Consider the following 144,179-nt stretch of genomic DNA (forward strand, 5'->3'; position numbering starts at 1 on the left):
ATTGAAATAGTCATCCTCATCGTTAGCTCGCATAGATGGATCTGGAGGAGCAGGCCGATAAACATCCTCAATAGGAACCTCTGACTGCTGGCCTCTTATCTGTCATACCTCAAGTTTGAGATCTCTAAGGTCAACCATCATCAACTCTTGGTTCCGAAGAATACTCTGCTGATTCTGAAGCAGAAGAGAATACAACAGGTTTGCATCTGCTTTAGAAAAATTTCCTTTGGGAGGAAATAATCGAGTAATGTCTAGAGTTTGAGAAGACCCTTCATTAGCAACTCTCTTAGCCTTTCTAGCATTTTCTCTGGCTGATTGTGACTTGTTCAGAGCACAAGCATCTAACTCAGTCATAATACGCTGATGATACGCTCTTGGAGGAATCACAATATTCTTCAATTTGTAAAACACCATAATAATCATAGGAAAAGGTGAAGAATTTCGGCGCGAGATTTTCTTAGAATGAGCCATCATTAATTGCACAATTGATGTCGTAAGAATAATAGTCTCATTTCTAGCTAGAAAATATATAACCTATGCTCTCTTAAGAGTGATCTTGTCCTTTTTTCCCAAAATAGCCAAGGTTAGCCATAGCGAACAAATTAAAGAATGCAGCCTCGTTGGTTTGAAATCGAGCTGGAATGTAATCATTATACATTTAAGAATTTGGAACACAAATCTTATTTGTAATCACTGATAATTCAGGACCTGTGACTTCTAACGGTAGAACTTGTCCAGTCAGCTGATTTGTATCAGGAAGGTCCAAGATAGATTGAATAGTTTCTTCATTAACCATATAATCAATCCCAAAAAGTGTAACGATGGAGTGCGTATCCTTACATTCACAAATATTAGCATAGAAATAGTGTACCATATCTGGAGAAAAGAAACTCCTGCCAAGCTTGGTAAAGAACAACCATTTGTTGGTTTCAATATATGTCATAAGCTGTTGTCCGGCAGTGTCATGAAGCTGGTCTAAATTGACATTCCTTTCAGTTTTAATTGGACCATCATTATAGCAGTCAATAGAGGCATTCCAAGCATGTTCATTAAAGAAGTGACTTTGTTCAAATTCAATCTTTCCTGTTGATGACACAAATGGATACCCAGATGGCATCTCTCGAGAAGACAAACTGTTTGATCTAGAAGTTGATGTCCTTCTTCTGGAAACAGTCGAACCTCTTTGGGATTTTTGAATGTCAATGCTTGTTCTGGACCTCTTGGGAGACTGTGGATGTGCAATCCCTTTACCTTTACCCTCTTTAGAAATTTTAGGAGCCATTTGATTCACACAACTTTTGGTTTTAAAGCTTACAAACTCTTTCAGGAATTTTCTCAAACACCTGGTGTGCAACCCTAAAGGTGTTTATAGAGAAAGCTTGATATGATCTCCAATTCTCCCAAAAACTTAACAACAATGTAAGACTATGATCCCAAGCACAATTCAAAGTTTCAACCACTCCAAGAATTAAAATAATTAACCAATCCTCTAAGTTGTTCAAACCCACACTCCAACTTCAACAAACCCATTTTTCAAATCAATTTTCACCATCAGGTTGTTGTTCTTCAATTTACAATGAATATGTATGCAAGATATGTTATGGAATGATGAACAAAATATATAGATGATGTATAGATATGCGGGTATATGAGAGTTGTGAAATGTGAGGAAGAAGAAAGCAAAAATCGCAACACAAGAGAAAGAGCCAAGTTCCCTTTAGCGTGCACATGCCAGGCCTTAAAAGCCTTTTGCCCGAAGCCTTGAACCTTTTCTCAAACATTGGAACAGGTCCCAAACTAACAGTCCACTTTGGCTTTGAGCGAGTGGATATCTTGGCCCGGAGTGTTGTTGTTTTTTTTCCCTTTTAAAACAAAATTTCATTTACCCAAAACTTGTTCTAACACATTGGTGATTAAAAAACAAATTCACAACAAAATCTTTTTCAATTTTTTAAACTTTCCTCTTTTTTTATTTATTTTTTTTAAAATCACCAATCATTAAAATCAACCGGTCAACACACGATTCAAAACCCTTTCAGAGAATTTAAAAAACAGTATCTCAGAGAACAAATATTTGACTCCACAAACTTTTCAAATAAATTCAAATCTCAGAAAGTAATCACAACATGAAATCAAACTTGCAAATTTTACTGAAAAATTTAGAAATTAATCTAGCAAGTTTATGTGTGTGTGTGAAATCCAATCTAATCCATCTTCAGTTGAATTTCAACAGATTATTATCTAAATCTTATTGATCGAAAAGCATCAAGATAAAATTGTTTTGAGCAATTTTTCTAAGTAAGGCGGCTTTCACTCTAAATAGTAGTCAGCAATTCCCCAACTCAACTTATCTCCACTTTTCGCTTCAATTCACAGTTTAATGGGAGCTTTCGATCAAATCTCAATAGGTAGCATTTTCCTTAGCAATTTATTCAGCATTTTTTTCTTTTTCTTTTCAAGCTGAATATGTTTTTTTTTTTCAATCTTTTTATTTTTAGCTCCTATTTTTTAAATAATAACCTTTATAGCTTTTGTGAACAATAAACCCTAGTCAATAGATTAGAAGATTTTCAACCAAATTTATCAAAGATGGACTAGTGCACAAAAGTCTATGAACTTAAGAGATTCAAATCTAAACATCCCTTAAACAATGTAAATCATCTTTCACTGTATAGATTACAAACCAAGAATCTATGTTTATTCAAATTATCATGTGTCTCAATTTGCGTCAAAGATAGATCATAAATTCTTCAAAAGAATTTTTACATGCATATCAAGAAGATCATGATTAGAAAATCAAACTCTAACCAAACCCTAACAAGTGATCCAATGGCAACAAAATTTTCTTTTAAACACAAGCCATGATTACTGAATTTTGTAGGACTCAGTTTAAAGGTGAAGTCCTCTTGGAAACTTGTTCCAAGGACTCAATAGGCACATAATTGATCAAATCAGACTTTTTGATCCACACTGTCTTTACTCTTACTTCCCGAAATTCTCTCTCATTCTTTACCTCTTTCTTAGGCAAATGTACAGCTTTAGAAAACTTAGGTGGCACAAAATTCTTTTTCTTTTTAGTAAACACCTTTTTCTTAGCTTGACTATTCTGAGAATGAATTTTCAAAGATTTTTCCTTTTTCCTTTGAAAATATTAGTGATACTTATGTCCATTCTTACCACAGAAAGTGCAATGCAACAGTTTAAGCATGTAAGACATATCAGAATGCAATGCATCAGACAAACAAGGTTTAGGCATATCAGCAGGTTTAACAAAAATTATTTTACCTTGACCACTAGAAGATCCTTTAACAAATCCTAACCCAGTCTTATCTTTTACATCCTTACCCATGTTGATTATCTTATTCAAACTGTTTTGACTCATATTGAATCCTTTCAGTTTATCTTTTTCAGTTTTTAATTCAATTTCAAGATAATCATTTTTCAAAGCAAGACATTCCTTCAATGAGTTAGCAACACTTACCTTATCCTCAAGAATAATAATCTACTTCTCAAGCTCAGTGATAACAGAATTGATTTCAAAAGCTTTCCTCTTGCTTTCATCAATCTGTTTCTTTAGATTTTCATTCTCTCATTTTGCTTGGATAAGCTCATTTGCTAGCTTATTAATTGCCTGTTTGGTCTCAATGGTTTCTCTAACCATCGTCTTCAGTTTTTCATCGTCCTTTTCAGCCTCTTCCACCTGTTCATCATAAACTTCATTGTCTTCGTTATCTAAACTGTCAGAGTCAAATAAATGAACAACATGAGGACCCCTATCAAGAAAAGCGACATAAGAAAAATCATTAGTATCATCTTGAGGAGAATCACTATCACTTAAAGTAGAATTTTCAACCATAGAAACTTTCATTGCTTTTCCTTTATTCCTATCATTTTTGTTCTTTCCTAGGACTCGGACAAACATTGGCTGTATAACCTTTGCCACCACAATTCCAGCAAGTAAATTCCGTTTCTTTTGATTCTTCTACTTTCTTATCATTAAACCTAAACTTTGACAGCTTGTCAAAATTTTGAGGATTAGCAATGTTGTTATTCCTTCTCCTCTGTTGTCTCTGCAAAATCTGACTAAATTGCCTTAACAAGAATGCAATGTCATCATCAGAGTCATCATTCACAGAATTCTCAACCTGTGTAGATTTTAAAGGAAGATTTTTCTCCTTCTGATTTAAATCAAAATTCTGCATCTCAAAAGTTTTTAGTGAATCTACCATCTCATCAACTCTACAAGTAGTCAAATCCCAATGTTCAGAGATGGTTTCAACCCTAATATGGAATCTTTTAGGTAAAGACCTTAAGATTTTCTCACAGATTTTTTTATCACTAACTTTTTTCCCTAAGTGACGCAGTTCAGAAATTATTTCAAGAAGACTAAAATAAAAGTCAGAAAAGGATTCATCTTCTTTCTTCACAATGTTGCCAAATTTATGAGAGAGCAATTGAATTTTGGATAACTTTATTTTTGAAGTTCCTTCATGAGTAACCTGTAAAATATCCCAAGCTTCTTTAGCAGTTTTACAATCAGAAATTCTAGCATATTCAGATAGAACAACAGAATTAATAATTGAATATCAAGCTTTGCCATTAGCATCATTACGCTCAGTTTCAATAGCAGTAAAAGCAAAAGTATCTTTTAAATCTTTGACTATTTTACCATCCACAGTTGTATCTACTGTAGGAGGTGTATAGCTAGATTTAACTATTGCCCAAGTTTTACCACCAGAATTTTGCAAATAGGCTCTCATCTTTGATTTCCAAAAATTGTAATTATCTCCTTCAAATAAGGGACCACGTTGATTAGAACTGCCTTTTTTTAACGCATAAGACATGATTAAAACAATTTTTGAACACAAAACAAAACTTTCCAATAAGGATCAACTCAATGTATAGAGGATGGCTCTGATACCAAATTGTGAGTCGTACACAGCGAAATGTATACAGGAAAGTTTTTATTTGTTTTATAAAACAGATCTATGTCATTACCAACTTTACTTATTTTAGCAATTTAAACAGTTAATCACATGCAGATAAAATAAAGCAAAGTATAAAGGTAGAGATGACACCGGGATTTTAGCGGGGAAACCCCAGTTAATAAAATACGTCAACTGTTATGGGAAAAATCTCGTGGACTTGTGTAGTCCAAAGTAAACCAATCCACTATACTTGAAACAAAGTATACCAAACTTTGACTCTGGCTTACACCCTATCGTTCTACACCACACCAACCGCTGATGATCCTCTGGCTTTGCGACTCCCCGTCCAACAGCAACTTGATCTTAGGCTTACACTTGATATTTGTAGAAGAGTAGCAGGTAGATCAGACAACACCCTACGAATACTCCAACCCTTTCAAAGTGTGACTGCATTTACTTCTGTTCTTCAATCGTCTGAATGATGTAGAAGAATATTTGCTTCGTCTGATCGATGTAAATACGATTGTATGATCAGGATTCGAACACTACAACTCTAAACTAAGTGTTTATGTGTATGTGCTCTAGAAAGATATCAGAAAAATCAACACTGATTTTTTGCAAAAATAATCTTCCTAAGGCTTTGAATAATATCTAAATAATAATGTAAAAGCCGTTCTTTCGACCAATGTATATAATATGGTTTATATAGAGTTTAGAATGACCTAATCCCTCTGAAAATAAGATAAAATTCGTGCATAGGATTTGGTACAATTCTAAACCAACTAGGAGATAAATCTGGAACAGGAAACTAAACTTTCCAAAGGCTATCAGGACTCTTGAACCTATTCAAAGAATTGGGAATCGGTTCGAAAATGGCAGAATGTATTTCGAGGCCAATGTTGAAAACTTGAACCTGTTCAAAGAATTGGGAACAGGTTCAAGAATGGCAGAATAATTTCTAGACAAAATTCTAATGGCTTGAACTTGCTCCAAGAATCATGAACAGGTTTAAATCTACCAGACTTGAAATTACCAAATATGGAATGTGTCCTAACCTTTTTAGATTTCTTCCTAACATAGTGTTCTTCTGACCAGAGGGGGGGGGGGGAGGAACCGTTCCTTACACGCCAAATTGATGTAGTGAATGTGCGGTTCAAGAAAAGCTTAAATTTATAAAAACTACTACCAACACTACTACTAACGTAGCAAGAGTGAGTAGGGATCGTCCCAAAGGATTGTAAGGATCGAGCAATGTCGTGAAATCACAATTAGGGCTAGTAAGTCGAGTGATCAAACAATTGGTTGGTTGGTTGATTAAAAAGCAACTAAATTAAACTAAGTGATAGCAAAAGAATACAATTAAGAATAAGCAAGAGAGAGAGATCTTGGGGTTTAGAGATCACCACCAAGCAATGCATTTTTATATCATTGACAAGTGATTAATGAGGGCAAATGGTGTGTTGTAATATTGGTGTATGAGTGTGTTTGGTTGATTCAACAAGTAAGGATGACTAGTTAAGCATGTTTTGTCTAAACATCATGTGAAAGACACAATATATCTAAGCAATGAAGGATATATTGTCTAAACAACATGTGAAAGGTACAATAAATCAAAACAAGTCATTAATCCTTTCATTAAGCTCACAATCCAAATACAACACAAGGTTAGAGACATATGCTAATTACATTCAAAAGCTTAGATCATCAAACAACAAGCATAGATTGTCTTCCCATTTAACACTACACTATAACTACATTACATCTACAATACTAGCATGAAAATAAACTAGGGGACAGGCACAATCCATCAAGAGATAAGCATGAACCATCAAGAGAATCACAAAAACATTCATTTAAGCACTATGTTTTGACAATCTCCAAATCTATAGCATCAATACACATAGACATGCATCAATAACACAAAATCTAGAGACAAGCACATGAACATCTATTCTAGCATACATAGACATATGGATAGAATGAAATGATCAATTGGAAGCATTAAACCACATAAATCATTGAATAAACAAGATCTATATATATCAAAGTATCAAAACATCAATTACAACACTAATCCCTCAATAATACACAAGATTAAGATATAGAAAGCATGCTTGGGGCTAACTCTAGCCCCAAGAGGATGTCTAGCCACTCACGGTGATGATGCTCCAACCCTCAAGGGCTAATTCCATGGTTGAAATCTGCTCCTTGTTGATGTAGAACTCCAATGGTGTCTCTAGCCTCCTCCTCCTCTAAACTTCCTCTCCAAGAGATGATATGAAAATATATGTTCTCCCCCTCATGTAAAAACAATCCTTATCCTTATATAGGTAGGTCAAAATGACACCCAAAATGAGCTGGGTCGTGCACATAATATTTCCTAATGATTGGATAAAGGATAACTTTCAATGAGATGGAATTTTAACTTTTTCACACTAGAGGAAGTTCGATCGATCGAACCTTGAACTTGGATCGATCGAAAGTAAGTAAGATCGATCGAACTTAGGCTGGATCGATCCAACTAGCTGAGCTTTTTTGGAAAAAGACAAATTCGAGATATTTATGGGAGATATTTATGGGAAAAGGACAAAAGTGGTTAGTAGGTGGTACAGTTGTGGATACGATCAATTATTTGAATAAGGACAAAAGTGTTCGATCGATCAAAGGATGATGTTGGATCTATCGAACTTTTGGAACTTTAAGCTTTTTGGTCAAGACTTGGATCTATCTTGAAGTGTTGAGATCGATCATTGTTCGATCAATCGAACCTTGAACTAGGATCGATCGAACTTTGCTACTCACCACCTTTGGCTTCATTTGCTTCCTTCTTTCTTCACTTTGCTCCTTTCTTTGTTTAATCCCAGAATTGCTTCAATTAAGCTCTTATTTGGCTAAGTTAGCTTATTTTCGGGATAAGTGCCTGAAAAAGGAAATAATACGAAATCAATCTAAAATGGTAAAGTAAGATAGATAAAGGTACTAGAATGCCTAAGCTTAAAGGGTTTAAATACGCACTTTTCAGTGCTCATCACACCCCCAAACTTAAATATTGCTAGTCCCTAGCAATGAACTAGAAAGTAAAGGAATGAAATAAACAACTATACAAATATGAATCTAGAAAATAATAAATGGATAACGCCACTTTCGTAGGGAACACGATTGCACTTAACATATGCAACAAGCCTTTTAAACCCCTCGGTTACACCTAGTGGTACCCTTGAAGTCTCGTGAGGGTTTCTAGAAATGGTACCCACAAACATTAAGCTCATTCTTTCAGAAGAGGCACCAATATTACAAACAAGTATTGGGAGAAAACTACCTCAAGTATGCAGTTTTTCAACCCTTTCTAAGCAATCTCCCAAAATTTCAACATCAAGCAACCAAGTATGGTCCTCCACACAACAAGAAAATGATCATGCAAATCAAAACAACTCTAGAATCCTTTTGAGTGAACCGGCATCAAATGTGTTGTTATCTAAGCCAACTAAAGAATTAATCACATCCTTACCCTCAAACTAGCACACAAATCTAGTACCGATCATCAAGACAAAAAGTGGACTCTTTATTAAAGCTTTATTATTCTAGGTGCGCTTATTCTTTTCACTTAATTTCTCTTTTCTTTTTTTTTTTTTTTTTTTTTTTTTTTTTTTTTTTGAGGATCAAAGATAGAAGTATAGTGCAATGTGTTGATCTATTAAGCTTTCTAGCGATTCATGAGGTCGAGCGTTAGGTCAATGACTCCCAAACCAGACGGCTTTAGGGCATTAGGCATTCAAATACCCCTACGGACTTACAAGCTCAAATCAACTAGGCTACGAATCAAGACAACAACCATCTAATCATTTCATACTTCTCACCTTTTTGGGAGAAGTCCTCACTTTTATTACTTTTGCTTCTTTTTTTTTTTCTTTTTTTTTAATAAACAATTATTAACCTAGAGTTTGGGCCCTCCACCTTTCGGCACGAGAAGTTCAGTGCTTGATGAGGCTAGAATCTCGGCTACTTAGTGAAAAGGGGTTGTTATCCACCTTTATCAAGAATAAAAGCTTTCAATGCACTACTAGCTCAATTGGGATATAACTAATTCAATAATTAACAAAGCATGTACCCCACAAATGAATGCTAGTGTGCGCCTGTGCTAGTGTAGAATACTAGAGTAAATCTCAAAATAATCACAAAATCAAGATGATGTGGACCACAAGTGCAACTATGATATCAATTTTTCAAAAAATTTACTCCTAAATGGCATTCATAAGGCATACAAGGAGTATTGGACTCTCAAGTCAAGCAATTTTTAAATTTTAAGCAATATAGTCCTCAAAAGATCAAAATCATTGCTAGATATGGACCAATCATAGAAATATCCCTCAAATACACAAGTCATGCTAAAAATTTGAATTTAAAACTAACACTGTAGAGCACCATTCCACCCAAATTTAAATTGCACAATGTCCTTAATGTGCAAAGAGAATAAAGAAAAGAGTATACCAGTGCAACTAAGTAAGAATGATCGGGACTGAAGTTTCCTAAGTGGGTGGCATTGCCCCCCCCAAACTTGGGATGAACTGTGGTCCTGAAAATTGGTACTTGGATAAACTTATCGGATAACAAAATGGGATAATCAGTGCACAGTGAACATGCAAGTGTAAATGGGATAAACAGATAATGAAATGAGAGAGGTATAAGGGTGGTCCTGGAAATTAGGTAGCACTCTCTCACTGAAGTCACTGTGATGCACCTGATATAGTCAAACATACAGATATGAGAATACAATCATATGACATCCATAGCAAAAATAGATATATAAAAAATGGATAAAGTGCATGTACAACAAAAATATCAAAGCCGATAGACCGGCTGTAAAAATAATACAGTGACAATAGTAAAGTATCAAAATGAGAGAGGGATCATAAGATAGAAAAGACTGGGAGCTCAGGAAGATGAGGTAGGACGTGCAGGTCTGGCTCCGCGGATGTCTCTGGATAAATCTCTGAACATGGGCGCGACATCTGTGCGGAAGGCAGCAAACTTAGCTTTGTAGGCTGTGAGGTCAGCTCAGATGGTAACAACAGGATCCTTGAGCGTCTGCAGATGTACTCCAAAGTCGGGGGTCATATCTGGAGTCTCAGGCATAGATGAATCAGAAGAAAACTCCTGAGTCTGCTCCTGCTCATGAATGGGCGACCTGGCTGCAGAATCCTGCTCTGCATCGTCTGCAGGGCGCTCTAAGTCTATGTCTAAGTACTCGGCAGCTGGATCGACTGGTGCGTCGTTCGTTACGGGATGTGCTGTTGCTGCCTCTATCAGTGCCTGGGCCTGGGCTTGTGCCTGTACCTGTGCCTCTTCCAGCTCCAACTCTACTTCAGCCAGTACCGCGTGGTCCTGTAACCTGGTAATAAGGGAGTAGTAGGTCTTGTTCCAGTCCTTCCTGAGGAAGTGACATGATCCTCTCTCTGGGTGCTCCTGAGGATTGATGGGATAGCGCTGGTTAATGAGAATCTAGGTGATGAGGTGGCTGAAAGGAAGAGACTTAGCCCGTCCAGGCGTCTCCTTGCTGATGTACTCGTCATACAGCTTCCTCATCACGCTCTAGATGAGCGCGAGAATGGACACCCAGTGCCCGGTGTAGAAAGAGTAAAGGGCTGTCAGATAATTGCCGCTCCTCTGAATCTTGTGCCCCGCCATGTAGATATTTCGGTAAAGGACGGAATCAATAAACCATAGGTCATCTGGAAGGTATGTCCGGGTGGCGAAAGTCGCGCCACTGGCATGGTGACCTGTAAGGGAAACTGCCATGCCGGCATATGAAGGCCTGAATAGCCTCGAATATGTGTCCTGAAGCTCTGGAGGACATCTGTGTGGACAGCGGCAAGAGCGGGCTAAAGTGTCCACTGTAATGGTGATCGGATGGCTATCAATAGAAGTGACCATCTCGGCTGTGGTACGCGGTGATGGTCGGAGGTTCTGGTAGAACAACCGACCCAGCCGTGGGTAGACCGGCTCTGTAATGGGGGCAAGAATAGCGGCTAGGCCCCTCTGAATAATATCCTGGTAGGTGGATCGGGTCAGCACCGATCGAGAGAAGAAGGCCGTGTCAAACTCTGACTCCTGGTCGAGTGTCATGTGTGCATATTGAGGCGTGGGCCTATCACGCCGCAGATGAGCTGGCTGAGGTGGTATATATGAATGCTCAGCTCCAGTCTGCAGTGGAGATGATGATAGAGTGAAAACAGGATGAGCCGTAGAAGTGGATGGTATGTGGTCATCCTCAGGCTCATGAGATGGTGACTGAGGCGGGGTAGCCTGTGCTGGCTCCCGTTGTGCATAAGAGGGCTCTGCGGGCTCTTCTATCCATGGCCTAGTATGGCGGGAGGGCCCATGTTGCCTGTTGGCAACGGTCTTCCTCTTTACCATGGCCTGCAAAAAAAAAAAAAAAAAAAAAACTTGCAATGGGAGTTAGTGCCAAAATAAGAAATTTAAAAGCACGAAATAGAATCATCTATGTCAGGTAAAATAGACAAAATAAATATGACATGAATCTATGCAAGTGGTAGAATATGAAACATGTTAAACAATGTAAGTATGAAATGCATCCAATATGGAATATCACAGGCATTGGGCATAGATATGATAGCATGAACATAAGATATGATGAATGAAGTATGTGTGTGAGATCTGTAAAGTTCGATCGATCATAAAAAGAAATGAGATCGATCACAAAAGTTGGATCGATCAAAGGTAAGTGAGATCGATCTCACTACTTTGATCGATCGAATACATGAGTTCGATCGATCTCTCAAGATCAATCGGAGATACTAGTTCGATCGATCGAACTGTGCGACGATGAAAACCCAAAGGTCACAGATCTGTGACCTTGGAAGCATGGGGCCCACACGAACGTGTTCGTGGGCCCATCAACACAACAAATCAACAAATCCCCATCACTGATCAAAGCCCAAACTCCCAAAATGAGATCAAAATCCAAAAATATGCAAAGTATATATACACGAAGCAACACATATATATATATGGAAATACAGTGCTTCGAAGCTTCAAATATGGTGGATTCGATCATCTAAGCATCCTAAATCAAATATATAGAACATGTATGCATCAAATCAAATCAAGCTCCAAAGTAGATCTCGGCTCTTACCTCAACCGAGGAGAAAATTGGAGATGAAGAAGGAGAGATGAAACTGAGATGAGAGAGAGTGATTCGGGAAGCTTAATGACACCGGAGGGCTTGCCGGAGAAGGGGAAGATGATGATGCACAGTGACGGGGACGAGAGGGTCTAGGGTTTGAGAGAGGGTGAGATCGATCTAAATGATCGATCTTGAGAACCCTCGATTCTATTTTTAAAAACATTCCTGACAGAGTTCGATCGATCGAACTCAACTGTAATCGATCGAACTTTGATGAACTCTCTTCAAAGTTTTTTTTTTTTAATTAAATTGAATAAACACTTAATAATTAAAAATTAATTAAGATATTTTTGGATTTTTGAAAATTTGAAAAGTCAAAATAAAGTTAAAATAATGAAATGAAGATTGAGATCGATCGAAACAAGAGTTCGATCGATCAGACAGAGAGCAAAAATATGCAGGTTTTTGGTTCAAAAATTTCTAAGTGTTGGAACATGAGATCGATCGAACTGGGATGTTGGATCGATCGAAGAACTTTTAGATCGATCTTAGAATGTTTCGAACGATCAGACAGAGAGCTGAAATATGCAGGTTGATGCAGGCTCAAAATTTTTCTAAGTGTTGAGTCATAAGATCGATCGAACTTGGAAGTTGGATCGATCGAAGGTCTCTTGATCGATCTTGGAGTTGGTTCAAACGATGGGACAGAAAGGTGATTTGGATGCAGGTTTCTGCCAGTCGAAAAATTTTCTAAGTGTTGGATGCAGCGAAGAGTTCGATCGATCGAACTCAAGTTTGAGATCGATCGAACTACGCAGAATGCTCAATAATGACATGAAAGCTTATGCAATCCTCACCAAAGTTCCTTGAAATGCATATGAACCAAAAACAAGTATCTAGACTTCGCAAGAAATGAATGAAAGATAAAAATGGGGGAGGAATAGGATTTTAACACCCTACGAATGCTTTTGCTAGTCGCAAGACATTGGGCTCTTTTAGCCCGGATCAAAGATCTTATAATGCATCCCCTCCTTGTTGGGGTGATAGATGCTTTGAACTCCACCCAACAAATGGTTCTTTGAAGAATTTGTTACATTAAGCTCAAAAGAAGTCTTTGGTCCCTTGTCTATGCAAAAGTGGTTAGTGGGTGGTACAGCTGTGGATAGGATCAATCATTTGAATAAGGACAAAAGTGTAAGATCGATCAAAGGATAGTGTTAGATTGATCGAACTTTTGGAACTTTATACTTTTGGGTCAAGACTTGGATCTATCTTGAAGTGCTAAGATCGATCATTGTTCGATCGATCAAACCTTGAACTTGGATCGATCGAACTTTGCTGCTTGCCACCTTTGGTTTCATTTGCTTCCTTCTTTCTCCACTTTGCTCCTTTCTTTGTTTAATCCCAGAATTACTTCAGTTAAGCTCTTATTTGGCTAAGTTAGCTTATTTTCAGGATAAGTGCCTGAAAAAGGAAATAATACGAAATCAATCTAAAATAGTAAAGTAAGATGCCTAAGCTTAAGAGGTTTAAATACGCACTTTTCAGTGCTCATCATCTTCCTTTTCTGTGATGATCACAATTATAGCATCTTTGAAAAACCTTCCAAATCCATAGTCTCCGTCGATCTTGATAACTTGCATTACAAATAACTTAAATTACAACTCGACATGGACTTGTTATGTCTATGACAATTGCCAAAAATAATTAATATCTCACAGGTTTTACTAGTACGTGAAGTTTTGTGGGAAAGGATTGGGGATTGGTGTGCAATTGGTCAAGTGGTTTCTCTTCTTTCTTGTGACCTTTTGCCATTCATTAGGTTGTAATCCCCCATTACCAGTCAAAGGGATCTGCTCAACCTCATGATTAGCTTCAAAGCAGTTGGTTAATGTCCTACACTTGTCAGTGAAGTGGCCAAAAGCAACATAGTTGGTGCAACTGGAAGGCATCCAGGGATACTAAACTTTAATTGTTTCCATTATACCCTTGTTTCTAACTTGGAATGATTTGGGGAGATGAGACATAGGACTAACTTCTACACACACCCTTGCATAGTCAATCCTATTTCTAATTTGAGTGTTAGCATCAGCAAATAAGGATTTACCAATTGCACTTGCTATATAGCTGAGACCTTTGGATGACCACAGATTAAAGGGTACATTAAAAAGATTGATCCAGATATTGAGTGTATTTGAAATGATATAACTTGAACTTGAAGATTGCTCATCATCTTGCCAAAGTTTTAAAGTGATTGGCATACCTGTAATGATCCATTGTTTGCCAGCTAAAATTGATTTGCATTCCCTCAGGGACTGGAACTTGAAAAAGAAAAGACCAGCTTTGTTGACAACAACCTTGAGATGCCCTCTGTTCTTTCAAAGTTTAAATGCAATTTTGGAGACAATTTTGAATGGCATGGTTCTTCTGAAAGAGCTAACCAGGCAACTACTCCAATAATTATTGCCTTCCTCACTCAAAATCCCAGTGATCCAAAGGGGACTGTGCCACCAATGCCCAACTGTGACCCTTATCTTCTTCCTCCATAGTGTCTTTGTTGTGTTCATCCACGTTAGTTATGTGATTGTTTGTGATATGGTGTGGTGATGGCGGGGCTGGTAAATATAGTAACAAGGGATGGGTTGATATTTGGTTTGGGTGGATGGTTTGGTTAGTTTGGTTAGGAATGAATAAGAATGAGTCATAGCTAACCGAATAGTATAGGGTGGGGCCCGTCATGTAAGGTGGTACTGTAGAGCTAACAGGGGGAAAATAGGAGTTTGAATCTTTGTTTAAATTTGAATTTGAAACCTGTAGATCCAGAAATTCAACTGATACAGAGGCTTCAACCACCAATTACGTTGTTGCTTGTTTCGCCGGCGCGTGCGCCACATCTTTGCCCAGTGACAGCTTTGTACATGTAGGCCGGAGCCCATCCACAATCAACTTCAACTCCCGCAGTATCTCAAAAACAGAATCATTTGTAGCCTCATTGATCCTACTCCATGCCTTTTCAAGCTCTAAATCTTTCTCATGCAGCAGTGCCTTGAGTCTTGCAACCTATTCCAAAAGTTCGAATTTATATGCATTCATGATGGCTGCGTCAATGCCATCTGGCAATAGGACCACATCACTGACTTCAAAACCTTTGGGATTAAGAATTCTATCATTTTGAAGTGTGAGCCTTACTCTTTCTTTTGTTGCACTAGTGACTGAAGGAGGACGTGGCAGGTGATTTTTTGAGTCTTTTGCACCTGAGGATTCAGGTGGTGGTGAGGGCTTGCAAGGAATGTGATGTGTGTAAGTTAGTGAGGGTTTATAGGGAGTAGGGACTTTGGGTGGCAAGGGAGGTTTTCTTTTGGTGGGATGTGATGTTAACACTTTCAGTGTTGAACTTGAAGTGCTAGGAATTATGCTGAGTTGAGGTGGTGAGGAAGGGTGAAGTTTTTTGGTGTGGAGAGGTGGATGGAATGGTGGTTTCAGGTGATTAGGTGGCCGGCGAGGGGGAGTTGTGGTTGAAGGTTTCATTTTTTTTCCTAGTTTTATGTTGCTAAGCTTGCCTATAATATACAAACCAATTTTTTTATTATTTGATAAAGTAATCATTTTGTGCCAAAACAAAATTTTCAAGTAGTTGGCATGGTGATGTTATTTTCTTTGTTTCTTTGCATTTGACTCCCACTATATTTTTAATACAACATTATTGTTATGGTGCTTGCAAAATTGTAATATCCTGAAAGTTCTACTAATATAGGATACACACATTATGATTGCGGCAAAGATGCTAGTGATCATAATATATATATATATTTTTCACAGTGTAAGGTGATCCATGGTTGGTGGACAATCTAAAATCTTTCATTAGGGACCTTGTTTTTGGATTACAATTTAGTTAATGTCTTTCCTACCCAAATACACGTTTGTGTAGATCTATAATATACAACAAGATTAAGTAATTATTCGCAACTAAAGGAATGCATTGTAAACTATAATAATTCGTCTTAAGCCATTAATCACAAATTTACATGAATCCCATATATTAGAACTTTATGATTTTCACATATCTATAATGCATAAATAAATGGTTAGATATAAATACCTCGATTCATGATATCAAATCTTGTTGAGATTAAATCTAACGTCTAGATCCTTTAACCACGAACTAATCTGCAACTCTGATCAACAAGCAAAGGTGGAAACTGGTTTCTCTTTCTTAGCCTTTTACACGCATAAAACTTTTACGTGTTGTATCATTATCGTACATAATTGATGGAGTATATGCACTCTTATAAAGACAGAGAAAGGACCAGTTTTCCTTTTAGTAACATAATTTTACTTTCCATCAAAATAAGGAATAAGAAAGGAAAACACTTCTCCAATAAGTAATTACCAAAAAGGTAATTATAGTTGACCAAAAATAAATAATATTAATTGATATCTATTTACTTAGCTATCAAGTAATATGTCACATGTCCAAATAATGTGGGCCACAATTAAATAAATAATCTTACATTTTCCCACTTGGCACATATGATAATTTCTGTAGTGGTTTAATAAAATAAGTGTGCACTATAAATTAAATTAAGGTATTAAGTTGGTCATCATAAATACCATAGTAAACAAACTACCAATGTGAGTCATGGCGGTTGTATGTCCCTAAATGACACAGTCCCTTCCATGTACCACAACATTAGTAACCTATTCAACATAGTCTATAAATGAGAAGTATTAATAATGATCTAACAATAATGTATTTTCCAAGATTATTCCTATTACCACTTATTAAAGCAATACGTACATGTACATTAATTAATAGGAAATATCATAAACACATTTAACAAGCGTAAAATGTCAAATATATATAAGCACTGTTAAGCAATCCACAATTAAAAAATAATCATCATTGACTACATTCAAGACCCATTCTTTTAACATGTTCCATAAATATCTTGGGTGGTAGTCCATTCGTTAATGGATTGCAATCATAAGTTGTGTGCTTATATATTCAATAGACATTCGTTGTTTCTAAATATCTTCTTTAATGATAAAGTATTTCAACTTTAGAATACCTATCATTTTTCATACAAGAAGATCAACAATTACAGCATAAATTTTCAGCAATCTGAAAAAATGGTACCCATAACTCCAAATTCTGAAATAAATTCAGCAATAATAAATTGTAGCCTCAAAGCATGCTACAAATTAAAAATTCATAATAGACAAAATAATAAAAAATTACTTTATACTTTTTCATAATATTATTCTTCCAATCAAAAGAAACAAATAACCATTTAAAAAATGTCTTTCTAAGTGTGATGCTATAATCTTTAATCCCATACCAACTTGTATATTCATCAAACTCCATAATATATGCATAAGGAATATTTTTCATTTCTTTACTTTCTAGCTAACTCATTCTTTGGGATTGCATTAGGCTGAATTTATTCCCTTTTATGTATGAAACAATACTAGTTGAATAATGTTCCATATCAAATCTTTCTATAACTCTTTCAATATATGATTTCTGAGACAATCCTAAAAATCCATGTGATCTATCATGAGATATTTCTGTTCCTATCACGTAGGATGTCTCATCTATATCTTTTATTTCAAAGTTCTTAGAGATAACTTTTAGTTTCATATAATAAACTAAGATCACTACTAGCAAATAAAATATCATCAATATATAGAATCAGAAATATTAAATTACTCCCACTAACCTTCTAGTATATATACTGATCAACAGTGTTTTCCTTAAAACCAAAAGAAATAATGGTATCATTAAACTTAATATACCATTGTTAGGAAGCTTGTTTAAATCTATATATTGACATCTTAAGTCTACAGACCATGAATTATTTACCCTTTAATGTGAAGCCTTCAAGTTGTTCCATATGAACTTCCTCTTATAAACTCCTATTCATAAAAGTTGTATTCACATCCATTTAATGTAACTCTAAATCATAATAAGTTACTAATGCAATGATATTTTAAAAGATTCATTCTTAGATACTAGAGAGAATGTTTCTTTATAATCTATTCATTCATGGCACTAATCTATTTAGTAAAATCATTACTGTTAATGGTTTGTGAATATGTAACCGAATCTGTATATATCTCACTATATATCAAAATCAGATTCTTGCAGATATATCACAAAACCATCTGTAATAATAGATCTCTTTTCTTTTTGAGATCGTCTTAATGTTATTCCTTATGTTCATCTACAATCTATTCATTGGTAACAATCTCATTATGGAGTTATTGATCATTCAATTATTTTTTGTTGTTTTACGGTTCAACAACTGAAGGAACAATTATTTCCTTAGAAGTTATGGATAAATAAATTTATACAATAATTTCTTGAATGATCACATTCTTATTTTTATCACTCCCACTGACTTTACCATTCTCAATGAATCTGACATTACCAATTTCAATAATTATCGTACTATGTTTAGGATAGTAAAACTTGTACCCTTTAGATTACTTACTATCCATAACATTATGGGTAATGAGGAATTACTTAACATACTCCTATCCAATTCCATAAGAGTACGATTATGTGTTACAGTTACACGCTTCTGTTGTAGCATATATAGCAAAGTGTATTGAGAATAAATGGTATATATTTTAAGGAATTTAGCAAACTGTTAGAGTATTAACCCGTTCCCGTTTCATCACACTTTCCATAATATTCACCACTTCTATATGACCTTATAATTTCCACTTTTCTATCTAGTTGTATTTCAACCTCATTTATGTATACTTCAAGAATACCCACTGCTTGAGATTTTTCATACAACAAATAGATATATACATTACATGAAAAATCAACTATAAAAGTGATAAAATACTTTTCTCCTCCAAAAAATGGAACATCAGAAGGTCTACAAATATCTGTATGAATAATTTCAAGAAGTTATGTACTTATTGTGGCTCATTTATTTGTGTGGTTAGTATATTTACCCTTAATACAATCCACACACACACCAAAATCATTAAAGTTTAGATTCAGAAGAATCACATTCTTTACTAATTTTCCTAGCATTTCACTAGAAATTGACCTAGTCTTTTATGCCACAAGAAAGATAAATTTTCTATTAATTGAGCTATACTTCATTCTAACATTACTATTAATTGAGCTATACTTCATTCTAACATTATGATGTAAGATCAAAAGGTTTTTAATAAATAAACTATCAAGTTTAAATTTAAAATTATCATAAATAAGAAATTCTTATTTTAATTTGTGGTTTAGGTTATAAAAAATTCTTGCATCTATTAGAAACATAAACATTAGTACTTAAGTCAACATATCATGTATTAGAAAGAATTTTAATAAGTAATTCAAAATATACAAAATCTAAAAGCTTACCATTATTTTTCGAATCATTCTTTATATTCAATATAATCTTTTTAAAAGTGTTCAATACATTAATGACACTTTTACGTTATTACATTCATTTCTTTTAGTAAATTGACCTAAATCTTTTAATTTTGGGGTTGCTCACTTAATATCTTTTCAGGCTTATTCCCAAATTTCTTTCTAGCTTCTTGGGTCATGAGATGAATATAATGATTAGCTTACTACTTAAGCCTTGTCTCTTCTTAAATTAACATAATGGTCAATTAAATCACTTTCCACTTGTCCTAATAGTGTTAATTCGAAATGACCCATACTGAATAGACAAAAAATTGAAAATAAAATGAATAAGAAAATTCTCATTCACAATCATCAATAAGGTTCTCAATTTTTTAGTAACATTAGTCATCTAAAAATACGTTCATACATGGTACGAGTACCAACACAAATGCATAGTAGTGATATCAATTAATAATTTTTGTTTTAGATATTTATCTGCAATACGAAAACATTCTTATAGTCAAATATTCTTGAGCCCTATCACTATGGGGAACAATAATTCGCATAACCATAATACTTAACTTACTCATTCCATTATGAGAAGTTAGTCTTATTGAGAATCAAAACAGATGTAGAATGCGAATTAAAGGAAGTAACAAAGAAACATAATAAGATAAAATGTTTATAACAATAATGCTTGGAGTTAACAACACGTATGTATAAATAACTTAAAATATAAATACAATGTATAAATATAGTACCCCTTTGGGTGGCAACTATAAAATACTAATAATGATGCTTACATGTATTTATATATATACCTTCATTAGTGATGCATTGTTTAATTAAACAGATAAGTTACCTTTAGATATCTTATATCTACCCAATTAAAAAATACATACAATCCCTTAATGTTCATTTAATCACTTGAAAATCAATTCCCTTTGAGGAATTATTTCTCATAATTAAATAAACTCAATATTCATGAATATCACAAGAAATCATAAGCATCATAATTCATAAAATATTGCAATTATGTCTACTACTAAAATTAATATCCATCAACCATTATGGTTAGGCCACTTTGATAGCTTCCAATCTTCACATAATATGAATATTAAAATTAGCTAGTAACTAATTTATGATTAATTATGTCTACTACAAAAATTAATATTCATCAATCATTATGATTTGGCCACTTTGGTAGCTACCAATCTTCACATAATATGAATATTAAATTAGGTAGAGATTAATTTATCATTAAGTTATATTTACTACTAAAATTAATATTCATCGACCATTATGGTTAGGCCATTTTGGTAGCTACTAACCCTCACATAATATGAATATTAAATTAGCCTGTAACTAATTAATCATTAATTTACCCATTTAATATTATACACACATACTCATACTGATCGATCCAAATTTAGATAGGCTCGATCCCAAAAATTTAATAGCCTAAAAATTTAATAAAAAATATCCTTTTACTTTATATACTTAATAAAATATGTTATTTTTATTTTCGGACTTGAAGATTATAATTGAATTCATTTAAAATTGATTCCCCAATATGTATATATGTTTGGATACAAAATAATAATTTATTTATATATCTAACAAAATTAAATTAAATTTCTAAACTCACACATTATTCCAGAAATTTAATTTTTACAATAAAATAAATCATTCTCCATTAATTTATCATATATGTAATTAATGATATATGATAACAAGTATATATATAAGTTTGTATAAAAACCAGTAGTTAGCATTAAAATTCATCACCTCGATTTACGCAAAAAGCAAAATCAACTATTTCAATTCCAATTTCTATTCTAGTCATGCACAGAATAAAACAAAACAAAATAAAATAAAATAAAAATAAAAATAAAAATAAAAACTCATACATATACTTCAACTATCAAACAATTCAATAAGGATAAGAAATCAATTTATGGAAATCAATTTACAAGCTCAAAAATTGATCATGCAAACCAAAATAAATTGATCAATTGATCTATCATACTAATCAATTATGCACCCATGATTCCAAATCAAATTTAATTATTTAATTTTAATTTTAATTTATATATATTATTTATGCAAACTTTAGTAGAAAATAAAAAGTTCCTAAATCATAAACTCTGATACCACATGTAAACTATAATAATTCGTGTTAAGCCATTAATCACAAATTTACATGAATCCCATATCTTAGAACTTTTTGATTTTCACATATCTATAATGCATAAATAAATAGTTAGATATAAATACCTCGATTCATGATATCAAACCTTGTTGAGATTAAATCCAACGTCTAGATCCTGTAACCACGAACTAATCTGCAACTCTGATCAACAGGCAAAGGTAAAAACTGGTTTCTCTCTTTTAGTCTTTTGCACCTATAAAACTTTTACGTATTGTATCATTAATCGTACATAATTAATGGAGTATATGCACTCTTATAAAGGCAGAGAGAGAACCAGTTTTCCTTTTAGTAACATAATTCTACTTTCCATCAAAGTAAGAAATAAGAAAACAAAACACTTCTCCAATAAGTAATTATAAAAAAGGTAATTATAAATTGACCAAAAATAAATAATATTAATTGATATCTATTTACTTAGCCACCATATAATATGTCATATGTCCAAATCATGTAAGCCACAATTAAATAAATAATCTTACATGCATATCTGGTTAATATTCTGGTGAAAATATGTAATTGATTGTATTGTTCCATTTTCTATTTCACTTTATTGTACTTGGGCATAATTTGAACTTCTATTTATGTGTGTGTGTGTGTGTGTGTATTTTGTGCAGGGACTTTGGGAAACAAGTGTATTTGGGTGTGGATATGATTATATGATTCATCTGTTGTGTTGATTATCATTACCTAGGTATTATTTAGGTTTGAATTCTGTTCTATTTTTATTTTTGGTAATTATTGATGTCGAGTTGTTAAGTGGATTTGACACTGCTCATGATGCTACAGCTAGGTAGTAATTAATTTAGATATGGAGAACTCTTGTTACTTTAGCTTAATTTATAAGTTGTTTTAGTTAATACTTGTTAATTATTTCCCGGAATCAAAGCTCATGCATCAATTTTAATCTCAGTGATTATCTTAAGGATGTAGAACACGTTTGATACTTCACAATTTTTTATCAGACATATAATTATGCTAGATCACCACCAATCTTCCTTCATTTGCTAGTATTCTAATTGAATCATCTACTTTCAATTTTCATTAAGCATCTATTCTTCAAGTAGATTTATTTATTTCTCTATTAGTAAAATGACATTTTTTTTTTTTTATTTTTTTTTTATTGCAGGTTGTTAGTGGCATTGATGCAGATACCATGCTCCTAGATTTTCATTTTATTAATATTGAACATGAAGCACATTGGTGCAAACCATTGCATACATTGATAGAGAGTTGATAGATTTTTCTGAAATTTCTTTTATATAACTTGAATTATTGTTTTTATTATAACCATTGTATTAGATTGATAGAATTGATGAAGTTTGATTCTTTTTATTTAAATTACTCCAAGTGTCAATGAAGGCATCATGGATATATTGTAATTAATTGTTTATCAATTTGTTAAATGCCTTTGAAGAAATATTTGAACTGTGTTTCTTATCTCATTACAACTAATATTGACACTACAATAAATCTAATTTAGTAATTAAATTCTCTCTCTTAACAACTTTATATTCACCATAGTTTTTTTAGTAACTTCAGAATCCGTTATAGAAAATTGTCGTCTTTCTTAGTTATCTCATATCAACAAAGTTTGTTAGTAACATTAAGAGTTTTCAAAGTAACTTACTCCTTTATCACCACATTCGCCTTCAGAATAAGATATTCACATAGTGTCAAATGAGTAATGTTACGCATAAATATAATTTAATTCAACATATTATTTGAATTTAAATTTTACCACAAAAGTAAGAGCATAAAAAAATTGTCACATCCCAAGTTAAAAGTCACCTCTCTTTTTTCCCAAGTATCAAAAAAAACATATTGTTACCCAATAATTGACTATAGAATGAGGGGGTTTTTGAATGGTGTCAATGACCAATTTTTGTAATTAATGGAAAAAAAAAATTCAAGTAAACTTCTAAACAAAATAATGCAATATAATCAAATTCAACAAGTAATCAATTTCTAATATAATGTAAAACAAATAAGAGAAGAGAAATTGTAAACTATAACACGATGATTTTTGCGAGGTTTGAAAACTCTTACTCCTTAGTTCAAGATCCCTCTTGAGACTTTCCCAAATCCACTATGACTTCTCCTTACGAGTCAGGAGCAAACCTTAACAAGAAGCATGACCTTGCTTCTCCTTTACTTGCTAAGAGAACAACCTTTTCCTAGCCTTACAATGTTTTCAAGTAACAAAGTGTTAGTACAAGAGTATCTCTTTAAAGATTGATGTACAAAAGTAAACTCACAAGACTAGAGTAATAAATGAAAAAAAACCCTGGCAAAAGATTGGTATTAATAGCCATTTGCTCACTCACTACCTTCATTCTCGAAAGAAGGTATTCACATAGTGCCCATAACTAATGTCACATACCAATATAACTCAATTCAACACATTATTTATGTTGTTGTCTGAAGTTAAATTTTACCACAAAAAACAGAGCATTCTAAAAAACACTTTCACATGTTAATTTAAAGAGTTTCATCCCAAGGTTAAAGTCAGTTGGGGTACCTTTAGACAACAAATAAAATATTCGAGGTTTCAAAAGAGAGCCAGGCCCTATCAACCCTCATTGATTGTTTCCCAAAATAATAATGAGAGCCAAGCCCTTGTTTGAACATCAACCCTCATTGGTTGTTTCCCAAAATAATAAAAATAGCCATGACCTTTTTGTCTTCTTCCAAGTATTAAAAAACTCATACATTACCAATAGGTGAGTGGCCTAGTATTACCAGACCCCTACTTTCCATAAGAAGGTCAGGGGTTCGAGCCTCAGTGGAGGCATGTGTATGTGAGCACCAACTAAGAAGAAGAAAAAAAAAAAAAATCATACATTTAGTTAATCTTTACAAGTGACCAATGGAGTTCTTTGACAGAGTTCCTATTACTTTTGTACCATTGTGGTATCGAAAAAAACACGGCAAAGTTAGATATTATTTGCCATTTGCTCACTTACCACCTTCACCATCAAAAGAAGGTATTCACATAGTGCCGAATAACTAATGTCATACATAAATGTAACTTAATTCAACATATTATTTATGTTGTTATTTGAAGTTAAATTTTACCATAAAAAATACAACGTCCTAAAAATCTTAACCTTCTCCTGTTTGAAAATGTACTTTATGTCTATGTGCTTATTACGTTTTGTCACCATTTAATCTTTCATAAACATAAGTAATATAAGCATTTAGAGAAAGTCCAAATATGCCAGTAGCACGATCTCTATGGATCCTAATGCCAAGGACATACTCTGTATACCCATGTCTTTTATGTCAAAAACTTTACATAAAATTCTTAATACCATGTATCACGTGAATATCATTGCAACCCACCAAATTGGAAAGTACAACCAATCCATCAAGGATCAATAACTATATTGTAATCCTATTTTAGAAAACGTAATACAGGACCATAAAATAATTTTTATTATTTATATATAAAAATTTCCAACAATAACAACAAAAATAATATGTTGAATTGAGTTGCATTGACTCATGACATTAGTTATATGATATTGTGTAAGTACCTTCTTTTAGGGGTGAAGGTATTGAGTGAGCAAATAGCAATTAATACCAATCTTTGCAGGGTTTTTTTTTATAACACATTGGTACTCAAGTAACATGAACTCTGTCAAAGATCTCCATAGCTCACTTTAAAGAATAACTAAATGTATAATTTTTTAACACTTGAAAAAAATGGCCATTGCTCTTTCGATTATTTTGCTAAACATCGAGTATTTTGTGTATTGTTTAAAGTTAGCCAAACAACTAACCTTGGGATGGAACTCTTTAAAGTAACATGTGACAGTGATTTTTAGGATGCTCTATTTTTTTTTATTGTGGAATTTAACTTCAAACAACAACATAAATAATATGTTGAGTTGAGTTACATTTATATGTGACATTAGTTAGCCAGCACTATGTGAATACCATGATATGAGGGTGAAGGTGATGAGTGAGAAAATGGCAACTAATATCAAATTTTGCCTAGTTTTTTTTCGATAAAATAACGGTACGAAAGTAACAAGAACTTTGTCAAAGAACTCCATGGTTCGCTTTTAGGGAATCACTAAATGTATAATTTTTTTAATAGTTGGAATAAAAAAAAATGGTTGTGGCTCTTTTCATTATTTTGGGAAACATCAAGTATTGTAATTGGCTAATTTCATTGTCAAAACAAGTCTGATCGAGTTATATTTGTAGGTTTAAACTTCAAGTTCGAGATCGGTTGTGAAATTGAAGAGTTGTTCGGGTTCAATAGCTTGAAGTCTATGAAAAAGTAAGAACAAGACTTTAGGAAGATGAGTTAGAAGGTTAGGACACTTGCATACATCGTATGTTTTTCAAAATTACATATTGCCGAAATTTTTCTAAGTGTCTAACCCTTCTATTCAAGTCTGGCCAACTTGAACCTGTTCCAGGAAACTGAACCGGTTCAAGATTCAATACTTCGATTTTCTTAAAACCTAATAAACAATGGCCAACTTGAATCGGTTCAATCACTTGGAACCGGTTCAAGGACTTCAGACAGTTTTGGTAACTTAGTTTTTAGATTTGTTTTAATTTCCTATTTGGTATAGACTTCTTTCTAAAAACCGACTGTGTACGAATTTAACTTATTTTTCAAGTATATCTTTGTATTGATCCAAACCCGAGGGTCCGAATCGCTAACCATCCTATTCATTCTGTAACATTCTAAGAGGTTCTATGGGCATTAGTTATGGTTTGTCCAAAAGTGCCCTTGCTCGATTCAAGAAAAATCCTGACACTGCCCCACTAAAACATACATATCTCTCAATATGATTATAATGTGAGTATTAGGTTGGTATCATTGGAAATCTATCTTAAAAACCGTGAAATTGAACTCAAGAATAACCCTATTAGGATTTTAAATGAAGATGTTATAACTACTCGAAGTTAGGGGTCCAAAGCTGAAACTTGCCAAGAAAAAATGGTTCTTGGGAACTTGATGAAGAAGTTACATACCAAAATTGTTTATGTGAGTTATAAATTTGGTTGAAAAATCAGAGATGCGGCATGCACGTACAACCTCATCAAGTTGCAACAACATTTTAGCAATAATCATTTTATTAACGAATGTCAAACCAACGAAATTGTAAGTAACATTATTTGTGCATACAAATTGTAAATGATTTTTAAGATGCTCCATTTTGTTGTGTTAAAATTTAACTTTAAATAACAACATAAATAATATATTGAATTGAGTTACATTTATATGTGACATTCGTTACATGATACCATGTGAATACGTATATTCTTTGAGGGTGAAGGTGGCCCCATTTGACATAATTGGGGTAAAATGATAACGTTGTAATATTGTTGGGGTTTTTTTTAAAACTGGTGGGGGTTTAATGATCATTTTTTGAAAGTAGTGGGGGGTTTTTAGATTTAAACCCTCTATATATATATATATATATATCTAAAGTTAGTTTCAAGATGTCATTTACATTTTACAATTAGAGACTATTTGTGCATTTGTAATTCTATCACATCCGTGATCATGATCACTTATCCACCTTGAGTGATTATGTATTGTCCTATATTAAATACTAAATGACATCACTCAAAAATTATAGACAATATTTGTTTAGTCACTGATAACTGATGTGGTCCATTCACAAATGTACGTACACATAGTATCTCATTACAAAATTTTTTTTAAAAAAGTGATAAATAAATAAATTAAAGAGAATGACTGAATTTATATATATATATATATATATATATATATATATATATATTATCTTTATTTGACTTTGTAATCACACGTGTGCATTTGTGACATCAAGGATATGTAAGAATGACTTACTCACAGTCGTGTCAACCATTGTACGGAGTATATTCAACCAATCACAAACTACCAAATCAATACACTAAAATACATGTTGTGTTTCGCATTCAATTACCTGTCTTTCGCATTTCGGCGTTCCACATACTAGTATGGCTTTCATACAGCATTAAATAAGTGGACCGCAATTATACATAAAAAATATATATATAATACACCGTTCGACAACAACAACAGTTCTTCTAACTATTTGTACAAAAACCTCCTTTTCGAGGCGAAATCCATTAACACCGACTAGTGACGTCAGCAACCAATTCCAATTTCCCACATGTCGCTGGCCATCTCAATCACCTCAAAGTCACTTTCAAGCTTCTTCCCTAGTCTCTATATCCCACATTTCAAACCCAAAAAAAAAAAAAAATTTACTACCTCTGTCTTATATTAATAGTCCACTGTCTTATTTTTAGATATTCTAAATTAGTTGTTCACTTTGAAAAGTCAAAACAAATAAGTTTTATCTTTTCATCATTGTCTTTTATATTTTCAAAAATTTCAAACTTGGTAATTATATATATCTAAATTAAAAAGGACAAATTAATAGTATTAAAAGGGAAAAATGCATTAATTTCATGTCCCTTAAAAACTCCAATTTTTAAACATAGACATCTAATATAGGACGGTTGGAGTATTTATTTGTCAGCCACAACTGGGTACAGCTGGATGCCACATGGACTCCCACAACGTCTATAAAAGTTTAAACTCCTCGGTGCAAAATCACCTCCAGTCTCATAGTAACAATTTATCTCCTTTTTGGAATAAGTGGCTGTCAAAGTGCCACATCAATTAAAAATATTGAGTAACTAATTTTTCACCACCCCTCTTTAAGTTGTATTCCATATATGTATAAAAACTTTAAACATTATTTTCTAAATACAGTATAAGATATTTTAATAGAGAAGGTGGGTGGGTCCGGTTATTATCTAACTTTCAATTTTAAGTCGTCTTCCTTTCTCTCTCTGAAAGTTTCATTAGCTTCCATTAATGGACTCTCCAAGGACTCACAACAACTTCTAAACTTCAAATCTTCACTTCCAAACCCAAACACACTCCAAAACTAGCTTCCCAAAAACAACCCATGTAATTTCACTAGAGTACTATGCAGAAACTCCAGAGTATCATCCATAGATCTAAGCTTTTGTTCATTTAAATCTCAATTTTGGGACTGTTTCTTCTTATCTGATTACTCTTCCCAATTTGGAGACCGTTTCGTTGAAGAGCACAAACCTCACTGGTTCACTCATATGGGTTGCTAAATCTCGATGCAATGAGTCTCACCAAAAATGGTTATATTGTTTACATGGTTTAACTTAAATTCTTATGATAACAGTCAATTCTCTTCACTTTGTTTAAAAATTGTTGGATTATTGATTTATAATTTATTACTCTAGAATTGAAGATAAAGCTCGTAAAGAACTTTTGAATACAAGTATTTTTGGTAGGAAACTCTTTGCTCTTTACATACCGTAGCAGAAGAGAATTTATATACATTTATTATTATTACAAATTATTTTGAATAATATTGTATAACAGATCAAGATAAAATAAAATACAAAATCCTCTGAAATCAAGGTGGATAACTCAGTTCAAAAGACTTTGAACTTTCTCTAATCTTTTTTGTAGGTATCCATTTATCCAAGGAGTCTTGTGCAATAGTTTTTGAATTTAAGCTTCCATTCAATTTTTTCCAGGAAGCTTATCCAATGCAATATTTGGACAATTACTGCTTTCTATACTCCCCCTCAAACTCGGCTGGGGATGTGGCCAAAGACCAAGTTTGCCACAAAGAATGGTAAAAACAGCATTGGGTAATGGTTTGGTGAAAATGTCAACAAGTTGTTGCTTGGATGAGACATATCTGGTGACAAGAGTTCCATGAGCCACCTTTTCTTGAACAAAATGGTAGTCTATTTCTATGTGTTTTGTACGAGCATGAAAGACGGGATTGACTGACATGTGTAAAGCTAATAAGTTATCACAAAATAAAGATTCGGGCTTAGGTTGAACAACACTGATGTCCCAAAGAATGAAGGAGAGCCAAGTGAGCTCTACAGTAGTTAACTCCATAGCACGATACTCAGCTTTAGCTGTCGATCTTGCAATTGTTGGTTGTTTCTCAGCACTCTAAGAGATGTAATTGGAACCCAAAAAAGTACAATAGCCAGTGGTGGATCTCCGAGTGGAGACACAACCGGCTCAATCAGCATCTGAAAATGCAAAAAAGTCTAAAGTGCTATGTTTTAATATACGCAATCCATGATTGATAGTGCCATGAATATACCGAAGAATTCGTTTCACCATCTTAAAGTGGCCAACTGTGGGAGAGAGTGCATGAATTGACAAACAATATTAACGGTCTAAGAAATATCTGGCCGTGTCATAGTCATATATTGCAACATACCAACTATCCGTCAATACTCCGTCACATCATAATATGGGGCTTCACCCCATGCAACATTAGTTGACTTAGTTGCCATTAGTGTGGAAATGGGATTGCATCCTTCCATATTTGCACTATGCAAAAGCTCCAATGCATATTTGGACTAAGAAAAAAAAAAGGCCATAATCCAATTTATGAACCTCTATACCCAGGAAATAATGCAATTGTCCAAAATCCTTAATTGAGAAAGTACGGCCAAAAGCAAAAATCAAGTCCTCTATGAGAGAAATAGAGTCACCTGTAAGGATGATGTCATCTACATACAGAAGGAGAATAATAATATGATTTTTATCTTTATAAATAAATAGCGATGAATTAGCAACGCTACAAATGAACCCATACTCAATAAGAAAGGAACTAAAGCGATCAAACCATACACGAGGGGCCTGTTTAACACCGTATAATGCTCTCTTGAGTTGACAAACATGGTATGGTGCATTAGGATCAGTAAATCCTAGAGGTTGCTCCATATATACTAGATTTTCAAGATACCTATGTAAAAAGGCGTTCTTCACATCCAGCTATCTAATGCTCCAACCTTTAACTGTGATAACAGTGATTGCTCAGGTTGATATCATGGATGGTATCCATCAATCTGGTTTCTTGGTGTTGGGGGTGGGTTGGGTTTTTGTTTTCTTTTTACCTCTTTGTTTATGTGTTGTTGTTGTTTTGCAAAAAAAATAAATAAATAAATAAATAAATAAAATAAATAAAAATAAAAATCTCGTTTATAACTTTTTTTTCTCGCTTCTCTCTCTTTGCAGAAGATGTTCATAGAAAATGGCTTTATCTATCTCCGATGAAGAATACACATCTTTACGGATTTCAAGGTAAAGCATCGATTACTCTCTTACTCTCAGATTGATAGATATTTCATGAATTTTTGGGAGTTGGGTCGATCATCTTTCTCTATTTGGTTGATCTTCATGGCTGGGTCCTTCTTTTGATTTATTTGTCTGATTTTTTTAGTCACCGATCTTTCACATGTCAAAGATATTCACGATTATTGAAAAGATAATATCATTATTTCTTCACCACTGATCAAGAAGCTCTTGGGTAATGGATCCTTCATCTCTTAAAGAATTTTGGGGATTTTTTGGAAATACACAAGAAACCTCTCAAGATTCACTCATCTTACTATTGATCTGGTAAAAATAGCTTCAATTTACTTTATTCTCTGGTTTTATTTTCGATTTTGTTAGTGGGTTTGCTTTGATTGTGGCAAAATTTGTATTTTCTTTTCATTTCTTTATAAACCTGGGTTTATCTTTGTATTTGTATTCATGTAATGTATCTCTCTTTAGTTGAAGAACCCTCATTCAATGGATTTGGAGGCATCTCTGACTCTTATAAATGCAAATAGGATGGTGCTTCTTTAATCAGATACCACTCACCAAGGGTAAAATAATTATAATTATATTTTTGTATATGCACACAAGTTTTTTCCATCAATTGCTCTTACATTTGCACTTTAACTTTTTTTTTTCATTTTATAATTGGTCTTTTGATTAGTTTTACTTACGCCATTAAGTTTTGGAATTTGTAGGATATCAAGGGGAAGTTAACTTGGGTGCAACTCAAAAAATTTATGGATCCAAGCAATTTTGCAGTCAAAATCTAGTGAAGGACAATGTCTTGATGTGAAACTTAACATCCAAGGAGTTCCGGTAACAACAAATTTCTACCTACTCTCTATTGGTGGTTATGATGCCGTATTGGGTGCACAATGGCTCCAATCATTGGAGCCCATAATATGGGACTTCTCCAAAATGTTGATGCACTTTTCTTATAAAGGAGATACATTCAAGCTTGTTGGTGTCGCTACTAAAGAACTCGTTGTTCTTTCTTGTTGTCAAATAGAACATTTTTTTAAACGTCCCTCTCTGGGTCTATTGTTATAAGTCTAAGAAGTTTGTGCTGTTACAAAAGTACCTAGCCTTCCGCTAAGCATTCAAGCCATTCTCATTGAGTTCTCTGATGTGTTCTCTCCACCATTTGGTCTGCCTCCACTTCAGTCCCATGATCATCACATCACGCTTCTTCCAGGATCGTCACCAACTAATGTCCAACCCTACAGATATCCATTGATGCAAAAGGCAGAAATTGAATGCATTATTAGAGAAATGCTCCAAGAATGAATAATTAGACCAAGCCATAGTCCATTTTTATCCCCTGTTCGGTTAGCTCGCAAGCATAATGGTAATTGGCGGCTATGTATTGATTATCGGGCTTTAAATAGTGCAACAGTCAATGATTGGTATCCAATTCAAGTGGTAGATGAACTCCTTGATGAGCTTTATGGTGCAATTATCTTCTCCAAACTTGACTTATGGTCTGGATTTCATCAAATTCGAGTAGTGGAGGACGACATTCCTAAAACTGTTTTTCGGATACATGACAGCCATTATGAATTTCTTGTGATGCCTTTTGGCCTCACAAATGCCTTATCAATATTTCAGAGCCTTATGAACGAGGTATTAGGTTTGTTCCTAAGGAAATTTATTTTGGTACTTTTTGACGATATATTAGTTTACTGCTCTTCCAAAGCAGACCATGTCACTCATCTAAAACAAATCTTGGAGCTCCTTTATCAACACAAATTGCATGCAAAATTTTCGAAATGGTGTTTTGGATGCTCAGAGGTTAATTTTCGGGGCATGTGATCTCTTTTACTGGTGTTACCGTAGACCAAAAAAAGGTGGACACAATTCTACAATGGCCTCTACTATCAACATTGAAATCACTTTGTGGATCTCTGAGCCTAATAGGATATTACAAAAAGTTTGTTCAAAGGTATAGAAAGATTACAGTTCCCCTTACAAATATGTTGAAGAAAAGAGCTTTCCATGGACAGATAATTCTAAGGCAGCATTTGAGTTGCTTAAGCAAGCATTAACTCGTCCCTATATTCTTGCACTTCCAGATTTCACCAAAAAAATTGTGATCGAGTATGATGCTTCTAGAGTTGGAATCAGTGTCGTGTTAATGCAATCAGGCCGTCCAATAGCTTATTTTAGCCAAGCCTTTCATGGTAAGCATTTTCACCTCTCTATTTATGAAAAACAACTACTTTCACTCATCTAAAACAAATCTTAGAGCTCTTTTATCAACTTAAATTGTATGCAAAATTGTCGAAATGTCATTTGGGATGCTCAGAGGTTAATTTTTTGGGGCATGTGATCTCTTTTACTGGTGTTACCGTAGACCAAAAGAAGGTGGACACAATTCTACAATGGCCTCTACTATCAACATTGAAATCACTCTGTGGATTTCTTGTCCTAATAGGATATTACAAAAAGTTTGTTCAAAGGTATAGAAAGATTGCAATGCTCCTTACAAATATGTTAAGGAAAAGAGCTTTCCAAGGACAAATAATTCCAAGGCAGCATTTGAGTTGCTTAAGCAAGCATTAACTCGTCCCCATATTCTTGCACTTCCAGATTTCACCAAAAAAATTGTGATCGAGTATGATGCTTCTGGAGTTGGAATCAGTGTCGTGTTAATGCAATTAGGCCGTCCAATAGCTTATTTTAGCCAAGCCCTTCATGGTAAGCATTTTCACCTCTCTACTTGTGAAAAACAACTACTTGCACTAATCCTATCTGTTCAGAGATGGCATCCATATTTGCTGGGAGGTTGTTTTATAATTCGAATTGATCATCATAGTTTAAAATATTTATTAGAGCAACGAGTGGGGACACCTTCTCAACAATATTGGTTATTGAAACTTTTGGGTTATCATTATATAGTTGAGTATAGGCGGGGATCCTTGAACTCAGCAGCTAATGCATTATCCATGCGTGATCAGGATGTTACCTTACATTCTGTTTCTCGAATTATACCAGTATGGATGAAAGAATTGGACAACCTTTCTCTCGCAGATCAGAACGTTGTTGCCAAGTTATAATCTTATTAGGATGGGAAACTAGGCATATCTGTGATACCCCTCGATTCTAGAGCCACGGGTGATTAAGTCCGAGCACAGATCCGAGGGACATCAAACAATTAATATATAATTAAGCACAGAATATAAATCGAATTAATAAGAAATAAATAATAAAGCAGAAAAGAATTCAAAAAAAATCCTCAAAATAATAATGTTAAAATCCATTAATCCAAAATCTCCAAAGTAACTCCATTAATTTAACAACTCGGGAATCCCTCAAGTGGACCCCTAATAAAATCCCGATCTAGAAAGGAAATAACTGTAATCAAAATCCAAAGCTAAATAAAGACGTAGTCATACGTAGTCGGAGGAATGAATGTCTGTATCTACTCTGCACGACCAAGCTCTAACCTTGAAACTGACGAGCACCTGAAAAATAAGAGAGTGGGTCAGGACCACATGCAAGTCCTATTCTACTACGATCCATATAGAAACCCGATACGCAAATACATCCTAGATAGCTCAACAATATCTAGAGTAGTCCATATATGTATAAGTACACACTACAGGACGCTCGCCAGTCCAATAGGTCTATCTTAGCAGCACATAATGTGGTCATATATACCTAGACCTACCAGGGAACAACACCTATGTCCAGTTATCCATCCTAAGCGATATACGCACCCTAACCATGGTTCTGAGACTCAAGCTCATACCTTGGCACCATAGCATAAATATATAAAGTCCATATACTCCTAATACAAAATATCATCCATCTGGTATATTAGCTTGATATACGTATAACCATTCATCCAGTAGGTCATGCAATTATTTTATTGACATCACTCTAATAGGAGTAGGACTTAACCTTTATGGTTAATCCATACTTCCATCCAGAATAGATAGGACTTAGTGTTTGAACTAATCCATCCCTAGTATGCCACCGTCCCATACCGGTGCATACAATTCTCCAAATAACATAGTTAATAAAACAACGTTATATATTCATTAATGGAGCCGGCTCCAAGGGATATAGAGCCAGCTCCATGCTGCATAGAGCAGGCTCCCTAAGTTAGGGAGCCGGCTCTCATTGATGAGGGAGTTGGCTCCCTCCTTTTGGGAGCCCTCTCTGTCTCTCTCTAAAGCCCGTCTGTGTTTTTCTGTTGTCTTCCTCACCTCCGGCAATACTGGGAGTCTCTGTACTAATTTTATTACGTGTTCTAGGGTTCCATCTTAGTCCCAGATTAATCATAAAGCATTGTTATACAATCATGACATGAATTGAATATAAGATTCTAAAACAACGGCAGCAGGATTTCAATTCAAAACTTTAAGCAAACTCAAACCAGATTAATTCAATGAACTTACATACTGTTAAACATGCATAAAAGATGTGTTTTAGCATTAGTTTAATCCTTGGAGTCTACCTAGGCATGCACAGAACACAGGTTTAAGGGAAAGAGATGGAATAGAGACTTGCCTTTAGGTTTCCGTTCAAAACCTTAAACCTCCGTCTCTGATTTTTTCGGCCACCTTTTAGACTGTCATTCCACTACTCTGTTGCTTTTGGTTCAACCCAAAAGCACTCAGTCCCGTCCTCCTTGAATCCCTCTGTTTATCTCTCACGTTGTACTCTCTGTTTCTCTCTGCCTTTCACAACTCTCTGTTCGTGAAACTAAGTTGAAAGCTTAAACCCTAGATAGACCTAATATAAGAATATATATAGGCGTCTCTAAAAACCCTAGTCCACTTAGAATTAGAGATTTAAAACCCTAATTAAACTCTCGTCGGCCATAACATGAAACATAAAACAAAACCTTAAATTACAATTAACGTATTTACCTTATTCAAACAATTACGACAATGAAAGAAAATACTAATAATACAATTAATGTAATTATAGAAAAATAAAAATACAACTAAACAATTAATTACATCACATAAACACCATTAAATAAAATAATTCATTAAAATCACATAATTCACAATTAATTCAAATATTAAGCAAATAAACAATTAAATTATTAAAAATGCAATTAAATAATTAATTAAAATACCAGGACTATCCTTTTAAAATTAGGGGTATTACATTCTCTCCCCCTAACAAAAGGAATTCCGTCCTCGAAATTCACTCTTACCTTCTTCTAATATTTCAGGAAAATGCGAGCGAATAACATCCTCCTGTTCCCAAGTAGACTCAGCCTCATTATGATGACTCCACTGAACACGCACCAAAGGGATAACCTTATTACGAAGGATTTGATCCCGACGATCGACAATACGACACGGTGGCTCCAAATAAGTTGCATCCGGCTGCAACTCAATCTCCCCAACATCAATATGCTGATACCGATCCTCATCTCGCAGAAATTTCTGCAACATCGAAACATGAAACATGTTGTGTACACGATCCAAATTATCTGGAAGTGCCAACCGATAAGCGACAACTCCAACTCGAGCCGTAATCATGAATGGACGGATAAATCACGAAGACAACTTCCCTTTCTTCCCAAAGCGCATTACACCGTTCATAAGAGACACTTTGAGTAGAACCTAATCCCCAACCTAAAACTCCAAAGCATGTGTGCAACGATCCGCATAACTCTTTTGCCTACTCTGGGCAGTGCGCATGCAATCCCTAATAAGAGCAATCTTCTCAGAAGTATCCTTGATGAATTCAGGACCCAAGAATCTGCTCTCGCCAACATCCATCCAACAAACAGGTGATCAACACGGTCGGACGTACAATGCCTCAAATGGTGCCATACCAATAGTCTTCTAAAAACTATTATTATAGGCAAACTCCACAAGTGGCAAATAATCCTCCCAGTGGCGCTTGAAATCAATAACACACGACCAAAACATATCCTCCATGATTTGATTCACCCTCTCAGTCTGTCCATCAGTCTGAGGATGATAAGCAATGCTAAGATGTAACTCTATACCCAAAGCATGCTGAAAACTCTTCCAGAATCCTAACATAAAGCTCGAATCCCTATCCGATATAATAGACAATGGAATTCCATACAGCTTCAATGTAAAGTCTCGCTAACTACTCCGAAGTGAAGTCAGTGCGAATAGGCAAGAAATGAGCTGACTTAGTCAATCTGTCCACGAAGATCCAAATGGAATTGTGATCTTTGAAGGAATTAGGCAATCCCTCCATAAAATCAATAGAAATGCTCTCCCATTTCCACTCCGGTATCGGTAGTGGCTGTAGAACTCCTAGCGGCCGCTGATGATCAATCTTAACCATCTGACAGGTACTACATCGAAAGACAAAAATAGCAATGTCCTTTTTCATACTTGCCCACCAAAACTGCCGTTTCATATCCTGATACATCGTGTTCCCTCCTGGATGAATAGAAAACTCAGAATAATGAGTCTCTATCATCACGTCCTTCCTCAAATAATCTGCAGAAGGGACCACTAACCATCCCTTGTACCTCAAACCTCTATCAGCCCCAACATAGTAAAATGGGACCTCTCCGAAAGCTATCTCTGTAACTTTGTCAATGTACTGCTGATCCGTGAGTTGTGCCTTCAAAACCTTGTGAATGATAGAAGGTGTAACTACCATGAAAGCATCTGACAACTCATCCACCATCCTCAAAACATTCCACTCAGTATTGAATAGAGCAAAAAGACTAGCAATGGGTCGGCGACTGAGTGCATCCGCCACCACATTCTCTTTCCCTGGATGGTACTGTATAGAGAAGTGATAGTCTTTCACAAACTCTAACCATCAATGTTGTCTCATATTCAGTTCACGGTGAGTGAACAAATACTGCAGACTCTTGTGATCGCTAAATAATCTGAAGGATTCGCCCAACAGATAATGCCTCCAAATACGTAAGGCAAAGACCCAGTTACTAACTCCAAATCATGTGTTGGATAATTAAGCTCGTGAGACTTAAGCTTACGAGATCCATACGAAATTGGTCGCTCTTCCTGCATCAAAACACATTCAAGACCCTGCAAAGAAGCATCTGTGTAGACAAGATACTCTATCCCGCTTTGTGGGGTAGACAAAACCGGTGCAGAAGTCAACTTAGTCTTCAGCTTATCAAAAGCTTTCTGACAATGTTCATCCCACATGAACCGTACGCTCTTTTTAGTCAAATGAGTGAGTGGTCCGGCTATCTTGGAGAACCCATTGATGAAACGCCAATAATATCTTGCCAATCTGAGGAAACTCCAAATCTTGGTAGGTAAAGTAGGTTGTCTCCACTCAACCACTGTTGAAACTTTGGCTGGATCTACCGTTATTCCCCTTTCTGACACCACATAACCCGGAAACTTCACTTCCCGCTGCCAAAATTCACATTTCTCAAATTTGGTATATAACTAGTGTTCACGAAGTGTCTGTAACACAATCCGAAGATGTCTAGCATGATCGTCTTCTGACCTCGAATAAATCAAAATGTCATCTATGAAGACAATGACAAACTGATCTAAATAAGCCCTGAAGACTCTATTCATTAAGTCCATGAAAACCATAGGTGCGTTAGTCAGTCCGAAAAGCATGACTCTAAACTCATAAGATCCATATCTAGTGAGAAACGCTGTCCTTGGAACATCCTGCTCCCTAACCTGAAGTTGATGATATCCAGACCGCAGATCAATCTTAGAGAAGTACGTAGCTTCCTTCAACACATCAAAAAGATCATCAATTCTAGGTAACGGATACTTGTTCTGAATAGTAACCTTGTTCAACTCCCTGTAATCTATACACAACTGAAGTGATCCGTCCTTCTTCTTACAAACAAAACTGGTGCTCCCGAGGGTGAAGTACTCCCGCGAATAAAACCATAGCTGAGTAATTGCTAAATCTAATCCCTCAGCTCTCGCATTTCCACTGGTGCCATCCTATACGGTGCCCTAGCAATAGGCGTAGTGCCCGGAGCTAAGTTAATCACAAAATCTATCTCGCGACTAGGTGGCAACCCTAGAATTTCCTAAAATTCATCCGAAAATTCCTATACAATGGGTATGCTATCCAATGATACAGTAATCCCCTCCTCCGTTTCCTCCTCCATATGGAACAAATAAGTGCTAGTGTCCCCATTAGGACGTGGCATAGCGACGACATACATATCCTGACCAGGTATGGTAAAAATAACAGACCTATCATAAGAATCAACTTGGGCATGGTAATGCGATAACCAATCCATCCCAAGTATCACATCATAAGTGTGCATGTCCAAGACCAAACGATTAGCTAGAAATCTAAGTCTACCAATATCTAGTGTCACAAGCCCATCACTCTCATGTAGAATAGCTGTATTGCCTAACGGTGTAGAAATACCCTGAGGTCTACTACATATTTGTGTCGTCATCCCAGATAAAGCAACAAAAGATCTAGCTACAAATGAGTGTGTAGCACCCGTATCAAATAAAATATGACCTTTTGAACCATGGATAAGAAACATATCCTCAACAGCCTGAGGTGCCTGAATATCCTGTGGGGTTTAAAACCCTACCGCAATGCAACTGCTGTGGTGCCTGTCCCTAAGGCTGTGGCTGTGCTGGTAATGCCAGAAATGTCTGTCCCTGCATCCGTGGAACCTGTGGAGTTGGTAAAGGTATCGGTGCCCTCTGTCCTTGCTGCACATGCTGTCCCCATCCCTGTCCTGCTTTAGGACACTGCCTGAAAGTGTGACCATACTCTCCACAAGTGTAGCAACTACCCTAAAAATTACCAAATGGCCTCCTCTGTCGGTTAGCCAAAGGCTGACCCTGTCCTGCCTGTGCTCTCCTATTCTGCTGTCGCTGAATAGGTGCCCCATCCCTGTGATCATCTGAACCACCCTTATGCTTCTTCCAAGACTACTGTCCTTAGAATTTGCCTTTGTCATTCTATTGGTGTCCATTGCCATTCCCTTTTTTAGCTGACTGATTAGCGTAGTCTCTGTCACCCCGCTTCTCACCCTTGGCCTGTCTAAAGTCCACGGTCAATTGATACTACAGTAGAGCGGCGTCTACCACCTGAGCGTAAGTAGTATAGGCTGGACTACCTGTAATAGCTCTCATGATAGACCACATCAGTCCCTTAACGAAACTATTGTGCTTCTTCTCCTTTGTATCCATCTCCTCCGGTGCAAAAAGAGAGAAGCGCGTGAACTGCTGCTCATACTCTGCCACTGTCATGTTCCCCTGCTACAGATTAAGAAACTCAATCTTTATAGCTGCCCTGACTGCATAAGGGAAGTACTTCTCATCAAAGCGTGCACTAAACTGATCATAAGTCAATGCCATCCTCTCCTCTGCGGTGGTAACTAACTCCCACCAATGTAGTGCATCTCCAACTAGCTTGAAAGTAACAAGCATCTGCTTCTGAACCTCCGTGCACTGAACCAGACAAAGATGTCGCTCGATATCCTTCTTCCACTGATGAGCTGCTTTTACATCGATAGAGCCTGTGAACTCAGGTGGGCTCCCCTTTGTGAAAGAACTCCTAACCTTCTCCTAAGTATCAGTCTGAACAACCAATACTAATATCAGTGCCGGCTGTACCTGAGGCTGATTCCGAAGTGCAGCTGTTATCCTTACTTCTATAGCCCGAGCAATGAGGTCTTTGATATGCGGAGGATACTCTGGATCTCCTCCTTGATCCTGAGTCTGCTAGACATCCTCCTGCTCCCCCATAGAACTGACCATCATCATCCTGAAGCTGCCTACGGGCTGCTTCCCTTCATCGTTGATTGTTTTGTCTGGTTCTTGCATTAACCATTCTGTCAACATAGAAAGACAGACATCAGTACGATTAAACCGAACCGTAAAGGAATACAACGAATCCTAAACATAAGCTCTAAACAATAGAGTACGCTATGCGGAAGTCTTATACGATAGAATCTTAGAGACACTTGAACCTGGAGTGCTCTGATACCAACTGTGATACCCTCGATTCTAGAGCCACAGGTGATCAAGTTCGAGCACAAATCCGAGGGAAATCAAGCAATTAATTTATAATTAAGCACAGAATACAAATCGAATTAATAAGAAATAAATAATAAAGAAAAAAAGAATTCTAAAAAAATCCTCAAAATAATAATGTTAAAATCCATTAATCCAAAACCACCAAAGTAACTCCATTAATTTAACAACTCGGGAATCCCTCAAGTGGACCACTATAAAATCCCAAACCGGAAAGGAAATAACTGTAATCAAAATCCAAAGCTAAATAAAGAAGTAATCCTATGTAATCGGAGGAATGAATGTCTATATCTACTCTGCATGACCAAGCTCTAATCCTAGAACTGACGAGCACCTGAAAAATAAAAGAGTGGGTCAAGACCACATGCAAGTCCTATTCTATTACGATCTATACAGAAACCCGATACGCAGATACATCCTAGATAGCTCAATAATATCTAGAGTAGTCCATATATGTATAAGTACACACTATAGGACGCTCGTTAGTCCAATAAGTCTGTTTCAGCCTGAGTAGAGATACCATGCAAATTGTACATAATGTGGTCATGTGTACCTAGACCAACTAGGGAACAACACCTATGTCCAGCTATCCATCCTAGGCGATATACGCACCCTAACCATGGTCCTGAGACTCAAGCTCATACCATGGCACCATAGCATAAATATATAAAGTCCATATACTCCTAATACAAAATATCATCCATCTGGTATATTGGCTTGATATACGTCTAACCATCTATCCAGTAGGTCATGCAATTATTTTATTGACATGACTCTAACAGGAGTAGGACTTAACCTTTATAGTTAATCCATACTTCCGTCCAGAATAGGTAGGACTTAGTGTTTGAACTAATCCATCCCTAATATGCCACCGTCCCATACGGGTGCATACAATCCTCCAAATAGTATAGTTAATAAAAACAACACTATATATTCATCAACTATTCTCCAAAATATGCATTAATATAAGTTAATACATATATAAAGATCTTAGGCATTCCTTACAGTACCTAAAAATCATGTTCCAACTATTTAAATGGCTAAAGTAAATTTAGGCATCTAAATTCTCCAAACAGTTCATTACTTAATGCGGTTAATAACAAATTAAACCCCAATTTAATCCAACCCAAGCACAGTAAATTTCAATTAGCTCAGTGTAATTATAACTCTGTTTTAATATGGTTAAATAGTATAAAATCATATATATAAGAATCTCCAAGTTCCAGTATGTAAGTTGCTTAACAACCAAAATGCGACATGTAGGACTTTTCCCTAATTTCACACTGTCTGTTCCCTAATCCATTTATGAATTATTATTTCCCTATATGTTTACAGGTTTATAACAATCACAAACAACATTCCAAACAGTTTAAACGAATTAGAATTACCCTGCACAGTCCAAACAACACCCTAAAACCATTTGTACGCAAAACTAGACGAGAGCAGGCTCTCACAAATTGAGAGCCTGCTCCTTTATCATGAGAGCTGGCTCCCTAACTTAGGGAGCCTGCTCTATACAGCATGGAGCCGGCTCCATGTCCCTTGGAGCCGGCTCCATTGATGAGGGAGCTTGCTCCCTCCTTTTGGGAGCCCTCTTTCTCTCTTTCTAAAGCCCGTCTGTGTTTTTCTATTTTTTTCCTCGCCTCCGACAATACTAGGAGTCTCTGTACTAATTTTATTACGTGTTCTAGGGTTCCATCCTAGTCCCAGATTAATCATAAAGCATTGTTATACAATCATGACATGAATTGAACACAAGATTCTAAAACAACAGCAGTAGGATTTCAGTTCAAAACTTTAAGCAAACTCAAACCAGATTAATTTAATGAAATTGCATACTGTTAAACATGCATAAAGATGTGTTTTAGCATTAGTTTAATCCCGGGAGTCTACCTAGGTATGCACAGAACACAGGTTTAAGGGAAAGAGATGGAATAGAGACTTGCCTTTAGGATTCCGTTCAAAATCTTAAACCTCCGTCTCTGAGTTTTCCGGCCACCTTTCAGACTGCCGTTCCACACCTCCGTTGCTCTTGGTTTAACCCAAAAGCACTCAGTCCCGTCCTCCTTGAATCCCTCTGTTTCTCTCCGCCTTTCACAACTCTCTGTTCGTGAAACTAAGTTGAAAGCTTAAACCCTAGACCGACCTAATATAAGAATATATATAGGCGTCTCTGAAAACCCTAGTCCACTTAGAATTAGAGACTTAAAACCCTAATTAAACTCTCGTTGGCCATAACGTGAAACATAAAACAAAACCCTAAATTACAATTAACGCATTTACCTTATTCAAACAATTACGACAATGAAAGAAAATACTAATAATACAATTAATGTAATTACAGAAAAATAAAAATAAAATTAAACAATTAATTAAATCACATAAACACTATTAAATAAACAATTCATTAAAATCACATAATTCACAATTAATTCAAATATTAAGCAAATAAACAATTAAATTATTAAAAATGTAATTAAATAATTAATTAAAATACCAGGATTATCATTTTAAAATTAGTGGTATTACAATATCCAAATATTCTGTTTGGAATGGGCGACTCTTATACAAGAGAAGATTTTATGTTGGTGCTAATTCTACTTTTTGAAAAACTGTTCTACAGTAGTTTTATTCCAACCCTGTTGTGGACATTCTGGCTTCCATCAGACCTTGCATCGTGTTAAACAAGATTTTTATTGGCCAAATATGTGCTCCTTTATCAAGAAATTTATACAAGAGTGTGAAGTTTGTCAAAGAAACAAGACTACAAATACTTTGTCTGCTGGTCTTCTACAACCTCTGCCCATTCCGAATCAAATTTGGGTCGATATCTTAATTGATTTTATTGATGGCTTACCTAAATCAGGCGGCAAGGAAGTTATTTTTGTAGTAGCTGACAGGTTGTCGAAATATACACACTTCATAGCTCTATCCCATCCTTATACAACTTCTTCTGTTGCGCATGCCATTTTTGATAACGTCTCTAAATTTCATGGAATGCCCAAGACTATCGTAAGTGATCGAGATAGAGTTTTTCTTAGTGATTTTTGGCGGTAATTATTCAAGCTACAAGGAACTGGTCTCCAATTCAGTTCGGCCTATCATCCTCAAACTGACGGCCAAACTGAGGTGGTGAATAGGTGCCTAGAGACTTATCTTCGATGTTTTGTAAGCCTTAGCCCTAGAGATTGGTTGAAATATCTCACCTTGGCTGAGTACTGGAATAACACAAATTTTCACTCTTCTACCGGTATCTCTCCCTTTAAAGCTATTTATGGTTGCAAACCTACGAAGTTTGTTCCTTATATTGATGGGTCAAGCACATTGCCACAACTTGACGAACAATTAAGGGACCATGATTCAATTTTAAAGTTGTTGTGTTAGAATTTACATGAAGCCCAAAACCGCATGAAGATTTTTGCAGATAGGAGGTGTACTGAATGAACTTTTGAGATAGGTGATTATGTTTATTTACGCCTTCAGCCTTATCGCCAATGTTCGGTAGTAATCCTAAAATCTCGTAAACTTTCACCTCGTTATTATGGACCTTTTCAGATTTTATAAAGGGTTGGAGCAGTGGCTTACAAATTAAATTTGTCTCCTTCAGCAAAAATACATAATGTATATCACGTCTCTCAATTGAAGAAAAAATTGGGCGATAAAGAAGTACCACAAATTTCACTTCCTGAAATTTCTAACAAAGGAATATTGGAGCTGAAGCCTACTCAAATTTTGGAACGTCATATTGTTCGCAGAGGTTAAAGAAATATCACAGAAATTTTAGTTCAGTGAGTGGGTACTTCTAGAGACAGTGCAACAAGGGAACGACTCTTAGATATGAAGAGGCGTTTTCCAGAACTTAACCTTAGGGACAAGGTTAATTTTGAGGGTGAGGCACTGTTACATGCATAATGGATAGCTGAAGTAGACTATGCTTTGTTAGTTAGTCTTTGTTTTTTTTTTTTTTTTTTTTTTTTCTCCTTAGATTTAGTCACTCTGTTTCCTCTCTTTTTATCTCCTTTAGAATTGGTCTTTTGTTAAAGTTATGTTTCCTAGAAAATAGGAGTTTGTTTTGCAACAAACTCTATCCTTTTTGTATTTAAAAGTTTGACATGAATAAAGAAAGTAGGAATTTAATTAGACTTAAAGTCTTGTGGAGGTTGCTACCCTCGAAGTAGTTTGGAAATTATTTATTTTTCCATCTCACTCTCTTTTGTTTTCAACATAAACTATTGTTCAGTCCTAAGGAATGTATCAAATTATCACACTGAGAAATTCTTACAAAATAGATTTGGGTGATCTGCATTGCATTAGACCCCATTTTTAGATTTAGGGCAAAATTGCACATACACCACCACTCAGGTTTGGGTTAAAGACAATCATTTACAACTTAAATACTTTTTGGATAATGACACTCCAACCATGATAAAAATACGTACTTACCCTTTAATTTGTGGGTTGACCCATGTGAATTATTAAATTACATTTATAACCTCCTATTAATTGACCAAAATGGCCCTCACGAATGAGAAAACAAATATGATTTTTATTGTGACATGTTTTCTTTTTCTTTTTTTCTTTATATTTGTGGAAGAAAAATATGACATGTTGTGTAAGTAATGTTTCAATAAATATTAAGCAATAAAAAGATTAGATTGTATGTGATTACTTGAAGGTGATATTTAATATTTGAATATTAAATATGGTCTTTTAATAGTTAATATATTACTACGGAATAATAAATATATATATATATTTAAAAATCATAATTCTAATTTTTGAGATGAAAAGTGAGAGTTTTGTATTAGAAATTTGTTTAAGCATTAGATAATATAACTAATCCGTCTATTTCAGCGAGGGCATTAAACATGCACAAAAAACTTCTTGACCCTTTGTTACTCAATTTACAAAGCCTGATTTACAACGCTTAATTAACCCATGTAAATCATTAAATTACATTTATAATCTCCTATTAATCGACCAAAATGTCCCTCAAGAATGAGAAAACAAATATGATTTTTATTGTGACATGTTTTCTTTTCTTTTTTTCTTTTATATTTATGGAAGAAAAATTGACATGCTGTGTAAGTAATGTTTCAGTAAATATTAAGCAATAAAAATATTAGCCTGTATGTGATTACTTGAAGATGATATTTAATATTTGTATATTAAATATAGTCTTTTAATAGTTAATATATCACTAAGGAATAATATATATATATATATATATATATATATATATATATATATATATAATTTATTTTTTGAGATGAAAAGTCAGAGTTTTGTATTAGAAATTTGTTTAAGCATTAAATAATATAACTAATCCATCTATTTCAGCAAGGCATTAAACATGCAAAAAAAAAAAAAAAATTTATTGACCCTTTGTTACTCAACAATGCTTAATTGACCCATGTGAATCATTAAATTAAATTTATAACCTCCTATTAATCAACCAAAATGGTCCTCAAGAATGAAAAACAAATATGATTTTTATTGTGACATGTTTTCTTTTTCTTTTTTTCTTTGTATTTGTGGAAGAAAATTGTGACATGTTGTGTAAATAATGTTTCAGTAAATACTAAGAAATAAAAAGATTAGCTTGTGTGTGATTACTTGAAGGTGATATTTAATATTTGAATATTAAAAATGATCTTTTAATATTTAATATATTACTACGGAATAGCAGAAAATATATATTTAAAAATCATATTTCTTACTTTTTAAGATGAAAAGTCAGAGTTTTATATTAGAAATTTGTTTAACCATTAAATAATATAATTAATCCATCTATTTCAGTGCCGGTATTAAACATGCATGGGCAGGTTCCAAACCGGTCCAACACAAAAATTTACAACCTCACTATTACAAGCCCAATCTTCTGCTGGGCAAATAACACTGTGAATGGGAAGGTTCAATTTTTTGGCCCAGAACCAGCCCAACAATTTATTGGCCCTTTGTTACTCAATTTATAGAACCTGATTTTTTTTTTTTTTTTTGGGTTACTCCTCTCTGACCAATGTGAGACAAATTTTGCATTCATATTTCTTCCTTTTAACACTATGACAAGCGAACTGCCCCTTACTAAAGGGCCTTCGGCTCAATGGTATAATCACCCCGTCTTTGAAGAAAAGAAGAGGGATTCGAGCCCCGACGTGGGCAAAAAAGTGTACACGCGCTTGCTTTACCATCCAAAAAAAAAAAAAAAAGCCAACTGCACCTTCTCTTTTAAACCCTCTCTTGCATGGCTAATAGGCAATGTAATTCGTAACTCTTTTTTAAGATTTCAATAACCGTTACATACCTCCATGAATCGAGTATCGTTCTCCTTTTGACACTATGTTCAAAATATAAAAAATTCACTACTGTAAAAACTAACCATTAAACGCTAACATTCTTGCTCTAAATAATAATAATAATAATATGTTACAATATTTATATATTAGTGCTTGATCTTAATTATATATCTATATATAGTGGAGGAAGGTCTTCCCAAAACTCTTCACTCTCTAGTCTCTTCCATACTTGTCTCTCTCTCGCTACTCTTCATCTCCAATGAGTTGGGCTTGAGCTTTTCCTTGTTGCCGTACTATGAGCTATGTGCGTAGTCAATTGCATTGGGATTAAACTCTTGATTTTCTCGGTTTTGTTTCGAGTGTGATCCTTCTGTCTTATAATCTAACAATGGGAAGTTGAGCTTGGCTTTGGCTCCGAAGCCCACTTCTCCCATGGCCTCTGCTGGACTCCCCTGTACTTCTTCTTACTCTTTTCCTTCTCTTCTTCATTATTTGGCGGGAAAATATTGGTCCCACTTGTGGAACTCTAGAGGGCTTGTAGTAGAGCGACGGTGGTGGGATCATCACTATCATAGCCATTGATAACGTGCGCGAGAGCGGAGACGATGATCGAGTGTTCTAGGTCTTCGGTCAAATTTTTTCTGGTTTGGGGTTCATTTTCAAAAAGATGGAAGAAATTTTGCCATCAAACTAGCCCGAGACCGAGAATGGGAGTGTGGAGGATTTCAAACTTAATTATGTATATATAGACGTAGTCGTGCTTGAAAGTAGCTGATCGAGTGTCACATGGTCAGAGTTAAACACTGTCAGTGTGAAACTCGATCAGTTGGTTGCAGAGTCACCGCCTTTTTTTTTTTTTGACAGTTGCGGCTTGTAAGACTTGGAGTTGATAGGTGTGTCGAAAAACGCGTAGAAGAGTCAATTCTTGGACTATTGGTATAGGGCAGTGATAGGGGAACCGAAAGGTATCCCCCGAAAAAACGACCGAATCTTTTGTGGCAAAGCCACGTCAAATTCTCACTCCTCTTACATGATGGAGTAAAAGAGTCCATCACGTGCAGATAAAAGAAATAAAAAATAAAAAAAGAAGAAGGGAAGGAAGGTGATTGTATATCGCGGGAAACTCAAGAGTCCCCAAAATTATAGAGAGCTCATGTTGAGAGAAAAACCCTACAAATCTTACATGTAATTCATACCCTAAACAAGATTGAAGGTATGATTTACAATTTTTTCCAATCTATTTTCTGTATTTTGATTTAGTCTTATTATTCGTATTATTTTAATATGTCAATGAAAAAACAAAAGAAGAGTTGGGAAGATATTTTCTTTGATTTAGTATTATTATTCGTATTCTTTTAATATGTTGATGAGAAAACAAAAGAAGAGTTGGGAAGAACATGGATTGTTCCACTTATATTTATCCTTTATCGACTTATCTTTATCTTGTTATATATGTAGTATAGTTTAAATTTTACACTGATACATCAAATTAAATCACTATTATACCTTACACTTTGCTGGAAGAATTCTTGCAAGAGTAACAATCTCCTACGCTTAAATTTTATGAACGAAACAGGCAAAAGAAACCGTCCAAATGAACTAAAACTATGTACCATAGACACTTTGTCAAACAAAAGTAATTATTTTGAATGTAATTTATTGGCTTACAAAGATGATTGTATATCCAATCTACAACAATTGCTAGCAAAACTCTGACCCTAAAGAATTATCTTATTTCTCCTAAATTATTTAGGGATTGTTTGGTTGTTTATGATTATTGCATTGTTATATTTTGTTAAAATAGCATTTGAAAGTACAACTTGTAGTGTGATATGTATAGATTCATTAAATTTGTTTAATGAGATCAGGTTATGAAGGATAAGTTTTAATTAAACAAATGTTGAAAAAAATAAAAAACACAATAAGACTTAATAGATTCTCTGATTAAAAAAAGAATAAAAGAGGAAACATTACTATTTTTTTAATCTTGACTTAGAACAACGGGCGATATGAATCTAACACAACCAATGGATGTTTGTCCTTTTCTTGTCCCTTTTTATTTTTGTTTTTTGTCAATATTGTGATTATATGTATGTATGGTTTGGGAAATATTCATCGCCAAACTAAAAATATGTCCCTAAGTTAGAGGAAATGGAAACCAAAACTTGCATATAAAATGACTTGAATGTTGCTAGTTCAATTCAGATTATTAAGTGTTTGGCATAAGCCTAATTTTTGTGATTTATTTTTGTTGGTACACATGTTAATATTGATCCTCTTTTTGAACAATATAATGATACTATTATAGTCAATTTCTCAAAAACTGTGTTACATTTATGTGAAACATTGTTAATACTTCAAAACCATGTTAATGAATTATATTATTGCTGGCTAGTGTAGGGCATTGCTCTTTTGCACTGTATGCAGTTATTTAGGTGATCAATTATTTATTTGATTTTCATAAGAAATGGAGAACAATTCTCATGTGGAAATGCCATATGAAAAAGATGCATATATGCCTTGCAATTCGGAGAGTCCTAATAATGATAAAGTGAATGATCAAGAGTTGGAAAAGCAAATAGTTGATGATGAAGTGGAAATTCCCAAGATAGGGATGATTTTTGAGTATAAGGAATAGGTTCGTAATTATTTTAAGAAGTATGCAAAGCATCGGGGTTTTGGTGTAACAAAGAAAAGTGCAAAAAATAGAAGTGATGGAAAGTCAAGTTACTTTTCACTTGTTTGTTCTCGGAATGGTAACACAATATCAAAGGTAAAGGACCCTTTTCATCCAAGGCCTTCAATTAAGACAAACTGTAAGGCCAAAATCAATGTTATAGTTAAAGATCATGGAAGGTTCATCATTAGTGGTGTCTATCTGGATCATAATCATGCATTAAGTCCAGGAAAGGCTCGACATTATAGATGTAACAAAGTATTAGATTCTCATGTAAGGAAAAAAAAAAAATTGGAGTTGAATGATTTAGCAGGCATAACTCTAACTAAAAATTACCATTCACTTGTTGTCGAAGGTGGTGGGTATGAGAACTTACCATTTGGTGAGAGGGAGTGTAGGAACTACATTGCAAAAGCAAGACAGTCGAGACTTGGCATTGGAGATGCGGGAGCCCTTCTTAACTATTTTCGTCACATGCAAAATAGGAATCCAAACTTCTTTTACATGATTGATACGGATGAGGAAAGGCGCTTAAGGAATGTTTTTTGGGCTAATGGTAGATGTCGAGCCACATATGAATCTTTTGGAGATATTATTAGTTTTGATACAAATTACTTGACAAATAAATATGACATGCCTTTTGCTCCGTTTGTTGGGGTGAATCATCATGGGCAATCTATTTTATTTGGTTGTGGCTTGCTATCTAATGAGGATATTGATACTTATATTTGGTTGTTTGAGTCTTGGTTGACATGTATGTCAAGTCATGCTCCAAAAGCTATTATCACAGATCAGTACAAAGCTATTCAAGCAACTGTTGCAAAGGTGTTTCCAAAATCTTCTCATCGATTGTGCCTTTGGCATATAATGCAAAAGATTCCAATAAAGTTGGGTGGACTTGCCCAATATAAAAAAATAAAGAGCATCTTAAAAAGTATTGTGTATGAATCGATGAATTGTGATGAGTTTGAAAGGAGTTGGATGAAATTGATTGAAGAATACAAGCTTCAGAATAATGAATGGTTGAAATCATTATATAAAGATCGTCATCGTTGGGTTCCAGTATATGTGAGATGCACCTTTTGGGCTGGAATGTCAACTACCCAATGAAGTGAAAGCATTAATGCTTTCTTTGATAGGTATGTTCACTCAAAGACATCCTTGAAGCAATTTGTTGAACAATATGATAATGCCTTAAAGAGCAAGGTTGAAAAAGAAAATAAAGCAGATTTTGCTTCTTTCAGTTCTGCCATTCCAATGATAACTGAGTTCTACATTGAGAAACAATTCCAAGATGTTTACACCCATGCTATTTTCAAACTTGTTTAGGATGAATTGAAGGGATTGATTTATTGCAATACATCTCTTATTAAGAGAGAAGAGTATACTTCTACATTTGAAGTCAGAGAACAAAAATTTGGAACAGTTGGTGTTTTTTGGAAAGAGGTAACTTATGAGGTTTTCTACAATGCAATTGAATGTGAAGTACGATGCTTATGCCATTTGTTTGAGTTTCGAGGGATTCTATGTAGGCATGCGATATCTGTGATGATGCAAGAAAAGGTATACGAGGTTCCATCTCATTATATACTAGACCGTTGGCGAAAGGACATCAAGCGTGGATATACTTTTGTCAAAAATATTTTTAATGATTTCAGTAATAGTGAACAAAGGCAACGAAATAATATTTTAAAGCCACTGTTATATGAATTGCAAGAGCTTGGAGTAGATTCAGACGAGAAATGTGAGTTTTTATTGAAACAATTAAAGGAGACAAAGAAAAAGCTCCTTAGCTTTTACTCAGGTTGCTTCAATAGTCAAGAAAGTGTTATATATCAACCTGCAAATGAGTGTAGTAGTATGATTCATGAACTATCAGCTTCTCAAAAGAAAGTACTTACTCCTAGAAAAGCAAAAACTAAAGGTCGTCCTCCTTCAAAGAGGATACAATCTGTCATTGAAAAAACGGTTAAAAAGGGAAAGATGGTATGTACTTATTATTTTTTTGTAATATACCACCTTCATTAATTTTGTTGTTTTTTCATTAATCAATATTTAGTTTCTATTTGTATAATATGTTTACAGGCCCTTAAAGGAAAACAAAAAGGGCAACTTAATCAAAATGATTTGCAAGTGCAAAAAAGGAGAAAGGTAGTATACGATTATTAAAAAGTTATTGTCACGTAAATTTATATGTATTTTCATATATATATATATATATATATATATATTAATGTGCAATCCACAAATATTTCACTTGCAGGTTCTCTAAAGCATTCCAAGTGTTGTAAATGATGTTGTTTCACCAACCATAAGTCCTACTACTTCAAAATTTCTTGATAAGATGGCAACCCAAGAAATTCATGCTGTAATTGAATTGCTCATATCCTAATAATTTTAGATTTTATACATGTATACATCTAAATCGAGGAAATGAAAGTTTGTATTTTATTTATTAAGATTTACCTTTTTGTGATTAAATAGATTAATCTATCTCATCATTGGAATGAAATGCACGCTCAGGAGGTTAATGATTTATCCAACCTTTCAGAGAAGTTATTTGAGGTAATTGAACTTTTATCAACCTTTAATGACCTTTCAACATTGTACATTTTAGTGTGGATGATTTTTATTTTTTATTTTTCAATATACTAGATACATCCAGCCCATTACATGCATATGAGCATTCAACCTTTGCAGAATCTTAGCTTTGGGCAACTTCTATAGGTTTTTTTAATGTACCTGTTAATTACATGTATGCTTATTCATGCATTTTTTTTTTTTTTTTTAAAAAAGAAAAGAAAAAATTATACACCATCCATTGTGCTTTACAGAATGCAGAAAGATTTGGGTTCAATAGCTCAACTTATGGTTGCTCTTTTACTGGAGAAGATAATATGGACCCAATGGTTTAGTTTTAAAGGTATAATTTTATGAAAAACTTTAGTTATGAATAAAAAATAGGTACTTATCAAATGCATTTTAACTTATTAAAACTACTTTGTTGCCAATGTTTTTGCAGGTTCTCATACCTTCACAATTTCATGCTTTTGGATATATTTTTTGAAGTGCTTCCAAGAACATCCATTTTGATACAAAAATTTGGAGAAATTGATACCCCACAAGTTGTTTTTCCTCTCCTTTTTATCCCCTTTGTTTTCTTCTGTACTACATTGTGGTGGCAGATGTATTTTTTTTTAAGTTACTTTTTTAAATCTTTTGAGTCGCTTTTAATATAATTGAGATTTTGTAATGCAAGAGTTGGTGATTAAATATTTGAGCCATTTGGAAATTCTGTTCTCCAAAAGAGTCTTTGTTATATTATTTATTTGGTGAAGCTTTGATTTCCAAATTGACACTAAAATAGGAGGTCAGAATCTATCCTGATAATTGGCTTTTAGTTCAGCAATTTGTAATGTAAGGGCTGGAGGTTAAATATTTGAGCCATTTGGAAATTTTGTTCTCTAAAAGAGTCTTTGTTATGTTATTTGGTGAAGCTTTGATTTCTAAATTGATGCCATAATAGGAGGTCAGAATCTATCCTGACAATTGGCTTTTAGTTCAGCAAGCTCAAACCAATCTGTTTGGTTGTTTTTATCATAGGAAGCAGAAAGATGGAAACTTAGTAAACAATTGATGATTCATACTGGTTGTCTACAACATTTTATGCACAACTTAATTTGAACCATTGAAGCCTTCTATACATAAGTGATGGTATTTTGAATATATTACACTTTGGTTAGCAGCTCCTCCCTGTAAAGGAGAAAATTCCATTATAATATAGAAATTTCAGTGAAAATTTTTGCCGGATCAGAAAATATAGGTTTAAGCATAGTTTTTAATAAAGTGACATTGTTCAAATTTCAATATAATGAACTTGAAAGCGAAGATTAGGCCATGAGCTTATCAGGTTCGGGACTCGGATATATTCCGAACCAATGTATGATTCAACTAGAGCAAATTTATCCCCAAACTTCTAATATACCAAAACAAAAAAATAAAAAATAAAAAAAAAAAAAAAAAAAAAAAAAAAGATCTTGATATTGTAGTAGATCTCTGAAAAGAAGAAAGAAAAAAAAAAAAAAAAAAAATCTTGTAGCAGATGGTGGAGGAAGCTCTATCTCAAGAGTCTAAATCAGTCTCTCTCCGAAACGATTGTTTTTTATGACGCACCGAACTATCACCCTAACATAGGCGATCAAATCCATTGCCATGAACTCTCAACCCTATAAGCTTTAGAGGATGAATTACCCAACGATTTATTGTCTATGCTGGAATGGATGCAATTACCCAACGATTTTGCTGGCCAAAGACACCGCAATCAGGATTCAAAAGAAATTTGATTAAGGGCCTCTCTTCAATTAATCGCGGAACATCTTCTCTTAGAAAACCCAGTGAACATTAAATACAAAAAGAGTTCCGGCAGGCACGGGAGGATCAGAGAAGGGCTGCCATCCAGCTGTCATCACTACTAAACCGCCTTCATCGTATTCTTCTCAAACAATTTTTCTTTTTTAATTTTTTTTTTGGGGTGAGGTAAGCAGGTGGTTGTTTTACTCACGTGCAAAATCAACATAGCCAATGAGGTTATGTGGATTGGTTCAGGAGCTACACTAGGTGAACTTTTCTATAGAATTGCTGAAAAGAGCTGAGTCCATGGCTTCCCAGCTGGTGTTTGTCCCACAGTGGGTGTTGGGTATGGGAATCTGATAAGAAAGTATGGACTCTCGATTGATAATGTCATCGACGCAATTGTTGTTGTCGTGAATGGCAGAGTTTTGAACAGAGAATCAATGGGTGAAGATCTGCTTTGGGCTATTAGAGGTGGAGGCGGTACTTTTGAAGGCAGAGCCAACCTTTTCAAAGCTTGGAATAGCGAATTTTTAAATAAAGAAAATCTTGAAAAGAGCAACAGATTTTATAAAATCTGACATGGATTTGCCATAAAAGATTCGGTCGATTTTTCGAAGGTTATACTTCAGCCCCATTATCATTTTCCATTGGTATATACTACTACTATTTTGTTGGATACTAGTGGGGTCCACTTATTTAACGCTAAAATGTGAAAAAATGGTAATTAATTTGTAATTTTGTGATTGTTTGTTTTATTAGGACTATTATTTTTATATTTATAGTTTGTAAGAAAACAACAATTATTTTGCTGCCTCTACAGTGGTAAATATTAACTTTTCTGCCCTTACTAGTCTTGAACTTTGCCATTTCACTTTCAAAGGTAAGAAAACACTAGTGTAATTTGCACTCACATTCCCTCATGTTTATAATAAAGGCAGATAAATACAACTTAAGGAGATTGTGATCCAATTATCTCTCAAGTTTACAAACTTGAATAACAATACTCTTTAATAAAAGTACGTAATTACCCTTTGACTTATGAATTTGCCAATTTAAATCATTAAAATACAATATTAACATTTATAAGTCCATTTATTTGATCAAAATGACCTTTAAAAAAAAAAAAAAAAAAAAAAAACTCCACCTATGTGGCTACCAACGCTATATGCATACAGACAAGAGTGGAGTCAAGAATTTTTAATTGAGGGGAGGGGGGGTGGGGGGACTAGTTATGTAAATTTAAAATATTAAAATAATATAAAATCAATGTAAGACACAAGCTAATCTTTTTATTTCTTAGTATTACTCAAACATTGCTTACACATACAATGATGAGCACTGAAAAGTGCGTATTTAAACTCCTTAAGCTTAGGCATTCTAGTACCCTTATTTATCTTACTTTACCGTTTTAGATTGATTTCGTATTATTTCCATTTTCATACACTTATCCCGAAAATAAGCTAACTCAACCAAATAAGAGCAGAAATGAAGCAATTCTGGGATGAATCAAAGAAATGAGCCAAGTGGAAGCACAAGGAAGAAAAAGGTGGAAATCAACATCTTCGATCAATCTCAGATCAAATTTCGATCGATCCAACATGATCGATCTCAGCACTTCAAGATGGATCAGAGCCATGATAACATTTTCAGAGATCTCAAAAGTTCAATCGATCCAACATCATTTTTCGATCTATCGAACTACCTTGTCCTTATTCAAATGATTGATCTTATCTAGTTGTACCACCCTACCAACCACTTTTATCCTTTTCCCAAAAATATCTTCGAAATATCTCAAATTTGTTTTTGTCCAAAAAGCGCCGCCATCGAGGATCGATCCAACTTCAGTTCGATAGATCTTAGCCATGTTCGATCGATCCAAATCCAAGGTTCGATAGATCGAACTTCCTCTAGTGCGAAAAAGTTAAATTTCCATCTCACAAAAAGTTGTCCTTTATCCAATCATTGGGGAATATTTGCTGTACGACCCCAGCTTATTTTGGGTGTCATTTGACCTACCTATATAAGGATAAGGATTACTTTTTACATCATATCATATCATACCTTGTAGAACTCTTAGAGAGGAAGCTTAGAGGAGGAGGAGGCTAGAGACACCATTGGAGACTCTTCATCAACCAAGGAGTAAAACTCTACCATGGAGTTAACCCTTGAGGGTTGGAGAAGCACTACCATGAGTGGTTAGACATCCTCTTGGGGCTAGAATTAGCCCAAGCATGCTTTCTACATCTTGATTTTATGTATTATTGAGGGATTAGTGTTGTAATATATGTTTTGGCACTTCTATATATATAGATCTTGTTTATTCAATGATTTATGTGGTTTAATGCTTCCAATTGATCATTTCATTCTATCCATATGTCTATGTATACTAGAATAGATGTTCATGTGTTTGTTTCTATTTCTTGTGTTATTGATGCATGTCTATGTTATTAATGCCATAGATCTAGAGATTGTCAAAACATTGTACTTAATGGAATGCTCTTGTAATTTTCTTGATGGTTCATGCTCATTTCTTGATGGATTGTGCCTCTCCCTTAGCTTAATTAGTTCAATTTCATGTCATTAGCTTAATTGTAATGTAGTGGTAGCATAGTTGTTAGATGGGAGGACAATCTATGCTTGTTGTTTGATGTTCCATACTTTTGAATGCAAGTAGCATATGTCTCTAACCTTGTGGTGTATTTGGCTTGTGAGATTAATGAAAGGATTAATGACTTGCTAGATATATTGTGTTTTTCACATGCTATTTTGACAATATATACTTAATTGCTAGATATATTGTGTTTTTCACATGTTGTTTAGACAATATATACTTAATTGGTCACCCTTGATAATTGAATCAACCAAACACACACACACATCAATATTGCAACACACATTTCCCTTATTAATCACTTGTTAAGGGTGTAGAAGAGTATTATTTGGTGGTGACCTCTAAACCCCAAGATCTCTCTCTTACTTACTCTTTATTGCATTCAATTATTTAGTTTAATTTGCTCTCTAGTTAATCAACCAACCAACTATTTGTTTGATCACTCGACCTACTAACCCTAATAGTGATTCCACAACCAAATCCGACTCCAATCCCTTGGGACGATCCCTACTCACCCTAACTATATTTTTAGTGAAAGTAGTAGTGGCTTTTATAAATGTAAAACTTGGCCCTCGCCTTAATGCACACTCTTAAGCTTGTGGTGAGGCGACACACTATCAGTTTTTGGTGTCGTTGCCGGGGAATAGGCAACGTCGTATTTGTGGAATTCATTAGGAATTAGTACTTTTTTTATCGTGTCTTTACTTTATTTTTTTTTTCTTTTGATTACTTATTGTGTTTGTTCATCTTTGACAAGGAGCATTGAGCTAGGAAGTAAGCAAAGGAGCTAAGCAAGCAAGGAAAAGTGCTAAAATTTTAAAAAAAAATTTGCTAAGTTAAGCTATAAATTTGGAGTTGAAGTGCTAAAGGACCTTTGTGAGACTTTCTTTACTCAATCTCTTAGTCAAATCGTCGGCCCGCGTGGAGGCTTGTTTTTAATTTCTTAGATAAATCGTGAGCCCGCGTGGAAGCATTTTAATTATTCTTTGCATTGTTATTAAAGCATGGGAGTATGGGATCATTGTATATGGAGGAAGTTTGTTAATTGTTGATTTGTTACGAATGAGGAGTGCTTGCTTGTTTTGTTGTGATTTGTGTGTTACTTGTAGTCTTGTATAGACATTGTCATATCACCCGTCCTAGGCATTCACATGGAAAATCTAAAGGGTAATCTTGGCTACTTAGACCCACGTTTCATGCAAAACCCACCTCTTAATCAACATGGCCTCGGAGTTTAAGCTCCAATTCCTCCAACGGTCCTTCGTGATCATTATAATCTTCATGCATACCATGCACCTACTTGCATTGTGTTGCCTAATTTTGAGGCTAATCAATATGAAATCAAGCCCGAGACCATTCAAATGTGTCCACTCTTTTATGGCTTAGATGAAGAGGAACCATATAGGCATCTTAATGAATTTCTTGAACTATGTTCCACCGTGAGATACATGGATGTCCCGAAGGAAATTCTTAAATTACTTTTCTTCCCTTTCACGCTTAAAAATAAAGCAAAGCATTGGTTCAATACTTTAGGGGTAAATTCAATAACATCTTGGGCACAAATGCAAAATGAGTTTTTTTTTAAAAAAAATTACCCTGTAAGTTTGACCAATGTAATGTGTGCTTCAATTAGAGAATTTTCTCAAAGGGAAGGAGAGTTGTTGCATGAGGCTTGGGAAAGATTGAATGACTTGCTAAGAAACTGTCCACATCATGGTATTCCAAAATGGCAAGTTGTCCAATACTTCTATGAAAGCCTATCCGACATGCAAAATAACATAGTTGATACCTCATGTGGAGGTTCGTATTTTGGAAAGCATGAAGATGACATTTGGCACCTTTTTGAAAAAATGAGTGAAAACTCTTTGCACAAATATTACACTTCTCGGCTTGATCATGGTTTTAATAAAAAGGAAAAAAGTGTAACAGTGTGTCAAATTGAAAGTTCAAGGGAAATTGTAGCCGAGGTTAAAACTCTTTCTCAAAAACTTGATCAATCCTTGTTGAATCAAAAACCGGCTATCAATTCATCTCCTTTTCATCATACAACTCATCTTTGTGAGCCTTGCATGACATGTTCAAGTGTTTTGCACACTACTTTCAATTGTCCCCATGGACATGTTGTCAATGAACACTTTGAACAAGTTAATGTTACATTTCCTCACCCTAATTCAAATGCATATGTTCTATTGTGGAATGAAAGCTCAAGCCCTTATTAAGCTAAAGATTTTCAAAGAAAATACATTCCACCTTATAAAAGAAATGGAGGTTTTCAAGGGTTTGTTTCTTCTTCTTTCCATCATCAAAGAATGAATGACCTCTCACATCCTCAAATGTATGATTCCCAAGTTGTCTTTCATTATCCTCAAGCACTTTTTAGTAATTCTACATTTGAATATAAGGTTTTGATGGCCTTGGGTAGCTTAGAGAAGAATACTAACTTGTTGCATTCCCACTCTCAATCCATATCAAAACTTGAATCCCAAATTGGGACCATAGCTAATGCATTGAATGCAAGAGAAATTGGGAAATTGCCTAGTTAACCCGAGAGGAATCCAAAAGCCTAATTTTGTGTGGAAGCAAACCCTACATCAGGGTGTTCTTCCCAAGCTCAAGCGCAAGCCATCACCACCTTGAGAAGCGGTAAGCAAGTAGACAATAGGGTTAAACTACCAAAGGAAGATAGTGAATCGGTGCAACCTAAAGTTGTCACCCATCCAATTCCCTATTCCACTCCTACTTCCTTGAATGAAAATGTTCCTAATCGGAATTCTCAATCTTCTCCATCATCCTCTCAAATTACAAAGTCTTGTGAGCCAAAAGTTCTATTCCCTTATGCTTTAAAAGAAACTTCGTCTTATGGTAGGCAAGAAGGGAAAATACATAACATGATGGAAGTTTTTATTAAGCAAGTCAACATAAATCTTCCTCTTTTTGATGCCATTAAGCAAATTCCACCTTATGCAAAATTCTTGAAAGATCTTTGCACACAAAAGAGGAAGAGTAAGGGACCAAGCCCCAAAAAAGTGTTCCTCACGGAGCAAGTGAGCTCTATTCTTCAACAACACACTCCACTTAAGTTCAAAGATCCCGGTGCTCTAACTATTTCTTGTGTAATTGGAACCCATGAAATTCGTAGGGCTCTTCTTGACTTAGGTGCAAGTGTTAATTTGATTCCTTACTCCGTATATGTCCAATTAGGATTAAATGAGTTGAAGCCAACCTCGATGGTGCTTCATATGGCCGATAGATCTGTCAAAACACATAGGGGCATGGTTGAGGACATCCTCGTTAAAGTGGATAAAGTCTACTTTTCAGTTGATTTTGTAGGTCTTGATACCGAATCGGTTGCTAATCCCACCAACCACATCCCAATCATCTTGGGAAGACCATTCCTTGCCACCGTAAATGCAACAATTAATTGTAGATCCGGGATTATGCCCCTTTCTTTTGGCAATATGATGGTCAAACTTAATGTTTTCCATGCAAGTCGACATCCCATAGATGAAAATAAGTGTTACCTTGTTGATGTGTTAGATGAGGTTGTTGAGGAATCAATTCCAACGATGGTAATGAAACAACCAATTGAGGATAGTCTTTTATCTCTTTTATCCGATAATCCTCTTACTTCTTGTCTTTTTGAAATGTATGGAAATTATGGGTTTGATGATGAAAGATCAATGAATGAAGTAAGCAATCTCATGGAATTTGTTGCAAGCTTAGATTTTCCATCTTGGAAAACTCCAATAGAACCTCTTCCTCCACTCTTTAGCACTCCACCGGTTTCATCTTTAGTTTCTCCACCAACTTTTGAGCTTAAAACTCTACCTTCCAATCTCAAGTATGCATTCTTAGGACCAAAAGAAACTATTCCAGTTATCATTTCTCCAAGTCTTGAAAAAGACCAAGAAAATGCTCTCTTAAGTGTGCTTAAAGAAAATAAGGAAGCCATAGAATGGAGTGTGGCGGATCTTAAGGGAATTGACCCTTCTATTTGTATGCATCGCATACTTATGGAAGATGATACAAAACCCTTTAGGGATGCCCAAAGGAGACTTAATCTAAACATGAAGGAGGTAGTTAAGAAGGAAGTTATCAAACTCTTAGATGCCGGAATCATTTATCCAATCTCCGATAGCAAATGAGTGAGTCCAACTCAAGTAGTTCCCAAAAAATCAGGGATTACGGTGGTTAAAAATGCAAAGGGTGTGGAAATCTCTAAGTGTACCGCCAATTCATGGCGTGAATGCATTGATTACCGTAAGTTGAATGCCGCCACTAGAAAGGATCACTTCCCCTTGCCATTTATTGATCAAATTCTAGAGAGATTGGCCGGGCAACAATATTATTGCTTCCTTGATGGCTATTCGGGGTACAATCAAGTAGCCCTCGACCCATTAGACCAAGAGAAAACCACTTTTACATATCCATTCAGCACATTTGCTTATAGATGGATGCCTTTTGGTTTGTGCAATGCACCCGCCACATTCCAAAGGTGTATGATGACAATTTTCTCAGATATGGTGGAAGAGTATCTAGAGGTCTTCATGGATAATTTTTCTATTTTTGGGTCTTCATTTAATGCATGACTCAAAAATTTAGATCTAGTGCTTAAGAGATGTCGTGAAACCAATCTTGTACTTAGCTGGGAAAAGAGTCATTTCATGGTTTAAGAGGGTATTGTTTTGGGTCACGTTATCTCAAAAAGAGGAATAAAGGTAGATAAAGTGAAGGTCGAGCTTATTTCTGAATTGCCTCCACTTTCAACGGTGAGAGAGGTTCGCTCCTTTCTAGGTCATGCTCTCTTTTACCGCCGTTTTATCAAAGGTTTTAGCAAAATTGCTTGACCCTAGTGCAATCTTCTTGCCAAGGAAACTCCTTTTGTCTTTGACCAAGCATGCTTAGACGCTTTTCATAAATTGCGTGAATTATTATCATTCGCTCCTATCATGCAACCTCTTAATTGGTCATTGCCAGTTGAAATCATGTGTGATGCTTCTGATTATGCCATGGGAGCAGTTTTGGGACAAAGAGTGGGTAAACTTCCTTGTGCCATCTACTATGCAAGCAAAACTTTCTCGGGAGCTCAATTAAATTACTCCACTACCGAGAAAGAATTACTTGCCGTAGTGTATGCTCTTGATAAATTTTGTTCCTATCTCTTAGGGTCCAAGGTTATTGTTTATTCTGATCATGCCGCCTTGAAACATCTATTGACAAAAAGGGAAACAAAACCTAGGTTAATTAGATGGATTTTGCTTCTTCAGGAATTTGATTTTGAAATCAAGGACAAGAAAGGCACTGAAAATGTGGTTGCCGATCATCTTTCTAGGTTATCGATAGAGCCTACCCCTAATCTACCAATTTGTGACTCTTTTCCGGATGAACAACTCTTTCAAATTTCCAATGGAAAAATGCCTTGGTTTGCCGACATTGTGAATTATTTAACAGTAGGCAAGCTACCAACTTCTTGGTCGAAGAACGAAAAGAATCGTTTCTTTACCAACATCCGGAATTACTATTGGGAAGACCCTGTCTTGTATCGATATTGTCTGGATCAAATTATGGGAGATGCATTCCGGAGAGTGAAATTCCAAGTGTCCTAGTGTTTTGTCACACTCTTGCATGTGGTGGGCATTTTAGTGCCAAGAAGACCGCCTTGAAGGTTCTTCAAAGTGGGCTCTTTTGGCCCACTATTCATAGAGATGCCTAAAATTTTTGCAAATCATGTGAGAAATGTCAAAAGATGGGGACAATGTCTAGAAGAAATATGATGCCCTTAACCAATATACTTGTTGTTAAGATATTTGATATATAGGGCATTGATTTTATAGGTCCATTTCCTGTGTCCTATGGTTTTCAATACATTCTTCTTGTCGTCGATTATGTTTTCAAGTGGGTGGAAGCATGTGTTACCAAAACAAATGACCATTCCGTGGTCATTCAATTCATTAAATCCAATATCTTTGCTCGTTTTGGTATGCCAAGGGCTATAATAAGTGATGGAGGAAAATATTTTTGCAATCAATTCTTGAAGCACTTATTTCTTAAGTACTCCGTCACTCATAAAGTAGTCACTCCCTACCATCCTCAAACAAGTGGGCAAGTTGAAGTGTATAACTGGGAAATTAAGCATATTCTTGAGAAAACGATTAACACCACCCAGAAAGATTGGTCAAGGAAGATAAATGATGCTTTGTGGGCTTATCGGACGGCATATAAGACCCCCATTGGCATGTCTCCTTATAGGCTTGTATATGGAAAGCCTTGCCATCTTCCGGTTGAGTTAGAACATAAAACCTTGTGGGCAGTCAAAAAGCTCAATCTTGACCTTGATAAAGCCGGAAAGAATAGACTACTTCAATTGAGTGAATTAGAAGAATTGAGACACAATGTTTATGATAATGCCAAACTCTACAAAGAAAGAACCAAAACCTTTCATGATAAGCATATTGTGAAAAAGTCTTTGGAACCTGGTCAAAAAGCATGGCTTTTCAACTCTAGACTGAAACTCTTTCCTGGGAAATTGAGAACCAAATGGGAGGGTCCTTATGAAATCATCTCTGTTGCACCTCATGGGGCGGTTGAAATCAAAAATTTGAAGAAAAGAAACATTTTTAAGGTTAATGGACAGAGGTTGAAACCTTACATAGAGGGTCAAGTCTTTCAAAGACATTTGGAAGCTGTACATCTAGTTGACCCGGTGTATGAAAACATAGAAAATTGCATTAACAAGGGACCAAAAGCTTCTTTTGAACTTGATCCAATAAGTTCTTCAAAGAACCATTTGTTGGGTGGAGTTCAAAGCATCTATCACCCTAACAAGGAGGGGATGCATTACAAGATCTTTGATCCGAGCTAAAAAAGCCCAATGTCTTGCTAGAGACGTTAAAGACTAGCAAAACATTTCGTAGGGTGTCAAAACCCTATTCCTCCTTCATTTCTATCTTAAATTTCATTTCTTGCGAAGTCTAGATACTTATTTTTGGTTCATATACATGGCTAGGGACTGTGATTAGGATCACATGAACTTTTATGTTGTGATTGAGCATTCTGCATAAGTTCGATCGATCTCAAATGAGAGTTCGATCGATCGAACTTCCATCTGCATCCAACACTTAGAAAAAAATTCGACCTGCATCCAAATCACCTATTTGTCCTATCATTTGAACTTATTCTCAGATTCAAAGTTCGATCGATCTCGTGCTCCAACACTTAGAAAAATTTTAAGCCTGCATCAACCTACATATTCCAGCTCTCTGTCTCATTGATTGAAATCATTTCAAGATCGATCTGAAGTTCTTCGATCGATCCAACTTCAAAGTTTGATCGATTTTGAGTTCCAACACTTAACCAAATTTTTGAACCAAAAACCTGTATATTTTTGCTCTCTGTCTGATCGATTGAACATTTTGTTCAGATCGATCTCAGTTCTTCAATTCTCTATTTTGACTTTTATTTGACTTCATTTGACTTTTTAATTTTTTTATAAAAAAATCCAAAAATATTTTCCATTTTTTAATTTTAGTTTTTAATTTTTCAAAAATTTAAAAATTCCAAAAATACTTTGAAGAGAGATCATCACAGTTCAATCGATCTGAAATCTCAGTTCAATCGATCGAATTGATCGGGAAAAGTTTTTAAAAATAGACCTTGAGGATCTCAAGATCGATTCATTAAATCGATTTAACCCTCCAAAACCCTGTCCCTCATTCCCGTCACCACTGTGCACCCATCTTCATCATCTTCTCCGACAAATCTCCGGCGAGATCCAAACGTTGATTCTCTCTCTTTCCTCTCGAATTTTCATCTCCATCTTCCTATCATCTTTTCTCGCGACTTGAGGACATGACTAAACAAAAGTATGTTCGGACACATGAGCCTGCAGAGTCCTCCCAAACTCAGATTGCCCATTCTTCTGCTCCACCTGCACCTGAAGCTCTTGATCAAATAGCTAGCCTTGAAACACAAATGCAGGTTTTGGAGGATACCCTGCTTGCCATTAGAGCTGACATTGCTTCCTTCCGTGCAGAGATCATGGCTGCACTTGCTGACTTATCTAGGAAAATCCGCGGAGATCGCCCTGCTAGTCCTGCATCCTCTGCCTGAGACTCCCTGACTCTCTATCTTTTTATGCTCTATATCTATGTTGCTAGTCTACTACATTATTATATTTGCAGCCAGTCTGTCGGCTTTGATCTTTTGATGTATCCAGTACTCTATTTTCTTTATATATGCTTTTGTTAAGGATGTCATGTGTTATATTCTTATATCTGTATGTTTAACTCCATCAAGTACATCACAGTGACTTCAGTGAGAGAGTGCTACCTGATTTTCAGGACCACCCTTATACCTCTCTCATTGCTTTATTCCATTATCTTATTTACACTTGCATGTCCACTGTGCACTGTTTATCCCTTTTTGTTATCTGATGAATTTATCCGAGTATCAAATTTCAGGACCACAGTTAATCCCAAGTTTGAGAGGGCCATGCCACCCACTTTAGATACTTCAGTCCTAGCCATTCTTTGCCTTAATTACACCGGTATACTCTTTCCTTTTATTCTCTTTGCACATTGAGGACATTGTGCCGTTTAAGTTTAGGGGTAATGGTGTACTGTACAGTGTTAACTTTAAACTTCAAAATTTTGAGCATGACTTGTGTATTTGAGAGATTTTCCATGATTGGTCCATATTAGCAATGATTTTGATCTTTTGAGAACTATATTGCTTAAAATTTAAAATTACTTGACTTGAGAGTCCAATACTCCTTGTATGCCTTATGGATGCCATTTAGGAGTAAATTTTTTGAAAGATTGATATCTTGCTTGCATTTGTGGTCCACATCATCTTGATTTTATGATTGTTTTGGGATTCACTTTAGGATTGTACACTAGCACAGGCGCATACTAGCATTCATTTATGGGGTACATGCTTTGTTGATTATTGAATTGGTTATATTCCAATTGGGCTAGTAGTGCATTGAAAACTTTCATTCTTGACAAAGGTGGATAACAACCCCTTTTCACTAAGTAGCCGAGATTCTAGCCTCATCAAGCACTGAATTTCTCGTGCCGAAAGGTGGAGGGCCCAAACTCTAGGTTAATAATTGAAAAAAAAAAAAAAAAATGAGTGAAAAGAATAAGCGCACCTAGAACAATAAAGCTTTAATAAAAAGGTCCACTTTTTGTCTTGATGATCGGTACTAGATTTATGTGCTAGTTTGAGGGTAAGGATGTGATTAATTCTTTAGTTGGCTTAGATAGCAACATATTTGATGTCGGTCCACTCAAAAAGGATTTTTAGAGTTGTTTTGATTTGCATGATCATTTTCTTGATGTGTGGAGGACCATACTTGTTTGTTTGATGTTGAGATTTTAGGAGATTGCTTAGAAATGTTTGAAACATTGCATACTTGAGGTAGTTTTGTTCCAATACTTGTCTGCAATATTAGTGCCTCTTTTGAAAGAATGAGCTTAATGTTTGTGGGTATCATTTCTGAAAACCCTCACGAGACTTAACTCGTCCACTAGGGGTAACCTAGGTATTTAAAAGGCTTGTTGCATACGCTAAGTGCAATCATGTTCCCTACGAAAGTGGCATTATCCATTTATTATTTTCTAGTTTATAGTTGTTTAGTTATTCATTTCATTCTTTTACTTTTTAGTTCATTGCTAGGGACTAGCAATATTTAAGCTTGGGGGTGTGATGAGCGTTGAAAAGTGCGTATTTAAACCTCTTAAGCTTAGGCATTCTAGTACCCTTATCTATCTTACTTTACCGTTTTAGATTGATTTCGTATTATTTCCATTTTCATGCACTTATCCCGAAAATAAGCTAACTCTGCCAAATAAGAGTAAAAATGAAGCAATTCTGGGATGAATCAAAGAAATGAGCCAAGTGGAAGGAAAAGGAAGAAAAATGTGGAAATTAACATCTTTGATCGATCTCAGATCAAAGTTCGATCGATGCAACATGATCGAGCTCAGCACTTTAAGATGGATCAGAGTCATGATGACATTTTCAGATATCTCAAAAGTTCGATCGATCCAACATCATTCTTCGATAGATCAAACTACCTTATCCTTATTCAAATGATTGATCTTATTTAGTTGTACCACCCTACAAACCACTTTTGTCCTTTTTCCCAAAAATATCTTCGAAATATCTCAGATTTTTTTTTATCCAAAAAGCACCGCTATTGAGGATCGATCCAACTTCAGTTCGATAGATCTCAGCCATGTTCGATCGATCCAAGTCCAAGGTTCGATCGATCAAACTTCCTCTAGTGCGAAAAAGTTAAATTTCCAGCTTACAAAAAGTTATCCTTTATCCAATCATTAGGGAATATTTGTTGTACGACCCCAGCTTATTTTGGGTGTCATTTGACCTACCTATATAAGGATAAGGATTACTTTTTACATTATATCATATCATACCTTGTAGAACTCTTAGAGAGGAAGCCTAGAGGAGGAGGAGGCTAGAGACACCATTGGAGACTCTTAATCAACCAAGGAGCAAATCTCTACCATGGAGTTAGCCCTTGAAGGTTGAAAAAGCACTATTATGAGTGGCTAAACATCCTCTTGGGGCTAGAGTTAGCCCCAAGCATACTTTCTACATCTTGATTTTGTGTATTATTGAGGGATTAGTGTTGTAATATATGTTTTGGCACTTTTATATATATAGATCTTGTTTATTCAATGATTTATGTGATTTAATGTTTCCAATTGATCATTTCATTTTATCCATATGTCTATGTATGCTAGAATAGATGTTCATGTGTTTGTCTCTATTTCTTATGTTATTGATGCATGTCTATGTGTATTAATGCCATAAATCTAGAGATTGTCAAAACATTGTGCTTAATGGAATGCTCTTGTAATTTTTTTGATGGTTCATGCTCATTTCTTGATGGATTGTGCCTCTCCCTTAGCTTAATTAGTTTAATTTCATGTCATTAGCTTAATTATATTATAGTGGTAGCATAGTTGTTAGATGGGAGGACAATCCATACTTGTTGTTTGATGTTCCATACTTTTGAATGCAAGTAGCATATGTCTCTAACCTTGTGGTGTATTTGGCTTGTGAGCTTAATCAAAGGATTAATGACTTGCTAGATATATTATGCTTTTCACATGCTATTTAGACAATATATACTTAATTGTTAGATATATTGTGTTTTTCACATGTTGTTTAGACAATACATACTTAATTGGTCACCCTTGATAATTGAATCAACCAAACATACACACACATCAATATTGCAACACACATTTCCCTCGTTAGTCACTTGTTAAGGGTGTAGAAGAGTATGGTTTGGTGGTGACCTCTAAACCCCAAGATCTCTCTCTTACTTACTCTTTATTGCATTCAATTATTTAGTTTAATTTGTTCTCTAGTTTAATCAACCAACCAACCAACTATTTGTTTGATCACTCGACCTACTAACCCTAATAGTGATTCCACAACCAAATCCGACTCCAATCCCTTGGGACGATCCCTACTCACCCTAACTATATTTTTAGTGAAGGTAGTAGTGACTTTTATAAATGTAAAACTTGGCCCTCGCCTTAATGCACACTCTTAAGCTTGTGGTGAGGCGACACACCATCATACAACTTGTCAAATTTTTTCTTCCAAAAAAAATAAAGAAAAAGAAAACATGTCACAATAAAATCATATTTCTTTTTTCATTTTTGAGGGAAATCAACCTTACATGTGAAAGTGAAAAGGCAAGAGTTCTTGATATTTTTCTCACAACTCAATCAGCTAGCGGTGGAAATAGGATCGAAAAGAATAAATAGATGATATTTTGCTAGAAAACAAAAGTTGCAGCGAAGAAAATAAGAAGAAATAAAATAGATAACGGCTAAGTATGTGACTAAGGCCATTTGAGCAAATGGATAGTTTTTAAATTTTATAAAAAAAATATTCTTTAAGTTGTTTATTGTACAGTGAACGCTTTGTTAAAAAGACCTATTTTTAAGGTGTGACAATTAGTGTTCGTGTGTCATAATCGTGTCATGTCGATATAAGGAAATTATACTAAATAAGTAAATCCAAACATGACCTGTTTAATACTCGTGTCAGGAACCATCAATAATAACCCGACCTATTTATTAAAAGGGGATGATCTGTTTATCAAAATGAGAAATTTAATATTCAATCAAATAATAAATACTAGAAATTTTTTTATCACAATTAACTTAAATATTCAAAATAAGAAGAAAAATCATAAGGCGTTGTCAAAGTTTATGTTAAAACGACTTAACTATGCATAATAATTGAGTTTAAACAAGTAACATATTACATATGACATATTCATAATTATAACATATTGAGTTAAACTGGTTACATGTGTTCACCCCCCTCAATCCTAACCCGACATGATTAAGTAAATGGGTTAATCATGTCAATCCGTTTGAAACCTGAACCTATTTAAGGATAACTCAAACTCATTTATCTTGTGTCGTATTCAAAGTCGTGTTGGTGAGTCATATCGTGATTTGCCACCCCTGCTTATTTTGGATTCATCTCCACTATTTTTTAAAAAGGAATCAATGTCGAATCCTATACAGAATTATGAGTCTTGAAGTAAAAAAAAAAAAAAGCCCATTATTATAATATTATTTGTGCCAAATGGACTTAAAAAATATAGGACAAATAAATTCACAAAAAAATTATATTTATCAGATTAAGTTGTAAAACTGAGGTCAATAAAAACTCGATTCCATTAAATATGATGGACACCGCAACTGTAAATATATATACGAAATAGGCCCACGCAATTTAACACATATCTGTACGTAGGAGAATAGTCTGATTCATAAATGTGGACTCGGCACTGTCTGATTCATAAAAGTCTGGACTCGGCATAGTCTGATTCATAAAACATTTCTCTAAATCACTATTTCAATAAATAGTGATATTCTATCCCATTAAAGCAGCTAGCTTATATTTGACTCTGGTGCCGAGTGCGCCAAAAATCTAAATCATGCATGTAGGTTGTGATTATTTATATTAGTATTAGCTCTTGATCCTCCCAACTATATATATCTATAGTTGACGAAGCTCTTTCCAAAACTCTTCACTCTCTTCCACATTTGTCTCTGTCTCACTACTCTTCATGGATCTCCAACGAGTTGGGTCTGAGCACTTCATTGTTGCCGGACTGTGAGCTTTGTGGCGTATCCCTGTCATTTGCATTCGGATTAAGCTCTTCATTTTCTTGGTTCGTTTCGGAGTTTGAGTTTGATCCGTCTGTATAATCGATCTGACAATGGGAAGTTAAGCTTGGCTCTGCTGGCTCCGCGGAACTCAATGGTGGCCTCGTCGTAAGCCCTCGCCGCTTCCTCCCCTGTATCGAACGCGCCAAGCCACACCCGGGCTGCTCGCTTAGGGTCTCGGATCTCCGAAGCCCGCTTCCCCCACGGCCTCTGCCGGACTCCCCTGTACTTCTTGCTCTCACTTATCTGTTTTTTTTCCTCTTCATTATTTGGCGGGAAGAACTTGGTGCCGCCACTTTTGGAAGGCTGGTGGAGGGGTTGTAGTAGATCAGTGGTGGGATGATCACCATCGCAGCCGCTGATCACGTGTGTGAGAGCCGAGACGATGATGGAGTGTTCTTGTTCTCGGGTCAAATGAGAAGAAGAAGAGGACTTTTCCGTTGAGGATTTCTGAACTTCCCTGGGGTTCAATTTGAAGAAGATGAAGAAATTTTGCCGTGAAAAGTTGGCAAGGCCGGGGATGGAGGATTTCATACTTTTATAGACGTTGAGGGAGTCCACGGGGCATCAGCTTGACCGCCGTTATGTGTGGCTGACAAATAAATAGTTGGAAGTTTATTTAATATCTTTTATAATAGTATTATATTGAGAAGATATTCAAGGTAAAAATATAGTATATATAATATTTAAATTTTAGCTTTTGCGTTTAATAAACAGTTTTAATAAATTTAGTGTTTAAAATTAATACAATATCAAACAAGTTTACAGATTAATATATTCGTCACTTAAAATTTCAACGCTTAAAATTTAATAGTAAATTTATAAACTAAGATAATATCATTTTTTTTATATAATAAATTTAGTCATGCTCTTTAATTTCTTTATTTATCACTTTTTTAAATTTTGCAATCAGATACTATGCTTATGTGCATTTGTGATTCATCAGTTATGGTAATTAGACAAATATTGTATATAACTTTTTAAGTGATTGTATTTAATATTTAATATAGGACAATATTTACCCACTCAAGATGGATAAGTGATCATAATCACTAAGGTAATAAAATTACAAATGTAGAAATAATTTTTAATTGTAAAATATAAATTACATCTTGAAACTAATTTTTTTTAATATATATAAATGATAAATCACATTTTGATTAAAAATAAAATTTACATTTATGATTTAATCAGAAGAATGTATTTAGTGTGTCTGGTAACCGTATGTGTCTGCATGGATGCGTGCAATTTATGCACAAGTATGGACGATTCTAAATTCTAATAATTCGATGCACGTGGGAGCACGTACTCCTGTTGAGTATGTAAGAATTGTGGTGCGTTATTCTCGTACGTACCTACACTTGTCTTTGTTATATTGGGTCGCCATGCATGTGGGAAGGACAAGTAGGACCCGCACACAATCATAAAACGGACAAAATTCCGTTACATTTGGTCGTTGGATTGTTTGGTTGTCTCAAAGCAATGTCATATTCTATTGAAAAATACTTTTGAAGTCATTCGCCCTTAAATAGCAAAATCCCTTTTGGTATTTTTTCAGGTTTTTATAATCTATTGGATCTGAAATTTATTGACGAGACTTTGGATATTATACTTTTTTTAATAATTTATACTAATTTTTCAGGTTTTTATAATCTTCTTATCTGAGCTAGTGTAACATCTTAGATATTCACATTAAGATTATGCGTGTGAATTACAAAAAAATGTGTTGTAATTAAAAATTAAAATAAAATAACCTGATTTATATAATATTTTAAAATTAAGAATAAGATGGATAGCAAGTGTTATGTTATCTGAATAGTTAAATTATTTTATGTGTTCGAATCTTATACCCTCTACATTCTCTCTAACTATTTCTTTTCTTTTCTTTTTTTCTTTTTTTTCTTTTTTTTTTATATCACTTGAAAGGCACAAAGGCTAAGCCAAGAGGCAATACAAAGACATAAGCCAAGCCAGATAAAGATATACAAATCATGAAATAATACGATAAAATGAAGAATAGGCTCCAGATTTATTGAGAAAGAGTCACCGCTGTAGAACGAAAATCACTTAGGGAGAAGAGCAGCAAACTGGAATGACTAAAGGTTAGACCATCATCAAGGCAACAGTTCCAAAACTGCATCCATAAGGCGCCTCCACACACCCAACCCCGCACAAGATCAAATCAAGCCAGAGAAAAACAAAAATCGATCTAGATCAGAAATCTAGCAGAAAGGAAAATAACAAATCCACCATGTCGAGTCTGAAACAAACCAAACAAAACAGATCTAATCATACAAAACAAAAAAAAGGCGTGAAAAACCACCCACATACAAACTTATTGTGACACGCCGATATTATTAACATGTGGGAGGCAAGTAAAGTAACTTCTCCACTTCTATGGAAGGGAGCTGGGAGCAAAGTAGAAGGGGTCGAGCACCTGCGAGAGAGAGATGAGGAAGAGAGAAAACTGAGGAAAAGTTGAGGCAGCTATCTCTCTGACTATTAACCCTTAACAATTTTGCCATGAATATATATATATATATATATATATATATATATATATATATATATTAAGATGGATGAAATTAGTATGAAAAGTTAGGAGCTTACTCATAGGATTTCTCCATATCTTCTTTCTTAATCTATGACTTCTTGTTGCTGACCTTCTGACTTTGTCTTACACTGTAATTTCACATCTTGATGATTTTTTAAATATTCTACAATTTACATAGCATGGCTCATTAATTTGACACGTACGTCAATGATTTGTACAACTTTGACTTTCTATTTTATTCTGAAATTAAGATATGATATTAAAATAATTATAATTATTCGTTAAACATTTGTCTGAATTACTACTAGATATTATCTTATTGAATGATTCAAGACAGACCAACATCACAAAAAAGTTGGATTTATATATAGGCTTATGATCGTTTGGGAAAGAGATATCTCTCCCATATTTTGGATGGTTACATCCCAACAAATTCAACAATGACCAATGGACTGTTACCGACCTTATCTTTGGCAGGAAATGGGAGGGCATATAGTCCAACCTTTGCAATTTGCATCAACCCCATGGCTTTGCTAGATTCAAACCGGAATCAGAGGGAAGGTCGAATGGGACGTTGGTATTTGATCAATTGCATGTGACTGGGAATGTGCTCGGGGAGAAAACAAAGTCATTATTCAAACAGAATACTATTGGAAAAGTAAACACCCCAATCAAAAGAAAGGAAGGTAGAGTTGATATTTCACAAGTTGCAAAAATCTCATATCAGTGTCGGACACGTATTCTAGTACCGATATTTTTGTGAAATGTCCAAAAATTATTTTTTATTAGACACGAATAGAATACGCAGGGAACACGTATTGGACTTGACAATTTTATTGGAATTTTACTTTTCGATCTATTTGATTATATGGTCTGCATATAAAATCATACCTGTATGTGTTTGACTGTAATACTTGATTCTTCTGATTTTCGCTAAAATTATATAAATTTTTAATTTTTTATATCATTTTGATTCTTCTAATTTGCGCTAGCTATAGTTTGATGCTTCTGATTTGGATCTGTTGCTTGACATTACTAATACCTCTATTTGGTTGTTGAGTGTACTCTGAAGATAAGGAAATTGAAAGCCCTCTTCTGATTTGCTAATCATAGTTTGATGCTTCTGATTTGAATATGTTGCTTGACCTTACTTATACCTCTATTTGGTTGCTGAGAGTACTATGAAGAGAAGGAAATTGAATGATTGATAAAAAGCTGCTGCTTCGCCGTACTAGCTAGATATTGGGCGGTGAGAGAATCTGACCTTCTAAAATATTAGTCATGATTGGAGGAAATGGCATGCAACACCCATCAATATACAGCCTATACATATTATAATATATACCAACATACAGTTTCTGTGTTTGAGTAAGGGTGTGCACAAGTCTCAGTTGCCATATCCAAGCTAGAGCAAGGAAGTTCTTCTCTCTCACGAGAGTTCTCAGTTCTTTTGAGTTTCTTTGTCTGAGAAGAGTTTTGAGTTTCTTTCCTGGTGCTGTGTGATTTTGCTGTGGGTTGCACGTGATGCTTGTTCCCAGCTATTCGCGTTTCCGGTTTCGCTTTACTCGTGAGGTTTTCTTCTTGTGGGCTTGGTGGCTTCTTCTAGTGTTGTTGTGGTCTCTAATTTCTGTCTTTGTTTGGGTGGGTTCTTGGCGGTGTAGTCTGGTGTGTGTTTTTTCTTCTCTTTTGTGTGGGTTGTTGGTCGGCGTTTGTCGTGGCTCCGCTTGTGGGAGTGCTCCCGGATGGGGTGGATAGGGTTCTGGTATTGCATGGGACGGTTTCATGTCTCCAATCTGACTTTCCTTTCGTTTCTTCTAGCTATCGTGTTCTATAGTCTGTGGGGGAGTGGTACCGGAATCTGTTATATGCCTGGAGTGTTTCTGGGGAGCGGTTGTTTCGCTTCTCATCATGCTTGGAGGTGCTTCTCTCTTGTTGCTGGATTCTCCGATGATGGGGTTTTGCCGCTCCATCCATTCTGGCATGTTTTCCTTCGCCTGCACGCTGTCCTCGGTTTGCATGGTGTCTGGTGACGTGTCCTCTTTTCCCTCACACGTCTTAGTTCGTCTTGAATACTTTTGTGGCTTGTAGAGTGGCCGTTTGGCAGGAATGTGCTGTGTTGTTCCACCCACGTTTACACTCACTGTTCCTCTTGACTATACTTGTGGTGGCTAAATCCACTACTTGTTCCTTTTTTGGAGTTGGGCTGGTCCAATTACAAGCCCAATTGCTGTTGGATCGAACTCTTCTTGCTAATTGTCTATCTGACCTGGCCCATGTGGCTACTCTTATGATAAATCCTTCTCGAGCCATCCCTTGGCCGTTGTTTGGGTGTCGTGCTCCGCTCTTCCCCTTTGACCCAAGTCATATGTTTGTCGTCTCTTTTTTAGTTATAATTTTCTCTGTGTGTTGTATTGATGTCTGTCTTGCCTCGACGTTGGTTTGGGCTTGGACGCCACCCTGTCTCCACCACACTGGCATCGACATTTTCAGTCTGGATGAGGCCAAAGTCCTTCAGCTTTGGTGTATACCGCTCTGGTTGTTCGTTGTTCATGGCCTTGCGGCTATCACTATTGGGAGCCCTTTGAATAAGTCCTTCAAGGGACCACATGCTCCTCCCTGGATTTCTATTGGTCATGACATTACTTATCAAATTCCTTTGTGGGATATTTCTCACTTGTTGCAGTCTTGGGTGTTGGGGCTGCTTTATATCTCTCCCGGTGTTTTGCGATTTGGGTGTTCTCCGCTTCAGGTGTTCTTACGGTGTTGGTTGGTGCTGGTGCGTGGGAAGGGTGCTTATCCAGTCTGTTCTTGTGCGTTCGGCTTCTTCTTTTTAGCATCAATTGTTGCTGTCCACTCCATGGATGGGCTCAATCCAAGATTGTTCTCTGCTCCTCATTCTCCATGTATTGCACTGTGTCTGTTATATCAGTTAGACTTTGTTTCTACTTGTGGGTTCTGTGGTCCTGTCTTGTTAGGTCTTTTGGTCATGTCTGTTATATACGTTACGTTTTGTTTCGTTTGTTTGTTTTGGATGTGGTTTGTGTATGGTTTGCTATGTCTCTTGTAGATGCCGTAGGGCGTTGCTTTTGCCAAAAAAAAAAAAAAAAAAAAATTTGAATGATTGATATATATATTTATTATATTCTTTTGATTCCAAAATATGGTTAGCTTTGATCAGCCAAGCTGAAAGCCAGTTTGTTTTGTGTGGCTGATTTTTTTTCTTTTAAATTTCTTCGCACTTACGAAAGATCAATGGTTAGAAGACTAGTTTGTATATTTTTACTGCAATAAAAGGGAATAATAAATTTTTTTGTTTTCTAATGGTCTTACTGAAAATGCATATTGTGCATCATATGATTGATGGTTGTTTGTAGGGGTGGTAATTCGTATTCGTGAGTCGTATTCGTGTCGTGTCGATATAAAGGTATTATACTAAATAGGTAAACTCAAACTCAATCCATTTAATAATTGTATCAAGAATTCTCAACACTAATCTAACCCGTTTAGTAAACAAGTAAACGTGTCAACCCGTTTAATGACCTGTTTATCAAAAATAGAAAAAATTTGTCATAATTAACTCAAATATTCAAAATAAAAAGAAAAATCATAAGGCATAGACAAAGTTTATGTTGAAAATATTTAACCATCCATAGTAATTAAGTTAAAACATGTAACATATTATATAAGTCAAATTCACGATTATAACATGTTGAGTTAAATGGGTCATAAACAGGTTACACGGGTTGAACCCCTCAACCCTAACCCGACACAATTAAGTAAATTAGTTAATCGTATCGATCATTTTATTACCCAAACTTGTTTATGCCAAACCTAAACCCTTTTAACTTGTGTTGTGTTCGTATCATGTTGTCATGTTATGTCGTAATTTGTCACTCCTAATTATTTGTTTAGTAGCATAGAAAAGAAAATTAAGGGCATGAGACTTGTCTACCATGGGATGATGGGATAGGAATGGTAGCATGGGGTTATTTGGGGAGTGAAAAGTAGAGTTGATGTGTGTTAAACGTTGACAATTTCTTCACCAAATATTAGTCCACCAATGAGTCCAAATCAGCTAAATTTATGTTTAATATTTGTCCATCTCATTGACAATTTCTAAATCCTCCTTTTCTAATTGGACCCAATTCTCTATTCTACTCTTGCCGCCTGTATATGAGGACACATTTCTTGCTGTTGTTGGGTCTCCTTGCTCAAGGCTGAAATGTCAATAAGGGAGAGAGAGAATATATATTAAAAAAAATTTTATCCAAATTCTTTACACTGTTATCATAATCAATACCGTAACCGTGACTAGTACAATAAATCATAGAGAGATTGCACTTTTAGCTTACATCACAGGAAGCTTCAGTTTGAACCTATAAAATACCCATGTGTCTTTTGCTCTGGGATATAAAAGTGCTTTCGCTTTCTTTAATAAATCATAATCATCATAAATACTTATATCACAAATGAAAACTACCATGCTAAAGACTTGATTTTAGACATTTCGTCATCCATGACGATGGTCCCTTGGCATAGAGAGAGATTGCACTTTTAGCTTACATCACAGGAAGCTTCGGTTTGAACCTATAAAATACCCATGTGTCTTTTGCTCTGGGATATAAAAGTGCTTTCGCTTTCTTTAATAAATCCTAATCATCATAAATACTTATATCACAAATGAAATCTACCATGCTAAAGACTAGATTTTAGACATTTCGTCATCCATGACGATGGTCCCTTGGCATAGAGAGAGATTGCACTTTTAGCTTACATCACAGGAAGCTTCAGTTTGAACCTATAAAATACCCATGTGTCTTTTGCTCTGGGATATAAAAGTGCTTTCGCTTTCTTTTCTTTTCTTTTGCTATGCACATATATAATTATAACAATTTGTATATATATTTTTTATTTTATTTTTACTTTGACAATAAATTCACATTTAGAATAAATAATTACTTTTGGTGCCTCTACGGTGTCAGTTTTGTGCCATCTTTAATTTGCTTTTCCATTGTATATTAGTTAGTAATTGGTTGATATTAATGATTTTTGAACTATGCAATAATTTTTTTTCTTTTTAATGTATTATATATATAGTGGTTGATAAAGAAAATATTACTATTGAATTTAGTTGGGAATTAGTAATTGGCTCTGGTTTTTGATTTGTTTATCCTCGCCCCCCCATATTTAAAAAACTATATTTTTATATGCATAATTTTTTAAGTTTTAAAAATTGCCACCCTCAACTTAAATTTTTTTCATTTCTGCATTTATATTTCTTTAAAGTATTAATTTATGTCTCCCTCAACTTTACAAAATTTATTTTTGCGTGTATATTTTAAGAATAGCAATTCATGTTCATGGGTCATAATCATATCGTGTTGATGTAAGGGTATTATATTAAATAGATAAATTCAAACCCGACCCATTTAATAATCGTGTCAATAACCCTCAATACTAACCCAACCTATTTATTAAACTGGTAAACTTGTTAACCCATTTAAGGACCTATTTATTAAAACGAGAGTAGATAAGGTTTATATTAAATGACTTAAGTATCCATAGTAATTGAGTTTAAACAGATAACATATTACATAGGTCATATCCACGATTATAACATATTGAATTATACAGATCATAAACGAATTATATGAGTTGAACCACTCAACCAAAATCCGACATGGTTAAATAAATGGATTAATCGTGTTAATAATCCGAACCCGTTTAAAGTCAACCCAAATCCGCTTATCTCGTGTCGTGTTGGTGGGTCGTGTTGTAATTTGCCACCTCTAGTATATTTCTTTAAAATTTTAATTTTTGGCCCCCTCAACTTTATAAAATTTTATTTTTGAATGTAAATTTTTATAAAATTTTAAAATTGCCGTATCTTACAAAAATTTATTCCGTTATGCTCTGAACATAATTTTTGGCACCATCTCTGTGTAGTTTGATGATAATAGATATATTGTATTTTTTCTCTCTCCGAACCGCCCAAACTTATACATTAATGAATGAATTTTGGATGAGTGACTTAAGTGAATGAATCATAAACGAGTTAGTTGGCAAAAAAGATATAATTAGCGGGTCATTAATGGTCGGCCATTCACAACTCACATAAACATAAATTAAATCACCCAAACATAAATTTGTAATTTTCTCTCTCTAAAAATTTGCTCTCTTTCCATCTAATTTTCAAGTTTATTTCCACACTATCCTTGTCCTTTGTCTATACATGATAATTCTCTCTGTAAGGAGACAAGGTAAATTATAGAGTGAGAAAGTGATCGAGGAGAGAGAAAAACTTTATCTTTATTATAATTAATTATGGAGTATATTCTTTTGGCATTTGGTTCAGTAGCGCACTGGTTTAATGATAAGTAAGTAGTTCCCAATTGCTTATCATTTTTTGTTAATTGTTACATATCATTTATGAGTTATTAGTTGAACTAATTATCACACTGAGAGATTCTTAATAAATAGATTTGGGTGATCTGCATTGCTTTAGACCCTATTTTTAGATTTAAGGTAAATTGCATCGACAATCCCCTCAGGTTTCCTGCCCAATCCAGCCCATTAAATTCAAATCAGTACATTTGAACTTAAGAGCTCAAATTTACAAAAAATAATAATAAATAAATAAATGGGTAAGATACTTCAAAGCTTGCCACCCATGCATGGTAAGCATACATGACGCCAAGCCATGAAGTGAGGGCAATTTGTAGATGCCTAAAATTTGTGATGGTCTAATCACCGTCGGATTGGTCAAGAAGTCAAATACTTTTTAATTAATTAAATTCCACAAATTCGGGTTCCATCAATGGACACGTGTCAAAATCCTAAAGGTCCAGGCCTTTAAAGAAAACGGCGGTTTAATTTAAATTGATTTTCAAATAAAAGAAAACAAATACCTTATTTATGGAAAATTTGCACAATCATTAGGGAGTTTCCAAATCAAACGCCCCATTTTTGGCCTATAAATACAAGGCCACCCTACACATTTCGGGAACACACAGGCAGACACATACACAGAGAAAGAAACGAACAGAACATCGAAGCTCTGCCGAAGCTTTGACTCAACAAAAACTCTGAAGTTTCTAAAGAAGAACAACAACAAACGTACCACACCTACGTCATTCTTCATTTAAGGTCTTCACTCACCATTCGAGATAAAGCCTCGTCGACCCTCGTTTGAAAATTCATTTGAGTATTTTTTAACTTTGAAGAACTCAAACAAAGTTCAACCACCGGTTCATGATCACGCTCCCGAGGCCCTTGTACTGATTTCTGAAAGAGATTTAATAAGAGGGAGATTCTGATTGTAATAGAATTACCAACAGAGAACTATACACATTTTCCTTGATATTTAATAAAATTGATTGTTTGTTGCATTTATTTTCATTCCTGGATTTCCAGATACAAATATTAGTGTGAACAAATTTCTAACACGCCCAGTGGAATCTTTCTGCCTCTAATCTCTCTCTCTCTCTCTTTAATCACTGAATCAACACATTCTCTTACTCGCATCAATGGCTTCTAAGAAGATTCAAATTGCTCATGGCTTGAAAAATACTAGCAAGAATGTCGTGGTTGCAACGACGAACAAGGCTCTCACCTTGAAGGCCGCCAAAAACACTGCCACTCTATCAAGTGATAACAACACCTCCACGGGACCAACAACCCGCAACAAAGCGATGGCAGCCACTTCTCTAGCACAAAAGCAAAGCACAGTGCGTGTCAACCCCCATTAAGCCTACAAATGCAAAGGCTCAACCGTTCATCACCCTTGAATCGTTGAGAGCCATGGAAATCAACACCACAAGCAACCGTGCTGGTATGGAAGGCTTCTCTCCGAAAAGTACGTCGCTGCTTCTATCTCGATCCATTCCGGATTCCAACTCAAGCACGAGCTCACACTCATCCTCATCACCTGTATCTCCAGGAGGTTAGGCTTCACCGAGGTATGCTGATTCTCAAACTCCTTCACGGTCAACCCACATGCAAGTCATGATATCTGACACAACGTAGGTAAAGGAATAACTAGCGACTATGGTGGTCTGCCACGCTTCAGACGTGTTTTAGATGTATTTGTTGCACTACTAACAAAAAGGTTAATTCATGCTGACAACGTGTTATAAATATAATGACCAAAGTATAGAGAAAGAAAACTGCAAAACATAGAGAGAGAAAGGAAATTAATTTCATTCACTTCTATTCTTTTTCTTACTTTTTACATATACACAAATAATGTAATACCCTGATATTTTAAAGGATTTATTAATTGAAATTAATTACTTTTATTTTATTTTAAATGATTTAATTTGAATTAATTGCGTTTATTTTAATTTTTAATTTTAATTAATTTATTTTATTGAGTGCTTAGATTAATTATTTTATTTTATTTTATTTATTTTTTGTGAATTATTAATATGATGATTGTTGTGTGTGTACTTAACTATATTGATTGAATTGTTAGCGTGTTAATTTTATTGGTATGGTGTGACTTGGTTGTAGTTTTGTTTATGTGCTTAGTGTAATTATTTTTTTTTTTTTATTTAATTTAAGTATTTATTTTATTATTTGATTTATTTAAATTAATTGGATTCGGGCTTAAGGGAAGTTGGACCAAAAGATGTGGTCTTGGGCTTGTATGAAACCTAATTGGGTTAATTAATAAATGTCCATGGTTATTTAATAATTTAAATGATCATTTTTGTATTAATTATAAATATATAAAATTATATGTAAATATAATTAATTAATAATTGTTATGGAAAGATATATATAGAGATATATATTTATGGATATATATAGGTCTATATGATTTAATTAACCAATAGGTTAATTATGGAAGGTATATATATATATATATATATATATATATATATATATATATATATAATATAATATAATATAATATAATATATGTTTATAGATATATATTATTTAAGGATTATTATTTTATTTGAAAGTCCTAGTAGGAGTAGGATATGGATTCTAATGTGTATAAATATACACATAAGACTTTAGGGTTAAAAGTTTACACGTTAGAAAAATAAGAGAGAGAAAAAAAAAAAGAGGAGAAGGCCGACAAAGAGGAGGCCGGATTAGAGAAAGAGGGCGTCGGATTTGAAGGAGGCAATCAAGGTTTGAAGTTTCAGTTTCATTTTGAAACCTTCAGGCGAGTTCTTTTCTAACTTTCCTCTTAGAATCTATAAATATTTCACCTTGAGTATCAAGGCTTTAAATTAAATTTATTAATTTAGATCATGATTAGAACGGATTAAAAAAAATATATTAAGTTAACTTTATTTGATTAGAACAGGATTAAATTGAAATATTAAAAACATAATTTATTATTATTTTTTTATTTTTTAGAATTGTTGAATTTTAATATATATATATATATATATATATATATATATATATATATTTAAAATCAATTGTTATACTTGATCTATGACCCCAAGAGGGTTATTTAGGGTTTATAGAATTTTTATGAATTTTCTGTAATTTTCTTCAAATTTCTGGTATTTTTTTTTTATATTTTTAGGAATTTATTTCATTATATTTTTCCTATATTTGTTGGATAATATATACAGTTTATATTCGTATATATTTATGCACGTCTGTGAACCGCATCAAGGGGGCGAGTAATCCGGTGTGGGGAGGTCTATGGAGCATTAATGTACACGCTGATCTGGGCCCTTGGTTTAATTTAGTATAGGGAGTTAATCCGGTGTGATGGAGTTCCATAGAAGTTTGGTACGCATGTGCATCTGGGCTTTGGTGTGGTTTGATCAACAGAGAAGAGATCCGGTACATCGCGGCACATGGAGTTCTGTGCGTGTGCACATCGGGACCGTTGACTTGGTATAGTCAACAGAATTATTATTCGGTGTGGTCGCGCTCATAGTAGCGAATGAGCTCAACCTATTATTTTTAACTGTTTTGTTACTCAAAATTTAAACGGTCATAACTCAGTCATTTTAAATCGAAATTAGGCCATTCTTGAGCTCAAATTTAAGAATTTTTCGTCCTCTTTCCAATGGTACCAATTTCATTATCAGATTCCTATCATACTAGGAGGTATTTACGTTTTAGTGAGATAGTATCGGAAAATTATTTACCGAAATGGAGTATTTATGGGAAACTATTTATGACGATATTTAGTATTATTTAAATTACGTAAATATAATTAAAAAATATATTTTTATGGAAGGAAGTGTGTGTGTGTGTGTGTGTGTGTGTGTATATAATTATTTATATATGTGTATATATGGTTTAATTGTTTAGGATAAGTATGGAGGGATGTGTGTATATATATATATATATATATTGATATATATGTATATATATGATTTAAATAATTAAAGATTATTATGGATGATATTATACATATTTATATATTATATAATATATGTGTAGTGTATGTTTGTATACATATATATATCAATTAAGATGATTATTATTATTATTCTTATTTGATATATTTGGAGAGGCTGGTTAGCAAATTTGTGATATGCTTATAACCTACAGGAGATGTTTACATATGAATTAGCTTACTATTAAGTTTAAAGTTGATACATAGTTAAGTTGTAGGCATGGATGAGTTGTCATAGGCGTAAATATAGTGCCTAAATATTTGTATGCATAAAATACATACATAGGAAGCATGAATGAGTTGCTAGTTTAAAAGTATAAAATATATACTTGTGGAGGCATGGTTGAATTGCCAATGTATAAATAAATATACTTATGGATGTATGGTTGAATTGCCAAAGTATAAATATATATACTTAAGGAGGCATGGTTGAGTTGCCAATATATAAATAAATATATTCATAATGGCATGATTGAATTGCTAAAGTATAATTAAATTTCTATGTGTATTAGATTATTAAATTTTATCAATGGATGTTGTATGTATAAGTTGGATTAAGATTAGATATTCTTAAATTAGAATAATCTAGTATTGACATGTTAGTCTATTGTTTAATATATATTAATAAAATAATATTGGTAGAGACATGGATGATTTGTCAAAGCCTAGGTATTGATTATATGGTTTAAATAATTAAATTCATTATTGGCTTTTGGATTAAATATAATTTTTCTTAAATTATATTTTATTATTTATATGATTAAATAATTATTTAAAATTGAGTTAAGATTGAAGGGGTTTCTCTTTAAAAGAGAAGGAGTTTTGAATTGGTTTAGGTACGATTATATTTTAATCATGGTTTAATGGTTTTGAAAATTAATGAAACTATTAAGGGATGTGAAGGTTATACTATATATAACTATTTATATATATGTGTATCATTGTTTATTAAACTTAAAACTTTATTAGGTTTGGTTTTGATCAGAGATTATCTACTTATTGATTTTCAGAGGTCTGGTAGAGAGAACTTGCTTGTAGAATTTAACCCACGATTTATTTTTTCAGGTTATTAAAGGTTCCAGTCTCGAGGTTGAAGATCCGCAGCTGGGAGAGTGTTATTCATCTATTCATCTTGTGTATTTTTAAGTAGTATTAGATTATTTGATAATATTTTAAGGAGTCCTTTGAGTCATGGGATTCCCGAGTTGTAATTGTTGGAGAATCATTAATTAATTTTTATTTATTATTTTTTATTCAGCGTATTATTTATTCTTTTATTTCATTTTGTACTCTGTGCTTGTTTAAAATACTTTATTGTTTTGATACTTCCCTGATTTTGTGCACAGATTTGATCAACTCGTGTTCTGAAATTAAGGAGTATTACAAATAACATATATATATATATATATAGCCAAGCCACATCGTGCCCATCAAGCTTATCAAGCAACTTGTGTATCAAGATGCAAGTTACTTGTAAGGCCACTAGTATGGCCACCATTGTGCACCCATATATATATATATATATATATATATATATATATATATATATATATAACATGTACTTGTTTTAATGTGTGATGAAGAAGGATGGGAAGAGAAAAAATAGATAACCAAAGGAAGTTTTATTTTGTATTTTTTATTTCTTTTAAGTTTTTAGTAGAAGGCGATAGTGAGTAAAATTTTCATCAACATTGCAATAGGTGTAATATATGGTGAATGGCAACTATTGATCACCATCTGTCATAAGAAAGTCTACAATACGCTCAGAAATTTTAACTATATATATAATTTCCCATCAACGGTCAATCATTTTTTTTACCGAACACTGAATGGACACAGCCTGAACACCGATCGAACACGCATGAACTCTTCTTCTGCAGACTCTCGGTTGCTTCGACTGAGCTATTGCACATGATTTCTTTTGTGTGAAGTAGTGAATAATGAAGAGAGCCAGAGAGGAAGAAGTTGAGAAGGGAGTCAAACCTGTGCGACGTGAGAATACACATACACACATATATATATATATTGGGGAATGAGAGACAATGGCCTGTAGAATTGTCTTATTCAAAAAAGGGATGGGAGAAAAAGAAGGGTAGCTAGGTGTTGATGACCGCGCCACGATTGCTGACTAAGTGGCGCCACCTCTGCAACATAGGCACAACTGGCCAGTGCTGACTTGGCGTGCCCACGGTGGATTAGGTATTCTCGAGCTACCTATCCAATAACGGAACTCACTGGCCGAAGGAGGGGTCGTTACCCTTCCTCTACTGTGGACGCGTCTCGCTCCAGTCGGATGGGCTCCTCCCCCCTTGGCTCGCTCGAGGGTACTCTCTGAAAGAGCAACCTCGACTTACCTGTTTACACATTTCCTTTCTTGGCAAAGAAGACCTCGGGATAGAACTGGGATCGGAACCCGCGAGGTCATGAAGGCAGGACCTCGAAAGGGGGCCTATCCCTACCGAAGCACGGGAATCTGAGGACATGTGGATAGGTAGCTGAGATCTAAGGGGTTGCCTCAGTCCGAGGCTAGCATAAGGGGGAAAGGATACCCGGTACCTAAGCTCGAGCGATGAAGGATAAGAAACACATTAATTGCGAAAGACATTTGATAAGACTCTCATTAATTAGGGAGCGCCGTTACCTCCTTTGACCTGGGGGCAAAGTGCCGCGACCCATCCATCAGCGTCTCATCTGTCAGAAGAAGAGGCCATCGGACCTTTGGATAAGAGCGGGCTCAGCTAAAGGACTAAAAGGCATTGACCGAGGAGGTAAACGCTATAAATAGGGGTGTTAATCAGCCTTAAAGGACATCAACCACCACATTAACAATTATCCTCTGACAAGCTCGAGTTTGCATGGTACCGAGGTCGGCCTTCCCTTTCTTAATCTCCATACCTAGAGAATCCCTTGTGTTGCTTGGATCTCCACTTGGATACTGATCTCAGATCTCTTGGCTTACGTGGAACGATCTCCTTATCCTACTCACGAACTACCATCAACATTTTGGCGACTTCACTAGGGAGGAGCACTTCACCTATGTAAAGCATACGAGAGATCAGTCCGCCCTCTCAAACCAGCCCTGCCTTGGGCGAGGGCTACGATGGGTCTGTAAGTATGCCGGGATCGTACTTCCCTGGAACCAGGATTATCTATCCTGATGCGCTAGTCGAAGCCCATAACGCACTGTCGCATAGAATGGAGCAGCTAGAAGGCACTCAGAGGGAAGTAATGACCCTGCTGCGACAAATTGCTGACCAAGGAGCATTGCGGCAAGGCGCAGATCCGAATGATACTCTCTCTGGTGAACTTGCAACCCCAGACAATCCGGCGCGACAGACGTTCTTGTCGTCAGCCGAGGCAAGGCGGGCCACTGGTTGACACAGGCGAACGCGGGATACACCGCCGCGGGCTCGTCGAACCCTTTTTAGTACTCCTCTTACAGCGCCTGCAAGGTTGAGTATGCTGAGTACCAGTCGGAGAGAGGCTTGTCATAGAGACACGGGCTCGGAAGGATTTGGACATCAGCAGGACCCCATGCAGCGATCGCCATATGTAACTATGGCGGACCTGCAAACACTGCTGCGAAACGAAAAGAATATACTGATGCAGGAGGTAGCCCCCGAACCACCCTACGCGCAATCCATCGCGTTTCTCCCTTACCCCTCAGGGTACCTAACCCCCAAGTTTAGCAAGTTTGATGGAAAGAAGGGGAACCCCCTAGAGCACGTGGTACGGTTTATTAAGGCTCTAGGGCCCTTCGGAAACGATCATACCCTGCGTCTTAGGGAGTTTTCAAAAACTTTCACGGATAGGGCCTACAAATGGTATGTGAATTTGGAGTCCGGGTCGCTCACTACCTGGAACCAATTAGCCACGATTTTCCAGTCGAAGTTCTTTCAGCAGAGGAAAGGGTGACTACACTTTCCTTGACTAAAGAGACTTAAGGCCCGGGAGAGGATCTGCTTACTTACGTCCATAGATTTCATGATCGAGCCATGGAATGCTATGAGACTCATAAAGAGGAAGCGTTGGCTAAGATTTGCATACAAGGCATGCAAGGATCTTACCGAATCCATCTCATTAACCTCAAACTCATCACTTTCGCCGACCTGATAGAGGCATCCCGAAATTTGGCAAGTAACCTCGCTATTTGTGCACAGGCCGCTACACAGGAAGAATATCGAGGTAGGCGTAGACCTTAAGTTTCAGCTGCGGACGAGTCTCCTAACAAGAGGGGCGCAAGACCAGCCCGTACTCCCCGCTCGAAGAATCCGGACGAGGCTCCTCCGCCGTTCCCATGCACTCCAGAGGAAGTAGAGACTATTCTTAAGAAATGGATCCAACATGGAGGCATCAGGCTGCCCAAGGTGGCCCGCGAGCCCACACCAGAGGAGATGGCTAATCCGAAGTATTGCTTGTACCACCGGTATACTCGTCACCCCACCTATGACTATTGGGCATTAAGAAATACTTTCCAGATGCGGATTGTTAGTGGCGAACTCATTCTTCACCCCAGGGATGTGAGAGAGGAGCCTTTCCTTGCGCACGATCGAGGCGAAGCAATGATGGTAGCGGAAGTGGCAATTAGCAAGGAAGGGGTCGGGGAGAATGTTGACCAGGTCGTGCTGGTAGAAGAACATGACCTGGATGCGTTTCGTTTATTGGGAACGGCCCCTGTCAAGAATATTCTCTAAAAGATGGATTTCTCTCCTTTTGCCCAGAAGGAAATAGCAAAGTTTCTGTGGTTGGCGGCGAAGGAGGGTGTCAAAGAGGTAGCGTCTATCGCGCCACTCACTGTATCACAAAAGTCAGCTGGGTCAGCTATAGTCTTTACAGAGCAAGACAAATGTGTCCATACTCCACACAATAGGCCATTGTATGTCACGGCGTCGCTCAATGGGGTCGAGCTAAAACGGGCGTTTCTGGATAATGGATCGTCCTTCAATATCATGCCTCTGGAAGTCTTTCGCCGAAGCGGTCTCCCAGATGAGAAGCTTATCCGAAGGCCAACTGAGATCGCTGGGTTTGGAAGTGATATCCGAAGAACTGAGGGGCACGTGATGGCCGAGCTGGCCATTGGGAAGTTTAAAAGTTCGGTGAAATTTCATGTCATTAATTCGGACACCTCTTACCATTTGCTCATGGGTCGAGGATGGATGCATAAGTTCGGGATCGTGCCATCCTCGTATCACCAATGCATGAAGGGGTTCTGGAACGGGAAGCAAGTAATGGTCTGTTGCTCCGATCGACCGTTTATTAAAAGAGAGTCTCATATGGTGGAGGCTGGATTCTTCAATGAGTTAGAAGATGCAGAGGAATCCCAGCCATTGAGGGCATTTCCTCTACCGAAATGGGAAGAGATTGACCAACAGGAGGGAAGGATGCCAGGGTCGGCTACTAACCAGAAGAGGCTAGCTGTCTGCAAAAGGATACGTTTGTCCAATGAGAGAATAACATACCGCTTATGATGGTGTTGGGGGGCACGATCTCGGGCGAGACCGCGCCCCCGAGTAGAGTATTGTCAGGTAAAATCCCCGAGCTCGGAGAAGGAAGCCAAATTGGAGTCAGGCGAATCCGCTTGGCTCAGTCAAGATGAAATAGAGGAAGTCAACTTAGCCAATGATGGCCGCTCCCGGGTAGTCTATGTGTACAAGCAGCTAGAAGAAAATGAGAAAGCGGCACTGGTAGCTCTACTCAAAGAATTCGAAAATGTCTTTGCCTGGACATATGAAGAAATGACCGGACTAGACCCTCAAGTAGTGGCTCACCATCTCAATGTGCGACCGGATGAATGCTCGGTTAAACAGGTGCAAAGGAGCTTTCGACCAGACCTTGAGTTGCAAATAAAGGAGTAGGTACAGAAGCTTTTGCGAGCCGGCTTTATCAAACCAATTCAACATCCCACGTGGTTGGTGAATGTGGTTCCGGTGAAGAAGAAAAATGGAAAAATCAGAGTTTATGTAGATTTTAGAGATCTAAATAAGGCATATCCTAAAGATGATTTTCCGCTGCCTATAATTGACAAGTTGATAGACTCGACCTCAGGGCATGAGATGTTCTCGTTCATGGATGGATACAGTGGATATAATCAAATAAGAAGTGCGATGCAGAGAAAACAACATTCCGCACCCCCATGGGGAACTTCTATTTTATAGTCATGCCCTTCGGCTTGAAGAACGCATGAGCCACTTACCAGCGGGCCATGACAGCTATCTTTCACGACATGTTACACAGACAGATGGAGGACGATGTGGATGATCTGGTAGTGAAATCCCGAGTTCGAAGTGAACATTTGGCTAATTTGAGAAGTATCTTCGAAATATGTCGGAAGTTCAAGTTAAGGATGAATCCGCTGAAATGTACCTTTGGGGTCGAGGCTGGCCGTTTCTTGGGCTTCATAGTGCATCGTCAAGAGATTAACATCGAGTAAAGCAAAGCTCGAGTTATCATAGAAATGCCTCCGCCACAATCCCTCAAGCAACTAAAGAGTTTGGTAGGGCAGGTTTCGTATTTACGACGCTTCATACCGGCACTTGCCAAAGTGACTCATGCTTTTGGCGCTTTGATGAAAGAAAGATCTGAGTTCAGATGGAGTGAGAAGCATCAACAAGTTCTCAATCGTCTCAGAGGACTGCTCTCCTCGCCAACCACCATGGTAGCCCCTCGAATTGGGATCCCCCTCAGACTTTACATAACCTCGACAGAACGCTCCATTGGAGCGCTTCTCGCCCAGGAAAAGGATGGTCAAGAGCGCCCTGTGTATTATATCAGCCGAGTTGTGCAAGGTGTCGAGGCACGCTATTCCCCGATAGAGCGCCATTGCCTCTTCCTCGCGTTTGCGGCCAAGAAATTCCGCCATTATTTCTTAGCCCATACCATTCATCTCATCACCAAATGTGACTCGCTGAGATACCTGCTCTCGCGACCGATCATTTCGGGGCGAGTCGCGCGGTGGCTTTTGGCGTTGGCCGAGTTCGATATCCAATGCCTAGCACCTCGTGTTATTCTAAGTCAGGCCATGGTTGATCTGATAGCCCAATTCCCTTCCAGGAATTTCGAGCCGGTGCACGATGACCTTCCTCTCGACGAGTTCGATTCAATTTGTTGTGCGGATGAAAACATGATTTGGACGCTGTCATTTGATGAATCATCGACCTCTACGGGAGGCGGCGCAAGAGTAGTATTGACCCCTGAAACGGGGCAAGCCCAGAATCTTTCATACAAGCTCACCTTCGGATGTTCCAATAACACAGTAGAATATGAAGCTCTGGTGCTGGGCTTCCTGGCAGCACGAGAAGCTAAAATCAAGCGGTTGCATGTGCAAGGAGATTCAAACTTGGTGGTAAAATAACTAGATGGCTCTTATGCTATCAAGGAACCGGCCTTGGCCGCATACAGAACCATCATCCAGAAACTCAGTGGCTATTTTAGTGAACTTCAAAAAACCCACGCGCCGAGGACTGCTAATCGGCATCCGGACGCTTTGGCCACTTTGGCATCCAAAGTCGAGATCACAGGGGAATCAGTAGATATCTGTATTCACAGAAAGAATGAGTCATGTCTGTACAACGTACAATTTGCGAACTCTGAGGATAAGGATTGGCGAGACCCTTACAAGTCGCAGCTGAAGGGTGGTGTGGGCGATATCCCTTTGGTGGAACTTAAAAATTTTACAGTGTATCTGGGGGTGTTGTATTTCAGGGCACCCGGAGGAACTCTGGCAAGGTGTGTCGGAAGGAAGGAAGCTAGTAAAGTGTTGGGTGAAATTCACGGGCACACATGTGGTGACAATTCGTTAAGCTTATACCGAAGAATACAAAAATAGGGATACTATTGGCCGACGATAGCAAAGGAGGCAGCGGCTATTTAGAAAGCATGTCGCAATTGCCAAGAGCTGTTCGAAGGGAACCAAGATGTGGCCAATGTCGAGGAAGACTGGAGGCGCAAGTACGTAGAGTATCTCGAAAACCGGTCGCTCCTAAAGGAGCCTGGAGAGGCTGCTCTACTCAGAAGAGAGGCAAGCCGATTCTTCATTTGCAGCGACGAACTAATGAGGCAAGGCTTTGATGGTAAAGCCAAACGGTGCGTCAATTTGGCCGAAGCTCGTGAAGTTTTGAAGCAAGCTCACAATGATGAACACCAAGGGTGAAAGAAATTGTACAATCGGATTATACAACTGGGCTATTATTGGCCTACTCTGCAAGCTGACAGTAAAGACTACGCCCAAAAGTGCCGAGAATGCCAACCCACAACAATGCCATCCACGCCCCAACTGTGGAACTGCATCCCACAGACGCGCCTTGGCCATTCCACACCTGGACTATGGATTTGATAGGACCAATCTCACCCAAGTCCAAAAAAATGAAGTGGATATTAGTAGCAACGGAGGTCTACACTAAGTGGGTCGAGGCGATAGCCCTGTCAACGGCAACCGGGCAGGTAGTGGCAAACTTCATCAAAAAAAATATTATATGCCTTTTCGGCATACCTCGAGTCATTGTTTCAGACAATGGGATACCCTTCATCAATAGTCGAGTCCGTGCGCTTCTCCAAAGGTATCGGGTGGCTCACCGTAAATCGACGCCCTATTATCCGAAAGGCAACGGGCAAGCAGAGGCCACCAATAAGATACTGATTCGAATCTTGAGTTGAACATTGAAGGAGCAGCATGACAAGTGGGTCGAGCAGCTGCCACTCGCACTTTGGGCATACCGTACCTCAACAAGAGGAGCTATTGGCGCAACGCCTTTCTCTCTGGTGTATGGAACAGAAACGGTGACCCTGGTCGAAATAGCAGTTCCTTCCGGAAGTCTAGCCGAACGGAGCCAGCTACAGTTCGACCATCGGATCGGGGAGCTCAAGGGGCTTCAGGAGTAGAGGGAGCAGCCGAAAAGCAAAATGGTGGTTTACCAAAGGAGGGTGGCTCGGGCCTACAATGCCACCGTTAGACCTCGAGCATTTCAAGAGGGCGACCTGGTTCTAAAGACTGTGACACATGTGATGCGGAACTCGTCTGCACCAAAGTTCACACCAAAGTGGGAGGGTCCCTTCGAGGTAAGGGCTGCCAGCTCTAGTGGGTATTACGACATTGGAAGGATTGGAAGCAAAAAGATATTGGGCACATTCAATGCCAAATGGTTGAAAAAATATTATTCCTAATTTGAAAGCCCCATTCAAGGCACTGTTATTGTATACAAGAACTCGTGTAAGATGTTAAGAAAGGCTCGAGGGGCCCTGCGCTTTACTCTAGTTTTTTTTTAATGACTGGCATGTTTCTCCTTTTTAAATTCCTGGTTGGACCTATCTCTGGTAGAGGTCATGCAAGAAAAACACTGATCATTTGTGAAGGCCTCTGGGTTATAACTTTGGAAAAGATTACTTGTAGCAACCATGGTATCGCCTGGCCTCGGCCAAAAGCCGCGTATGATTTCTGATTCACTTAATAACTTGTAAATGTCATTTATAACATTTCCATAAGAGAAAAGATGGACGATAATAATAAAAAAACTGTTCTATTAGTAAAAGATCGTCATATTTTTCAAAGTACAGATTACATAAATTGATACTAAGAATACCTTGGTACAAGGTGTTACAATATCAGGGCAAATCACCTAAAACTAAAATAGCAGGACCAAGTTGAGATGACCTGCACTCGATCTCATCCTTTAAAGAAGCAATGTGCTGTTCTCTCGACTCCACCTTCTCCTATAAATCGGCCAAGCGGATCTTTTCATTATATAACACTCCTTCCTCTTTGATGACCTGATCGCGAAGGTCTTTTATTTCTTCTACCATTCTATCACGTTCCCCCAAAGCCTTAATCCGCAAAAGGATGTCGCGGGCCCAGCCTACGTCGATCTACGCTTGGCCCAAATTAGTAAGGAGACGGTCGAGGGAATCAAAATCTTTCTTGGCCAAGGTAAGATCTCGGGCTTCTCGAAGGCCGATTACCAACTCGCATGTGGTTTTATAAGCAAAGTCCAGGAACAAAGGCAACATCCCTTCAAGATCCCCAAAGGTCTAGGGGTATTTGGCTTGGACCTCGTCCAAAATTTTAGCCTCGGCGGCGGAAACGGTGATTGTAATACCCCTAATTTTAAAAGGATAGTCTCGGCATTTATTTATTATTTTTATTGTATTTTTGCATGATTATTTGGTTTAATTATTTTATTTAATTGTTTACCTATGTGTCATGTGTTTTAAATTGATTTAAGTTATTTGTTTTTTTTCTTTAATTGGCGTTTATTGTTTAAGTGTTTTTAGTTATTTAATTGGGTTATTTAATTGGAATTAATTAGTTAAGTGGATTTAATTATTTAATTATATTTTTTTTCATTTAATTCTGTTTTAAGTTACAATTAAATTTAGGGTTGCAATTACATAGGTGGCCGACGTAGGTATTTATCTTAGGTCGGTTTATGGGCCGAGATGGGCTTTGGCTTAAGGTTACATGGATTAGGGTTTAATCACTAAGCCTATAAGTATGTGTGTCACAGTGGTTTAGGGTTTGAGAATAATTAACCGGAATTTCTGTAAAAACAACAGAGACCGTGAGATACAGAGAGAGAAAAACAGAGAGCAGTTGTGGGAAAACGGAGTGAGGCTTAAGAGGATTTGTATAGAGAGGACCAAGGAGGTTGAGTAAGGATTAGAGACAGAGTTATAGGAAGCTTGGCGGCGTTCAGAATTGCAGGAAAACTTAGAGACGACACAGGGATTTCATAATTGAAATCACAGGCAAGTTCTTCTCTTTCTCCTTCCCTTTGGCTCGTGTTCTGTGCACCTAGATAGTCTCTAGGGATTAACTAATTAGTAAATGAAACTTATGTGTTCAATGCATGCTTGTTGATGATTTGTTTGCATGGAATCCAAATCTGTTTATAGTTCGTGTATTGTTGCTTCCTGTTCTGTTCATTAAAACATATTAAAAATCTGTTGAGTTTTGGTTATGATTCTTGCCTCTATCTTCTGTAAACAAACCCTAGGGATGTTAATGGGATGTTATAAGACTCCTAAGATCAGTTTGTGAAGAGAAACAGAGAGGTTGGAATAGAATTATAATTTCGGTTTGGTTCCTAACGCAGGTTAGTTTGGTAGCAAATTTAGTCTCTGTAATTGTTTTTAATTGTTATTATCAAGCCATTGGGATGCTACTGGGTATTAATAGGACACCTAAGTTTGGTTTTAAAAACAAACAGAGGGTTAGGAATAAGCCGGAGAATGAGCACAAGAGCTGAAACGACGCACCGGGGACGATGGCTCCAAAGGAGGTGAGAGCCGGCTCCATAGAAGTGGGAGCCGGCTCCCACAACAAAGTGGAGCCGGCTCTAGGGAGTCCTAGAGCTGGCTCTAGGCTGGAAAAGAGCCTGCTCCAAATTCTGGAGCAGGCTCCCTTGTTATTTTGATTTATTTTACGGGTTTTTTAATTTTCTACATACTATGTTCATTGTTGGAGCATGGAGACTGTTTGAATGAATCTGGAACTTTACAGAGGGATCAAGGAATGGATTTTGAGTGTTATTAAGACCCTAAATTGAGTAAAGTTTAATTCTAAGTTGTCGGGACAAACAGTGTAAAAATTAAGGCACTTAACAAATGGAAGTTGAATAAATTGCTGAATTAAAATTCAGCAATTGGATGGAACATAATGTGTTTATAAAACTTGTTTTAGAATGCATTCAAGTGCATGATAAGGTCATTTAATTATTAATTTTGATCTATGCATGCTTAGGAGACTAGTTGCTAAATTATTAAATTGTTTACTGCAACTATATGGTTAATGCTTGGATTTAAACTGCTGAAATATTTAAACAATCTTCTGAATTGTTTTAGCAATTTATTGGTTAATAATAGGATTATTTAACCTATTCACATGCATGATGGAGTCCCTGACATATTAAATTTGGTCTATGCATGCTCTGGATGTTAGTTGTTGATTTGTTAAATCGTCTCCTGCAACTATATGGTTAAATGCTTGGATTTAAATTGCTGAAGCTTTAAATAGTTTTCTGCAATTGTTTGGATGGGAGTTTTTGGTCTGTAAATTATTGAACTGTTATATATGTTATAATTTACATGGATATGGAGGATGGTATGTACCGGTATGGGACGGTGACATACTAGGGACGGTTTAGCTCAAAACGCATAAACCTAACCTAATGGATTAATGGAATGGATTGAAAGATATCGAATCCTAATTGTGGCTAAGTCAGATCAGCTGTAAACAAGTTGGATGACTTCCTGGATTAACGGATGGTAGTTAAGTCATATCAACTGAATAAGTTGAATGACTAACTAATTGGTTTATTGTATGACAGTTTAATAAATAGTTGAACTGCATACCCTGGATTTGGATGGACTTTATATATATGGTTATGGTACCACGAGTTGAGTTTGAGTCTCAGACTCGTTGGTTAGGGTGCGTATATGCAGTGGATGCGTAGCTAGTTATAATAGGTTGAGGTGTACCCTGTTAGGTCTAGGTACTCGTGCCCACCTTTGGGTGCGTATTCGCATGTTGCCTTCTATTCAGGTTGAGACCCCTATTATAGACTGGTGAATGTCCCTTAATGTGGATATATTTATACGTATGGACTAGATAGATATTGTGAGGTGTCTACGGTGTATCTGCGTATCGGGTCACTGTATGGATTGCAGTTAGATTAGAACTTGCTCGTGGGTCTGACCCACTCCTTTATTATTCTTTTCAGGTACAGGCCGGTTCCTGCCTTAGAGCTTGATCGTGCTTGTCGAGGACCGTCTCACCTTCATCTGATTACGTAGGACTTCTCTCGATATTTCTAGCATTATTTATTTTCAGTTTTCAGTTTCAGTTGAACTTTTGGTTAGGGGTCCATCAGTGGATTCCCAAGTTGTAACCTTGAAGTTTTGGTAGATTGGATTTTAAATTTTCAATTATACATGGAGGATTTTATAATTAATGTTACTTTCAGTTTTATTCCATCACTTTTGTTTCATTTTGTTATCTGTGTTCACTTTAAAATACTTTAATTGTTTGATATTCCCTCGGGTTTGGGCCTGGGCCTGATCAACCCGTGTCTCGGATCCGAGGGGTATCACAGTTCGTATCAGAGCACTCCAGGTTCAAGTGTCTCTAGGACGTTTCGTATTAAGACTTCCGCGTAGCGTTTTTTTATATAGAGCTTATGTTTAGGATTCGTTGAATTCTTTTATAGTTCGTTTAAACTCGTACTGATGTCTGTTTTTCTATGTTAACAGCATGGTTAACACTGGAAGAGGACAGAACATGAACAGTCGACAGAGGAGAGCGGCACGTAGACAGCAGGAACGTCTACAACGTCGACAAATGGAAGAAGAGCAGCAAATGCTAGGGTTTCAGGAGGAGCTGGAGGAAGTTCAACAGACTCAGGGTCAGGACAGAGATTCAGAGATTCCTCCACACCTCAATGACCTTGTTGCTCGGGCTATAGAGGCTGGGGTAACAGCTGCACTCCGGAACCAACCACAGGTTCAGCAGGCACCTGTACCAGCACCAGTGGTTCAGACGGATTCTTGGGGAAAGGCAAGGAGCTCTTTCACAAAGGGGAGTCTACCTGTGTTCTCAGGCTCCACCGATGCGAGAGCAGTTCACCAATGGAAACAAGACATTGAGCGTCATCTTCGTTTGGTTCAGTGCACGGAGGTTCAAAAGCAAATGCTTGCTACTTTCAAGCTAGTTGGGGATGCACTACAGTGGTGGGAGTCAGTTACCACCCCAGAGGAGAAGATGACATTGTCTTATGATGAGTTCAGTGTTCGCTTTGACGAGAAATATTTTCCCTATGCAGTCAGGGCAGCTATGAAGACCGAGTTTCTAAGTTTACAGCAGGGAAACATGACAGTGGCGGAGTATAAGCAGCAGTTTACACGTTTGTCTCTCTTTGCACCGGAGGAGGTGGATACAGAGGAGAAGAAGCGTAACAGTTTCGTCAAGGGACTGATGTGGTCTATCAAGAGAGCTATTACAGGTAGTCCAGCCTATACTACCTATGCTCAGGTGGTAGACGCCGCGCTACAACAGTATCAGTTGACTGTGGACATCAGACAGGCTCGGGGTGAGAAGCGGGGTGATAAAGACTCTGCTAATCAGTCAGCTGAAAAGGGGAATGGCAATGGTCACCGGCAGAATGACAAAGGCAAGTTCCAAGGGCAACAGCCTTGGAAGAAGCACAAGGGTGGTTCAGATGCTCATCGGAATGGGGCACCTATTCAGAGGCAACAGAATGGAGGACCACAGGCAGGACAGGGTCAGCCACAGGCTAACCGACAGAGGAGGCCATTTGGTACTTTCCAGGGTAGTTGTTACACTTGTGGAGAGTATGGTCATACCACCAGGCAGTGTCCTAAAGCAGGACAGGGACAGGGACAGTATGTGCAGCAGGGACAGAGGGCGTCAGTGCCTCTACCAGCTCTACAGGTTCCACGGATTCAGGGACAGACACATCTGGCTTTACCGGCACCGCCGCAGACTCAGGGACAGGCACCACAGCAGTTGCATTATGGCAGGGTGTATAACCCCAAGCCACAGGATGTTCAGGCACCTCAGACTATTGAGGGTAAGTTTCTTATTCATGGGTTACATGGACGTGTTTTATTTGATACGGGTGCTACACACTCATTTGTAGCTAGGACTTTTGTTGCTTTATCTGGGATGAGGACGAGGGTATGCACTAGACCTCAGGGTATTTCTACACCATTGGGTGATACAGCTATTATACATGAGAGTGATGGGCCTGTGACACTAGATATTAGCAGACTCAGGTTTCTAGCCAATCTACTGGTCCTGGACATGCACACTTATGATGTGATACTTGGGATGGATTGGTTGTCTTACTACCATGCCCAAGTTGATTGTTTTGATAGATCTATTATTTTTACCATACCTGGTCAGGATATGTATGTAGTAGCTATGCCACGTTCTAAAGGAGACGGTAGCACCTATTTGTTCCATGTGGAGGAGGAAAAGGATGAGGGGATTACTGTGTCATTGGATAACATACCAATTGTACAGGATTTCCCGGATGTATTTCAGGATATTCCAGGGTTGCCACCTAGTCGCAAGATTGATTTTGTGATAGACTTAACTCCAGGCACTGCGCCTATTGCTAGGGCACCCTATAGGATGGCACTTGTAGAGACGAGAGAGCTGAGGGATCAGATTCAGCAGTTACTCAGCCAGGGTTTTATTCGTAGGAGTACATCACCTTGGGGAGCACCGGTTCTGTTTATGAAGAAGAATGATGGTTCGCTTCTTCTGTGTATAGATTACAGGGAGTTGAACAAGGTTACGATTCGTAACAAGTATCCTTTGCCCAGGATTGATGACTTGTTTGATCAGTTAAGGGGAGCCACATACTTCTCCAAGATTGATCTGCGTTATGGGTATCATCAGCTGAGGGTTAGGGAGCAGGATGTTCCTAAGACAGCGTTTCTCACGAGATATGGTTCTTATGAGTTTCGTGTTATGCCGTTTGGGACGACTAATGCACCTGCAGTGTTCATGGACTTAATGAATAGAGTCTTCCGGGCTTATTTGGATCAGTTTGTTATTGTCTTTATTGATGACATCTTGATCTATTCTCGGTCGGAGGACGATCATGCTAGACATCTTTGCATAGTCTTGCAAACGCTTCGTGAACACCAGTTATATGCCAAGTTCGAGAAGTGTGAGTTTTGGCAGTGGGAGGTGAAATTTCTGGGTCACGTGGTGTCAGAAAAGGGGATAGCAGTGGATCCGGCCAAGGTTTCAGCGGTGGTTGAGTGGGGACAGCCTACATCACCTACTGAGATTCGGAGTTTTCTCGGTCTGGCCGGATATTACAGGAGATTCATCCAGGGGTTCTCCAAGATAGTAGGACCACTCACTCATCTGACCAAGAAGGGTGTACAGTTCGTGTGGGATGAACACTGTCAGCGAGCTTTTGATGAGCTGAAAAGGAAGCTGACTTCTGCACCGGTTCTGGCTACTCCGCAAAGCGGGATAGAGTATCTTGTTTACACGGATGCTTCATTGCAGGGTCTTGGATGTGTATTGATGCAGGAGGAGCGACCGATTTCTTATAGATCTCGGAAACTTAAGCCTCATGAGCTTAATTATCCAACACATGATTTGGAGTTGGCAGCAGTGGTTTTTGCCTTGCGTATTTGGAGGCATTATCTGTTGGGTGAGTCCTTCAGATTATTCAGTGATCACAAGAGTCTGCAGTACTTGTTCACTCAGCGGGAGCTGAATATAAGACAGCGCAGATGGTTGGAGTTTGTAAAAGACTATCATTTTCCTATACAGTACCATCCAGGGAAAGCGAATGTGGTGGCGGATGCACTCAGTCGCCGACCTGTTGGTAGTCTTTCTGCTCTATTCGCTATTGAGTGGAATGCTTTGAAGAATGTAGATGAGTTGTCAGACGCTTTTATGGCTTGCATGGTGGTTACACCTTCCATCATTCGCAAGGTTTTACAAGCATAACTCACCGATCAGCAGTGTGTCGACAAGGTCGTAGAGATAGCTTCCGGAGAGGTTCCATTCTACTATGTTGGGGCTGATGGAGGTTTAAGGTACAAGGGACGGTTAGTGGTACCTTCTGCTGATAATTTGAGGAAGGATGTGATGACTGAGACTCACCATTCTGAGTTCTCTGTTCATCCAGGAGGCGATAAGATGTATCAGGATATGAAACGGCAGTTTTGGTGGGCAGGTATGAAGAGGGACATTGCTCTTTTTGTTTCTCAGTGTAGTACTTGTCAGATGGTTAAGATTGATCATCAGAGGCCGCCAGGAGCTCTACAGTCACTACCAATTCCGGAGTGAAAATGGGAGAGCATATCTATGGATTTTGTGGAAGGGTTGCCAAATTCTTTCAAGGGGCATAATTCCATATGGGTTATTGTGGATAGGTTGACCAAGTCAGCTCATTTCTTGCCTATTTGCACTGACTACACTTCGGAGCAGTTGGCGAGGCTTTACATTTCAGAGATTGTGAAGCTACATGGCATTCCATTGTCTATTATATCGGACAGGGATTCGAGCTTTGTATCTGGATTTTGGAAGAGTTTTCAGCAGGCCTTAGGTACGGAGTTACACCTTAGTACTGCTTATCATCCTCAGACTGACGGACAGACTGAGAGGGTGAATCAGATTATGGAAGATATGCTTCGGTCGTGTGTCCTGGATTTCATGGGCCACTGGGAGGAATATTTGCCACTTGTGGAGTTTGCTTATAACAATAGTTTCCAGACGACTATTGGGATGGCACCTTTTGAGGCGTTATACGATCGACCGTGTCGATCACCTGTTTGTTGGATGGAGGTTGGAGAGAATTTATTCTTAGGTCCTGAGTTCATCAAGGATACTTCTGAAAAGATTGCTCTTATTCGAGATCGCATGCGTACTGCCCAAAGTAGGCAGAAGAGCTATGCTGATCGTCGTACTCGTGCTTTGGAGTTTCGGGTTGGGGATCAAGTTCTTCTCAAAGTATCTCCTATGAAGGGTGTTATGCGCTTTGGAAAGAAAGGGAAGTTGTCTCCGCGGTTTATCGGTCCATTCATGATTACGGATCAAGTGGGAGCTGTCGCTTATCGGTTGGCACTTCCGGATAATTTGGATCGCGTCCATAATGTGTTCCATGTTTCCATGTTGCGGAAATTTCTGCGTGATGAGGATCGGTATCAACATATCGATGTTGGGGAGATTGAGTTGCAGCCGGATGCAACTTATTTGGAGCCACCATGTCGTATTGTTGACCGTCGGGATCAAATCCTTCGCAATAAGGTTATTCCTTTGGTTCGTGTGCAGTGGAGCCATCACAATGAGGCCGAGTCCACTTGGGAACGGGAGGATGTCATTCGCTCGCAGTTTCCTGAAATATTGGAAGAAGGTAAGGGCGAATTCCGATGACGGAATTCCTTTTGTTAGAGGGGAAGAATGTAATACCCCTAATTTTAAAAGGATAGTCTCGGCATTTATTTATTATTTTTATTGTATTTTTGCAAGATTATTTGGTTTAATTATTTTATTTAATTATTTACCTATGTGTCATGTGTTTTAAATTGATTTAAGTTATTTGTTTTTTTTCTTTAATTAGCGTTTATTGTTTAAGTGTTTTTAGTTATTTAATTGGGTTATTTAATTGGAATTAATTAGTTAAGTGGATTTAATTATTTAATTATATTTTTTTTCATTTAATTCTGTTTTAAGTTACAGTTAAATTTAGGGTTGCAATTACATAGGTGGCCGACGTAGGTATTTATCTTAGGTCGGTTTATGGGCCGAGATGGGCTTTGGCTTAAGGTTACATGGATTAGGGTTTAATCACTAAGCCTATAAGTATGTGTGTCACGGTGGTTTAGGGTTTGAGAATAATTAACCGGAATTTCTGTAAAAACAACAGAGACCGTGAGATACAGAGAGAGAAAAACAGAGAGCAGTTGTGGGAAAACAGAGTGAGGCTTAAGAGGATTTGTATAGAGAGGACCAAGGAGGTTGAGTAAGGATTAGAGACAGAGTTATAGGAAGCTTGGCGGCGTTCAGAATTGCAGGAAAACTTAGAGACGACACAGGGATTTCATAATTGAAATCACAGGCAAGTTCTTCTCTTTCTCCTTCCCTTTGGCTCGTGTTCTGTGCACCTAGATAGTCTCTAGGGATTAACTAATTAGTAAATGAAACTTATGTGTTCAATGCATGCTTGTTGATGATTTGTTTGCATGGAATCCAAATATGTTTATAGTTCGTGTATTGTTGCTTCCTGTTCTGTTCATTAAAACATATTAAAAATCTGTTGAGTTTTGGTTATGATTCTTGCCTCTATCTTCTGTAAACAAACCCTAGGGATGTTAATGGGATGTTATAAGACTCCTAAGATCAGTTTGTGAAGAGAAACAGAGAGGTTGGAATAGAATTATAATTTCGGTTTGGTTCCTAACGCAGGTTAGTTTGGTAGCAAATTTAGTCTCTGTAATTGTTTTTAATTGTTATTATCAAGCCATTGGGATGCTACTGGGTATTAATAGGACACCTAAGTTTGGTTTTAAAAACAAACAGAGGGTTAGGAATAAGCCGGAGAATGAGCACAAGAGCTGAAACGACGCACCGGGGACGATGGCTCTCAAAGGAGGTGAGAGCCGGCTCCATAGAAGTGGCAGCCGGCTCCCACAACAAAGTGGAGCCGGCTCTAGGGAGTCCTAGAGCCGGCTCTAGGCTGGAAAAGAGCCTGCTCCAAATTCTGGAGCAGGCTCCCTTGTTATTTTGATTTATTTTACGGGTTTTTTAATTTTCTACATACTATGTTCACTGTTGGAGCATGGAGACTGTTTGAATGAATCTGGAACTTTACAGAGGGATCAAGGAATGGATTTTGAGTGTTATTAAGACCCTAAATTGAGTAAAGTTTAATTCTAAGTTGTCGGGACAAACAGTGTAAAAATTAAGGCACTTAACAAATGGAAGTTGAATAAATTGCTGAATTAAAATTCAGCAATTGGATGGAACATAATGTGTTTATAAAACTTGTTTTAGAATGCATTCAAGTACATGATAAGGTCATTTAATTATTAATTTTGATCTATGCATGCTTAGGAGGCTAGTTGCTAAATTATTAAATTGTTTACTGCAACTATATGGTTAATGCTTGGATTTAAACTGCTGAAATATTTAAACAATCTTCTGAATTGTTTTAGCAATTTATTGGTTAATAATAGGATTATTTAACCTATTCACATGCATGATGGAGTCCCTGACATATTAAATTTGGTCTATGCATGCTCTGGATGTTAGTTGTTGATTTGTTAAATCGTCTCCTGCAACTATATGGTTAAATGCTTGGATTTAAATTGCTGAAGCTTTAAATAGTTTTCTGCAATTGTTTGGATGGGAGTTTTTGGTCTGTAAATTATTGAACTGTTATATATGTTATAATTTACATGGATATGGAGGATGGTATGTACCGGTATGGGACGGTGACATACTAGGGACGGTTTAGCTCAAAACGCATAAACCTAACCTAATGGATTAATGGAATGGATTGAAAGATATCGAATCCTAATTGTGGCTAAGTCAGATCAGCTGTAAACAAGTTGGATGACTTCCTGGATTAACGGATGGTAGTTAAGTCATATCAACTGAATAAGTTGAATGACTAACTAATTGGTTTATTGTATGACAGTTTAATAAATAGTTGAACTGCATACCCTAGATTTGGACGGACTTTATATATATGGTTATGGTACCACGAGTTGAGCTTGAGTCTCAGACTCGTTGGTTAGGGTGCGTATATGCAGTGGATGCGTAGCTAGTTATAATAGGTTGAGGTGTACCCTGTTAGGTCTAGGTACTCGTGCCCACCTTTGGGTGCGTATTCGCATGTTGCCTTCTATTCAGGTTGAGACCCCTATTATAGACTGGTGAATGTCCCTTAGTGTGGATATATTTATACGTATGGACTAGATAGATATTGTGAGGTGTCTACGGTGTATCTGCGTATCGGGTCACTGTACGGATTGCAGTTAGATTAGAACTTGCTCGTAGGTCTGACCCACTCCTTTATTATTCTTTTCAGGTACAGGACGGTTCCAGCCTTAGAGCTTGATCGTGCTTGTCGAGGACCGTCTCACCTTCATCTGATTACGTAGGACTTCTCTCGATATTTCTAGCATTATTTATTTTCAGTTTTCAGTTTCAGTTGAACTTTTGGTTAGGGGTCCATCAGTGGATTCCCAAGTTGTAACCTTGAAGTTTTGGAGGATTGGATTTTAAATTTTCAGTTATACATGGAGGATTTTATAATTAATGTTACTTTCAGTTTTATTCCATCACTTTTGTTTCATTTTTTCATCTATGTTCACTTTAAAATACTTTAATTGTTTGATATTCCCTCGGGTTTGGGTCTGGGCCTAATCAACCCGTGTCTCGGATCCGAGGGGTATCACAGTGATCCCACCCCACACCACGGGTAAAGGGTCGCCCGTTTCTTGACCTGACTTTGAGGGATTCGCGATCTGACCTTCTGTTTGTAAGTCAACTCTCTCGGTTGTATCCTCATTGAAGGCCGGCCGAATCGATCTGTTGCCCTCAATTTGGTTGATTTCATGCCTCGAATTATTCGACTCTGAGGTTTCATCACAGGACGAGTTACCACTGGCATCTGAGCTCTCCATTTCATCTAAACCATCATCATCAGGAAGGGATTTGATGGCTGAATCTACCATCTGCTGCAACTCGGCAATAGGCTCTCGAGGTAGCACATAAACAACCTCGACCTGCGAACTGGTGTCGCTGTCCTCGCCCCCGTGACCAGGGAAACGACCCCCTGAATCAGCTGCCGCTTCAGCTACGCAAGATGTAGCTACCTCGGCACCTAAGGGATGGATAATCAATTGTTAAAAAAAAAAAAGAAAAAAAGGGGGGGAGGGGAAAGAGAAGGATTGTACCTCCTCCATGGGATGACGAACGACTTGGGCTTCGCTCTATGTTAAAAATTCCCATAACAGGATCCACCGAGGTATTAACCTCCCGGTCTCCTCGTCGAACCTGCCCAAGCCGCGGGCTAGGGGGATCAACTCTTTGCCCACCCCATGCTGCAGAGGAAGAGGGTTCAAGTCAGAAGACAGTATTTCCCTTTCCGCGCGCTCAGGGTCCTCCAGAATGCTTGCCAAAGTATGAAGAGGGTTAGAGGGAACGGCCAGGCCGGCATCCCCATCAGGAGCGCGAAGAACACCGCTAGTAGGCGCGGACATTGCAGTTCTTTTTGGATGGGTAGCTCGAGACCTTGTTCTCAAAGGAACCCCAGCCCGGGTGGGCGAATGAGGGATCTCGGAAGAAATAGGATCCTTTGCAACGGTGGGAGTCTTTGAAACATCCTATAAAAAAGGGAGATGAAGAATAAACTGGTCAGTATGGAGTTGGTAAGAAAGCAGAGGTAGAATTTGTCTTTTACCTTAGCTCGCTTCGAAGACACGGTTGCAGGTCTGAAGGTGCTAACATCTTGATCTGCCTTGCGTTTGTCCCGGCGCGCCTTAGTAACACGGAGGGCTATCACGGGTGCGATTGCAGTTGGTAAGAGTAGAGGAAGTAAACCTGTTGTGCTGCAAGGTTTAACCCTCGCGGATACAGATGTATTTTTGAAGGTGCCGAACGAGGCGTCACCTTTCAGCAGAGCTCGAGCAGGGACAGGGACAGGAGTGCTACTTACGAACTTCCTAAAAGAAAGAATTATCTCCTTCCAATAGGCCCTTGTCTTTTCAGCCTATCTCCCAACCTTAAGAGTAGAGGGCACGTGAAGAATTTGGCGATCCCCAAGGAGTTCTGCCTCTTCAGAATCGAGGAAGCACAAAAAGCCTAGAGCATAGGTGCTGTGATCCTGTTGCGCCCCATAGCCATAATCCCTCAGAAGTCCTTGATCGAACCCAAATTGTCGAGCCACCCTATAAGGGTTGTAAACCTTACCTACGCCTGAGTGAGGGGGAAAAAGCCCGGGAAGATAGCCAGGTAGGGTCATGGCAATGATGGTCAGGGCTGGAGTGCGCTTCAAAGACTTGCCCGAAGTCACTATGCCATCCTTCGACGCACAGCACTCGACGCGAGATCCATAGGTGTATGGGCGAGCTACAAAGCAACTCTCCCTATCAATAAACTCTGACAATTTCTTTTTCGTGGTAAGTTTGTGCCACTGGAAAGATCGCTTCAAGCTGCCGTCACGGGCCAACGTGTTTGGACGAGGACCATACTTTGGGAAATGTTCGTACAAAAACATCTGAAGAAAAATTACATTAACAGGAGAAACCACGGTCATGCAACCCATGGAGTGCTCCATGCGGGCATGCGCCAAGTCGAGCTCATGGTAGAGAGTACCCAAGAACAGAGCAGCCAAAGGTAGGCTGTTGCCATAAGATAGCTTGACGGCCAAAGGAATGAGGTCATGACAAGGCCCGTCATCAGGGGGCCCCGGAAAAACAAATCTGGATAGCCCCGACAAGATTATATGCAGCAAAGCGAGCTGAGTCCTTGCACTTCGGGCCACTGAAGGACTCCTCCTCTTCTTGACCCTGGGGGGGGGGGAGTCTCGGAAATAATAACGCAAAAGTGATACAAACGTGCACTTCTTGCCCATCTCCGGGAACTCCTCAAGAAGTCCAGTATCTTGATAGCGCGAGGCTATCTTACCTGCTGAGGTAACACCTTTGCGAAGCTTGGAGGCAAGTTTGACCTCGTCTTCAGTGATGGACCAAGAGCTAGGGTCATACTCACCAAATACGTTCAAACACATGAGCTGCACTACATCCTCCAAAGTAGGGGTGAATTCTCCCCAAGAGGTGATAAAGGTATGGGTATCTCGGCTCCACTTAGATAACAGAAGGGCGAGATCGGGGACATCCCGAGGTATGGTTAGCTCCCGAGTGTTTCGGATAGCGTCTGTAATTTTCGAACCCTGCAAAATCCCCGAGAACTCACCATCAGATAGAATCGCGTCTGTCCATAACTCCCATCCTCGTCCATGACCGGTCTGACTCGTAAAGGCAATGTTAGAGTGAGGGAAGTCACCGCGCTCTACTCTGAATAGTAAAATCGAGTTGGGCTGAATGGGCGCCCCAGTGAGCGCGTAAGGATCTCCCTCGAACAAGAATGTGCTTGCCGGAGCCTCATTTACCTCGCTTAATACATTGCTGTTAACCCAGAAGGTGTCGCTCGGACCAAAGTATGGGGCAACTCTCCATTCATTCAAAGGAGGGACGTCGGGAACATCATCGCGAATCGCCATTGCCTTGTTTTGAACAAGAAGTTTTTGGGAGGAGCGAGCAAGGATGAGTGGACGAATGGTTTTGGTGCCTTTAAAAAAAATGCGTGTTTTGGAATGACTTAAATATGGGGGCTCAGCATCCCAAGCGTCGCGCCTCCGGCTGACGAAAAGACGTGACTCGAGACCCGAAACGTCTTAACCTGACACACCAATAAAAGGGCGACACATAGATCGAGAAACCAAAGCGACACGACCCCTGAAGTGATATGACTGTTTAGTACTCAAAAGACATGACCTTTCGGTGACCCTTCAATAGGAGCAATAATAAATATTAAATTAGCGGTTTGCTCGAGCCCCTCTCTCGACGACCTCGAGCAGGGGGGCAAAATGTTGATGACCGCGCCATGGTAACTGACTAAGTGGCGCCACCTCTGCAATATAGGCACAACTGGCCAGTGCTGACTTAGCGTGCCCACGGTTGATTAGGTATTCTCGAGCTACTTATCCAATAACGGAACTCATTGGCTGAGGGAGGGGTCGCTACCCTTCCTCTACTGTGGACGCGCCCCGCTCCAGTCAAATGGGCTCCTCCCCCCCTGGCTCGCTCGAGGGTACTCTCTGAAAGAGCAACCTCGACTTATCTGTTTACACATTTCCCTTCTTGACAAAGAAGACCTCGGGATAGAACTGGGATGGGAACCCGCGAGGTCATGAAGGCAGGACCTCGAAAGGGGGCCTATCCCCACCGAAGCACGGGAATCTGAGGACATGTGGATAGGTGGCTGAGATCTAAGGGGTCGCCTCAGTCCGAGGCCAGCATAAGGGGGAAAGGATACCCGGTACCTAAGCTCGAGCGATGAAGGACAAGAAACGCATTAATTGCGAAAGACATTTGATAAGACCCTCATTAATTAGGGAGCGCCGTTACCTCATTTGACCGAGGGGCAAAGTGCCGCGACCCATCCATCAGCGTCTCATCCGTCAGAAGAAGAGGCCATCGAACCTTTGGATAAGAGCGGGCTCAGCTAAAGGACTAAAAGGCATTGACCGAGGAGGTAAACGCTATAAATAGGGGTGTTAATCAGCCTTAAAAGACATCAACCACCACATTAACAATTATCCTCTGACAAGCTCGAGTTTCATGGCACCGAGGTCGGCCTTCCCTTTCTTAATCTCCATACCTAGAGAATCCCTTGTGTTGCTTGGATCTCCACTTGGATACTGATTTCAGATCCCTTGGCTTACGTGGAACGATCTCCTTATCCTACTCACGAACTACCATCAACACTGGGTATCACTATCAGTATCAAAATATGATTGCATCTTATCTTCAATTATGTTATTTCTCTTATATATATATATATATAATTTTTACTTTATATATATATATATATATATATATATATATATATATATATATATATTCGTTTATGTGATGAATCTTGTATTATTAATTTCTATGTTTTTGAAAAAGAAGATGGTGGGGCTAATTTAAATGGGTTACCCTTATTAACAATATACTACTCCCTTAAAATATTTAAATATTTTAAAAATTGTGACTCATATTTTGGAATGAAAGGAATATATAAAAAATTAAGTAAAAGTAAATTTTTTTATATATAATAAAAATTATATTATTATTTTGTTATCGTATTCGTGTTGTGTTTTATTTTTTAAAATTTATTGTATCACTTTATACATGCCGTGTTGTACGTGTGTCTCTGTAATTGCTTCATAAATTTTGACAAAATGTAAATTTTAATGATTGTCTATCTCTCAAAGTACCACACAAAAGTACTCAGAAAAAATTTCATTAAATACTCCATTATCGAATTCAATTCCAACGAAGCGACGGGAAGGACAGAACCTACGAATCCCAATGATTCAGGCGGCGGGATGGCGGAAGGAACGAGAACGAATTCATCTATTAGGAGAAGTGGTTTGACCACAGCAGGGTAGTGCAAAAGATCTTGGTTCGAAGGTCACTTGCAATGACTAAAGGATATCTTGGTCTTTTCACCTTTGGGTTCCACGATAACGCCCAAATCTCTCGTCCTTTACACCTGTCCAATAATCTTGGACAATTATCACTGCAAAGTCGCAGCCTTTAAAATATTGTCAAAATAGTAAAATTGGTATACAAAATTTAAAAATTTTAAATTCACTAACGGACAGTAGTCTAAAGTTTCTTATATCTGAGAGAAAGGTTAAGAATTCAAAAGTGCGTGTACCAGGACCAAAAATATAAATAAATAAATCACTTTTCCTAATATAAATAGCATATTCTATAGCGGAGGAAGATCCTCCCAAAATTCTTCACTGTCTGTCTCGCAACTCCTCATCTCCGACGAGTTGGGCCTGAGCTCTTCATTGTTTCCGTACTGTGAGTGTGAGCTCTGTGCCTTGTCAATTTCATTGGGATTAAGCTCTTGATTTTCTCGGTTTCGTTCCGAGTTTGTATTATAATCTGACAATGGGAAGTTGAGCTTGGCTCCGGCTCCGCGGAACTCAATGGCAGCCTTGTCGTAAGCCCTCGCCGCCGCCTCTCCAGTATCGAACGTGCCCAGCCACACCCGCTTCGCTCGCCGGGGGTCTAGTATCTCTGAAGCCCACTTCCCCCACGGCCTCCGGCGGACTCCCCTGTACCTGTTCTTACTCTTTTCCTTCTCTTCTTCATTATTTGGCTGGAAAATACTGGTCCCACTTGTGGAACTCTGGAGGGCATGTAGTAGGGCGGTGGTGGTGGGATCATCACCATCACAGCCGTTGATAACGTGCGTGAGAGCGGAGACGATGATCGAGTGTTCTAGGGTTAGAGTTTTTTCTGGTTTGGGGTTCATTTTGAAAAAGATGATGAAATTTTTGCCACCAAACTAGCCGAGATATATATATATATATATATATAGACGTTAAGGTAGTCCACGTGGCATCCAACTGTAAGCGGCCGGGCCGCGTTTATGTTCCTAACAATAAGTCGTTCTCTTTATATATATATATATATATATATATATATATATATAAGGGCTTGAAAGAAACTGATCTAGTGTCACATGGTCAGTGTGAAACTGGGTTGCTTGCAGAGTCTCTTTTGTGGTTTTGTTTTTTTCCGGCAGTTGCGGCTTGAGAGACTTGGAGGGGGTCATGGGTGTGTCCAATAGTCCCAGAATTGACTCTTATTGGTATATACTACCATTTTGTTGGACACTTGTGCGTCCACTTATTTAACGCCCGACACTTACCATGCCTTGTGAAGGCGCCGAAATGTGAAAAAACAAGGGTCCGTAGTAGTCCCTGTGTCCCAATGCGAGTCACAATTTTCAAAAATAATGTTTAATTTAAAATTGAGGGAGTAATTAATTTATAAGTTCGTGATTGTTTATCTTTTTTTTTTGAGCTGTGATAGGGGAATTGAGGGTTTTACCGAAATGAACATCGAATTTTAATTGACTTTGCCCGCATCAAATTACCTAACTCCTTATCATCGATTTTTTCTCTCCTAATTTTTCTTCGTTTCTCTTTCTTCCTCTTCGTTTCTCTCTCCTCATCTATGTGTGTGTTTGGTTTTTCACCAATTCTTCTTATACATCCCCTCTCTTGATATACATATATTTAAAGTAATCTAGAGACAAGATCCAAAATTCTTTATCCTCGCTCCTTTTTCAAGATCAACTACTTTTCTCTATTCATAAATCTTTCAAGAATAAATCTTTCCAATTTCAGATGAAAAATATGAAGAAGACTTTTTTATTTTTGGTAAGTAAATATCCATATAAGAGTTGTCATTACAAAATACATTAATTTCTTAGAAAAAAAAACCCAAGAGAAGAGAAACGATGAATCTATTGTAGCTTTTATTTTCTTTTTCTTTTTCTTTTACTTTTTTGTTCTGTTTTGGTTTTGTGCTTCTGTATTTGCAAAACATGAAGAAATTTAAATTTATTTTTATTTATCTTCAATTTTGCGAAATAAAAAAGAGAGACAAAACCAAAATCAAAGATAAAATTGAATACAAAAGAAAAATCGAGAATTAGAAGAAGAGAAGGGAAGAGGTAGGAGTATGTTTTTTAAAATAATCTGACGTGGCTGGGTCACGTTAAGTTCGACCTTTTATTCGGATGTTTGGTTCGGTTATCTTATCATTTTCCTTTTTTTTATTAGGAGTATTATTTTTATTTTTATAGTTTGCAAGAAAATAAAAATTATTTTGCTGCCTGCCTCTACGGTGATAAATATTTACTTTTCTGCCCCTACTAGTCCTAGTCTTGAACTTTGCCATTTCACTTTGGGTGGCAAGAAAACACTAGGGTAATTTGCACTCATACCCTCTCAAGTTTGCAATAAAGAACGGTAGATATAACTTAAGGAGAGTGTGATTTAATTGCCTCTCAATTTTGCAAACTTCAATAACAACACTCCAACCATAATAAGAGTACGTAATTGTCCTTGACTTATGAATTGACCTATTTAAATCATTAAAGTACAATATTAACATTTATAAGTCATTTTATTTGACCAAAATGACCCTTAAAAAAAAAAAAAAAAAAAAAAAAAAAAAAAAAAAAAAAAAAAACCTCTACCACAGTGGCCGCCAACGCCATATGCATATAGATAAGGGCAGAGCCAGGATTTTTTAATTGCCGAGGGGGCCAAACTAGTAATATAAAATTAAAATTTTAAAATAATATACAATCACCGTCTAGAATTTTTTTTTTTAATACACATTTAATGCCCTCTTTGAAATAGATGGATTAATTATACTATATAATACAAAACTCTAACTTTCCATCAAAAAAGTAAGAAATATGATTTTTAAACATATAGTTTTTATTATCCCTTATTAGTAATATATTAAATATTAAAAGACCATATTTAATATACAAATATTATATATCACTTTCAAGTAATCACACACAAACTAATCTTTTTATTTCTTAGTATTACTGGAACGTGGCTTACACAACATGTCACATTTTTCTTCCAAAAAAATTAAATAAAAAAAAAAACGTCACAATAAAATCATATATATTTGTTCATCTTTGAAGGTCATTTTGGTCAATTAATAGGAAGTTATAAAGTAATTTAATGATTCATATGGGTCACTCAAAAGTGAAAGGGAAAATATATATTTTTATCATGGTTTGGGTATCTTTGTTCATTTTACTGAACTTGGGAGTATCATTGTCCAAAAAGTGTTTAAATTGTAGATGACTATCTTTAACCCAAACCTATGATAAAAATATATTAATTTTAGAGTTTTCATAACCTAAAAGTTATTCTATATAGATACTGGGGATGGCGTAAACCCTAGGTCATTGTCCATTGTGGTGTTTTGGAACTCGGTGAGATACAAATGACAATTCAAGAGGAAAAGCCACATTGCTGAAGTACATTAGCAGTTTCCTGGGGAGGTTTTGCCATCCATTTACCCAACACTCTTTAAAGGCTCTGCTTGGTGAACCTGCTCAATAAGAACAAATGGTAGTGATATTATATATGTGTCTGTGCGTGTGTGAAAGTTCCTTTAGGGTTTAAAATGCCAGAGAACTTAGCTTCTATCAGTTGTCAGGTTTCCATAGAGAATGGCTATGAAGAGGTTGGAGAAAGGCTGGGCTCATGCAATGAGTGATCTATTTGCTAGTAACGTTTTGTTCATGCAAATCATCACACCTGTATCTCCATCAAGATCTCCGATAGTTGTTCGATCACTTGATGTTAAGAAATGTTACATTTTAGTGCGATTGGTACTCTTATGCATCTTGCAAAGTGCACAGGGCTAACATAGCATTTCGGTCAACTTACTCGTGAGATGCAGAATGATGCAATTTTGCACCAACTCGTAGCCACTAGAATTGGTCAAGCACATATTGCGTTATCTTTGTGGATAGTGATAGAGCCAGAGCCAGAGCCTGAGCTAGAAATTAATTTCAAGGGGGACATGTAACGACCCACTCCACCACATGGTATGATATTGTCCGCTTTGGGCCTGAACCCGCACGGTTTTGTTCTTGGGTTTCACCCCAAAAGGCCTCATACCAATTGGAGATGATGCACTTACATATAAGCACTTTACCTTTCCTCTACCCAGGCGATGTGGGACTGTGCACCCGTAGCTCGCCAGTGTGGTAGCCTGACAGTGTCTCTCGCACCCGCCCACGGCACACCCGCCCACAAGGTTATCACAATCCACCCCCCTTGGAGGCCCGACGTCCTCGTCGGCACACTTCCGGCTGGGTCAGGCTCTGATACCATTTATAACGACCCACTCCACCATATGGTATGATATTGTCCACTTTGGGCCTAAGCCCTCACGGTTTTGCTCTTGGGCTTCACCCCAAAAAGGCCTCATACCAATTGGAGGTGACACACTTATATATAAGCACTTCACCTTTCCTCTACCCAGGCGATGTGGGACTGTGCACCTATAGCTCACCAGTGTGGTAGCCTGACAGTGTCTCTCGCACCCGCCCACGGCACAACCGCCCATAAGGTCATCACAATCCACCCCCCTTAGAGGCCCGACGTTCTCGTCGGCACACTTCCGGCTGGGTCAGGCTCTGATACCATTGTAACGACCCACTCCACCACATGGTATGATATTGTCCGCTTTGGGCCTGAACCCGCACGGTTTTGTTCTTAGGTTTCACCCCAAAAGGGCCTCATACCAATTGGAGATGATGCACTTACATATAAGCACTTCACCTTTCCTCTACCCAGGCGATGTGGGACTGTGCACCCGTAACTCGCCAGTGTGTGCAGGGGGCACTAGTAGGCTACCATACTGGCGAGCTACGGGTGCACAGTCCCACATCGCCTGGGTAGAGGAAAGGTGAAGTGCTTATATGTAAGTGCATCAACTCCAATTGGTATGAGGCCTTTTGGGGTAAAGCCCAAGAGCAAAACCGTGCGGGCTCAGGCCCAAAGCGGACAATATCATACCATGTGGTAGAGTGGGTTGTTACAATGGTATCAGAGCCTGACCCAGCCGGAAGTGTGCCGACGAGGACGTCGGGCCTCCAAGGGGGGTGGATTGTGATAACCTTGTGGGCGGGTGTGCCGTGGGCGGGTGCGAGAGACACTGTCAGGCTACCACACTGGCGAGTTACGGGTGCACAGTCCCACATCGCTTGGGTAGAGGAAAGGTGAAGTGCTTATATGTAAGTGCATCATCTCCAATTGGTATGAGGCCTTTTGGGGTGAAGCCCAAGAGTAAAACCGTGCGGGCTTAGGCCCAAAGCGGACAATATCATACCATGTGGTAGAGCGGGTCGTTACAAATGGTATCAGAGCCTGACCCAGCCGGAAGTGTGCCGACGGGGACGTCGGGCCTCCAAGGGGGGTGGATTGTGATGAACTTGTGGGTGGGTGTGCCGTGGGCGGGTACAAGAAACACTGTCAGGCTACCACACTGGCGAGTTACGGGTGCACAAGTCCCACATCGCCTTGGTAGAGGAAAGGTGAAGTGTGAAGTGCTTATATGTAAGTGCATCATTTCCAATTGGTATGAGGCCTTTTGAGGTGAAGCCCAAGAGCAAAACCGTGAGGGCTTAGGCCCAAAGCGGACAATATCATACCATATGGTGGAGTGGGTCGTTATAGGACATATATATATATATTTTCAAAGTAAGAAGTATTAGATGTTAAATTAGTAAATGTAGATAATCGAAGGCTGACACTCTGATGTTAAATTAGTAGATGTAAAGAGTCGAAACCTGACACTCCAAAGTTCATAAAATATTTTTCTTTTTCAATTAACATGACAAGTAACGGTGAAAAAGTTAAAAATTAGAATTACATTAATTGTACAATAATCAAGATTTAAATAGTGTGTTATTTGTCTGTCAAAAAAGTAAAATATAGTAAAAAATATTTATAAACATAAAATACGGACATTAAGTTAATAAAGTTATTTGTATTTTATGATATATCCTCTATCTTCTTAAGTTGAAGGTCTAGTTTCAAGAGCAAAAGTGAGTGCTACTAGAAATAAAATAAAGAAGACGAGGAGGGAAAAAAAAGAAACAAAAAGAGAAAAAGGTTACTACACATTAACATACACCATACATTACTGCAAGAAAAAGAAATTTTAGGAAAATAAAAATAAAACAAAAGAAAAAGAAACTAAAATGAAAAATAATAGAACTTTGAAAATGAAAAAAAAAGATAAAAAAAAAAAAGGACTTGGTTGGACAAAGGGGAATTCAACATTTTTCTGAAAGAAAAAAAAAAATGAAGAAGAATAAGAGAAAAAGAAAGGAAGGAGCAAAGAAATGATTTTTATAAAAGAGAAATTTTTTGGGGGTCAATTGTAATATTTTGCTAAATTACATAACTAAAAGCAAATAAATAAATAAAAAGTTTAAGGCCAGCGCAAAGTGTAGCACTAGATTTCGTCCCAGCTCTTACCATTCCACGTGTATAATATAATAATACTACGGTAGGTGCTTACGTTGGCAAATTTCAAGACTAGTAGGGGTAGAAAAATAAATATTTATCAATGTAGAGGCAGGGAGCAAAATAATTGGTCAAGATTAGTTGAATGAGGTGGTAGCAAAGTAAATATGTTAACTTTGTATCACCTTTACTTTGCGTTTTGAGGTGTGTACAAGTTGACCCGTACATCTACGATTGTAAAAAAATATATATATATACATATATATTATGGATAAAGGAAATAGTTTGAGATGATTAAACAAAATATTTTTGTTTGTCTCACAATGTTACATATGGTATGAATGCTTATTTATTTAATAACTAAATTTATTATTACTCATTGATCTATTAAAGATATATGTAGTAATTAAATTCACAATTTAAAAATTATAAATAAATTATTATTGGGTTTTTTTTTACTTAAGTCTTGTATATATTTTGAGATTAGTTTTTTTTTTTTTTTTTTTTTAAATATTAGAGATCAGTTCTATTTTTTAGATATTTCTGTTAATCAACAAATAGTCCAATAAACAATAGTAACTTTTTTTTCTTTTTCTCTGCCGACCAAGAGATCTTAACTGTGCTAAATTTTTTTCTCTTTTTTTCTTTTTATTTTTTCGTTTTTGAGTATAAGATACATTTACCTAAATCAAGGATTGAGAAGGGAAAATAAAGACATTGTCGGTGTGTTGTTGAATAAGATTGTGTGTGGAACAAAGATTTTGACTTAAAATAAAAATAAGAAAAGTTACTTCAATGATTCATTAAACTCTTAGAACAATATTCATAAAATCATCCATTCATTGACTTAAAATACTTTTTAAGTTGTTCATCGTACCGTGGATGTTTTGTTAAAAAGATCTATTTTGAATTAATTTTTAATATTTTTTAAAAAAAGGATTAATGTCAAATTCTATACAAAATGATGGGACCTAAAGTCAAAAAAAGCCCATTATTATTTGTGCCAAATGGACTTCAAAAATATAAATTATGTTGTAAAACCGATACTGATGTACTATGAGATCGAGAAAATCTACGATCGTAATTTGAATACTCACGTAATGTCAACACAAATTTGATTTCATTAAATTGACATAGCAGCTGTAAATATATATATATTTGACCATATTGTGCCGACTCCACTTTTTTCGGATCGGACTAATCTCGTATATACAGATGTAGTGTGTTAAATTCCTTGTACCCCATTCCAACTGACCTCCAATCCTTGTTTCGTAGTTGGAATGCGACTAGTCTAAAAGGAAATGCTAACACAATTTTTTATGCACTTTTCACGTGTTCATTTGTAATAACATTAAAAAAATTATAGTTTAGAAGTTAGAACCCACAAGCAGCCATTTCAAATCATACAAGAGTGTTGCATACGTCGACAATATCATATATATTAAAATATATATATATTTCATTAATTTGGCTTAGATCGAGGTTCAGAAGAATGGAAGTGACAGTCAAATTTTGTTGTTCACGGTGGAAAAGAATAGCTAGGCCAACGTGCTGCAACAACTACTTAAATATTATTATCTTCGTCTTAAATTAAATATCACCTACATCGAATTTGAAACAGAAGGAATAATATGAAATAAAGTCGGCATAGTTGCAAAAACAAAGCCAAAAAGGGTTGAAGCTGCAATGTGCAAATCGCTTTTGACTTTTTGAGAACCCTAGCAGAAAATTGAAATTAGTTCTATATCATGAATCAAAATTTTCACACTAAAGTTAGATTTGCTCCCATGTTTGAGAGTCACCTCGTTAAGACTTAATTCGAAAGCGGAGCTCAGGAATAAGCTGAGCACCTTTGAAGACCATGACGGCAGGTTTTTTGATGAACCAACTCGTTAGAGTTTGTGTTTCCGATCTCATCTGAAACCTCTATTGAAGACCCTTGCCGAGTTGCTAGAGATTAAAGCCTCTTCTATACACCGACTCGACCACTTTTCTCTCTTATTAGTAATGTAAAATAAAAATAAAAAATTTACCGCCCCTCTTATATGAATTTCTAGATCCTTCCCTAATTACAAGGAGAAGAGAAATCAGTTTGTTCGAAGAATGATTACATTAAAAATTATAATCAAAGCACCATAACAAATAAATAATTAGTTAGTTAATAGTAGTAGTAGGTGTTTTCTTTTTTTTTCTTTTTTTTTCTTTTTTTTTTTTTTTCTGGGGTTTGCAATGCGGATTATAGAGACTATAGAAGAAGCTTGAAAGTGACTTTGAGTTGGGTTTAACTACAGGATGTAAATGGTCAGGTGGGAAATGAGCTTCGTCTAATTTTGGATTGTAAAAGTCATGATTTCTTATCTGGATATTATTATTAAAGTATTATACAATTGGTGAATGGAATGTATTATTTTTTCGATTCATTATGGAATTGATTGTGTCCACTTGATTACAAAATATATTTATGTATGTATGTAATGGTAATTAATACTATATTATAAATTAGTAATCATAAATGGTTTAAAGTCGGTAATTATGGATGGACATTTAATTAGTTAAGACTTAAACCGAGTTCACGATAGATTGAGATATATTGCGAGAGTTGTCGTATGCAATTGCTCTCTATCACAGTCATGACTTTTGACTTTCAAGTATGAAAGAAGTATAGACTCTTTTATTAATTAATAATTACTTTGATTTGTTCGGCGGATACCTCGGGATCCTTAAATCGATACTTTGGGTAGTTATGTAATTAATAGTTAGAAGTCTATATTCTCAATATTTGCATCAGTGTTATTTGTATTTATTTTGTTTTGATTATGGTTGATCACAAATTAAATTCGTAGGCCTTCGTATGTTTTAGACAAATGTTTTCTATATATATTTATTTATTAAATTATTATTTTTTGTCAAATAAATATTTTATTGTGATCGAGTCGGAAATAATCAAAAGTAACAAAATAATTATATTAATTATGTTGTCGGATTGATGGCTTTAATTATCCAATAAATAATTAAGCATAGAGGGGTCAAAGTGCAACATTGACTTAGATGTTATTTACTATTTAATTGGAGTGTAATTAATTTCTTTTAGTGGAGTAGAAATTAATTTATGAATTAATTGAATTGGGTCCATGGTTTAATGGATCGGACCAATTATTAATTTATAGGAGCCAAGAAAATAGTAAGCCCAAAAGGATTCTCACCAATAGCCTAAAAGGATTCTCACCAATAGCCCAAGTTGATATTGGAGTCTTGTTAGAATTGAGAAAGTTGAATTAAAGATGGAGAATATTTTATTGTTTCCTTATTCTTATTTTTTATTTTGCCTATATATACATAAGTTCATGTATATTTTTGGGTGTGACTTTAAGAACAAGAAAAAAGGAATACACTTTCTCTCTCTAGATTTTATGGTTTTGTTTTCTCTTCTAAAGGAGGCTACCACAAGCCTAGATTCCAAGGCCATTCATCAAGGCATATTGGTGATTCCTAAAGGGAAGATAATAATCAAGAAGAAGGAGAAAGGATCTAGCTAAAGGGATTTACAATAAGTGAGAATATTCACTTTAGAAGAAAGTTTAAAAGGTTTACTCAGACCTTTGATGTAAGTATTCAATTTGTTTATTGAATTTTACATCATCTTTTATTTATCTTTGTATAAAACTTGTCTCTATGTGATGAATCAATATCCATGATTGCAAATCCCTCAAAAAGTTTTAAAAACTTGCACGTTTCCCAACAGTGACTTGTGTGGAACTTTGAGGTGACGGGTGTATAGGGTCAAAAAAAGAGCAAAAAAAATTTGTACGAAAAAAGTTGGGAAGAGAATGGGGTCCACTTATTTAACACCAAGCGTGTCCCACTGTGTTAATAATGCCTTGTGAATGCGCGGAAATGTGCAAAAAATTAAAAAATTGGGACTTTGGATATTTTTTAAATAAATAATAAATAAATAAATAATTTTATCACAATTAATCCAAATATTCAAAAGTAGAAAAAAAATCATAAGACATAGACGAAATTTATATTTAAATGACTTAACTATTTATAGTAATTGGATTTAAATAGATAATATATTACATATTACATAGGTCATATTCACGATTATAACATGTTGAATTAAACGGATTACACAGGTTAAATCACTCAATGTTAACCCGACACGGTTAAGTAAATAGATTAATCGTGTCAACCCGTTTATGACCCGAACCCATTTAAGATCAACTCAAATCAGCTTATCTCGTGTCATGTTAGCGAGTCGTGTCGTAATTTGTCACCCCTAATATATTTGTTTAAAATTTTAATTTTTGGCCCCCCTCAACTTTATAAAATTTTATTTTTGTATGTCTAATTTTATAAAATTTTAAAATTGCCTTATCTTACAAAAATTTATTACATATTGTATTCTTTTTCCATTCTCCAAACCGCTCAAACTTATACACTAATTAATGAATTTTGGAGGAGTGATTTAAGTGAATGAAGTTAGTTGGCAAAAAAGGTATAATTAGCGGTTCATTAGTGACCATTCACAAGTCACCTGAACATAAATTTGTAATTCTCTCTCTCTAAAACTTTTGCTCTCTTTCCATCTAATTTTCAAGTTTATTTCCACACTCCCCTTGTTCTTTCTCTATACGTGATAATTCTCTCTATAAGGAGACAAGATAATTATAGAGTGGCCCTCAGGGGCATAGTCGCATTGACAGAGATTCAGGAGATAAGAATTTGAGATCTCGCTTTCAAACTGTACTCCAGACCTAAAAGGTACATGTGTTGTGGGTCCGATACAAATGCTAAAAAAAATTTATAGAGTGAAAAAGTGATCGAGGAGAGAGAAAAACTTTATATTTATTCTAATTAATTATGGAGTATATTCTTTTGCCATTTGGTTCAATATCGCACTGGTTGAATGATACGCACGTAGTTTCCCAATTGCTTATCATTTTCTGTTAATTGTTTCATATCCTTTATGAATGATTAGTTGAATTAATTATCACACTGAGAGATTCTTACAAATTAGATTTGGGTGATCTGCATTGCTTTATACCCCATTTTTAGATTTAGGGTAAATTGCACCGACACTCTCTTAGGTTTGAGTTAAAAGACAATCATCTACAACTTAAGTACTTTTTGGACAATTGCATTCCAACCATGATAAAAATACGTACTTATCCTTTGACTTCTGAATTGACCCATGTAAATCATTAAATTACATTTATAACCTCCTATTAATCGACCAAAATGACCTTCAAATATTAAAAAACAAATATGATTTTTATCATGACATGTTTTCTTTTTTCTTTTTTCTTTGCATTTGTGAAAGAAAAATGTGACATGTTGCGTAAGTAATGTTTTAGTAAATACTAAGAAATAAAAAGATTAATTTGTATGTGATTACTTGAAGGAGATATTTAATATTTGAATATTAAAAATACTCTTTTAATAATATATTACTACGGAATATTAGAAAATATATATTTAAAAATTGAAAAGTCAGAGTTTTATATTAGAATTTTGTTTAAGTATTTAATCAAGTAGCATGACATTGACTGTGAAATGATTATATATATGATATTTGTTTATTTTTTTTCTTTCTTAAATCAGTTTAAAATATGAGAACCGCATGCCTTGGATTGATTAAGTTGGTTTAATACACTAATTAACTTATTAATGATTATATATATATGAACTTAAATATTCGGTTTGAGATTTTATTCATATATATATATAGGTACACTTTAAAATTTATATGCAAGATTCAAAAAAAATTTGTAACCCTTACATATTACCAATACAAATAGGATTTTATTATCACAAAGGTTACAGTGGACTGTAAATATCTATCTATATACACACATATACACACACACACACACGTGTTTGACCGTTGTCTCTTCTTGGAATCATATGGTACAATATTTATATTAAATATCTATATATAGTGGAGGAAGGTCTTCCCAAAACTCTTCACTTTCTTCCACACTTGTCTCTGTCTCGCTACTCTTCATCTCCGACGAGTTGGGCCTGAGCTTTTCCTTGTTTCCGTACTGTGAGCTCCGTGCCTTGTGAATTGCATTGGGATTAAGCTCTTGATTTTCTCAGTTTCGTTCCGAGTTTGATCCCTCTGTATTATAATCTGACAATGGGAAGTTGAGCTTGGCTCCGGCTCCGCTGAACTCAATGGCAGCCTTGTCATAAGCCTTTGCCGCCGCCTCTCCCGTATCGAACGTGCGCAGCCACACCCGCTTCGCTAGCCGGGGGTCTTGTATCTCCGAAGCCCACTTCCCCCACGGCCTCCGCCGAACTCCCCTGTACCTCTTCTTACTCTTTTCCTTCTCTTCTTCAATATTTGGCGGGAAAATATTGGTCCCACTTGTGGAACTTTGGAGGGATTGTAGTAGAGCGGTGGTGGTGGGATCATCACCATCACAGCCGTTGATAACGTGCGTGAGAGTGAAGACGATGATCGAGTGTTCTTGGGTCTCGGGTCGAATTTTTTCTGGTCTGGGGTTCATTTTGCTATAGACGTTTGTGTGCCTAACAAGAAATCGTTCTTATTTTTTTTTCTTCATATATATATATATATATATATATATATATATATCAGGGCTTGAGAGTAACTGATCAGTCACGTGGTTAGTATGAAATGGGGTTGGTTGCTAAGTGTTATAGGGCTAAATTACACCACGAATTTTTGCCTTTGTAATGGCACTTGGGGCTACCAAGTCTCAGCCAACACAACAACACAATACACACAGTATATAAATATAAAGAAGGCACACACAGTTTACAGGGATAAGCCCCAACCTTTGCTCATATTAAACATATTCCAAAGGAACATGAGTTCGTACAAGGAACCAAGGCTCACACCCTCATCTCTATTCCCTCTACAAAGCCCACCTTATCATTATATAGGCCACTCTCAAAACCACCCATAACTGCCCACTAAGATGATGGATGACACCTCCATCCACTTAGGGTCGTGCTGGCACCCTCTAAATGTGCCAGCACTATAATGTAGTTGATAAGCCCAACTGCTAGACTTGTTGGCATGTTCTGCTCATGCCACATAACCACAAGAAGTTACATTCTGCATAGTGGAAGAAACCACCCTTAACCGCCTGTGTGTTGGTCCTCTCAGAATTATGCCACATGCTTGGGAGGTTACTCAGCACTCCCCCACTTCCCATGATGAGTGGGAAATGCTAGTAACTTCCCCCAACCGATCGAGCCCACTAAGACACCACCTCTTGTAACCGCAAGTCATGACTTTGTGTTGTCTATGCTCTAGCCACATCTGAGTCAACCTTGTGAACCTAGTCCAAGCCAAGTCCACCAATCTGCACCCACATATATATGTCTCTGAGTGCACGGCGTGCCAAGCCATGCACGCCCGTGCGCACGCTTGGGTGCACGCTGGCGCACACACTAGTGCCCTTCTATGCGAGCCATGTTTGAACCCTCATGCGCCCGTGGCTGTACGCCCCCATGGACGCCCGTGCGCACGCCGATCTAGACGCTTGCACACATTAGGTTGGACGCCTGCCCGCGCGCCCACTTGCACGCCCACACCCGCGCTGCTGCACACCAGCGCGCGTGTCGGTGCTCACTTGTTTGCCCTTCAATATCTTGGATGCTCCCCACTTGTGCAACCATCTTGAAGTGGTGCAACACGTGCCCATGCACGTTGGCTAAGCCCTCTAAGCAAGCCATGCCATAGCCCAACTGATGTGCTCAACAGACCCCTCCCTAGTATAGTCTTAAGGAAATCCAGCACTCTGACAGGAGTAAACATCACCCATGCTTGAGGAGTCATAATGGCCTTTTAGGCCTTTCCTGACATCCAAATTGAGTGCCGTCTGCGCCAACCAGCTTCTATGGACTTAAGGTACCTCCCATAAAGATCCCGAGTCAAAACTCCAAGTTTCACTTTTACCATATTTACGAAAGTGCCACTGGGCACCCCCAGTGCACGCCGAGCATCCTTTTAAGCATCTTGTGTGCAGGCTGAGCATCTTGTGCACGCTGACAACCCACTGAGCATCCTCATGGCTGTCTAACCAAAGCCAAAGTATTCCCAAGACATGGCATGGCCTTGAAATGCCCATGTCTTCCCTTAGACAACCGTCAAGGGGCTAACACTAAGTCACGGGTTGGCGGTTGCAGGGTTTTTTTTTTTTTTTTTTCGGCGGTTGCGGATGAGGGACTTAGTCATGGGTGTGTCGAAAAGAATAATTCTTGGAATATTTGGTATAATACTACGTAGTACCATTTTGTTGAATACTGGTGGGGTCCACTTATTTTAAGCCAAGCGTGTCCCCTGTGTTACTGATGCCCCGTGAAGTCGTCGAAATGTGAAAAAAGGTAATTAATTTGTAAGTATTATTTTTATTTTTATACTTGCAAGAAAATAACAATTATTTTGCTGCATCTACACTGATAAATATTTACTTTTTTGCCCCTATTAGTCTTGAACTCTGCCATTTCACTTGGAAGTTAAGAAAACACTAGGGTAATTTGTTCTTTGACTTATGAATTGGCCCATTTAAATCATTAAAATATAATATTAACTTTTATAAGTTATTTTATTTGACCAAAACAATCCTTAGCTAAAAAAAAAAAGGACCAAACTCCACCTCTGTGCCCACCAACGCCATATGCATATAGACAGGGGCGGAGACAGTAATTTTTAATTGGAGGGGGAACTAGTTATTTCTTAGTGTTACTGAAACATTGCTTACACAAAATGTCACATTTTTTCTTCCAAAAAAAATAAAGAAAAAGAAAACATATATGATAAAATCATAATTATTTTTTCATTTTTGAGGGAAATCAACTTTACATGTGAAAGTGGAAAGGCAAGAGTTTTCAATGTTTTTCTCACAACTCAATCAGGTAGTGTCGTAGCGGTGGGGAAAAGGATCGAAGAGAAGAAATAGATGATATTTTGCTAGAAAACAAAAGCCGCATTGAAGAAAATAAGAAGAAATAAAAGCGGTAACGGCTGAGTATGTGACTAAGGTAATTTTAGCAAATGGATAGTTTTGAAATTTTATAAAATAATACTCTTTTAAGTTGTTTATTGTACAATGGACGATTTGTTAAAAAGACCTATTTTTAAGGGGTAGCAATTCATATTCATGTATAATAATCGTGTCGTGTCGATGTAAGTGTATTATACTAAATAGGTAAACCCAAACCCGACTTATTTAATACTTGTGTGAGGATTATTCAACACTAACCTGCCTTATTTATTAAATAGGTTAACGTGTTAACCCGTTCAATGACCTGTTTATCAAAATGAGACATTTAATATTCAATCAAATAATAAATATTAGGAAAAATTTATTACAATTAACTCAAATATTCAAAATAAGAAGAAAAATCATAAAATGTAGTCAAAGTTTATGTTAAAATGACTAAACTGTCCATAATAATTGGGTTTAAACAGGTAATATATTATATATGTCATGTTCATGATTATGACAAATTGAGTTAAACAGGTTATACGTGTTAAATCATTCAGCATTAACCCGACATAGTTAAGTAAACGGGTTAATCGTGTCAACCCGTTTATAACTCGAATCCATTTAAGGTTAATCCAAACCCGCTTATAACTCGAATCCATTTAAGGTTAATCTAAACTTGCTTATCCGCGTTGTATTCGAGTCGTATTGACGGGTAATTTGTCATCCATATCCATACCTACTGTGGGTCAATCTCTAATGTTTTTAAAAAGGGACCAATGTCAAATCCTATACAAAATTATGGGTCTTAAAAATATATATATATAATATAATATTATTTGTGCCAAATGGACTTCAAAAATATAGTAAAAATAAATTCACTAACAATTTATATTTATCATATTATGTTGTAAAAAGATTCGCATGGATGTACTCTGTAACCATTCGCGAGGTCAAAAAAATCTACAACATCAATAATTAATTCTATTATCCATACTCTATGACCATAAAGGTCAAAAAAAATCTACAACATCAATAATTTATTCAATTTAAATCTTTACATAACGTGAATACGAAATCGATTCCATTAAATGCGATCGACATCTCAACAGTAAACATATGTATATATATTACATAACGTCAATACAAACTCGATTTCATTAAATGCGACATCGCAACTGTAAACATATGTATATATATATATTTGACCATGGTGCCAACTCCACTTTTTAGAATCAGACTATTCTCCTGCATACATTAAATTGCCGGCGCCTTTTTGGCGAAATATCTTCAAAACTGACATCCAATCCCTATTATATGTCTACTTAGAATGCGACAAGTCCAAAAAGGGAATATAGACTACGTCTCCCATATCATATACGTTAAAATAATGATGTATATGATATTGTTGACGCGCGTGTGTGTATATATATATATATCATTTGGATAAGACTAAGGTTTAAAAGAAAAGAAGTGATAGTCAAATTTAGTTGTTCGTGAATCACGGTGGGTGTTGAATAGCTATGAGGAGAAGAGAAATCAGTCAGTTTGACTTGCATTAAAAATTATAATCAAATGACCACCACGGCAATTTGGTCACACACTCATTGAGATACTTGACATTTTTATCGATTCACAATTGGACTCTTTCGATCATGCAGGTAAGGGTAGATTTAAGGGTGGGCTTGAGCTTATCTAAGAAAAAAAATTCTATTAATATAGGCAATTTTAGCTCAACCAAAAAAAAAAAAAAAAACATTTACTAATATTAACCCACCAATTATTAGTCCATCAAAACAAGTCCAAGTTAGCTAAATTTATATTTAATATTAGTCCACTCCATTTATAATTTCTAAATCTGCCCTTGCACTTGCATATAGGTGCAAGAAAACTTTGCGGAACGTACGGTTCCTTATTCCATGGCGTCAGCAGAAGTAAACTTAAAGGAGAAGAAGTAGTATTCAGAATTGCATGCTCTCAATGGGTTCTTAAGAGAGTACAAACCCTAGTAGGGTCCTTCTCGGACTCTCTATCTTTCCTATACAATTTATTTCCATACCGGAATTTCCGTCCATACACTTGGGCCTTGCGGGCCTCTCTCTTTTTTTTAACTGTATGCTGGATCACTTGACAGGATGGGCTTCTCGCTACTCATTTGACTGAACGGCCCATTTTTTTATCGGGCCCATTTGACCCAATTCTCTATTCTCATCTTGCTGCCGTACGTGAGGACACAATTTTTTGCTGTTGTTGGGCCTCTTGCTCAAGGCTGAAATGTCAATAAGGAAGAGAGAGAATGTATATTGAAAGAAATTTTTTATTTTATTACGTAGTAGTATTATTATTATTTAAAAGGATATCTTGGTATTTTCACCTTTTGAATAGAGTTATACGTGTCAGCGGCCTTGATGCATGTGGGTTCCACAAAAACACCCAAATTTGCTAGACAGTCACTATTTCAAATTAATATATATAGTGATATTCTATCCCATTAAAACAGCTAGATTATATTTGACTCTGCTGCAGAGCGCGCCAAAAATCTAAATCGTGCAACATAGGTTGTGATTATTTATATTAGTATTAGCTCTTGACCTTCCTAACTATATATATCTATAGTGGAGGAAGGTCTTTCCAAAACTCTTCACACTCTTCCATACTTGTCTCTGTCTCACTACTACTCTTCATCTCCAACGAGTTTGGTCTGAGCGCTTCATTGTTGCCGGACTGTGAGCTTTGTGGCGTCTCCCTGTCTTCATTTTCTCGGTTCGGTTCCGAGTTTGAGTTTGATCCGTCTGTATAATAATCTGACAATGGGAAGTTAATCTTGGCTCTGCTTGCTCCGCGGAACTCAATGGCAGCCTTGTCGTAAGCCCTCGCCGCCTCCTCCCCTGTATCGAACGTGCCAAGCCACACCCGGGTTGCTCGCTTCGGGTCTCGGATCTCCGAAGCCCACTTCCCCCACGGCCTCTGCCGGACTCCCCTGTACTTCTTCTTGCTCTCACTTTTCTGTTTTTTCTCCTCTTCATTATTTGGCGGGAAGAAGTTGGTGCCGCCACTTCCGGAAGGCTGGTGGAGGGCTTGCAGTAGATCGGTGGAGGGATCATCACCATCACAGCCGCTGATCACGTGCGTGAGAGCCGAGACGATGATGGAGTGTTCTTGTTCTCGGGTCAAATGAGAAGAAGAGGAGGGCTTTTCCGTAGAGGATTCTGAACGAACTTGGAGTTCATTTTGAAGAAGATGAAGAAATTTTGCCATGAAAAGTCGGTCAGCCGAGGATTGAATGGGGAGGATTAGATACTTTTATAGACGTTGTGGGAGTCCATGTGGAATCCAGCAAGACCGCGTTTGGCTGACAAATAAATAGTTTTTTTTTTTTTTTTTTTTTTGTTTTTGTTTGCAATGTGGGATTCAGAGACTCAGAGAAGAAGCTTGAAAGTGACTTTGAGTTGGGTTCAACTTCAGGATTGAGATGGTCTTGGGAAATTGGAATTGGTTGCCGACGTCACTGGTCGGTGTTAATGGATTTCGCCTCGAAAAGGAGGTTTTTGTACGGATAGTCAGAAGAATCATTTTTACTGTTGTTGTTGTCGGAGTTCTATATATTTGATGTATAATTGGGGTCCACTTATTTAATGCCGTATGAAGCCACACTAGTATGTTGGAGCGCCGAAAAGCGAGAGACACGTAATTGAATCCGTAAGACAACTTGTATTTTAGTGTATTGAGTTGGTAGTTTGTGATTGGTTGAATGATTACTCCGTACAATGGTCATTCTTACAAATCCTTGATGTCACAAAGTCAAAATTTGGTAAATTAAGATAAGGTAAAAAAAAAAACATAAAACCTTTCTCAACTAATAAAAATCTGTATTTTACTTCTTGAATTACAAAATCAAAGTGACTTTGAGTTGGGTTCAACTTCAGGATTGAGATGGTCTTGGGAAATTGGAATTGGTTGCCGACGTCACTGGTCGGTGTTAATGGATTTCGCCTCGAAAAGGAGGTTTTTCTACGAATAGTCAGGAGAATCAATTTTACATTTGTTGTTGTCGTACGGAGGACTATATGTTTTTGATGGATAATTGGGGTTCACTCACTTCTAATGCCGTATGAAAGCCATAAATAGTATGTGGAGCGCCGAAATGCGAAAGACAGGTCAATTGAATGCGAAAGACAACATGTATTTTAGTGTATTGATTTGGTAGTTTGTGATTGGTGGAATGAGTACTCCGTATAATGGGAAACACTATGGCTGCCATTCGGGTAGAGGATTTGAGGTATAATTTGAACCCAATTTATTATATGAAATGTTAAATCTAATCCCAATCCTAATCATATCTTCAACCTTAACTATTCAACCCAAACCCAATCATCATTCTATTTTTAAATTCGGACTTGTAACTCTGGCTTAGATTCCAAGTAAAACTTCGGATTACTTATATGCCTAATCCTTACACCGAAAATTTAATATGATCTTGAATTAGTTTTAGATTAAATTACTTTTAAATAAGAAAAAGTTTAAAAACTTTTTGTAAATTTTTAATAAATTACAAATAAATTTTTAGAAAATTAATTCTCAAAAATGTTAACATACAATAAGATAAAATTTAACCAAAAAAAATTGAAAAGAAAAAGAGTAACCATAGTTTAAATATTATATATAATGTATTTAAAAGTAAAAATATATATGAAAATAATATTAGGTTCGAGTTTGGGTTGGTACGAGTTGCTAACACTTCAACCCAAGTCCAACCCTAATTGTAAAAATGATTACCCAAACCCATAAAAAATTGAGCTGGGCTCAAGTTAAGTACGAGTTACCCAATTCAAGTTGCACGTCTAGTTGACACAACCGGGAGTAAGTCATTCTTCCATATCCTTGGTGTCACAAAGTCAAAATTTGATAAATTAAGATAATAATTTTTTTTTTTTTTTTTTTTAATAAATTAGTCATTCTCTTTAATTTCTTTGTTTATCACTTTTTTTTTTTTATTTTTTTTATTTTGCAATCAGATATTATGTGTATGTACATTTGTGATTGACCTACATTAGTTATAGTAAAAATACAAGTATTGCCTATAATTTTTTAAGTGATTGCATTTAATATTTAATATAGGATAATACTTTTTTTTTTCCTAGTTGGGAAACTCACACACACTGTCTCCACTGAGGTTCGAACCGCTAAACCACAGGCCTGTTGGTATATAGGACAATGCTTACTCACTTAAGGTGTATAAGTGATCATAATTACTAATGTGATAGAATTACAAATGCACAAATAATCTTTAATTGTAAAATGTAAATTACATGTTGAAACTAACTTTTTTTTTTTATTATATTTATAAATCGCATTATGTATTAACTATTTTATTTTATTTTTTTTACTTTTTAAATTTCGTAATTAAAAACAAAATTTACATTTATGATTTAACCAGATTCAAGGTGTCACGTGCACTGGGCCCATCAAAACTATCTGTGCACTGTATGCATGGACACTTGCAATTCATGCACGAGATTGGACGATTCTAATAATTCGATGCACGCGGAGTACCTACTCCCGCTGAGTACACTTGTCTTTGTTATATTGGGTCGCCATGCATGTGGGAAGGACAACTAGGACCCGCACACAATCATCAAACGTACAAAATTCCGTTACATTTGGTCGTTGGATTGTTTCGTGGTCTCAAAGTAATGTCATTTTCTATTAAAAAATATTTCTTAAGTCACCTAAGAGGCAAGAGATTCATTCCCCCTTGATTATTTGGTTCGCCCTTAAATAGCAAAAAACCCTTTTGCTATTTTTTCAGGTTTTTATAATCTATTGGTTCTGAAATTTATTGACCAGACTTTGATATTATATTTTTTTAATAATTTATACTAATCTTTCAGGTTTTTATAATCTTCTTATCTAAGCTACTGTAGCATCTTAGAGATACTCATAAAGGTTATGTGTGTGACTTAAAAAAAAAATGTTGTAATTAAAAATTAAAATAAAATAACCTGATTTATAGTATTTTTAAATTAAGAATAAAAGGATCGCAAGTTTCATATTGTCTGAGTAGTTAGATTGTTTTCTGTGCTCGAATCTTATACCCTCCACATTCTCTCTAACTATTAACCCTTAACAATTTTGCCAAAACTATATATATATTAAGATGGATGAAATTAATATGAATATTACTCCTCTTAGTTAAAACATGTGACTTGTTATTTGTATAATGTCAATATCATCCTTCAATATGACCGTTATACCCGTTTGCTTGTAAAAAAAAAAATTCCATTCAGTTGATTGCAAACCCATTTCTCCTCCCTCTTCTGTGCACTGCCCTCCCTTTCCAACTGCATTAGGTTTCCAAGTTTTTAAAATATTTAATATGTTAACGAAAAGTTTTTGAAACTTTTTGTTTAGACTTTTTAAAATTTTCATTTTTCTTGAATTTGATCATCTGAATTTTATTAATTTTTTGCCTTAAATTTTATCATCCGAACCAACAGTTGTTATATGTCTGTAGTTTTTTTTTTACATGGATCATCATCCCAAAAACTCCAATGTTCTAGATATAAAAAATTCACGAACGCAAAAATTAACCATTAACCCCTAACATTCTTGCTTTAAAAAATAATAATAATAATATGTTACAATATTATATATTAGCGCTTGATCTTCATTATATATCTATATACAGTGGAGGAAGGTCTTCCCAAAACTCTTCACTCTCTTCCATACTTGTCTCTGTCTCACTACTCTTCGTCTCCAATGAGTTGGGCCTGAGCTCTTCCTTGTTGCCGTACTGTGAGCTTTGTGCCTTGTCAATTGCATTGGGATTAAGCTCTTGATTTTCTCGGTTTTGTTCCGAGTTTGATCCCTCTCTATTATAATCTGACAATGGGAAGTTGAGCTTGGCTCTGGCTCCGCGGAACTCAATGGCAGCGTTGTCGTAAGCCCTCGCCGCCGCCTCTCCCGTTTCGAACGTGCCCAGCCACACCCGCTTTGCTCGCCGGGGGTCTCGTATCTCCGAAGCCCACTTCCCCCACGGCCTCTGCCGGACTCCCCTGTACCTCTTCTTGCTCTTTTCCTTCTCTTCTTCATTATTTGGCAGGAAAATATTGGTCCCACTTGAGGAACTCTGGAGGGCATGTAGTAGAGCGGTGGTGGTGGGATCATCACCATCACAGCCGTTGATAACGTGCATGAGAGCCGAGACGATGATCGAGTGTTCAAGGGTCTCGGGTCGAATTTTTTCTGGTTTGGAGTTCATTTTGAAAAAAGATGCTGAAATTTTGCTATCAAACTAGCCGAGACCGAGAATGGGAGTGTGGAGGATTTCAAACTTAATTATATATATATATATATAGACGTTAAGGACCTAAGGTAGTCCACTTGGCATCCAGCTGGAACCGGCTGAACCGCGTTTGCGTGCCTAACAAGTAGTCGTGCTTGAAAGTTACTGATCGAGTGTCACTTGGTCAGTGTGAAACTGGGTAGCAGAGTCACTGTCCGCGGTTGCGGCTTTTTTTGTTTTTTGGGCAATTGCGGCTTGTGAGAGACTTGGAGGTCATGGGTCAAGGATGTATCGAAAAGTATTTTCTTGAACTGTTGGTATATACTACTATTTTGTTGGATACTGGTGGGGTCCACTTATTTAAGTCCTAAGTTTGCGATTGTTTGTCCTTTTATTATAAGGAGTATTATTTTTAGTTACTTTTCTGCCCCTACTAGTCTTGACTTTGCCATTTCACTTTGAAAGACAAGAAAACACCAGAGTAATTTTGCACGCACACTGCCACAGCTTTATAATAAAGATTGGTAGACATAATCGAAGGAGAATGTGATTCAATTACTTGTCTCCTTTAAATCATTAAAATACAATATTAATTTTTATAGGTCATTTTATTTGACCAAAATAACCTTTAGAAAAAAAAAAAGATGAAAAAAAAAAAATAAAACTCCACCTCTATGGCCGCCAACGCCATATGCATACAGATAAGGCAGAGTCAGGAATTTTTAATTGCCGACTGGGGTAAGGGGGGAGGGGAACTGGTAATGTAAAATTAAAATTTTAAAATAATATACAATCACTGTAAGAATTTTTTATTTTTATTTTTTTTTATGCATGTTTAATGCCCTCGCTGAAATAGATAGATTAGTTATGCTATATAATACAAAACTCTAACTTTCCATCTAAAAAAGTAAGAAATATGATTTTTAAATATATATTTTTAATTATTCCATAGTAATTTATTAAATATTAAAAGACAATATTTAATATTCAAATAGTATATATCACTTTCAAGTAATCACACACAAGTTAATTTTTTTATTTCTTAGTATTATTGATACATTGTTTACACAACATGTCACATTTTTCTTCCAAAAAAATTAGAGAAAAAGAAAACATATCACAATAAAATCATATTTATTTTTTTTATTTTTGAGGGTCATTTTGGTCAATTAATAGGAAATTATAAAAGTAATTTAATGATTCATATGGGTCGATTCAAAAGGCAAAGGGCAAATATACATTTTTACCATAGTTTGGGTATCTTTGTTCATTTTACCGAATTTGGGGGTGTCATTGTAAAAAAAAAGTGCTTAAGTTATAGTTGACTATATTTAACCCATATCTAGGAGAGTGTTACTATAATTTACCCAAAACACACTACTAGCCTACAATCTTTTAATAAAATTGTGATTAGTTGAATGAGGTGATAGCGAAGTAGATACATGTCAACTTTGTATCATATTTATTTCGGTTTAGTCTGCATACTAGTTACTATATTGGTCAAGATTAGTGGTTCTTGAAGTATATATTTATAGATTAGTTATAAATATATAAATTGGTCAATTGTGCTTTTTAAATATATATTTTTAATTATTCCATAGTAATATATTAAATATTAAAAGATCAAATTTAATATTCAAATATTATATATCACCTTCAATTAATCACACACAAGTTAATCTTTTTATTTCTTAGAATTACTGATACATTGTTTACACAACATGTCACATTTTTCTTCCAAAAAAATTAGAAAAAAAGAAAACATATCACAATAAAATCATATTTATTTTTTTATTTATTTTTGAGAGTCATTTTGGTCAATTAATAGGAAGTTATAAAAGTAATTTAATGATTCATACGGGTCGATTCAAAAGGCAAAGGGCAAATATATATTTTTACCATAGTTTGGGTATCTTTGTTTATTTTACCGAATTTGGGAGTGTTATTGTCAAAAAAAAAGTGCTTAAGTTATAGTTGACTATATTTAACCCATATCTAAGGAGAGTGTTACTACAATTTACCCAAAACACACTACTAGCCTACAATCTTTTGATAAAATTGTGATTAGTTGAATGAGGTGATAGCGAAGTAGATACATGTCAACTTTGTATCATCTTTTTTTCGCGTTTAGTCTGCATACTAGTTACTAAATTGGTCAAGATTAGTGGTTCTTGAAGTATATATTTATAGATTGAAAATATGGATAAAGGAAATAGTTTGAGATGATCAAAGAAAATATTTTTGCTTGTCTCATTAAATTTATTATTATTCATTTATCCATTAAAGATATATGTAGTAACTAAATTCACAATTTAAAAATTATAAATAAATTATTATTGGGTTTTTTTTTTTTTAATTAAGTCTTGTATAAGTTTTGAGATTAGTTCCTTTCTAAAAAAATATTAGAGATTGGTTCTATTTTTTTTAGATATTTTTGTTAGTTAACAAATAGTCCAATAAACGATATTAACTTTTAAGAGCTAAAATATATATATATATATTCAAAACTAACCCTAAATTGTTTTCACCAAACTATCTAGAAAAGATGATCAGAACCCGGGCTTTAATTTTTTTTCTTTTTCTCTGGTGACCAAGAGATCTTAACAGTGCTAATTTTTTTTTCCCTTTTTTTCCTTTTAATTTTTTATTTTTTTGAGTATAAGATACATTTACCTAAATCAAGAATTGAGAAGGGAAAATAAAGACATTGCGAGTGTGTTGTTGAATAGGATTGTGTGTGGAACAAAAATTTTGACTTAAAATAAAAATAAGAAAAACTACTTCATTGATTCATTGAAATCTTAGAATAATATTCATAAAATCAACTTTACATGTGAAAGTGGAAAGGCAAGAATTCTCGATATTTTTCTAACAACTCAATCAGGTAGCAGTGGGAATAGGAAGAGAAGAAATAAATGATATCTTGCTGAAAAACAAAAGCAGCAACAGGAAAGAAAATAAGAAGAAATAAAAGAGGTGAATTTTAGCAAATGGATAGTTTTGAAATTTTGTTTATTGTACAGTGAACGCTTTGTTAAAAGGGAAAATTACATATAAATGGAGTTAAAGTTCCATATTTACTTAAAGGCTGAGTCAAAGTTCCATATTTCTCTAAAATGGATTGCTGAGGTGGCACATGGTTTTTTACTGTTTAGAAATTGTGATGCCTAAAATACCCTTCCGCGAAGGTACTACTTTTTCTTCAAAGGTACTACTTTTTTGAACTGAAGGTACTACTTTTTGGCGTCCAGGTACCATGTTTTTTAAACACTCGCGAAGGTACTACTTTTTCTCCGAAGGTACTACTTTTTTGAACTGAAGGTACTATTTTTTTGAACTGAAGGTACTACTTTTTTATTAGGGAAGGGCATTTTAGGCACCACAATTTTTTAAACAGTAAAAAACCATGTGCCACCTCAGCAATCCATTTTAGAGAAATATAGAACTTTGACTCAGTCTCTAAATAAATATGAAATTTTGACTCCATTTATATGTAATTTTCCCTTGTTAAAAAGACCTATCTTGAACCAATTTCTAATATTTTTTTAAAAAAGAACCAATGTCAAATCCTATTCAAAATTATGGGACTAAGTCAAAAAAAAGCCCATTATTATTTGTGCCAAATGAACTTCAAAAATATTAATGTTATGTCACTAATCAAATAGATTTTTTTGATATATATATTTGACCATTGTGCCGACTCCACCTTTTTGAATCAGACTAATCTCGTGCATACAGATAAAGTGTTAAATTGTGTGGGCCTATTTGGCGAAATATGTCCTTGTACCCCATTCCAACTGACCTCCAATCCCTATTATTTTCTCTCCCAAAGAAGATTGTCCTTGTTCCGTTTGGGAGACCAATGGAATGCGATAGGTCTAAAAAGGGGTGCTAAGTTGTAGCACAATTTTTGATGCATTTTTCACATGTTCATTTGTAATAACGAATACCCAATCAAAAATGACACAATAATCAATTTCGCAGTAAAATTTTTATATATTAGAAGTTAGAACCCATATAAATGCATTGGGAAATAATATATCAAAGTTCCTCTCACCCATCACCCAAACCCAAAAAGAGCAAAAAGGTTGTGGGCTAACATGTTGCAATAACTACCAAATACTAATATGGAATAGACTCGGCATAGTTGCAAAAACCAATGCCAAAAAAGGGACAATGTGCAAATCCATTTTGACCTTTTGAGAACCCTAGGAAAAAATTGAAAGTAGATTTGCATCATCTGCTCAAACAAATTATTCCACTTCTTGAAGCAAAATTTTCACTCTGAAATAAGATTTGCTCCCGTGTTTTAGAGTCACCTCGTTAAGGCTTGATGCGAAAGCGGAGCTCAAGAGTAGGCTGAGCAGCTTTGATGACCATGACCGGAGGTGTTTTGATGAACCAACTCGCCGGAGTTCGTGTTTCCGATCCGATCCGAAGCCTCTACTGAAGACCCTTGCCTAGTTGCCGGATATTAAAGCCTATATTGTACACCGACTCGGCCACTCTTGTCTTTCATTAGTGCTGTAAATAATAATAATAATAATAAATAAAAAATTTGCCCCCCTCCACATGAATTTTTGGGTCCGTCCTTGGTTACAAGGAGAAGAGAAATCAGTTTGATCAAAAAATGATTGCATTAAAAATTATAATAAAAGCACCAAGACCACCACGGCAATTTAGTAACTAGCTTTCAAGTGTTGTAAAATATTCTTACTTTTTATATAAATTGCATATTGGAGACTTGACATGTCATATGATATTTAGACTTGAATTCTAGGACATGATTTTGTGTGGATTCAACCTTACTTGTGCATGGGATATGGTAACTTGTATTTGATTTTGTATAAGTTTTGAACTTATTAATTTTGGAAAACTTATGAGGATATAATTTATGTAATGGCTAGGGTTTGGCTCCAGTACGGGGACAAGAGTCCTTTAAGTCATAAGTGCGCACAAGGTGGTACCTTGTGTGTTGTAATTACCCGAAAATACTTGTTTGGTCTAGCGACTGCATGTCCTAATCTTTTCACTATTTGATTTCGCATTTCATTTCAACTTGTTAATCATAGATTACTTGTAACTTGAGAATTGATGCTTACCTTGGGTATTTGAATCCTTTTTAGTATACTTGAACTTGTATACTTGCTCCGTGAGTTTAAATTTCATTTAGTATGCTTGTGCCATGTATACTTGTCTTATGCGTATTTTGTTTATCTTAGCATACTTGTGTTGGTATATTTGGTTTATGAGTACTCTATATGTATCAAATACTTGTGTATGTATGCTAGATATTGCTTATTTCGTTTAACATGATTTAGTATATTTGTAAATGTATGTTTATATGTTGTGTATCACATTTTAACATTATCTTGTATACTTGAGCATGTATACTTGTGTGTCGCAGTTCATTTCAATTGCATGAGTAGCTTGAAATGATCCATTAGTTTCAGACGTTAAGCGGCATGACCCCTTTTTGAATTGTTTCACATCAATGTAATAACCTTGTAAATTGTTAGGTCTATGCATGCTCATTCCCTAAGAGTAACTTGTTTACTCACCCCAAAGTTATCGGGTTGTTGTCAGGTACGAATACCTTGGTTTAGGAGGCACAATATTTCTAGGTCGTTTCGACGAATTGAATTTCTTTTAAATGTATTATTGTACATATGCAAGTGTTAGCATGCTTGAGCTTCACTTTTTAAGTTGTATTGTATAGTTAGGCCAAAATGTCATTTTTGCCTTTAAACTTGTAATGTGTGCCTAAGCACACTTTTTGATATTCATTTTATGAATATGATATGTGGCCAAGGGCCAAACAGTATTTTGTTTTAGGTTTTAAATTTTAATTTAATGTATTGCATTTTTGGGTTAAAATAGGAAAATTCGAGCCTTTAAGGGTTCATTTCCAAATCGGGTGGTGCAAAGTGTATACGAACACATTCACTAGGACTCATTTGATATATATGAGGTGTGGCCAAGTGCCGAACACCATTTCGTTTCCATTTATATGCCATGGTGTTGTATTTCACCTTTTAAGCAATTTTATGCAAAATTGAAGGTTGAGAGGTCATATTTTGCATTGAGGGTATTTTGAAGCCGTAGGCAATTGGAACGCGTCTTAAATGTCTTTTTACGTTTGCATACATGTCCACATCTCATAAAAATCGTAAAATTTAGTTTTGGAACTTTCATAGGGTGATTTATGTAAAATTTTATGCAAAATTCATGTTTTGTAGGTTGATTCAAGCTTCTTTTTTGATTTAGCATGTTATTGATGCTTGTATGAAGCTTTTGCATGTTTTAAAACTTGTTTTGGGACTTTTGGAATGCATGTATAGCTTTAGGGTTGGACCGAGCAACTTCCCCACACTTTGCAGCAGCAGCTTTTGCTGCTATATGATGCGTCGGTCGGCTGACAAGAGCTGTCAGCCGATTAATAGCCTTTCAAAGCCAATTTCAGTGAGTTTGCAACCTGGACAGGGCATTTCGGCCGGCTGATGAAGCACTTTTAGCCAGCTGATCCTTGCCGCCGGTTGGCTGATCCTCCCTGAAGCTTGAATTCTTTATAGTCTCTTGGACAGCTTTCTTAAGCCAATTTCAGAGGGTCAGATCTCCTTCATTTCTGAACCAAATTGGGTGAATCTTGAGCCTAACTTTAAGAGCTTGAAGTTAGCTTTCGAATGGTACCAACCACACATAAAAAATCCAACCGTAGTAATAGTTATGATAGTTTTAGTGAGATAGGGTGGTGGTATCTCTTAATCGGAGGATGCCTCTTTGTTCTACTTTGATACATTTTTCGTTCGGACTCCAAATTAAGTGATTCTTGAGTCTAATTTTTTTTTTTTTTTTTGGTTTTCTTTCCAATGGTGTGTACGGTAGCACCCATTTCTATATAAAATGACCATTTTACCCTTAGTTCATTTTTGGTAGGGTTTTAAAACTCTCGTTTCCTTCTTGCTTCCGTTAAGTCTCGGGACTCCTCAGGAAGTCACTTTTGTGTCTTGAGGATGATGTACATCATAGAGGTCATGTTTCTGTTTAGTTCCGCATTTTGGATCCGTTTCGGGTCATTATATGACACACTGGGTTTGTAAAAATCTAGGGTCGTCACAGGTGGTATCAGAGCTCCTAAGTTCAAAAACCTTAGGACGATGGATTTTGAGTGCATGTCATGCTTGTGCTGCTATACTCTATGTGTTTAGTTGCTTCTTCATAACATATTTATCTGCTTATGTGGACGTATGTTTGGAAGTTTACTTTAACTGTCCCAGCTTGATATATGTGCTTGTTCACTCTAGTACATTGTATATACTTGTAGGTCTTAGCATGTTGTATGTGATTTTCTGCCACAGCATACTATATATGTTTGTCGGCTTTAGTACGTTGTATATGCTTGTCTGTTTTAGCACGTTGATTTACGCTTGTCAGCTTAGCATGTGGGTTATGCTTGTTTGCTTTAGAGTGTTGCTTGTGCTTGTCATCCTTAGCATGATTGTATAATGCATACATTAACATGCCTTATGTGATTCTTTACTACTTGTGTTAGTATGTAGCCATTGCTATGTTATTTGGTAGTTGTTTATTTCTATGTCATTTTTAAGCATTGCGGGTTGTTCCAGCTTGGTTAGTTAAAGTTGATGCTAGGGCATTGTCTCTTGGAGTTTCGTGGTGACCTTGATGTGATGACGTCATTAGGGTCTTATTTCTAACGTCATGGGACGATGAGTCGGATTGACTCGAGTCCTTTCTTGGGGATTGGGAGGTTTGTTTTCTTGAGCCTCAACGGCGGGGTTCTTATGTCTTTTCTTCTTAGAGTGATGGTTAGGGATTTGATAAGTACATTAACATGTGATTCTTTTTATCTTGCCTTAGACAGCTCTTACGAGTTAAGGTTGGGGTGTGAGTGGTTTCGTGTAATTAATTGCATTGGTGCAATTAATTACTCTCCTTCGTCCTTGGAGACTTGGGATTTTGCGTTTAGGGTTCCGATAGGATCCTGTAGAGTTCTCATCGAACTCATCGACATCTTGAGTTGAGTTCTTTTATTGGTGTCTCATAATGGTTAGTATTGGGACTATCCATTGCATCGTTTTGTTTTGTGTAGCATTAGGATTCCACCTTGTGGTTGAGCCAATCTTGGGAAAGACTTGTAGATTCTTTGTTTTGGGAACCTTACTGTTCATTCTGGGAGATGATTCCTTTCATCACGGATAGAGATTGGAACCATCCGGGTTTTTGGGTTTCACTTTCAGTAAGTTCGTCCTTTTAAGAGGTATTTCATCCATTCTTACTTGTGATTCTGCAGGATTGTTATTTGCATAGTCATTCTTACCTGTTTATATGCCTTGTTATTTTGAGCATGCCTTAGAAATAGGTTTAGGGGATGTGACTATTTGATAGTTATTTGCTAATATAGATGATGTGTTTTTCATTTACTATATCTGCTTGTCATGCTAGCGTCATAGGTGATGTGTAGCCTTTTTTTTTTTATGCTTGACCCCTATGTGATAAGTAGCATATTTGATTGCCTTTGTACACCATGTGTTTAGTTGTATGGTGCGTAGATTTTCATTTATGTTTAGTATACTTGTACCTAGTGTGCTTGCGTGTTGTATACTTCATTTCGTTTTGATATAATATAATTGAGCATGTATACCATGGATTTGGTACTGCTTAATATACTTGTGAATGTATACTTGTTCATATACATATATTGCGTTTCCGTTTTGATATTTCTTAGTATACTTGTGAATGTATACTTGTATATATATATGTTTTATGACTAATTGTTTTAATTAGTTCATTTCGTTTATCATTCTTGTATTGTGCCTGGGGTTGTGTGACCTTAGTTATAGGGATTGTGTGTGTGAGCTTGATTTGATATCTTGATTCCTAGGCGTAGCCTTGTAGTAAGTCAGCTTTAGGATGACGTAGAGGTTCTTGGGTGGATTGTCTTATTGGGAGTCGTTGTGACTAGGGCGATGATAATGTTGTTTGATTTTGTAAAGTCCGATCCATTGGCTTAAGGGCATAGATCGACTTATCAGGCTTTGAATTTGTGACTGGTGTGGTTGACAATGGTATTTTGAGACTTAGGGTTGTCAAATTTTCTAATATTGAGGATTTAAGGCCTTAAGTATAGCGATACCTATGACATTGTTGTCAGAGTTTTGGGATTGGCCAAGATAGTTCGATCGGACATCTTTGGATCATATCGCAACTTTCACAAAATGCCTGGTTTCCGTAATGCTTTTGGTAATGATCATTTTGATATTGATGTCATTTGTATCAATAGGTTTCACGAGTAAGCTTGTTGGGGGTAGGTGACGAATTAGGGCTTTATACTGTCATGCTACCGTACATGTTGTGTGTGGGCGAGTACTAGTTGCTGTCGATGCTACCTTACATTACCTAGCTAGTAATATGAGTGTGGGCGGGCACTTGATGTTGTCGATGCTACCGCACCTTGTGTTCCTTGTTTCGACATGTTGTTGCCTTGGTCTCCTTTGGGGTGGTTGACATTGAGTTAGTATGTTAATTCGTTGGAGAGGTGTCTCACGGTTCGTGGTTTCGTGTATTTTCATTGATCTTAAGACCTTTGGAGTTATCCTTGGGTACCTTATAATCTGTTCCTTGGTGTGACCATGTGTTCAGTCCTTGTTTGGTTCTTTTGGGAATATTCCTGATTTCGGGGACGAAATCTCTTTAAGGAGGGTAGATTGTAATGACCCGGTCATTTTCCTTCTTTTTCTTTTCCTCTATTTTTACGGATCAATTTTTTTCGTTGAAATTTCCTTTCGCGTAACCTCACTCTTCGTGCTCGGAGTTTGTTTTTGACTTCACGTACTTCCATTCTTGTTGGTTTCCTTGAAAGGGGTAGCTTTACTTTTAGAGAAAAGCTCGTCGGTTGTTTCTTTTTCCTGTAGGGGCGTGGATGAAGAGATTATTCAGAAACATTTTTGTTTCTTGGGATATTTTTCATATATATATTTTTTGAAGATATTTTGATTTAGGAGTTTCTAGGAAAATATCTTTTGGAAGATATTTTCATTTGGGATCACTTGCGTAGTTATCCTTTTGTGTAGGGACCTTTGTGCAATTAGTGAAAGTTAATTGCTAAGTGTCTCCTTGGGGATTGAATTCTCGTACGGGATTCATTTTCACATTTCGTCGAGTTGTGCCCTCTTAGAATTATCTTCTGGTTAATCCCTACAGTTTTCGGGTTTTTGATCCTAGTTAGCGCCGAACTTGTTTGGAACATATCACTATGCTCGGGACTCAGTTTTCAATGCTGTTTCTTTTATTGTTCATTTTTTTCTCATTTTGGTTCTTTTTCGTTCACGGAGTTTTGCCATTTGAGTGCGTCTACTCAAATTCCACTTTTTCGAACCCGGTGGGACCCGTTCGAAGCACTTTTAGGGTTTTTCTATAAATAGGAGGTGAGTGAGATATTTTTTTCATCTTCTCTCTCTCTTGGCCGGCAGCCATGGAAGCCCAAATGTCTGCCACCTTTTTTCTCCTTTTTTGAACCTCCTCCCTTTAGTAAAAAGTGGTGATGCCTTAGTGTTTATTGTTCGCCTTGACGAGACCTTCGATTCCAACCGATTGGGATCAAAATTTGACCATTTTTTAAGTTCGGATTTGAAGCCAAGTTTGGATTTTGCTGTGACCATCTTGGGGTTTAGTAATCACCTTGTTGTCTCCGACAAAACCCCGAAGTTTCATAAGATTCGGAGCGGTTTAATTTCGGTGGGGATTTAAGATTTCACCTCAAATTAAGGTAGGGGATGTATTAGGATTATATTAATGTTGTATTGATTGTTTTATAAGCATATACAACTTGTATGCATGCCTTTATCCAAGTTTTAGAATTTAATTTAATTATTTTCTATGTTTAAGATTTAATTCTCATGATGGTATACAACTTAGAATTAAATTGTGGTATTAGGTATGTTTGTTAACATATGTTAAATTAGGATTGTTTGAATAAGAATTGTAAATTTTATTTAATAATTTTCTTTTATAAAAGTTTAATTCACATAGTTGAAATAAGCATGAAATCAACTTATAAAGTGATATTAAAGTAGGCCTTACTGAGTTCTTTAACATATATTAATTTGAGTCTATTTGGAATTAAAATCTAGAGACTTTTCGTGTTAGGTTGATAACCTATTGAAACTTAGTATGGTTAATTACCTTGTGAACATACTACTAATTAGATGTAGAATTAGTGCTTGTGGCCTCTTGAAATGGTAATTGGACCTAGTACAATATAGAATATCATTGACTTGCATAACTTGTTTAAATATATATTGTGTAGGTATATAGTTTGTCAGAATATTACAATTATTTACTTTGAAAGCTAGTTACTAAATAACTTATTTAGTACTTGTGGCTTAGGATGGTAATGTGGCTCAATTGTTGTAAAATATTCTTATTTTGTGTATAAATTGCATATTGAAGACTTAACATATCATATGCTATTTAGACTTGAATTCTAGGACATGGTTTTGTGTGGATTCAACCTTACTTGTGCATGGGATATGGTAACTTGCATTTGATTTTGTATAAGTTTTGAACTTATTGATTTTGGAAAGCTTGTGAGGACATAATTTATGTGATGGGTAGGGTTTGGCTCTAGTACGAGGACAAGAGTCCTCTAAGTCATAAGTGCGCACTAGGTGGTACCTTGTAGGTCGTTATTACCCGAAAATACTTGCTTGGTCTAGCGACCGCATATCCTAGTCTTTCCACTATTTGATTTCGCAATTAATTTCAAGTTGTTAATCATAGATTACTTATAACTCGAGAATTGATGCTTACCTCGGGTATTTGAATCCTTTTTAGTATACTTGAACTTGTATACTTGCTCCGTAAGTTTAAATTTCATTTAGTATGCTTGTGCCTTGTATACTTGTTTTATGCGTATTTCGTTTAGCTTAGTATACTTGTGTTGGTATACTTGGTTTATGAGTACTCTATATGTTTCGAATACTTGTGTATGTATGCTAGATATTGCTTATTTCGTTTAACATGATTTAATATACTTGTAAATGTATGCTTATATGTTGTGTATCATATTTTAACATTATCTTGTATACTTGAGCATGTATACTTGTGTGTCGTAATTCATTTCAATTGCATAAGTAGTTTGAAATGATCCTTTAATTCCACCTTTAACAAATACGTTCAAGTGGCATGGCCCCTTTTTGAATTGTTTCACATCAATGTAATAACCTTGTAAATTTTTAGGTCTATGCATGCTCATTACTTACGAGTAACTTGTTTACTCACCACAAAGTTATCGGGTTGTTTTCAGGTACGGATACCTTGGTTTTGGAGGCACAATATCCCTAGGTCGTTCGATGAATTGAAGTTCTTTTAAATGTATTCTTGTACATATGCAACTGTTAGCATTCTTAAGTTTCACTTTTTAAGTTGTATTGTATAGTTAGGCTAAAACGTCATTTTTGCCTTAAGACTTGTAATGTGTACCTAATCACACTTTTTGATATTCATTTTATATATATAATATGTGGCCAAGGGTCAAATACCATTTTGTTTTAGGTTTTACATTTTAGTTTCATGTATTGCATTTTTGGGTTAAAATAGGAAAATTCGAGCATTTAAGGATTCATTTCCAAATCAGGTGGTGCAAAGTGTGTACGAACACATTCACTAGGACTCATTTGATATGTATAAGGTGTAGCCAAGGGCCGGACACCATTTCTTTTCCATTTATATGCCAAGGTGTTGTATTTCACCTTTTTAAGCAATTTTATGCAAAATTGAGGGTTGAGAAGTCATATTTTGCATTGAGGGTATTTTGAAGCCGTAGACCATTGGGATACGTCTTAAATGTCTTTTTACGTTTGCTTGCATGTCCACATCTC

At 36.4% G+C, this 144,179-nt stretch overlaps 5 protein-coding genes and 1 long non-coding RNA gene across 9 annotated transcripts; 2 read left to right on the forward strand and 4 right to left on the reverse strand.

Moving 5' to 3' along the window:
* Positions 1 to 30,593: 30,593 nt before the first annotated feature.
* Positions 30,594 to 53,793, forward strand: LOC132266889 (uncharacterized). Of its 4 annotated transcripts, XR_009468761.1 has the most exons (9): positions 30,628 to 30,795; positions 30,935 to 31,113; positions 31,270 to 31,364; positions 31,512 to 31,632; positions 51,846 to 51,911; positions 52,024 to 52,128; positions 52,245 to 52,325; positions 52,595 to 52,683; positions 52,783 to 53,793. It is a non-coding gene; the product is annotated as an uncharacterized LOC132266889 (long non-coding RNA). The 4 variants fall into 4 exon arrangements; XR_009468760.1 differs by lacking the exon at positions 30,935 to 31,113 and having other exon boundaries at positions 30,636 to 30,795; XR_009468763.1 differs by lacking the exons at positions 30,935 to 31,113; positions 51,846 to 51,911; positions 52,024 to 52,128 and adding an exon at positions 32,548 to 32,996 and having other exon boundaries at positions 30,595 to 30,795; positions 31,512 to 32,439.
* A 16,154-nt stretch (positions 53,794 to 69,947) lies between these two features.
* Positions 69,948 to 70,487, reverse strand: LOC132316510 (ethylene-responsive transcription factor ERF109-like). Its single transcript, XM_059814983.1, has one exon. The coding sequence runs from the start codon at positions 70,485 to 70,487 to the stop codon at positions 69,948 to 69,950; it is 540 nt and encodes a 179-aa protein (XP_059670966.1).
* Positions 70,488 to 89,342: 18,855 nt separating this feature from the next.
* On the forward strand, positions 89,343 to 91,037 carry LOC132316511 (uncharacterized). The gene is made up of 3 exons (XM_059814984.1): positions 89,343 to 90,206; positions 90,264 to 90,672; positions 90,781 to 91,037. The coding sequence occupies exons 1-3, from the start codon at positions 89,343 to 89,345 to the stop codon at positions 91,035 to 91,037; spliced, it is 1,530 nt and encodes a 509-aa protein (XP_059670967.1).
* A 17,886-nt stretch (positions 91,038 to 108,923) lies between these two features.
* Positions 108,924 to 109,478, reverse strand: LOC132316512 (ethylene-responsive transcription factor ERF098-like). Its single transcript, XM_059814985.1, has one exon. The coding sequence runs from the start codon at positions 109,476 to 109,478 to the stop codon at positions 108,924 to 108,926; it is 555 nt and encodes a 184-aa protein (XP_059670968.1).
* Positions 109,479 to 121,127: 11,649 nt separating this feature from the next.
* LOC132316514 (ethylene-responsive transcription factor ERF109-like) lies at positions 121,128 to 121,544 on the reverse strand. The gene has a single exon (XM_059814986.1). The coding sequence runs from the start codon at positions 121,542 to 121,544 to the stop codon at positions 121,128 to 121,130; it is 417 nt and encodes a 138-aa protein (XP_059670969.1).
* A 5,061-nt stretch (positions 121,545 to 126,605) lies between these two features.
* On the reverse strand, positions 126,606 to 131,256 carry LOC132316515 (ethylene-responsive transcription factor ABR1-like). Its single transcript, XM_059814987.1, has 2 exons — positions 130,725 to 131,256; positions 126,606 to 127,204 (listed from the first exon to the last, which is right to left on the reverse strand). Exons 1-2 carry the CDS (start codon positions 131,254 to 131,256, stop codon positions 126,606 to 126,608), a joined length of 1,131 nt encoding a protein of 376 aa, XP_059670970.1.
* Positions 131,257 to 144,179: the final 12,923 nt, after the last annotated feature.

Source organism: Cornus florida, unplaced genomic scaffold (assembly GCF_030987335.1).
Source record: "Cornus florida cultivar Cherokee Brave unplaced genomic scaffold, ASM3098733v1 CherokeeBrave_3.0.0_Hap2_Chr07, whole genome shotgun sequence".
Taxonomy (NCBI): Eukaryota; Viridiplantae; Streptophyta; class Magnoliopsida; order Cornales; family Cornaceae; genus Cornus; species Cornus florida.

Bases quoted from the DNA above. Each gene is read 5' to 3' on its own strand.
- LOC132316510 (XM_059814983.1), bottom strand. From the start codon at position 70,487: ATGAAATCCTCCATCCCCGGCCTTGCCAACTTTTCACGGCAAAATTTC.
- LOC132316511 (XM_059814984.1), top strand. From the start codon at position 89,343: ATGCCTCCGCCACAATCCCTCAAGCAACTAAAGAGTTTGGTAGGGCAG. The intron at 90,207-90,263 runs GTGCAAGGAGAT...TATGCTATCAAG, and splicing joins CTAAAATCAAGCGGTTGCAT to GAACCGGCCTTGGCCGCATA. The intron at 90,673-90,780 runs GTGACAATTCGT...GCAATTGCCAAG, and splicing joins AATTCACGGGCACACATGTG to AGCTGTTCGAAGGGAACCAA.
- LOC132316512 (XM_059814985.1), bottom strand. From the start codon at position 109,478: ATGAACCCCAAACCAGAAAAAACTCTAACCCTAGAACACTCGATCATC.
- LOC132316514 (XM_059814986.1), bottom strand. From the start codon at position 121,544: ATGAACCCCAGACCAGAAAAAATTCGACCCGAGACCCAAGAACACTCG.
- LOC132316515 (XM_059814987.1), bottom strand. From the start codon at position 131,256: ATGAACTCCAAACCAGAAAAAATTCGACCCGAGACCCTTGAACACTCG. The intron at 127,205-130,724 runs GTATGGAAGAGA...AAGTTCGTTCAG, and splicing joins GAGTAGTGAGACAGAGACAA to AATCCTCTACGGAAAAGCCC.